The 121896-nt window shown below is 43.7% G+C and overlaps 1 protein-coding gene and 1 long non-coding RNA gene across 8 annotated transcripts; both read left to right on the top strand.

Annotated features, from left to right (window-relative positions):
• Nucleotides 1-310: 310 nt before the first annotated feature.
• On the top strand, nt 311-105047 carry PSD3 (pleckstrin and Sec7 domain containing 3). 7 transcript variants are annotated; one of them, XM_031607737.2, is made up of 16 exons: nt 311-354; nt 11070-11178; nt 23140-24208; nt 25427-25819; nt 38842-39048; nt 39153-39233; nt 42538-42650; nt 45080-45138; nt 48965-49054; nt 73204-73247; nt 84610-84803; nt 87427-87497; nt 93619-93776; nt 94663-94807; nt 98260-98403; nt 104730-105047. In XM_031607737.2, exons 1-16 carry the CDS (start codon nt 334-336, stop codon nt 104940-104942), a joined length of 3111 nt encoding a protein of 1036 aa, XP_031463597.2. In that variant the 5' UTR covers nt 311-333; the 3' UTR covers nt 104943-105047. The 7 variants fall into 7 exon arrangements, with proteins under 7 accessions (XP_031463597.2, XP_089988268.1, XP_031463596.2 ...); XM_090132142.1 differs by lacking the exon at nt 311-354 and adding an exon at nt 6172-6355; XM_031607736.2 differs by lacking the exon at nt 311-354 and adding an exon at nt 8258-8375.
• Nucleotides 105048-114378: 9331 nt separating this feature from the next.
• LOC149912747 (uncharacterized) lies at nt 114379-117824 on the top strand. Its single transcript, XR_016461723.1, has 3 exons — nt 114379-114970; nt 115591-115657; nt 116246-117824. It is a non-coding gene; the product is annotated as an uncharacterized LOC149912747 (long non-coding RNA).
• The last annotated feature ends 4072 nt before the right edge of the window (nt 117825-121896 follow it).

Below are 121896 nucleotides of genomic sequence, written 5' to 3'. Positions count from 1 at the left end.
CCCGAAATTCGTTTTCTTTTTTAATCTTTTTCACGAGCACGTGGTACCTTTCGTTCCTCTTCCCTTTCGCTACCTCCCCCTGCCGGCTTCCCCTTCCCCCCTTCCTCCCTCCCGTGCCGCCCGAGCCCCGGCCCGGCCCACCCCCGCCCCGCCCCGCCGGGCCCGGCCCGGCCCGGCCCCGCCGCCGGCCTGCTGCCGCCGCGCCCACCGCACAGGGGCCGCCCGCGGCCGCGCTGCCCGGCTTCGCCGCCGGCGCTGCGCCCGGCTGGGCGCCACGGCCCGGCGCGGCCTCGCGGGAGGGCGGCTGCGATCTGCCGTGGCCGGCGATGGGAGATGGACGGAGCCGGCAGAGCGGTAAGGGCGGCGTGCGGAGCGGGAGCGGGGCGGGGGCACCTCTTCCCTTTCGCCTACTTGTCGTTTTCCCCTCTTCTCACTTTTTCTTTCTTCTTCTTTTTTTTCCTTCCTATTACTTTCTTTTTATTTTCTTCGTCTTTTAATTCCCACTTTTCTTTAGCTTTTACTTCTCTCTCTCCTCCCTCTTTTTTTTTTTTCTTTTAGCTTTAACTTTTTTCTTTTTCTTTTCCTTTTTGCCTTTCTTTTTTTCTGCTTTTATTTTTTTTCCCCTTTCCCCTCTTCGTTTCACCATTTATTCTTTCTTTCCTCTTTTTCCTTTTTTCTTCCCTCTCTTCTCACATTCCCCTAAGGAGCAAAATCTCGGAGCCTGCCTGCTCTCGCTGCTGCCAGATCCCCAGCCGCACCAGCCGCCCCAGGGAGGCAGCGCTGGGACTCCGTCCCGTGGCTGGGACCCTTAGTCTGCATCCTGCATGGTTGATTTTGCTTCTGTCTCCGTGTAACTTGTCAGTGTAACAAATCAGCCCTCTTGCTGCGCTGATAGGCTCTTTTAATCATGCCAAATTCTTGAATTAAAGGAGATTTAGTGCAAAACTCAGCAAGTTAGTATCACTGTGTTTTTTGAGTAGGAGTAGGGTTCAGGCAAATTCACCAAAGTTTTACAACATGGAATTTGGACTGATACTCCTGCACAAACATCCTCACAAGGTGTTGTTATCTTAAGCCTTGCTGCAGTGTGCTGAAGCTGTGCTTCTCAGTGTGAGCATGTAGAGTGGTAATGATCTTGAACTTTACACAAACTCGCTGAAGATGCTAACTTCTCATGCAGGTGCATTATTTCCATGCCATAAACAACAATTATGTGGCTCCCACAGGGTGCTGGTTAGTACATTGTGAGGCAGAGCACATCTATGTGCTGTTGAAGCGATTTGGGTGTGTAATAGGTAACTGCTTTTGCAGCTTCAGTCACCATTAAAACCATTAAAGGGCCATTAAGACAGGGAGAGAAAGTCAAATACCATATTTCTAATGAAAATGCTTGCTGTGTACTCAGAATTGGAAGCAGTTGTAATGTACTGCTGATAGTCATCCAAGTCATTCTGGTTTAGCTGGTAGTAAGGAATCTCTTTTATTTTAAGTGCTTTTTCATCAGTCATATCCTCAGTTGATGTGCGTTAGCAGATGTTGCCATTTTAACACTCATTGTATGTCTGACCTAGCTCTCTTATTTGTACAGACTGGGAATTTGGTATGCAGTGGGTGGTTTATGAGTATGCCTTTGGTGTGAGAGGAGGTGAGGCAAAACCAGGTAGGAACCCCTATGGAAATACCCCTGTTCAATTATAGCCTTGGTTTGCTGTAGAAAAGAGTGTAAGAAACTCCTCTGTGGTAGTGGTGAAGTTAAAAACAATTCCAAGTATGCTATGCGTTACTCTCTTCTAAACTTGACATAAAAAAAAAAAAAAAAAAAAAATCAGAACTTCTTTATAGATAAAGAAAATTCTTGTTGTACCACTTACCAGAGTGAAGGAGGTCCTCTTGTGCTGCTGGTGCCCGAGCAGATTACCTGGCTTACTGTTGCCATTCCTAAACCATCAGGTTGGCAGGAAAGGCATTGAGGATCCTCATGAACACAGCTGATACCTTTTCTTCCTCTTCCTCCCTGGAAGGCTGCTGAAACTAGGGAAGCAACAGTTTCTTTGTTGTTGTCAAACTGGGTGGCTAGAAGACCTGGATGTAGTTCAGAGTGTTTCCCTTTCCTACTTCATCCCAGGAATGGTCCTTCTATTCTTGCCCACGTTTCCAGGAAAGTTTTGCCTTTGGTTTTGCAGTTTGGAATTAAGAGACAGTCTGGGCTTTGATTCCTGTGGGATGAAGAGGCAGCTGTCTGTGGGAGAGTTGTGGCTGGTGCCACAGAGCATCTATGCAGGCAAATGGTTATCTTGATGAACGTGCTCCTGGTCCAAGTGCCAGGAGCTCCAGCACTGGGGCTGGTGGCTGTGGCTACTGGAGTTGTGGCTGTCAGCATGCAAGAAGGATCCTTTGGCTATGGCTGTGAACAGTACTTGTGTGCAGCATGGGTGGTGGCCTGAAATGGTTTCTGCTCTGTGGAGATACAGGCTGGCAGGCCTGGGAGCTATAATGGGTGTTTTAAGTCACTCCTTATGTTGCTTTTTGGAGTTCCTCTGTTGTAAGGGTTCCGAGTGAGCAAGTGGCTTGGGTTCTTGTGAAAGCTGTCTTGGCTACACTGGGTAGAGTGAAGGAAGTAAAAGGAAGGGAGGGAGGAGTCAGCATCTGGTGCATAGTGGTAGATGTATCTCCCGGGTACCTGGTAGCAATCTGCCGTGCTGCTGCACTCTACCTGAGGTTGGGGAAGCCCATGGGCTGGCCAAAGGTTGAAGGTCAGGTCAGCCAGCCACACACTAAAGCATCCCACTACATGCTGGCCCTGTGGCAGTGAGAGCAGCAGCATGTCTAGCGGGACCTCCTCACTGTGGCTTGCAGACCATATTGGAATAGTTGAGAGAGGCATGTTCCAAGGATGTTCAGCCAGACTTCATTCCCTCTGGAGGTTCTGGTTAGGCGTATCGGTGATCAGACAGCTCCTCCAAGCCATCGGTGTATGAAGCAATGAGGATGCAGACCAAGGTAGATCTTGAGCAGTTTGTGTCTTAAGTATCTGAATCTCATTCTGAGGGAATTTCCGTGTTCTGGGACCCATGGTCCCACAAGAGATTATTTCCAATCCTTTTCTTGTATTTGCACTGGGATGAGGCTGAGTGGTGGGGGTAGATATAGCATGTTTCTGTGGGGTGAAAAAAAAAGCTATTTCAGAGCAATGATAAGTGCCTGTCTGATGCTTTTAGCCTGGCCATACATGTCACATTCTCAGGAATTATACTGTTTGAAGTATGCTCTTGCAGTGTGTTTCCAGATGCTTTTTGTGACCATATCCCCTCTAGGTCAGAAGTTCCTCTCACTGTGACACCAGCTCCTGCAAGAGAACACGTGTTCCTGAGATGCTTTTGCATCTGGGTCTTCATGCTCTGTGTCACAGTGGCAGGAGAGATGGGTCATGGATGGACTTAAGTGCGGGGTGGAGTGGAGTTTATTCCAGGTGAGGGTAGGTTGCTATGGGGCTGTATCAGAGGAATTGTCTAGCCCTCGAAGCTTGAATTACTCCCGAATTGACTGTACTTCCTGGATGCTGTAAACAAACAAACCTGCTGGGGCAAGCTGTCCATCAGCAGAGCTCTGTGTTACCACCTCCACCAAGCACCTTGGACAGACTGCTGGAAAAGTGCAGTACTTGCCATGGCTTACTTTGCAAAACTATACTGGAGGAAGAGGTTTTCAATGCCACGAAGGGTAGGATTTGCCTAAGAAGACCAGACTGGAACAGGCTCTTGGGCCTGGGCTGTCAAAGCAGAAGCAAGCTGGTAGCAGTCACACTTTACCTGAGGACTTCACATTAAAGCCATGGCAATTTTTTTGACACCTGTAAAAGAACTGAACAAGAAGGTGCTGTCTTAAGTGAGCAGCGCAGTAATTTGGAGCTCTAAGAAAACAGCCTAAATGGCAGAGATTAAACAATGAAAACCTCCCTTTTTGGAGGAACAGTGAATGTGGTGTGCTCTCCCTTCTTAGCTTGAAGTGGCATAGTGGAAGAAGTGGCTTATCTCCAAATTGTACCCATTATTTTTTTTACAGCTGTTTTCAAACAGGAAGTGTCACTAATAACCGCGTCTTCTAGGCTGGGCAAAGGCCAAATGCAATGGCAAGATGCACTTAAGCCTGGAATATGGCTGTGTTTCAGCCTTAGCAGAAGAACCATTAACCAGGAAGGAACTTCTGTCAGAAGATGACAAATTCTACTCTTAGTGAGTTCTGGTTTTCATCAGCTTTCTTGTGCGTGAAGTGCCTGTGGCCTAATGAAAAAGAAAGATGAGACGTGTATCAGCTTCTCCACCAGTGGGACAGTTGTGCCAGCTGGCCCACTTTGTGCTGCTTGCGGGGAATGTGTAACCTTTGGTGTCTTATATCTTTCTGCCATGGCTGGAATGGCCTGGTGGCTTCTGGCCATCTGTGGGGTCACAGCTACCCAAGGGTGCCCGTGCTGGCACTCCCTGACTCATACTTTCTTAACAAGCACTCTGCTCTTGCAAAAACATCTTTTCAGTCTCGCAGCTGGAGGCTCACGTGCATTTCATTGGTGCGACCTCCAGCTTCTGCCTCGTTTCTGCAAGGGGAAGATGGATCAGCTCAAACTTTGGTCAGATTTCTGATCTGAGTAACTTCTGTTAAGTCTAATTAAGACTCTGAAAGAGCAGTGGAGGTGAATGCTGTAAAATAAATACATATATGTGATATGAAATAATCATGTAGAGTCAAAGAGCTTTGGCTATGTTAGAGGCAGATACATGCACATTTTTACGTGATCTGATGCTGCGTTGCAGCTTTACAGCTTGTCTTTGCTGCAGAGGAAATGCAGGTTTTTACACCTTTGCAAATGTAAATTCTTCCAGTAGCTCTTCTGAAGAACGGTTGGCTTTTTGTTATTTTTTTTTTCCCCACTATTGAGTTTCCTGAGCTTGAGGTGCAAAGAATATTTTAGTCACTCTGAGCTGTCTTAGACCAACCATGTTTGTGACACTGATTTGAGAAAGGAAGATGAGCTCTCTTGATAAACCCTCTTTCTTTACCTCCATCAATAAAGCAGAATTTTTTAGTTCAATGTAAGAGAAAATAGGTGCAGCACTTGAGTTCTGCTAGTTCTCAGGTCTTAGAGATGTTGCCTGGGTTTTGGAACAATATTAGTTGCTTGAAGATACAGATGTAACTTCTGGTAGCCTCATGAGGAGCCGTATTTTAGCTTCTGTAGGGCTGATATTAATGTGGGGCAGACTCTATCTAAACATTGTTCTGCCTCCTGAGATACCTAAATATCATGGAAGTGCAATACCTGCTGAACAGAAGCAGTCTGTCAGTTTGCTAAATATACTCAGAACAGATTGAAGAAAAAAAGTAAACACAAGATGTCTAGTATATGCACTGATGAATTCTCTGAATAAAAATGCTGGCTTTGTGCAGTTTTCCTTAAATCAGGCCTCTATCCTAATGCTGTCTGATATAACGAAGGAGAAACACTTGCCCTTGACTTCTGACTTTAGATCTTTTTGCTCTGTTTTCTAAGGAGATGGTTCTTTGTACAATGAGCAGCAGCATACCTCTCAGTGAGCTTGCTTTGACTTGAGCTGCGCACATACTGTAGAAATAATACGTAGATGTCCAGAGGTCCTTACAGCACGCATCAAAAATCACTGACTTGGCAAATGGAAAATGCTGAGTGACCTTTAAAGGTAAAGTGTAATCATAAAGACTTTAAATTAAAATGCTGTACACATTCACACAGTTACAGCTCAGACAGTGTCAGCCTTTGCATATTAAAAGGCATTTAATTCAGAATAGCAGCTGACTGCTTCCTTATGTCTTGAACCAAACAAGAAAGCAAGCATTTCTTTAAGGGGAGAAAGACTGATGTACAGGTGTAGAACAAGATTAACAGACTGAAAACAAAATCTACCTGCAGCTGTTTCATTCTACTGGTACAGAATGCATTTTTAGTTACCGTTTCCATGGCTTTTCTAAGAGGAGACTCTTGTGCCTAGTTTCTGAATTGAGCCTCTCATCAGACACTGAACTTTTGTGAAGTCTGCCTTTGAGAAGGGAGAACAGCCTTGATAGTATCTGCCCTCTCTTAGTTTTGCTTTCTTCAGACTGAACGCTTCCCAGGAGGCAGTTCCTGGTAAACAAATTCTGCCATGTCCTGAGCGCAATGAGAAGCCTGCAAAGCCCTGATTCCTTTCGGCACATTCCTGGGGTGAGGGCACAGGGTGTGTGCCTGGGAGAGCCTTGCAGTGGGGATGAGGGAGAAGAGCCACCTGCCTCAGTGCTGAGCCTAAGGCCTGCCTTGTACCGGGACATGATGAAGCCTGATAAGCAGGTGAGAGCGCTGGTTGATGATGGGCCCATGGTCAGCCCGGGAGCCTGTAGATAGTTGTGGACGTCAGCAGGTGCCTGGGAAGGGTTTGTCTTGGAGTTTCGCGAGGAGAATGTGATGGTCTCTACCTGTGTGGAGGATGTGTATCCCTTAAGTTTGTTTGCCCTCTTATTCTGCTCCTGTAGGCTTCTGGTTTCCGTGACGCTGCTTTGAAGGGAGCACTGTGGTTTGAGTACAAACTGTTTGAGGAACCATCTCCTTCTGCTTGGTTCAGTGCTGACTCCTAATACCTTCTTTTGATGTCTTCTGGCTGATGTATTCAAAGAGGTGGTGAATCACTTTTCATAGGCTTTTCCAGACCCCTTGTGAGTGCATGCATCTCTGCCATGAATTTCTCAGCCAGCTCTTTCCTTTAGTTGAAAAGCTGTACCTGACTTAGTCATCCCTTTGTATAATCCAAAATGCTGGAGAATGATTATATGGAGTGCCTTCACATTAGTCCTATTCTTTCTCCCAGACCTCCTGGCTCTTCACAGACCTCCCTGTAACTCCCCTGAGTCTTTGCTAATGTTGATATTGGCTGCTTCAGGTGAGATTAAGCCTCGCAGAATTTCTGCTCTTTTCAGTCTTAATCTATTTACTATTGCTTTAATTTAAAAGTTGCGAACACACGTATTAGCATGTGGGAGTGTGTGTGAGGAAAACAGAACATGGTGTACGAGGTCATACAAAAATAAAAACTACAAACCATCTCAGTAGTCTTTTTATGAGCACCAGTGTTCTCTCAGTTCCCTCTCTGCTGTCAGTGCATTGGCTTTCAGAAGCTAGCATGTTTATTTTAGCTCAAGCTTTCCCCATTTCATCCTGTTACTTTGGAAAGTGACTTAAGAAAAGCTCAACAGAAATAGGCTTTTCAGAACAATTAGCACAACCTGTCAGAAGCACTAAGGCTTGCTGAGTTCACACCCACACAGGAATTTTAAATGTGCTTAAAAACCAAGGGGTGACCATTAGTGTTGCCGGGTGGTTGGATGGTTTGTCCATGCTTGACTGTGGAGATCTGATCAGGGAATGGCAGGTTGATGTGGATACTGTTGGGAACTTGCTGAAGAAGGCAGCAAATGCATCAAAACCTGTCCATCATTCTTGCCTCTCTCTTATATATTTCTTTTTATTTGCAGTTCCTTTTTGAGTTACTGTGTTTCAGTGAATCTCTGAGGGAGATTCTTGGCTGTGGAAGAGAACATTGACACAGATATTTAAACTGCTCCTGAAAGCATAAGCTCATCAGGTTAGGGTATGCAATAGGCTGCTGAGAGGCATTTTGTATCTTGCCAGGGATACAGGATCACAGATCACAGGATAGTGAAGAAGTGAGGATTCTGGGATGAGAAGTGGTCTGTGTGTGCGGCTGTGAAGTCATCCACAGCTGCTGCTGGATGTACTTAATTCCCTTCAGCCTCACAGCAAAGAGGAAGGTGGTAATCTTTGGCAGGTGGAGCTCTGCATTTAAGTGAGTGCAGAACTGGGGCTACACGCCCATATTGAGCTGTAGCTGTAAACCCCTCATCCTAACTGCTCTGTTCCCTCTTGGACCTCCAGAAGAACTAGAATCAAGTAAGCCAAGAACTGGAATCACGTTTCTTTCTCTGAATGGGGTTTTGTTTTATTAATGTTTTATTAACAGACCTTGTAGGGAATCCTCTGAGGGAACTTTCACTTCTCTATCCTGGTGCAGTCCTTAATGAGAGTCCCCTTCCTCCTGAGGTATTTTTAATGTGACTGGTCTCCTGCTGTCTGTCTTACTCATGCTCCCTGAAGGATCGAGCTCATGCACTCCTCCCATTCTGATTTTTCCTAAGTGCTATGTTGTCAGGTCTCTTCTGTGAAGTCACTGTGGTCTGTCTCACAGCATCTGGCCTGGAGACAAATGCAGCCTCTTGAGCTCCCAACTGAGAACCATGACCCAATGGATTAGGCTTGATCAAGCATGAGCAAATATGCAGAAAGTACTGCTAGAGAGGTGGGTGAATGGACAGGGACTTGCTGCTCTTCTGCCTAGAGCTCAGTCTGGGTTGAAAAACAGTGTGTTTGAGGCTTATGAGAAGTGTATGTACAGCTGGGCTGATTCAGTGGGGTTAATGCTTTGAGTGAGTGTCAACTTCTGTGGCAGTGACAATCACCAAATGCATCAAAGGTGGTGGTTAAAGCCCTTTGAGGGAAGCAATTAAGAAGTGAGCTGACCTGGATGCAGATTTCTTTGCGCTTGAGCTGAAGGAGAAGGCTTAAGCAGGAGTTTTATATCCCTTCCAATCTTGCTTGCTTTTAATCCTTGCTAATGCAGCCTGGAAAGCTCCATGAACGTTTGCCCAACCCTTCTCTGAGCTCCTGGTTTCAGGGGCATTATGACTTCAGCAAGATTTAGCTGAGTGACAGAGTGAAGAAAGGAAAGGAGAGCTTATTTTTTTCTCTCGATTTTCTGCTTTAACTCTTCATTCTGTTGTCTCTGAGGAAGGAGTGCAGTAAAGCAATAGTCTTAAAACCAGCTCGTACCTCACAGCATTCTCATTCTCTCCCCCTTCTTTCTCTAATATCTCTTATTTAAATGAAATAACATAACCTTGTCATTAAGCCTGGGTTTGGAAGCTGTGAACTGCTTTAGGTTATCCCTTTCGGGTGCCAAGATGAAGGTATTGCAGACCCTGCTCGGGCATCTAACTGTGAAAGGTTGCCCTGTACACTGAAAAATCATTCACTTCTACTAGTTATTGGATAATGAAAAGAGCACAGTGAACCAAACTGTTCACAGTGCTCTTCACCATAAGGTATAGGCAAACAAAGGCCCTTGAAAAATGTGTTTGCTGGCAGGGAAGCTCAGAGCAGAAGATGTTTGTGAAGTTCTGAAGAGCAGTGCTGAGAGATGGAGATGATGTATTGCATAGATGCGTAGATCAGAAATTCCTGACTACCCAGGAAATGGACCATTCTGCCATTTTATTTTACCATTTAATTCATCTGTGAGTGGAATTTGGCATCTGCTAGAAATCTAACCACTGCATCCCTTAGCATCAGTCTGGGTACAGTAGGTCTTTGTCTGGCTCCATAAGCTGCTCCTGACCACGATATTTCCAACTAAGAGCTTTTTCCTGCATGCAGCTGTCCCTTTTCCAGTCCTTCCTGCCACAAATCCTGCAAATGAATGCTGGCCTGTGGAGACTTCTTCCATGCTTGTGTTATCATGCTCATGATACTATTCTTTATGCTAGAAAGTCCTTGTTCTGTTTGTGTGTGTGTGTGTGTGTGTGTGTTTTTCTCAAATTATTTGGCAGGCTAATGTTAGCAGGTATATCAGAGTAGCTATAAGAGTTGTAGTGGTAAATAGTTAGAATAGTGAATGAGTGATGAATACATCCAAAAAGGTCACAGATGATCTACTGCTTAGTTATTAAGCATGTGTGCTGGACCAAATTCTTCAGCACTGGCTCGAGGCAGAGAGGTGGGAGAGGTAATTGGGGGAAAAAAAAACAGGGAAGCCGGGCACTGTTCTAGGGCATGGAGCAAGATGGTTATTTGCCAATATGGTCTTGGAAGAAAATGCAACTCTTGGAGAGTTGGCCTCAAGGGAAAGTATAGATTTGTGATTTCATCTATTTCATCTGTTAAAGATCATGTGTTACTGTGAATTATGTGTATCCTGTATTTTGAATTTCTCTTTGTAGCTGACGCTTACCCTAAGGTATTTGATGGAAGTGCATAGAAGTTATTAATGTCCTGCAGGGCAGAATGTTCCATCTGCCTTTTTTTTTAAAAGTATTTTTGTAAGCGAAGTCCTTTGCCAGTATGAACCATGAAATGACTTGATATGCTGTAAGAACTGGCTGCTTCAGATATAGGATATGAATACAAAGATTGATGAAGAATTTATAGAATTAACAATTTATTTCATCTGTCACCTCAGAAACAAGAATTACAGGCTCTGTCTTGCCCCGCTATGTAGAAACTTAGTACTGATTGCAAACAGTATTTGCAGTACAGTGTATTCCTGGAGTGTGCCTTGGAGATTTAATCTGTCCTCACCTGTTCAGAACATTAAAATTAATGTTAATCATGCAGCCTTTCTTTCCTCTGAGAAACTGAACTTTACCATGTCAAATTGCTTCTTATTAGTAGGAAGTGGTGGGTGGATGCAAGCCTGTGTGACACCTGGGTGCTTGATCTGTCCATTTGTCCATCCCCCCAGATGCCTCCTTGTGAGGCAGGAGGACCACACTGAGCCCCCTCCTGGCTAAAGAAGCTGGTTTAACTTGTGTGGTGGGATAAAAAAAAAAAAAAAAAAAAAAGGTTGGGTTGTTGTCCTGATGTAAACAGTGGAGGTCAGGCGTAGGCTGCCTGGCAGAGACCCTCAGACATCTCTAACCACCTTTTTTACATGTCTCACTATCCTTTTACCCATTTCTGACTCTCCCTGTTGTAGCTCTTGCTCCTCCCTTTCACTGCCCTACTCTTTTCCCTCTGAAACAGCCTGTCCTGTTTATGGTTTTTCATGGGGGTTCTAGTTTCATAACATTCTTAGTTGAATTTATAGTTTCTGATACTATTGTCCAGGCACTTTAAACTTTACCTTACAACCCACCTGAATGAATCTCATGTTCCTGCTGCCATTTTTTTTTTTTTTCCACTGGAAGATAAATAAGCTTTGTTTATTTTGACTCTGCAGGCAGAAGCACTTGTGTGGGATAATGATATATCAGCTCATGCCCAGTCTGTTGCCAAGGCCAAATATGAATTTTTGTTTGGCTTGGAGGAAGAGAAACCTTCAGAAGTGGGTAAGTGCTATTTTATCCCTAATGTGTGCAAAAATAGCCTGAAGACCCTTGGGAAGGAATTTGCAGAAGCTGCTCCTGATAGCTGTACAAGGACTCACTTGCTGTGCCATGCTGCCCTTCACCAGAACACAGTGTAAGTGCCAGATCAAAAGAGCCCAGTGTTTTGGCCACGGCAAATTACAGCAGTTCTCTGTCCTAAGCCCCTGCCTTTCTCTTTGCTCACCTGGGCAACCTCGACGTGATGGTGGGGACTCACGTGCCAATCACACACAAGCGGTGGGGTGGTGGATGGAGCCTGGCACTTCTATACAGTGGAGTCATCTCAGCTATGCATCTGCACTCCACATGCCAAAACACAGCTCTGCCTGGCAGTTCTTCCAGGAATTCCCTGTATGAGCTGCATGCTGCTGTTCTGACAGCCAGAGGTAGATAAGATTTTAATTTAGATACTCTATGTATACTTGAACTGCTCCCTCCACTGTGTTCAGTAATTATATTCCAGATGCAATATCTACTGTTACGCCTAAGGATCAGTCTTGTTTCTGTGCTGTTCTTTCAAACAGAGGGGTGTATCCTTCCTTTCCCCAACCCAAGCTGAGATTAAAAAAAAGAAGTTGTTACTGCATCTGTTTGGTTTTTTTTTTTTGCTTCATTTTAATTACCACCAATCCCTGCCGTCTTTGCAAAAGTATTTCCTTAGGCTGTTCTCTTTGCACCTTGATCCCTTCTAATTGTAAACTTCCTGGAATGTCACTTTTAATTAAAGATGATTCTCTTCCTACCGGGGAAGGGCAGCACAGAAACAAGCTGTGAGTTCCCCTACTTTAGTCAGGGGACAAAAAAAAAAAAAAGAAAAAGTGTCAATGAAGTTTGGAAAGTGACTAGTATGTTTCTCCTGGATTTTCTAAAGATAGGTCTTCCACATGGGAAATCCTAATTGCAGAGTAGTGGGAAACAGAAAACCAAGCAGATGTCTTCATTTAGGAATTTTAAAAACTTTTACAAATTGCTACAAAAAGGTATATCACATTATTACATGAATCACAGTGACCTCATTTCTTGTTTGGTAATAGACAATGTGAGAGTACTGTCAGCAGGCATTAGTACAATTCTGGAGACTGGCATTAGATGAAATATGCTGTGTCTAATAAATCCAAGTGAATCTATTATTGTTACTAGCCAAAACAATTAGCAAGCATGATAGGCATTCAGAGTCATTTGAGTACTTAGCAATAAAAGAAAGGGTGGCAAAGTATCGGCCAGAAGTATGGGCTTATGTATGTTCTTCACCATAATTTTGCTGTGTTGCTTCTTGCCTTGTATCTAAAGTGCCTTCTGTACCTTTATTAATTAGAAACTATTATTAGGGGTTAACAATTAATGAAAAGGGAATGGCTGCGATGGAGAATGTGCAAATAATTTAACAGTGGTTAACATCTAACATCTGTGAATCGTACTCAAAAACTGCTATACAAGTGCTTTTTCTATACCATTATGCCTAGAGAACGAATGACTGTATTTAAATACCACACAGTCTCAGAAAGGGTCCCTTACTTTGCAATAAGGTGTTTCTTCTGCCAGAAAGGCAGAAGCTGAACTCCATATGAGACCTTAAGGAGTCTCCTTGCCCTGTGTTCCAGCTGCCTAGACTTGGTGTTTGTCCAGGCAGGGATCTGCAATCCTCAGTTTGTCCCTTGGGTAGTGAAAGAGTTTACTAAGCCATACGCCTTCTGTTGTGAATTTTCCCCAGCTGGGTTGAGGATATGTGCTCTCCCTGAGGCTGCTATTCCTCCTGCCCAAAACTCAGATTCCCTACTATGTGGTAATATGCCTACCCAGACCTATTTCTTGCTGTCACAGGCAAATGTGGCCTCCTCCTTCTGGAAGATGCTTGACAAAAACAGATACACAAAGATGGCGCTGCCCCTTCTACTTGTTTTCTTTAAAGCAGTGAACTTTAGTTTGTTCTTCACTGCAGATTAATGAGTGTGGAGCTGACTGAGTGCAGTAGTACAAAGTCAGGGCCTTGTGCACCGAAGCCCAGCTGTCTTTGATTCAATACATATTACATATGCTGTGGTAGAACTGCAAGGGATGGAAACTGTTTCAGTGGAAGCAGCCATGTTTGGAAGTCTCTCTGTGGAGTTGGGGCAACAGGCTGAATATCCAAACCAACTTGCTACTTTCTATAGTTGCTTTTAAAAGAAAGATGTCATGCTTTTCACGTGTCAGAGCTTGTAGGATTTCAAGTGAGTGAGTGACAGGGATAGTGGCCAGGAGTAGCACTCCTGTTTAAACTTAATCAGGAGAACAGCTTGTCACTGTGAGCAGTAAAGCTGAACTTTCTTTTATCTAATTCAAAGAGGTTTCACCCATGCCTTGGCTGGCCTCAGAAAACAAGAACACAATACATAAGCTGCTGAACAGCTTAATTAGTTATGCCTCCCAATTTGTCCTTTCTCTCAAAAACAGCCTTATTTCTGAGACCCTGTTGGATGCTGTTGAGAATCTATTTTTTTTAATTGGGTAGTGAAATGCTTGTATGGATAAGACACTTTACAAAGAGGGGAGAATGACTGGGGGAAAGCGTAGCAAGCACTTCTGTTTGCATAGGTCTCACTCTGGAGACAGCAGACATGGTTAACAAGCTTGTGGTCATTTTCACAGAGGAGAGGAGAAAAGAATCCAGTTAGATGCATGTAGAAGAAATGCTTAATTGCTGTATTCAATTGAGCATGCTAATAAAGCTGCCACATTACAAACACTTCCTCATTTCTTTCTTTAGTACCCTCAGTCTGCTTTTATCTGGGAGCTTTCTAATCTCTGCTAATCTGTACGCAGGCTCTCTGTCTTCAGTGTGTGACTTCTGTTTGGCTGCTTTTCCTTCTTGTCCATTGCTGGTCCTCCTGGAGGGAAGTGGATAGATGTATCCACACAGAAGCAGGTTCAGGACCCCAGTACCCTTGTCTCATCCAGTCGGGATGAGGGAACATGAGGTTTTCCTGCAGAGCCCTGCTCATGGACTCTGTGGCCACGTGCCCCTGCGCTGCCTCACCATACTCGTCAGCAGTGCCTCAGCCTCCTGCCTCCAGCAAAAGAAAATATTTTCTAACGTCTGTACTTGGCGAGAGTGCACAAAACGTCTTCTCAGCTTCGCTAACATAAAGGGCGCTTGTTGTTTAGGTCTGAAAGCATATCGTCCTTGGATCTGGCCATGCAAACAGTGGTCTCTGTTGAACAGCTCTATCTCTTAGGCCTTGGTAGGCTGCAGAGTATTGATTTTTCTGACTTAGCACTTCATACATCTAAATGCCAAAAAAAAGTGTCTTGACAAAATGACAGTCCTAAAACGTGAGTCCCCTCTTTTGGAGGGAACCCTACGAAATGACAAAGAAATATGTAATCCAAGAAGTTCCTAATGCCTATGAGGAGAGAAATCCAAGAAAATATCGTCGTAAAATTCATGAAGTCTTTTCTCTGATACTTCGAGGAGGGGAAGCTGTTAGTCCTCCTCTGTAATAGAAAGCTTAATCCCCTTTTTCACACACACACAAAAAGCCCTGTACAAGTAGTCCTGTGGTTGCTATGCAAATCTGGTCTTTCCCAACAGCTGCTGGGAAAAGCTTGGTTTTGAATTCCTGGTGAAACGAATAGCTTTTTGGAAAGCCTGTCACTCACTGTTTTGTGTACAGTGAGGTGTCATGAGGCAACTGAGCTCATTGTAACAGCTTGCTTCTGCCAAAAGAGATGGTTCCAGCCACACGCAGCTGTGCATTGCCTCATACTAACTCTTCTGCTCTTTTGATTTCTTAGCAAGCTTAATCCAGCAAAAACTTAGTAAGAAAAGGTCTAACAAAAGGCATAGTTTCTCCTGGCAGTGTGTGCTGAATCACCTCTGCAAGCGGTCAAACAGTGCCAGAGCTGGCACGCAAAAGAGAATGAAATACATACCTTAACCCATGAGACAATATTTGTATTGAATGTGAATCATGGAGATGAGTGCATTTGCTGTAGATTTCTTTGACTTGTTTCAAGAGCTAAGGAAGAGCAAGGTGTTGTTTCTTTGCACATCCTTTTTGTGGTCCTAGATTGCTGATTTAAGCAGCCTTAAGAAAGTTATACCTGTAACTTGCAGTAAAATAAATATCACTAACTTTGTAAGTTGTTCTTTGCTCTTCTGCCTTGCTTTCTTTGTCTTCATCATTTCTAGTCATGTGTGTCCATCTCTGCTACATCCTCCCATCACTGCACAAATGTGGCACCTTCCTGACCCTAACTTTCAAAACTTCCCTTAGGTCAGACATGTTGAACCATTCTCATACTTGGTGGATGGCTAACTGTAGGCTTCCTCAGCATTTTAACCACATCACTTTCCATTTCAGTACCCCACCCTCTGTCATTTTTTTTCTTTCTCACTCTTTCCACCTCCAAGCAGCATTGACAGTCTGTACTCCACAATATGGTGTTTTCGTCTGCAGCTTTTCTTTCCTGAAAAGGTGCAAAAGGGCATTCTGTGAGGACTGAAGGGCTGCCAGATTTGTAAGTCCATTTTGCAGAGACAGAGCCCCTGAAGATACATTTGTATGTTTGAGATCCACTCCACAATATTTAGCAGGGATGCACTTTAAGATTGAAATCTGAAAAGCTAAAATGTGGTGCTCACACACTCAGTGGAAATTCAGTGTTATGTGCACTTGGATCTGTAAGCTAACTTACTGTTGTTTCTAGGGTCCCACCATTGTTTGTGACATGCTGAAGACTGGCAAGAGTTTTTAAATGGTAGTGTGCATTAGTACTTTTTCCTGTGGCTGTCCCTGATGTTTGCTGTCTCTCCTGGGCACTGAGACATGTGAAGCCCAGTGCTCTGCAGGAGGAAATTGCACGTCTTCTGACCTGCACTTTAAAGCTGGGTAGTTCAAGTTATCATAACCTACAGCTGCAGGGAGGAGATTGCCACATCCTTGACTCAGTAAACAACAAAGCTGTTTGAAGGGCAGGGGTTTAGTAGGAATTATAGTTAAAACTTGGGCTGTTTGTTTATTGATTTTAAAAGCACAGAATTAAACACTCAGTGGCTAGGAAATGCCAGATGGAGGCAGTAATTACCTCCTCTTTTGCTGGCTGTGCGTGATAGTTGGGGGCTGGTGTTGCCAGCTGCCCTTGGTGCTGGCTGGTCTCCTTCAGGCATTGTATGTGGTGCGGGCAGAGCACAGCAGCAGCTGAGTAGAAACGTTTTTCTGGCATGATGGAGCCCTGCTCATGAGCACAAAAGGAGGGTCTCCTCTGGCTGATGTGATGTCATACATGGGCACAGCGGGGCACAGCTGCACTGTTGCTTGTCCTTGCCCTGGGCACCTCTCAGCCCCATCACTATCTGAGGTGGATGAGGGAGGCAGCACACAGACACAAGCCCTCCAACAGGTTGTTGTCATGATTCATCTCTAAAGGCTTCTGGAGGAGTAGCAGCGTGTTGTCCTGCTCCTCGGGGAGTCTTGATAATGAACATGCAGATTATAATTACATGGATAGATGGAGTTCTGGTGTGGTATCATGCTGCAAAAGCATAACATGGTACAACAAATATTTTTCCTACTCACCATCTGACACAGAGCAGCTTCTGCTCTGGAACCCTGTGTTGTTTATTTAACACTGCTCAGCTTCCTGAGGAAGGGAATCTCATTCACCATGCCAGTTCCTGAAGAATTCCATGCAGTGTCCAACCACACCTTCAGCAGCAAGGGCTGGGAGACATATACATCCCTCCATGCCCTATTTTTATTTTAACTGTGTAACTTGACATCCAGCTCCTGGGATGCATTGATGACTGTGTAGGATGCCTTCTTTTAGCCTGGTTTATTGATCCTGAATCTCAAGATGCAACAAAAGGCATCCTTTCCTGTGGGTGTGTCTGGTTTCCTCAGTGGCTGCTGCGAGGATCAAGAGTTTCTCATATTTGTGACGAGCTGTATGAGTTACTTTTTTTTTTTTTTTTTTTTTTTTTTTAAGACATTGTTGCTACCTTGAAATCTAGAGAGGTTTTTCTGTATTTCTGTTTTGGGGATTTTTTGCTGCTTTTTTTAAAGATTTGTTAAAAACACAGTATTTTAAATACTTAAATACAAGTGCTTCTCCCTTGGTAAACTCTGTGAATGTCAAAGCAGGTATGGGTTGTCACTGCTCCAGAAGACTGATCTGTCGGCTGGAGGTTCTTAGGGAGTTTTTAAAATAATTCTTGATATCATTACATTTGTCTGAACCTAGGAAATCATCTGTTAGGAGCTTCCTTTCTGCAGTGGACAATTAGTAAAGTTTGGATTCTTTTTGGATTTGCCGTTTGAATTTGGGCGGCAGTGTTTATGTTTTCCAGCTTTTTAAACCCCAAAGTTGATGTTCTTACAGTCATTGTGGGGGATAGAGTATTAAAGAAGAAAAATACATTGTATTTAGTTAGACTTACCCATGTCACAATAGAAGCTCATTTTTTTCTTTTGTATTCCCTCCCATTCACTCTCATGCTAGCAACTGTTTCACTCTACACTTTTGCTTTCCAGGGTAATGACTCTGGGGACTGAGCTATCTCACTGACCATCTGCAGCCCATGCAGCAATTTGTAGCGTATAATCCCTCCCACTAAGCTCTCCCAGCACGTGCTGTGTGTTAGTTTTGGACTGGGTCCTGTTCTGAGCTCAGTGTGGGCCTGCAGTCTGCTGTGGCAAGGTGCCACATCCTTCCTGCAGCCTGGGGAACAACGAGGTGCCCAGTGGAGAACTTGTAGTTCAGTGCAGTTTGAGTTACACCAGAAACTTTCAAACCCCATTTACTGCTAGGGAAAAAAAAAAAAAAAAAAAAAAAAAAACAACAACAATAAAATCTGCGAAAGAAATTAATAACATGCTGTTCTGGTCATTGCTTTCTTAATTGACAGTGTTTCAGTGTGCAGCCTGGAAGCCCTTCTTGGTCTCCTTTTCGCAAGTGTGATGACTTGTGTCACATGGCAGGCTGCAGGAGCTGGAGCACTGCTTGCAGCTGGAGAGGCTCTTGGTATCAGTATCTGATGAGTGAGCAGATGTCCCATAGCAGACTGAACGTTCACCTCCTGCAGCCTCTTGTGGCCAAAACTAGAATTTAGGGAACAGAGAACTACACAGAGCAATACTTCTCTGGTAAGGTCTTCTAATGTTGTGTGGGCCAGGTGCTTCCTGAGCAGCATGGGGTAACTTGGTGGATGGAGTCCTGCCCTGTGTTGGTCAGTTCAACTGTGGAATCAGTTTGGGCTGTTGGCCACCACGGGGTCTGTGTTTCTGGGGCTTGTCAGTAACGCTCCCTGATTCTCTTTTCTTTGGGGTGAGGGATCCCAGGCAGCATGATTGCTTCTTTTGCTTAGGCCCTTCTGGTTCCCCTCCACATTCCTGGGTGTTTGCCAAAGTGAGAGTGGAGAAAGCAGCGGCGTTTAACCTGCACCTATTTTATAGGCCCTATTCCTCTCTCTGCTTCAGTCAGCTTCCATATTTCCACCATGCTGTGTTTTGCACTGTGCTGCTGGGCAGGTGGAGACCTGGCTTCAGCTTTACCTGGGTAAGCACAGGTAGGTCCAAAAGCCCAGAGCGGCTGCAGGCTGCCTGGTACGTGGATGCCTGCAGTCTGATCAGAAAAGCTCAGTGCTCTCATTATGTAAATCCCTTGGCTTTGGCTAGCAGAGGACTATCAGGGCATGGAGAATGACATCATTTGGAAAAAGAGCTGCTGACAGCGATGGAGAAGCATCCCTACTCTTCCATAGGCAGGGGCTGCTCCAGCTCAGTCTGCAGGTGCTGCCCTGTAGATCTGGATAGTTCTAGGTACTAATGAAGGGCAGGATGCAGTAGGCAATCTGCATGTCTCCTCCACCCGCTCTGTATGGGTGCAAACAGTGATAGTGCTGCAATGGCTGTGATCTGTTCATTCAACTTTGTCACCCAGAGATCATTTCCTTGTAACATACACATTGTTTATACTGCCCTGATTTGGCTTTTACAAAGAAAGGCAGCAAATTTCTGCAGCAGAAAGAGGTCACTGCTGTGATTCTGCATGCAGCTTCACCCACGCGTTGCTAGTGATCAGTGCTTAGAGCTGCAGAGAAATAGGATGCAAGATGACTGCACTGTTGTGTGAAACCTTCAGTTCAGTAATGCTGAAATGCTGTCAGGCACCTTCTGCTCTAAAGCAACACTCTCAGGATCACCATTCTGCCCCTTTATTCCTCCGTGAACACTACCAGAGCAAGTGACAGTTAAGCACAAACATCTCCCTGGCAGATAGTCAGGCAGCCTTCACTGGAGGAGATCTTTTTCCCTCTGCAAGCTGCCAAGGTGGACTCCTTAGCTCCGGCGATAGACTGAATGAGACTGCAGTTCCCCCATCAGTTTCATAATACTCAGAAAGCTTCCATTTACATCATTGTGTGCAGTGCAGGGCAGCAGCTGCCAGGAAATTTGAAACTATTTTGATTCCAGTTGACTAGAACAGCAGCAATTGAATAAGCTGGTATCGCTATAGATAAACTGATGATCTGTGCATTTTATTTCTCTGACCAATGGGTAACTGCTGGAGCTACAGTAATCTCTGTGAGTAAGGAGACTGTTCAAGCAAATATATCTGATTTCTCTTCCTAGCTAATATATATATATTTATACATATATAAATTCTGTATATAGAGAGACACTCACACCATTCTTTTGTAAAATGTACCTGTGAACAGAATGTCTGTCTATGCTTGTAACTTGTATTTTTCTTCCTAGAATTTCCTTCTATTATGCTGTAGACAAGTTCAATTGAATTGGAGTGGTTATTTATCTATGAAATATCATATCTATGCCTGATGTAAGTCATGAATTCTTTCAGTCTCTAGTCATCAGAAAGGCTGCCAGTTGCTGTTAGATTATATTCGCCCGGTCTCCGTTTTCTAGCCACTCATCCCCATGCTATTTTAGCCTTTTCTCTCATTGTAATTTTGCTTTGTTGAAAGAAGCTGCTTTCAATGCAAAGTAGAAATTGGTGTTACCTGAGAATGTGTGTCCTTTCATTGTTTGTTTGGTGGTGGGTGTTTTTTTTCCCTGCTCATCTTCAGTGCGGTCCTTAAATTTTGTTGTTGCTTTTCTAGCCTTGTTTGTAATGCAGTCATATTGGGGGATGGGGTTAGACAGGATATGCCAGTAGCTGCGGCAAGACATGATGCTGTGGTGGTGGATGGGAATAAGGGAGGAGTTTCCCTTAAAGTGCTCAGCCTGCTCCAGACACTGGCACCTGAAGAGATGTGCTGAGCAGTGGGAAGGGTTTTGCCTCTTGCAGGTGCAGGTGATGCTGGTGTCTACATGGAGCAGAGACTGCAGCAGTGCTGTGTGTGGCTCTACCTGATGCAGTGGGGACAGGCTGTTGCTTTATATGCCGCATATGAACTTTTTCCATTCATCTCTGAGTGAGATAATGTTTCTTCAGGATGCTGTGAAAGCAAGAATCCTGTTTGTTTGTGGTCACACTGCAATTGCAGAAGTCCTGCCAGAGCTTTGCTGCTGTAGACATCACTGTAGAAAATGCCTTAATTTTATACTGTGGAATTGCTTCCCTCTTGCCCACATGAAACACTTGCAAGCTTGTGTGTTCATCAGAGAGGTGTGCTGTGCTCCTTCCCCATGTGTCTCCATGTGCCTGCATACACACCTGCCTGTTCTACGTGCCTGGCTTTTCCTGAGTGTACTGAGCTTGCTTGAGGGTAATGTTTGATTGGGAGTAGCTTATGGAAAACATTTTGGAGGAGAAGCAAACCAGAAACTTTCTTGGGACTGTTTTCTGCTGTGTGCAGCGGCCACCAGCGATAGAAGAGGCATGCAGCAATGCGTTCAGCATTCAGCGCTAGAAATAAGGCCACTTCTGTTTCCCTCAGCTCGGTTCAGAAGCTAAGATAACAATTAGCAGACACGAGTCTGGCTGCTTGGCATGAACTGTATGTGAGGCCTTGTTGGAAATTGGCCTTCAACACGCATTGGCTGTGTCTCAGCTCCATGGAGGTCTGGGGGGGGTGATGTTCCGGGCTCATTTCAACTGTGGGGAGCCTTTTGCTGGCTTGAGGTTGAGCTAGTGCTGGTGCAGGTGTGAAAGCTCTGCAACCACACAGCATTGTTCTTGTTCATGAGTCCTGGCAGAAGTGTGTCCAAATGATGACCTGGTGCTGGTGCCATAAAACAGGCAGGGAATGCATCCCCTGTGTGATTGTGCAGCTGAAATTGTGTGCAATGGGTGTTGTTTATCTGGAGCTCCCAGAAAAGGCACTACATCTGGGCAGGAGACATCGCTATCTTGTAACTCCTCCAGTGCATGCCCAACTGTGAGCTGAAAACCCTATGATGAAGCCAGACTAGCAGTGTGGTGTGGACAAAGCTCTGCACTTCACAGCCATGTGGGATCTTACTGTTTGGTCTGAGGCTGCATGAATCTTGTAGCAGAGGAGATCCTTACTTGGCCCAGACACTGTCCTCAGTGGCAGCAGAGTCATCTTGATGAAATCTGACCACTGAAGTTTTATTCTGGAGTGAATAAATCAAGAGTGCAGAGATAGATACCAGAGAACCTACAGGGAAAGAAACTGTGTCTTGGCACAGTCTGAGTCTGTCAGTTTGATCCAGTGTATGCTCACCTCATGCGCAGTATTAACCCTGTGGTTAGAGCTACTGTCTTGTTAGCTGCCAGGTATGGGCTGCTGCTTCTTGTCTTATCGATGTATCTACCACTGGCAGATACATAGCCACAGTTGTGTGATGCTGAACTCACATTAAATTATCCTCCCTCTTACCTTGAACTCAGCCTATCATTAAACAGATACATGAGTTTCTACTCAGCAGTGGCTTGTGGCCAGGTTGGAGTGGCAGCAGCCATGTGTTTGTAGATCAGCACCCAGAGATACACCTCAGGCAGGGCAAAGCATCCAAATGCAAGTGGATATCTGGTTTCAGAGATCTCCCTCGTAATGTTTTTCAGAGTAGTTTTGGATCTAGTCTGCTCGTTGTTTGGTTTAAAGCAATTTACACTTCAGGCCAGGCCTTTCTTTAAGTTTACAGTGAAACACAGCTGCAGCTGCTTTTTCTGAAAGCTTGTCTCCTCCTTGGACCGTGGTATCAGGTGGCCAGATAGGCGTCAGTGTGCCATCCATGCTGATTCATCCACGCTCTAAGAACAACTGGGTCTGTGTTACCCAAGAACAATAGGGGCCACTGGGTGCTCGGCTCCTTTGAAAATGCCATTTGTTTTCTCTCCCTCTTTGTTTACTACATTGGTTTGAGAAGCAGCATGAGGAGGGAGTGCTAGCAGGCTTTTTGTGAAGCAGTGAATTTACTTTTTCAAAGAGAAAATGGGAGCTACTTGGTATGCATGCATTTCTGCAACATGACTTCAGTTGCCTGAGTTGTTCAAGCAGGAGGGTAGTACTGGCAGAAAGTTGAATTACCATGTCATTTACATAATTGGTTTTGTAGTATTTACTATGAGGTGTGGCTCGTTACCTTCCTTATTTTTCATCTTAATAAGTGAAAATTACCTAGAAGTAATTTTTAAGTAAAACTGATGTGTATGACACATGCTGTGGATGGATGTTGAAACTCTGAATGTCTGCTTTCTTCAATTTTGCATTTGGCACGTGGCCTTAGATATTCATGGGCCACTGGGACCCTTTCCGAAGTGTAGCAGACATTTTTGGCATTCCTTCCTCAGCAGTACACACTTCCAAAGTAGGGCTGCCCAAAAACTCCTATGTAAGAGGGACCAGTTGTGGATAACAGCAGTGTGAGCACGCAGAAGTGAGTTAAACAGAATGGTATTTTCCCTGCAGGAGTGAACACAGTTGCTCTGTTATGAAAATGCTGGGAGGGAAGGTTAGGTTTTTTGCTTATGTGTATGATAAGTAAATCCATACTCTGTTTTCTTTTTTTGCAGGTAGTGGCCATGGAAGTAATACTTTGCTGCCCCACACCATCATCAATGAATTTCCAGAGTATGGAACTATGGAGGCAAGTAGAGATGCACTGAGGACTTCATCAAAGAGCCAGCCGGAGCCTGTGACTTGCAGTCCAGAAGGACAGGACCGTTACCACATACCTGGCAGGCCTCCTCCCCAGTCTGTGGCTTCTGCAGATGAGCCTAGAGCTCAGGTTAAGGCAGCACAGCTGCACACTGCAGAAGAAGGTTTGCAACCTGTGGGTAACTTGCCAGAGATTATGAAAATTTCTCGACAGCTAGAAGCAACAAAGGTACAACAGACAGCAAACACTTCTCTTGATTCAGAGATGCACGTGGAAGAAAAGACTGTTCCTGGCTGCCAAAATGTGCAGACAGCCAGAGAACCAGTTGCAGCAGGCCAAGGAAAACCCTCAGACATGCCTCTTCCATCTGAGCAAACAGCTGAGGAAAAAATGCATTTGATCATAGGAAAAGATCTGGCTGCAATATGGACTGGTGAAAAGCAGTCCGAGTCCTTGCAAGCCACCAGTAATAAAGCTGAGGAGGTCCACACAGCAGAGAAGACAAGTTGTCATAGACCATCTGTGACAAACCTGGAAGCAGCCAGCAGAATGGAGGGGTGGGAGCAATCTGAGGAGTTTTCAGCTTATAGTCAAGGCAGAATGCAAATGGGTCCTGAGAGGAGACTCTCTAAAGAGGCAGCTGTGAGCAAACATGTTGAATTTCAAGGGGTGGAGATTTTATGGTTGCAAAAAGCAGAGGACCAGAGCAGAAAGAAGCATTCACTGCTGGAGACCACATCTGTGGAGAGAAAAGCGTTCCCCAAAACATCGAGCCACTCCGTGCCACTGATGATTGCCCCCAGCATGGTCACCTTGCCAGACAGTGCTAAGAGTGAGGTCTGGGAAGAGCCCAGGGTGGGAGCTGGCCGTGGAGCTGCTCCTCTGGCACTGCTTGATGAAAGTGGGGAGGATGAAGATTTTGTGAAGGACAAGAAGAACCGCAGCAAGGAGGAGACTACTGTGCTAGCGAGAGACCATGGCAGGTGAGATGGTGCCTGAGTGGTATGGGGGGGAGAAGGATGAGTGTCTCTCCCTGCAAGCATGGGACTTGTGTCTGCCCATTTGGGAGCTTCTGGTTTGCCATCAGCAGCACTTTTCATTTGTCTTCTGCCTCCAGCATGGTGGAAACAGTAACGTTTAGTGTACAGTTATGGGCAGTGCCAGAAGTTGAGCTGAGTCCAGTGCACATCACAATCCTAGAGTTGGAAATGAGGCTCAGATTTGGAAGAGTGGAAGTGTCTCTTGCAATCTGGTAATGATTGTGTGATGAAGAAACTGTGGCATGTATAAGCAGCATTCAGGGTTGGTATATCATTAAATTTAGGCACTGCATAGGTCTGCCCATATGCACCCTGCTAGATGTTTTGGTTTTGAGCCAAACACATGGAAGAGTGGTGTGGGCCATTCTTTGTAAGGGTGTCCTGATTTGCTTGCTCTTCCTTACTGACTGTGTTTGTGATGGAATGACAGGTGCCCCAGTGGCTGTGAACCAGCCAGTATGCATCCCTTTGGGTCCCTGAGCACTTTGCTCTGATTAGTGCTAGAGCCAGTCTGGTTTCAGCCCTGATGGCAGATGAGTACTGTGAACACTTGAAATCTGCCCCCCAGGTCTCAGGCCCATACTGCCATGTGAGGGCATGTAAGTCTCATCATGAGGCTTGTCAAAAACTGCTGGATTGTCTCAAATGGGGGAAAGCTTGAAAAAAAAAAAACAGAGTGCACTCTGCCTACCTGATGCTGTGTGAGCTGTGGTCTCGCAGGATTCAGCCCAGGATCTTGCTTGCTTCACAGTTTTGAGAGGCTTCCTCCAGGCCCACAGAATGCCCACCTGGGCTTGTGGCTCCAGCCTGTGCAGCCTCCAGCATAGCCAATGGGAGTGGTACTAGCAGAGAGCTTGTGAATTTGTGAGTGGAGAAACTGACATTACCTTACATTAGAGTGTACATAGTGCTTCCCCTCCTGTCTCTTGCCCAGCAGATTGTATCCTTTCATGTCCCCCAGACTATAACAAAGCGGAGAGGGAGATAGTACTGTCAGAAGAGGAGGCAGCACGAGGATAGAAGCTAGTGTGTTGTCCACTGAATGCTCTCCTGTACAAAGCACAGACCTTTCTTTTCTCAGAGGTGAGAAATGAGGAGGTCTTCTCAGTGGCCCAACCCTAGCTGCCAAACTGAAACAAGCTGTTTATGATTCATTTCTAGGATCATTGAGGAGGGAGAAGCAGCCATGGGAGGATATGAAGATGTCCTTGGACACAGGCAATCTGACGTCTCCACTGATCTGTACAGCTCACAGTTTGAAAACATCCTAGACAATGCCTCTTTGTACTATAGCGCAGAGTCTTTGGAGACATTATACTCGGAGCCTGATAGCTACTTCAGTTTTGAGATGCCACTTACTCCAATGATCCAGCAGCGTATGAAGGAGGGCAGTCAGTTTTTGGAGCGGACTTCAGCCTCAGGACAGATGGATGTCTTTCATCTTCCCCCTGATGGGGAAGTGAAGAGCTGCTGTGAAGGAATCGCCAATGGCTTAAGGAATGTAAGCGAAACACTCTTCAGAGGAGATGTTACAGAAGTTCCTCATTTGGGAAGGTAAAAATAGTGGAGGGCTTTCTGTGTTTCTGCTTAATTTTTCTTAATCCCTGTGTACTTTCAGCAGACCGTATCAGAGTGTAATTATGATTCTGCACACTGCATGCTTCGTACAGAAACTGATTTCCAGTGTAATAGAGTGAGCTGCAGAAGGGAAAAGAGCCATCCAAACAACTGTTTGTTAGGAAGTACAGATGTGCAAATTTTTGTAGGTTTCTCTGTGATACCTGCAACAAGAAAAAGGATGAGTTGTATTGTAGCATCTCTGGGATCTGTCACAGAGAAGTTAACGACCCAATACAGATGAATGTTCTTGTTTTCACTTACTCCTGAATTTGCCAGCAGCAATTTTAGGAAAAGTAAAATCCTGTGCACGTTGATGAGTTGTCCAAACAAACTCATGATCTGAATGTTAAAGGTGAGTCTCTCTTTTCCTCTCTTGAGGTCAGCAAGAGTTTTTCCAGGTTACTTCTGTTGAGGCTTGGCTCCCACTTTGTCCTAGTTAACTGCACTAGTTGGCTGATTTTCTTAACTAGTGCACTAGAAACTGACTGAGAAAGGATTCTTGCAAAAACTTTGAAGATTAAGGCAAAGGGAGAGACAATTAAGAAAAGAATTACGAGAGAAGCAAACACTGGGCTAAGTAATCAGAAAATTCTGTACATTTATAGAAACTCGCATCATGAGAAACTTTCCTCATAAGGTGTTGTCAAAGAGAGATGGGGAGATGGACAAGGATACAGCCAAAAGCAATGGAGGGGGGAGAGAGCTTGCAAGTGACAAAGGTGCCTTGAGTCTCTTTCTTCCAGAGACAGGACATTATGTTAGTAGCCCTTAGACTATTCCCTTAGATGGGACTGTAGTCTGAGCTTTCCCGGGCATTTGTAGCAGAAGGTCTTTTATGTGTTTAGACCTTTTGTGTAAGTGTAAATTATTCATTGAGCAGAGGTGGTTTTGTCAGCTTCATAAGGAGCTTAGAGTTAGAAACTGAGGTAAGTCCTGACACTTGCAGCTCCTTCCACTGAAACCTGTGATTGCTTTAAGACTGTGGAGTAGTGGAAGACAAGCAGTGTGTGCACTCTCTTACACCATCATTGCTGCCTTAGGTGACCCTCGTGCTTAAAAGTGTCCTCAGGTAAGGTTCACGGTAGCTTGTCAAGACAGCACTTGTCATGAGGATGAAGTGAGCTCAGGCAGAGCTTGGAAACATGCTGATTGCCCACCTAGTGTGGATCAATTAGGAATTAAGTTCATTTGAGTTTAAATTTGCAGTGATAGAGAAATACTATCAGAAGCTTTTTAAAGAGCTTCTCTCCTTACTAAAAAACCAAACATTTTCACAGAAGTGTGTTTTTGGTCAAGCTGCTGTTGCCATCTGCATGACTCTGTTAGGTACAAAGCCTGAGAGCTTGCTGTCTTTTGGTGGGTATGGATAAAAGAGTGTAGCTGCAGCAGAGCAGCCAGCCACAGATGTACCCAAAATGGGTAATTCTCCAGACAATAGCCTAATTAAACACCCCCACTATGATGGTCAAAAATTGTGTTGTATTATACCAGGGCACAGATGGCTATGTACAGCATATATGCTGTAGTATTGAAGCCACGGAAGAACTGTGGTGTTGCAGCATGCTGTTGAGGAGTGGAGTTTGAGTGCTGAGGGTTGCATAGGGTTCATTTAGGTGAGGATCAAGGTGGATCATCACTGTAATGCTCAGGTGAACCAGACACAGCTGACAAGCAAACAGATATTACTACTAAGGGGACTGCATGTGTGATTGAATTGCCTGAAGCAACCTCATGATATTCAGCAAATGCAAGTGCAAGGTCAGGGTTGTGGTAGCACCCGCTATGAGTACAAGCGGCAGGATGTAAGGATAGAGCACAGCCCTGCCAGAAAGGTGGGTGATAGCTGGATGTGAGCCAGCAGTGTCCCTTCACGGAAAGCCATCTGTAACCTGGGCTACATCTAAAGAAGCGTGGCCAGCAGGGTGAGGGAGCTGATCTTGTGTGGTGCGACCTCACCTGGAGTACTGCATCCAGATGTGCAGTCCGCAGTACAGGAGAGACGCGGACCTGTTGTAGCACATCCAGAGGAGGGCCACAAAAATGACCCAAGGGATGGAGCACCTCTCCTACACGAACAGGCTGATAGAGCGTGGTTGTGCAGGGCGCAGCACCCCAAATTGCACGGGTGGGCGGGTGGCTGCCCCATCCCGGCCGTGTCCGCCTGCAGTGCGGCGCGGAGCCGCCGGGAGTCCCCGCGCCCTGCGCCCGGCTGCGAGACGAGCGAGTGGTGGGCGGGGATTCCCAAGGGGGGGCGGGCTGACATCGCGCTGCTTTGCCCGCCTCTCCTTTTCGGCCGAAGCCGCGCTTCCAGCTGAGGGAAACAAAAACCGAAAGCGAAAACGCAGCAGCTCCCTGCGCGCGGATATTGCCATGACATATAGAGGGTGTAGGCGGAGTACGCGTCCCAGTACCTGCGTTAGTTAGTGAGGGAGCAGGTTGTAAGTCACTGACAGTTCTCGGTTCTGTATGGGAGGAAGGGGTGCGTACGGAAGCAGAGAGCTTTACACCTGGAAATGGCACGCGGCGTCCCTGCTGCAAAAGGGGAATCGGAGGCTCCTGGCGGCCGTGCTGCCTGGGAGCGGGGCCGGCCCGCGGTTCCCGAGCGGCTCCCGGGGAAGATCGCGGGCACTAATGGCACGCGGACCCTAGGTGGCGTGAGGCTGTAGCGCACAGCCCGCTGTGACTCCGTGTTCTGCTGAGCGAGCGGGAGGATAACATCCTTCCCAGCTCTTAGGAAATCAGTGGCTCTGGGAGGGGTCAGCCCTGGTATGTGAAGGCCAGTCACATGCCTTCAGAAATGAAAAAAGGAAAAAAAAAAAAAAAAAAAAAAGAGAGATTAAAGGCTTGCGGGCTGCTAGTTCCTATGGGCTCCTCTGCGTCCGGATACTTCATCCCTACCAGCTGAATGCAGTAAGTGTTTGCGCAAGCTGTGCAGGGCTGAGCGTGCTCCCCTGGCAGGGCCTGTGGTGCTGCCCTAGGCTGCAGCTGGCCAGGGGAACCCGTGCAGTCCCTTGCAGAAGCAGTCCTTTCTCAGCGGAGCTTCTTCGCCCTTTGCATCTGGCTCAGATGTGGGGAGAATGGGAACCTCAAGGAAGATGCGTGTGCAGTTTGTGTTCTTTTGGGAATGACTCCATCTCCTGTCATTATTGCGGGGTTTAATCTCTTTCTTAATTGTGTATGAGACATTTCAATGGGGAAAAGCAAATTTCTGCTCTTGAGATAGGCTTAAGTCTCCCCAGCTGGCTGAGGCTGAACTGGGAGGAGGGAGAGTGTGTGCGAGGTTCTGGACCTGGAAATAGCCTTCATCTTATTAGAACATTACAGCACAGTATGCAGTGTGGCAATAATGTTGTATTTGGGTGGCATTTGGTCTTCTTACCTATGAGCTATCCCTGCACCTGCACCTGCATGCCAGGTTAGGGCAGTGCTCCCGCATTGTGTCGGCGTTGTGCTGAGAAGGAAGAGGGGCCCAGGCTCAGTGCCTGGGATTTATTCTTTCTCAGAGGCAATAAAGAAGAGTATTTTCAAGATTCTACCCAGACACTGAGCCTGAGTTTGTGTGGCCCAAAATAGGTGTAATCATTCATACTGAATCAGAGTGGGAGAAAGGTTACATATTTCTAAAGCAATAATCTATAACTCACTTTTCCCTCAGGTGTCTTTGCTATGTATGCAGTAAGCAACTGAACTGCGCTATGTCTCAAAGCAAGCAGTTCTCTCTACGATGATCACTGTCTTTCTTTTCTGTTTTCTGACTTTACACTGAGAACTTGTTTTAATCTTTTTTTCTGCATTCTTTGTAGCAGACTTTGCATTCCCTCTTCTCTTGTATACTACTTTTAGAACAAAAAAGGAGAAGATCCAACTTCTGGCATTTATCTTCCTAAATTGTCTTGGAAGGTGTGGTCTCTTGGTAGGACATAGCCCAACATTTTTTCCAAAACCAAGAAGAGAGCAGAAAAAAATGTCTATAGCAGCTCCAAATACTGACTAAGTATTTGCCACCTGCCATCATCTTCAAAGAATTGCTGCTGCTCAGGAATTTTTGCATGTCCTTTGTTTTTTGTTGGTGTTTTTTTTTTTTTTTTTTTTTTGGTCTTTTTTTTTGTTGTTGTTTTGTTTTCTCTCTAGCAATGCAAACACGATTTTAGTCTCATATGCATTCTTTTGTAATTCAGGGGGTGGTGGTGGGAAACAAACTCCCTAAAGCAATCTGCTGGTTTTTGGAACAGAGGCAGAAGAATGCTGATTGTGGTTCCCAGTGACTGTCAGGTTATTCTTAACAGATTGGACCTCTCAAATTCTCCTAGTACTTCCCAGCTGTTTTCTTTCTTCTGCATATGGATCATTTCCAGTGCTTTCCTTACTGGTGATCTACTTCTCCTTAGTAAACTTTGTTGATAGATAAAGTCAGTTTTGAATCTGCTCTCCCATCTTATCAGTATTCTGCATGCTATTTACACTTCTGGCTTTCAATTTACACTTTGTTTTTATTTTTCCAGTGGTAGCTTATATTTGATTTTCAGTGTAAATGTGGGATGCGGGACTTGCATACTTAATGGGTAAACTTTCTTCATTCATTTTATTAGCCTCTCCAGCTGCAGCCTGGTGGGATTTTTCCCCTTTGAATACTCACCTTATGACTTGACTGTGTGTTTTCATTTAGCATGAAATCTGCCTAAGATCCCTATGTTCAAAGAGCATAGTGGCTCTATGTTTGCTTAAAACAGAGCGAAGTGGCTCTGTTTTGGCCTTCGTGTGACATCACAGTGACACTGAGGACCTAGGAGGGCTGGGGCTGTCAGCAAGTACCACTACTCTTTATTCACTGCTTTGGACCAGTGGAGAAGGATGCAGTGAATAAGAGCTGGTCCAGATGAACACTGGATGCTTAAATGCATATTGCAGTCTAATGCTTGGTTTGGTTTCTTCCTTGTCTGGATGTGTGTTTAAGTGGTGTAGCAGTTGCAACTTCCTCTCAAGCTGGTATCTTTTTGGTTGTGTGCTTGCTTATGAGCTGGCTCTGCTGTGATGAATGGGTAAGTCATGCTTCTTGCTGTGCCAGCTGCTGGCAGCACCTCACAGAAGTGGGGATCTTCATAGCTGCCTTTTTCCACCTGTTCTCTCTTGAAAATGCCCGTTTAGAAAATTGAAGCTACTTCTCAAATCACAGCAGTTGCAGTTTCAGGAATTAGGAAATGAGCTCATCTTTTTTGTAAAGATAGGATGATGCAACTCTGTGGTGGAAGGAGTTGTTCTTTGAAAAGGGTTCAGGGAACTGAAGGAAGCAAAACTCACTCTTGAGCCTGCCGGAGAGTACATCCAAGCTGTTGTCTTTCTCAGATGCCTTTTCAAAGGTGCAGAAAATGTGCTACGCTCATTGTTATTTTTTTTCTCAAAGTGCAAGAATGCCTGAAATAAGGAGAATTTTTCGGAGAAGCGTTGCTCACTGTTGTTACAGGATAGTGAATGTATCAAATGTGTCTGCAGCCAGACAGCAAGTACACACGTACTGGAGTGCATTTTTGTGCATGGCTGGCTGAACCCATTGGTTACTGAGATGTGAGGAAGTGCAATAGCCTGGCACGGGCACACTAAGTCCAGGTAAAGACAATGTGGCACAACCTGCAGGGATAGGTTTTTTTGGTATAATAGAATCATTAAGGTTGGAAAATACCTCTAAGATCACCAAATAATTCCAACTATTAGTGCATCTCCACTGTGCCCACCAATCACATCCCTCAGTGCCGCATCCACACAGTTCTTGAACACCTCCAGGGACGGTGACTCCACCAACCCCCATGGGCAGCCTATGCCCCTGCCTCACCACTCTTTTGAAGTAGTTTTTCCTCATATCCAACCTGAACCTCTCTGGGTGCAACTGCAGGTTCTATTGCTGTTACCTTACCCCCCACCTCACCACAATCTCCTTTCAGGGAGTTTGGAGAGTGATAGGGTTTCTTCTTAGCCTCCTCCAGACTAACAATCCCAGCTCCCTCAGCTGGTACCCGTATAAGACTTATGCTCCAAACTCCTCACAGCTTCATTGCCTTTCTGTGAACATGCTCCAGGGTCTCGATGTCCTTCTTGCAATGAGGGGCACAACAATGAACACAGTACTCAAGATTTGGCCTCACTAGAGCTGAGTACAAGGGGACGATCACCTCCCTGTTCCTGCTGGCTGCACTATTTCTGATACGAGCCAGGATGCCCTCAGCCTTCTTGGCCACTTGAGCACACTGCTGGTTCTTAGCCCCTCTCTGGGGCTCTTCTGAAGCTTGTGTCAGTGTTTTGGCAGCTAGGGATTTGTCCCTTTGTCACGTTAGAAATGTTAAGCCACTTGTCACCATAGTGTCCCCTGCTGGTCGGTACTTTGGTATCCCGTGGTGAGGCTCTCATCACACAATGTGGGTTTGCCCTGCACTGGTTAACACAATGCTTGTGGTACAAGTTCAGTGAGACTTTGTAAAAGTGCCTCCAGCTCCTAAATAAACTGTTGTTTTAGGCAAAAAGGGCTGCTGACTCCTCACCTCTTCAGTTCCCAGCCTCCTCCAAAAGCAAAACAAACAAAACAAATATCCAGGAGCTAACAGAGACCAAAACAAAAAAACAAAAACAAAACAAAACAAAACAAAAACGGGTGAGGGGGAACATGGAGCAGCTGATCAGTCCACTGCACAAAGCATTCTATATGAAGCTGTCAGCGACTCTGCATGTGCTGGCATACCTCCATTAAAGTCAAAGCCATGTGGGTGAGGCAGCCTCCCGTTCACCCAAGCCCAGGCACCTGCCAGCCTGAGCCAGTGCTGAGTGCAGGTTGTTGCCATGTCCATAGGCCACGTCTGGCTGTCCGTCAAGCCTCAAGGTATCTTGTGGGTTCCTTTCCTCTTGCTGTGGTGTGGCTGTTGGGATGGGGGACAGGCACAGTGGGCAGCAGCACTTGAAAAGAATGGGGACTGTAGTGCACTTTACCATTTCTAACCCTACCATAGCGTTGTAAGGAGCCTGAAGCTGAAAGGAAAACAAACCTGGATTATTTTTAGCAAAACACTTGTAGTTGGGTGGCAATGAGCCAGTGTAATAAAGGACATGCTGTCTTCTAAAACGATTGTAATCTTGTCTCTGTGTGGAGGGACTTTGTGTCCTAGCGCTGCAATCCGGTAAAGGCAGCATTTACAATGCAACCCTACCAGAACTGGCATGTTCTGAACATTTTAGCAGTTAGCTCTGCACTTATGATTAGCAGGAATTCTTTTAATCAAAGAAAAAGGCATCTGATCATAGGGAGCAAGAGCTTATTTTTAAGCAACGCCGTTCATTTCAGTGCTGGAAAGAGACTTTGCATATGTGTTCATTGATAGCCAGTAACAGACTGTAGGATTTATCTGTTTTGCTTCCACCTTTTGTGACATGAAGCAGCTTGAGTACCTCTCACAGCTCCTTGGTGTCTCAGGTCTGTGCAGTCCATGCTACTTCCATGTGTGCTCATGGATACTCCTGATCTGTGCAGCAGTGAGGTGCAGCTGCACTAGTCCTCAAAGAGTGATCTACTTCAAAGCATGCCTTTGAAGAAAACTCCTTCTTAAGACTTCAAAGCTGATTAAACAGTTCAGAGTGAAATTGCACAATGAATCACTACCAGGAAAAAGCATTAATCTCCCATGGTCTAATTTTGGAAGAGCCCTAGAACTGGAGGTGACTGGTAAATCATTGCTTGACATGGTTTTGTGCTCACTTCTGGCTCTGGAGAACCTGGTTCAGAGCAGCTCTCAGCCTGTTATTTGCAACAGGAACCAAGTCGTCATGCCCTCCTGCTGCCAGGGTTTCATTTCTGTCTGAGGCTAGTGTTCTCCCTTCAGGACCAACCTGTTCAAGCACTTCAGCTTCTTCAAAACACAGCTCAGCCAGTGTCACAAATTGTTCCTCATCTGCTCTGAAGCATGGAAGTGTGTTGCTGGCTGAGTATGAGCATTCCTCTGGAAGTTTGTGGGGCAGGGCTTCATTCTCTTAGGGAAGGATTTTTCACGCAGCCTAGCGGGGCTCAGCAATCCACGCTGTTGTCAATGACTCCTGTGTTTCTGATGTCTGTGCTGCTCTGCAAGGTGAGAGCTGCCATGGGGGCTGTTTGGGAACCAAAAGGCTTGGGGTGAAGGCATTTCAAACAATGAGCAGTGTAGTGTGCAGCATTAGCAGCCCTGGTTTTGCTCCCTGGCAGATGCTGCGTTCCTACTGCAGACAGCATTTGTTCTGGCCTTGGCTTTAGTGAGCCAGAATTCTTCTCCACCCTTCCTTATTTTTAATAATTGCTGTGTTTTTGCTCTGATAGACTTTGGCAAATGCCTGACTTAGCCTGCTTTGAAGCTGGGCTGATACTAAAGGCATGTATGTTTGTTTGAGAGAAAAAATGTGTTATGAACCCCTTGCTCCTTCGCTCCTCCTTTCTATCCAAAAAACTCCAGTTAGGTTGAGCCCTGAGCATCTTCTGGCTTGTGGCTGTGGTAGCTGCTCTGTTTGATATCTGAGCAGGAGCTCTTTCCCCATAGTGCAGAATGCTAACGTGCTTTTCTCTGGACAAAACTGAGAATTATTTCCCCACAGGTTTGCTGAAAATTAAGAGCATCCCAAGGTCTGATGTGCCTGACACTGTAGGTATTCATGTTGAGGTTTCCATCTCATTTCCCACAGTCCTGTAGACCAGGAGATAGAAATTGAGATGCAGTGTGTCTGGACCCTTACCTCTGGGTTAGTGGTCTTGCGCTCGTGCGTTTGGGAAGTTATAGCGTTCACCAGCCCTCTTCAGCGTCACTGTGAGAGTTTGAGTTTTGCAAACAACATCAAGAAGAAAAAAACAAAAGATAGTATAGAAGGTTCTTAAACAGATCCAATGTGCCAAGTAGTGAGCACAATGAGGTACCTTGATGCTAGCAGCTAAATCCCCATGCACCTGGTCAGTAATGAAGTAAAGAAAACATTATGAAATGTTTCAGACCCTTCCTGGCTGTTGAGGCGCGCTATGGGAAAGCAGCTTTGCAGATGTTGCTGTCTGCATGTACAGAAAAGTGGTTGCTGCTGTTACCACTGAATTTAGTGCAGTGACTGTTCACTGAATCGCTATAATTTCTGTTGGAAGTAGTGGCCCAGGGCATGTGCATGCTCAGCTGAGATTATAAGAACGCTTTGGCAGAAGCAGTAGGAAGGATGGTCATTGCTAGGGACAGAAAGGAGGTATAAGTACCTGATTTCACGCCAGAACCCATGCACTGTGAGGCTAAAGAGGTCTGCTTTTCTGTAGCTTGTTTCCTGATAGAAGAGATCAATACAAGAGTCTCTGGATGAAGATCAGCAGCTGTTGCTGTAAAGGCAATTCTCAGTGGTACTGTTGCAGTTTGGCCTTGAATACAGAATTAAGTGAAATATAATTTACTACATTTTCAGCCTACTTTTGTCAGTGAAAGTTTCTCATTTTTTATGAAGAGTAAAGCTGCATGAGAAATCCACGTCCAGTCATGCTCTCTGTTTAAAGCCCTTTCTTGTCTCTATTTAGCTAGTAATGCTGCTGTGGACTCCAGATGTTTAGAAGCTGCAGACCATAGAAGACAAGCCTGTCTGTAACATGGGTCACTCCTTGCCTTTTGTTTAAGTCCTTTATAGGCACTTTGCAGAAGGAAGCTGATGTCAGTATCTGCATTTGACAATGAGGGACAGATGGAAAGAGTATACCTGCAGAACCTGGAGGTGCTAGGAGATGTCAGCCCTTCCTCTGAGTAGCACTTCCAAGCCCTGTTAAATTGATCTGTCCGGAAAGAACACAGAAATGACAGCTTGCAGTAGCACTGCTGTGAACATAAGGTGTTTGTATGCCTAAGCCTTTGGTGGCATAAGCAGTGTCTACTCACTGTGTAGGAAACTTGAGAATTGAAGTCTCTTTCCAATTTCCCAGAACACAAGGCTTACAGACAACTTGTGTTATTGATTTGACCACCTTCTTGTATTTATTAATTAAGCAGTGTGTTACTTAATTACCAGAGTGATGGAAAGAAGCTGTGATTTGATTATGTGTACCAGGACTCTCAGCGAGGAGGAAGAATTTAAATTGGGCAAGCTGGGGGATGAGGTTTCTATGCAGCTCTGTCAGCTTCTTGCTGAGCTTTCACAGAATCACAGAATCATCAAGGTTGGAAAAGACCTTCAAGATCATCCAATCCAACCATCCACCTATCACCAATAGTTCTCACTAAACCATATCCCTCAACACAAAATCCAAACGTTCTTGGAACACCTCCAGGGTCGGTGACTCCACCACCTCCCTGGGCAGCCCATTCCAGTGCCTGACCACTATTTCAGAAAAGTAGTATTTCCTAACGTCCAGCCTAAATCTCCTCTGGAGCAGCTTGAAGCCATTCCCTCTAGTCCTATCTCCAGTTACATGAGAGAAGAGGCCGACCCCCAGCTCACTACAACCTTCCTCCAGGTAGTTACAGAGAGCAATAAGGTCTCCCCTGAGCCTCCTCTTCTGCAGACTGAACAATCCCAGGTCCTTCAGATGCTCCTCATTCCTCCTTCCTGTTCTGCATCAGAATGGCAGCCCGAGAGGCAGAAGAGAAGCCTGCAGCTCCTGCATGGTTCATTTCACCAAGTGGCAGACACTGGCACTTCCTCTCTTTCTAAACTTCTGGAGGTTTGTGGTAATGTTGACTCTTGCTGTGCACTGATTCCTAGCAGAGCGCAGATGTTCCTTGTCAGCTCTGGCCATCTTTCAAGGCTATAAATACTGCCTTTAGTAAAGAGTGGTGGTGAAACAAGGCTGTGATTTATGAATGAGGTTGCACGAGTTAGCCTGGCTTTTGAAGTAGCTTTTGTGTGTGGAAAGCACCGTGGGTGTGTTAGCTCACCTGTTTATCCTTTGCTCTTGTTAAGTGGTAAGAGATGGGTGCTTGAAACCTGTTGTAGCAGGTGTGAGTGGATAAGGTGTTGCTTTGGCCACATGTCAGAGGAGTTGGAAATTTGCTTTCTTCACAAGATTGGAGTAGACCAAATTTAGCGAACTGAGTTATTTTAAGGAAATTTCAGATATTGGTTAGCCTTTTGTTGAAGAGGGCTAAAAAGATATTTCCCAAAACAATAGTGTGAGGATGGTATTTTTTGTTTGCTTTCTAGGGTGGCTTGTGGGCAGTGTTCTGAAAGCTGTATTTTCATCATAAATCCCATGATAGACCACTGAGAATGAAGCCCTTTTATTTATGCTTTATTTATTTTATTTATGAAACACCTTATTATGTACACTTAAATAAATGCATATTTGTAAGAATGAGAGAGTGTCTATTTTCCCTAGATATTCAGTTAAAATTGAAGAAAAAAAAAAAGAAAAAAAGAGGGAGAAAAAATAGAAGTTATACTGAAGGTATGTTTGATTCTTCCATTTGATGTTACTCTGTAGGCAGCACTCCTTCCTCTAGTAGCACTGCACACCTCCCTCAGTTAAACCATACATGAAAAGAGAGGTAGGGCACAAGTGATGATATGTGTTGAAGGTGGTGTGCAGAATAGCAAATATTTTTGTTCTTAGTTCACACTGCATGAAAATCTCATTACTGGAGGGCTAATAAATGACTAGCAGACTTTCCAGTAAATTGGTAGGTAATTGCTGCTGGAGTGATCAGTTGTGCTGGCTGTGGCTTGTCAAGCCTGAAAATTGCAGTGGCATATGAAACTCTGGCATGTCAAAGTGTTGTGTTTAAAATCATCTTTAACTCATTCCACTCATATCTGCCCTGCACATGGCCTCTGCTGATCACACATTAGCTCCCTGTAAAGTAAGGCTTAGTGGAAAGAATTTCTGTATAGTACTTTTTTAAAAAAAATAGAAATGCTGTCACACACAGAGAACTGAGATTGTGCATAAATTTTCACACAAGTATCTGGGAAAAGCTTTTACAGACTTTAAAAAAAAGGCTTTTCCATGTGCAGGGAGATGTATGTGGAGGTACGCTTTCTTATGTGGAAGGTTTTTGCCTCCTTGAGGGGAGAAGCAATACACAGCTTAGCAGAACTTTCCTCCGGCAGTAGAAGTGGGAGGAATCTATAAATGTATGATTTATATAAGGTGCCCTGGGAGTGCTGAACATGCTGAACATCCTGACTCTGAGCAACTGATGAGGGAAATCACTGCTGCCATGAGTGAACAGGAGGAAAGTGAGCAGCTCTCCAGGCTGGCCCAGTGGTTTATGTCTCTCCCCAGTTCTCCACACCAAGCTCCTCGCTGCAAGTCCTGCTGCTATCACTGGTGGAGCCTCCTGGTGGGATGCTTTCTGTGTGTGGGCTGCATGGATGCTGCTAAGACTTCTGGGGAGGTTATTTGGGGAGTAGCATTGTTTCCAGGACAACTGGGGAAGAATGAGGAAGGGACTTCTGCCGAGTCAGCATGGAGCTGCTGAACACCCTAGCTGGTTGGCTGCATTTTTCTGTGAAAAGTCGCTAATGGCTCACTTATACAGAGGCCTCTTTACACTGTTCTCAAACATATTGGGTACCTGCTGCTTGCAGATGATTGATTAAAAAATACTAGTTCAAGAAGTAAGTGAGAAGCCATTATTGGGTTGTGGGTTGTGGGTTGTTGTAGCAAATAGTTGTGGGTTGACTGTAGCAAAGAGCCTGTCTGTTCAGTGAGCATGTTTTGGACATGGCATATTCAAAAGGTGAGTCTGGTGGAGCACAGTGTGTTTCTAGGGTGGAAAACCCGTATTCGGGTCTCCATGTTTAACTCTGTTATCCTCTGATGACGGTTAAATAAATGTCCCTGTTCTACACAACTCCTTCAATTAATTGGTATTTGCTCTATCACGTAATATCACTTCTGTACTATTAATTACCTTCTATCCTAAGAGGAATTAAATCCTTCTCAAAGCTGTGTGTTGTCGCCTTACTTCTTTTCTTCCCATGTTTTTTGTATCTGATAGTAATGCTGGACTACAGAATATGGTGTTAGACTCCAGTGCTGCCATGGGGAGCAATAAACTTCAAGAGAAAGATGCTGTTGGAGCCCTTGGCCACGATCTCAGCAATGGCAACAGCAGCAATTTGGAAGCAGCCAGGCACCTAGCTAAACGCCTCTACCATCTGGACAGATTCAAGCGCTCTGATGTGGCAAAGCATTTGGGTAAAAAGTATGTGCTGATGTGAGGATATATGCCCTGTTGTTCATGTTACTGATTTGGGGGAGTTCACTCTTGAATGACTAACTTTTCTTTTTTTCTTTCTTTCTTCAAAGCAATGAATTCAGCCAGCTTGTGGCCGAAGAGTACCTTAAGTTTTTTGATTTCACAGGCATGACGCTGGACTTCTCACTCAGGTATATGCCTCTTTGCAAACCCGGTGTTCTTGTTCTAATGACTGTGCTGTGTGCTATGCTGTCCTGATTGAATAGTGGGAGTTTTAGATGGTGAAGAGACATATTCTGGGAAGGAGCATTTCTCTCCTGTTGGGCTTGGCGTGCCACCATTGTAGCACTGTTGGAGCAGTGGTGTTTCCTGGAGAGGGCGATCCTTGGGTAGACCTGCTTAGATATAATCCTTGATCCTTTTGTCCTTGATCAGGAGAAAAATGACAAATCAGTAAACAGGAGGAATGCCAGGTGCAGCTGAGGAATGAAGGTGTTGCTCATGCTGAGCTGCATGGTGCTCACTGACTTTTTCACTGATGCTTTTTGGAGCTTGCTCTGCTCGGCTGCACAGTGCAAAGCGGGGGCCAGGATTTCATGTGATTCAGCAGCCCTCTTCTTGTGTCCCTCTGAGGCACCTAAAAATATGCAGAACGGCAAAAGCTTCTGCATTGAAAATGCCTGTGAGAGTTTGGTTGCTGCTAGGGTGGGCGTTTGAAAACCCTTCCTTCAAGTTTTGTTCCTTTTTACACTGGAATTAGGCCTCAACTGTTTGTTTTCAGTATTTTTTCTTAGGAGGCAGCATACCAAATTTTTGTGGCAGTGGTCTGTTGGCACAGCTGGTGGATAGTGAAATGCTGACAGAAAAAGAAGAGGGATTTAAAGTGAGTTTCAATCATCTGACGTGGGTTACTCTAGAGGGTTATTATTTTTCACTAACTGTACAAACCCCGGAAGGCTGTGGGTTTTGTCAGTACCCTTGCAGATAATTTCCAGGAGGTCATCTGCCAGCAACTGCATCTGAGCCATGCCTCTGTCTGCAGGGTGAAAAACAGCACTCAAGTCCTGCACACTAATGGCAGTGGGAGCACACCTGCAGAAGGGGTTAACAGAGTGCTACAGTGCTGCATGCTCCAAGGAGCTGAGCACCAGCCCGATGCAGGATGGAGGATGCTGGTTCCTTGTTCTGGGTATTAGGTGCCCTGAGGCGTGATTCTAAATATGCCTGTCTTTTAAATTGTGAAATCCAACACCTAATTATTTTGCAGCACATTTTTAGGCGGTCTCTTCTCCCTGTGGATCTCCGGTTAATATTAATAGTTGTGACCTTCTCTAAAATATGCTCTCTCTGGCATGATACTTAAACGCTCAAAGAACTTGAGCCAAACTGCAGAGGCTGTCAGGCACCGTAAGTGCACAGAACAGTCTTAAGTCAAAGGATCAGCTTGAACCCCAATGGTATGCTGCCCCACCTATGAGTGAGGGGGATGTAGAGGAGTGAGAAGTAGCTGTGCCATTACTGCTGGCTTGCTGGTGTGCCATGGTTTATTAAACCATGGTGATGTGTTGGCACACCACAGCCCATAGCTGCAGCCCTGACCCACATTACCCCCAGACTGTGTGAAGCTGTTGTATAGTGTGTAATACAGTTGATGGAGAGTCCAGGATATAATGACAGTCATTCATTGCCCAGCTCTGCTTCCACATTAACTGCATGTCACCTTGTTTCACTCATGCATCTTTCTTGTTTATTTAACAAGTGTTGTTCCACCATTTGCTAATGCAAGGGGTCTTTCGGATGGGTAAATGTCCTGAAAACAAGGAGAGGCTTGTAGGTCTCTGGTGACAAGCATGAGCAGGGGCTATTGCTGGAGAGAGCCCAAGCTGGAAGAGCTGGGACAACTAGTTGTCAAAAAGTCCCACTAGGGCATGAAATAGGGTTGGATGAGAAACCCTGTAGAGACTCAGTTGTATGTACTTGTGAATTTAGTAATTTGCAATGCACTGCATTTGAAATGAAGTTATTACCAGGCAGATCACACTCTGCATGGGTGTGAGATCACTGCAAGTATGGTCTGTCTCTGACCTTACATCAAAGAAAAACAATTAATAGTTATTCTTCCAGGTCAGACAGACTTTCAGTGCTTCAGCAGCATATTCTTCACTTCTCAGATCTGGTGTTTCAGTCCTATGAGACACTTAAAATTTGTCTGTTAGGTGTTCATTTTGTATGCCTTCTTGCTTCAGACCCAAAGAGTCTGTGCTTTCACGCTTTTCTTAGAAGCATCTTGACAAATAAGTATAGGCTGATAGCACTGAGGTCATCTCTTGGCTGCAGATGTGGGGATTTGGGCAAGTGCAGAAGTTAAAAGAGAAGGCTCCGGGGAGATCTCATTGTGGCCAGTAGTTGAAGGGAGCATGTAAACAGGAAGAGCAATGGCTGTTTATGAGGGTGGATAGTGATAAGACAAGGGGGAATGGTTTTAGAGTGAGACAGGGGAGGTTTAAATTAGATATTAGGAGGAAGTTTTTCATATTTGGGTGGTGACACACTGGAATGGTTGCCCAAAGAGGTTGTGGATGCCCCATCCCTGGAGGTATTCAAGGCCAGGATGGGTGTGGCTCTGGGCAGCCTGGTCTAGTGATTGGCAACCATACCTGTGGCAGGGAAGTTGAAACTTGATGATCATTATGGTCTTTTTCAACCCAGGCCATTCTGTGATTCTATGATTCTTCATGAGAGTTGGCTGCAAAAGGCTAGCTTTTCTAGCAGGAGCAATAGTGGAATGGGTAAGAGGCAGATGAAGATGTCCTCTCTCTTTGCACAGGTGTGCCCCTGTATGTATCAACCATCTGCCCAGGACTGTCAAGAGGAGTAGTAGGGCAGGTTTTGTTCTTTCTGCTATTGATGCACAACAGGAGAAATTTCTGTCCTCTTTCTCACGTTTTCTGCAGGGCACGTGGCCACACTGCCCTTCTGCAAGGTGATCATTGGGTCATGGCTGCTGTGTTACATGTCCCACCAGAAGGAGGATTTCACATTCAGTCCCAATTCCAAGTCCATAATGCATGTGCCTGGACTAGTTCCTCTGATTTTGATGGAAATAATGATGGCTGTAAAGTTAAAAAGTGCAGGCGAAAAGCGCAGAGAACATCCTGGATGTATGTTGTACATGACCTGTTTCAGTATCTTCTCTGAAGAAATGAAAAACACTAAAAATTAAGAAAAACTAGTTCAGTTATTAAATTTGCTTGTTAGCTGGTATATTCCATGGTTAAGACCATGTGTAGTGTAATTCCTGATTCATGTACTGTGATGTTGGAATTAACTGTGCATGGGTTGATAGTCTGTTTTCCTTGACAGGCTTCTTGGAGCGAGCTGTTGGGCGTGTGCTTATGTATTTCTTAAGCTTTATAGCTATATATGCTTTCCCCTGTCTGAGGGGGATAAAAGGATTTATGATTTTAATTTCTCTTTTCTATGCAATTCTTTTAGGAGTTTCTTTAAAGCCTTTTCACTTATTGGAGAAACTCAGGAACGAGAGAGAGTTTTAATCCACTTTTCCAGCAGATACTATCAGTGTAACCCAAACACCATTTCTTCTAAAGGTAACATTGCTTTTTATAAGAAGATGTTTAATTTCCTTCTGTCCTCACCTTGTTTGTATGGTTGCACGTAAGGTGATGTATAATTGTTGTGCTATGCTTTAGAAATTGCCTGTTGTGAGCATGGAAACCCTTCATATTGTCCACACATAATCATGTGTAAAGGGCATTAGGCATCCTCAGTGTAAATTCTTAGTTGTAGCATCTCCAGATTTAAGTGTCTGCAGTTCTATTTTTCGGTCTCACTGACTCTGAGTGTGTGTGGATGCCTGCACTCCAGCTACAGTAAATGAGAATGCTACCTTATCTGGAAGTGATGCAGTTCACTTTTCATACACCAATCCATGCTTGTTTCTTCTCACACACTGATGCTGCAAATGCCCATTCTTGCCAGTTAAGGGGGTGAATTTTGGGTGCTGCAGACCCTGACGAGTTTTCATCTTTACTAACATCAGTCAGAATGCTGCGCCTTGCCAGTGTTTTCAGTCATTTTGGAAACTGATGTGAGAAACAAACAAGTGCACAGATCAAACTCGAAAAAGTTGGCATTCAAAAGGAGGGCACACTGTCAGCTGGCGTGGCTCCTGCATTCAGCCAGCCACACCAGCAGTGGAATGTGACTGTAATTCCAGTGCTGGCTGATCACACACTGAGAAAGCTGAGGAAGGGGGGTGAGAAAGAAATATGCACAGGCTGAACTGTACCTTTGGTTCTCTAGTGTAACTAAGGAGGAGCTGCTGCATTTGGAAGTACTGTCTTGTTTACTTACCCCTTGTTTTGTGGTTAACCCTTGTTACAGTGAGATGGTATTTGCCCTCATTATGTCTTTTTAGCTTCACTGGCCTGTCAGACAAGAGAATAGGTAGCAATAAGACGTGATCAACTCCCATGCTATCTCTGTCCTCTTTCTTATGCCTTTCTTATTTTAAGTCAGGACAAGCAGTAAGTGAGAACAAGCATGTCATTTTCGGATTAAAACAATGATCTGTTTTTTGATGTGGCTGCCTTACTTTAGTCCAAGTTGCAGAAAGTACATTTCCAGTTCAGAGCCTGAATAAGTGTCTGGATTAAAGTGAGTCCTGTAGACTTTGCATAGGGTTTTAATTTTGATGCTGGATTTCCACTGTCAGTAGTCAAGTGCTGCACTGCAGAAATGTGGTGTTTGTTTCTTTTGGTGGAAATCCAGGATTGCATTTGCTTTTCTCTTTTCTCCTTTTCCTTCTTAATCCTCCGAATATATTTGCGATTTGGAATTGGGAAGGCAAGCTGCTGTGGAGAAATGCATAGGCCTGAACAGAGGCACCACAGCCTCAGATTCAAGCTGCTTCAGACTTACCATTGTTAGTGATGTTACCATTGTTAGTGATGTGTGTTAGTACTTCTTTCATTCCATGCTTTGCTAGAATTCTGCCACATTGCTTGGGTACTAGGCCGTGTACAAACATGATAAGAAAACATAGTACGTGTCTTGAGGGTTGTCTTTTTGTAAAGGCCTTAGGCCTGTAATCACACAGTCTTACTGACTTTTAAGATATGTATATCCCCATCCACCATTTCTCTTCTTTTACAACGTGGGAATCTATACATGATTTGGCTACAAGAGATTTTAATTGCAGCTCACTACAGGATGTCTTTACTTTATAAGTGATCATTTTTCTCACCTCTGTGAGAGAAGGGAAAATAACATCTGGTGTTTATAAACAAGAGAATGAATAAGTTATTTTTCCTAGTGTAATTGATGTTTGGAAACTGAATTTAAGCATTTGGAGATTGAATTTAAAAGAAATGCCTGGAAAATGAGGAACATGAGAGTGATGTCTACTTGTGCAAATGGTGATCCTTACTGACATTCCAAGGTCTATGGCAGTGACTCTGGGGGTGCAGTCAGGAATACAGTGTGTCTCTTCTGGTGCCTTGTGGAGGACCTGTGATACACGCAGGACCTCCTCAGACATTGCTGGAGTACTCACTACCCAACACGAAGTCTAGGCAGTGAAAATATCTGACTGAAGTTATTCAGAATTCTCCACTGAATGAGGAGAGGGCAAGAGGGGGAGAAAAACATACAGTTGTTATGTTCTGTCATACTGTACAGAAAAATAGCCGTTTTCTGTCTTCACTTTCTGTCCTAAACAGATAAAATAAAAAGGAATTGATTCAAGCTGTGGTTCTGATGTCAGCATGGTTTCCTGTCTAGTTTGCTTCATTTATGGGTGCTGCAAGATAGTTTTGTCATTTATTAAAAGGTGAAAGAAAGGTTGTTCTGTTTTGGCAACTGTGGAATGACCTCACTGTTCATTTACTTATTTATATTTCTTGATAAACAGATTACCATTAAAAAAACAGACTCCATTAGACTATGAGGCTTGGTTTCATCCATTCTTAAGGGTACAGTTTTGATCTTGCATGTGACTGGTTATATCTCTCTGCAGATGGAATTCACTGTCTCACGTGTGCCCTGATGCTGCTAAACACTGATCTGCATGGCCACGTGAGTATGCACAGCTTCATATGGATTGTTCCTGACAACTGTGCTGGAGGTAGCGATCTTCTGGCAACAGAATCCCCTTGCTGATGGCCTGATTCTAAAGTACTTTGAACATCTCTGTTGTAGACAGCAAGCAGACAGTGAGGTGGTTGCTCTCCCTGAAACTGCTGTAGTATAGGGCAGAGCTGTTCAGCATGCCCAGGAGCACACAGTCTAGGCCTGGTGTTGCACCTGATTTTGCAATTATGTGTGAAGACGCTCCTTGTCATTGAGCTCCTTCTTTTCTTGATGATCCCCATCCTTTCCTGAGGATGGCAGGTGGTTCTGACTGGGGAACTGATGTTGGGATTGATTTCTCCTTCCCAGTATGTAAAAATGTGGAAAGTGGAAGAAGGAAGTGAAGTGAAGAGAAACTGGGAAAGTCACAAGGGGAGGGTGTTGGTTGTAGGCCTTATACTGCAGGGAGAAGATCTGGTGGAACCAGAGTTCTGCTCAGCCAGGGTAATTATGAGTGTGCCTGGAGGCAAGAAAGCTGAGAAGGGGTGTGGGTATCCTGAGCTGAAGCCCCGAATTCCCCCAGCAAATGCCTCTCCCCAGTGGCTGCCTGGGGGAAGTAATTTTCTAGCTGAAATTTTCTTAGTCACACTGAAGCAGGGTGCCAGTAGCCCTAGGACATGTCTTCCAGCACTCATGGTGCAATAGGCTGCTATGCACAGTATTCCTGTGGTGGGAGGTGTTTTCTGTCCTCACACAGCAGGGATGTGGGTTGGGCAGCAGGTGACAGAGGCTTGTTCCTGGAGACAGGGGTAGCCTGGGCTGCGTTGTGGTGGGTCTGTCTGCAAGGACTGCTCAGCCCCAGTGAGACACAGCTCTGTAGTGGGTGCAGGTAACAAAGCCAAGGCTTTGTATGCTTCTCCAGGGATTTTGACGCCCACTTCACATTGATTGAAGATCACACTGGTCTGAAGATAGTAGGAGCAGGGGAGGAAGGGGAGTTGTAAAGAATTTTGTCCCCGGAAGCTGGGCTTACCTTAGCTTAGAAGTGCGTAGGACAGTGAGAGGAATTTGGGGAGCATGCCTTGGTGTAACTCTCAACCTTCTCTGCTTCCCTTGATTGTATCGCAGACTGCCTGCACAGGTATCCTGTTGCACAGGGCAGCAAACAGCCTGGCACACCAGGCAGGGAAGACTGAATATTGTGCCTGAGCTGGTAGTGTTGCATATTGCTCTCTACGATGCTTTAGTGGGCTTTTTTTAGATACTGGAGAAGGGGAGAGAGGTGCTCTGGCCCTTCATTGCTGCTGTTGATTTGCAGCTGAAACTAGAACGGCTGAGTGATGCACAGCATAACGTTGGAGACTTATCCTACTGGCAGCTACATGTATAGAGCTCTAATGTTTGCCATACTTCTGCATGTGTGTTGCTTCTCTCTGTCCCTCTGGGATTTCCTTTAATTTTGGTTTTCTTCTTACTGTTTTGCATTTTTCTGCATAGGTGGTAAGTTGGGCATTTCTGACTTGGAATGCAGCCCCTTGCACAAATATACTAATTGCCTGTTTCCTAACAAAGACATAAGGCTTCAACCTAACCTGAGCATGATTCTACAAGAGCAGAAAACAAATGAGTTTGAGCTTGTCTACGCTGAGCTTTTTTTGTTGTTCATAATAAAAGTAACTGCAGATATTCTTGTTTCATAGTGAGCTCAACTTCTTGTAAGGCTGTAGGCCTCCAGTCTGTATCTTCCCTTAACTCTTGTAGACAAACTCTTACTTTTTCCTTTATTTGCCCCTACTTTACCACACTTCTTTCTCTTTATAAATACAGCATTTTTGCTATCCATGTCTTGAAGATGCACGCTCACTTTTCCGCAGGCAGGCCATTATCCAGACTGTAAGAACATGTTAGAGAAGTAACTGTGTTCAGGGTAGCTCTAGACTTCCAGACACATCTTTTGGAACCTGCATGGCACTGTGCGGAGACATTAGCTGTGGTCCTGAAACAAAACAGCCATTCATTTGGAGTGCTAACTATCTCAATGAGTAAACTGGACCATACTGCAGTTGGGCTTAGTCAGTGTGGAGAATTACAAACTGCTGTGGAATTGAGGAAGCAAACAGAAACAGTCTAATATCTGTAACAGGGAAGAAAGAAGGTGTTTGCAAGTCTATGAGAACACTCCAGCCTGCACCCAAAGACTGCACAAACGAATATTCTGAAGTCCAGCACCCAAGGGTCCAGGGTTGTAACTCTACTATGTTGTTAAGATCTTTAATGATGTGGGAAGCACTGTGTGCCCCTCTGGAAGTATCTCCTTTCTTGTGCAAGAATATTCTTGCCTGTCTTTTTTTTTTGCAAAACTATGTGGCCAAAAACTGTGGAATCTTCCTTTGCATCTAGATAGGGTTGATAGTCAAAGTTTAGTGAATTTCCAGTTTTCCCTAGGCCTCTGTTATGGAATGGGAGTAGTTGAGCAGCCCAAGCAATCATGTAGCTGTAACACTGAATAATCTATGTTACTGACTCATCCCTTTCTTGGCTTTTAACTTCTGTCTGCATAAAGCTCTTCCAGTGTAGGTTGTCAATATTTCACATTTTGTTGGCAAAGCAGGGCAGAGGGCATAAAGTTGGAAGGCTGCTTCCTCAAGGGAGTAGTAAGCAGTCTGTTTTGCATGCAGAAACAAGGCAGGTATCTTGTAATGCACTTTCATTAGTCAGAGGGAGTAAGTGCAGCAGCACTGCTTATTGGGACACAGAACTGCAGGTGGAGGTTTGCAGCTTGGTAGTCTGACAGAGGCTAGCTCTCAGTTGACCTAGAAGTTTAAGGTCAGTTTTTATTCTAAAAATAAAATTTTATTTTATTATATGCAGCCAGGGCATACCCTGACAATGGAGTAGACTCACCACCTTGTTCTCTCTGGCATCTGTAAAAATACTGTGGTCATCAGAGAGTCCTGATTTCCCATTGTTCCTATCGTGATTTTTCTTGTGCTTCTTTTTTTATCAATTTGATACTACCATTTCTGCCTGCTCACAAGACTTCCCATATGCAAGTTTGGGGTTTCAAGGGCACTAGGGAGACCTAGCACAGGCACTTTGTCTGATGGCTGACTGCGACTGGGATTCGAGAGGAATTTAAGGCAGCCTCAAGCCTCCACATGAGGTGATTTTGGACCAGCAGCCATTTGCTGAAAGTCTGTGGCTCAGCTGGATAATTTCAGACAATGAATGAGGTAGAAAAAGAAAAAAGAATTACCTGGAAATGTCAGAGAATCATAGAACATTCTGAGTTGAAAGAGATCACAAGGATCATTGAGTCCTGATCCTCCACTGACAACAGCTCGACCTCAAGTTAATCTCAGTGCTGTGACTCAGAAAGTGGGTGCTTCTGTGTACCTAACTGTTGCAAGGCAGTTGCTACTGGATGATTGGAAGCATAAGAGAAAGGTCTGGAAAGGGCCTCAGTTCTTTGTTTCTTTGTGCCTCACAGCAGAATCAAGTAAATATTTTCTCTCAGAGGCTGATAGAACCTTTGGAGACATGGGGTGGAAGGCACGTTGCATATACCAGTGAGCTTCAGCACCGCCCTATTCATTACTCTCCAGTATTTAGCTTTTTTCTATTCAGGGGGCCCAAATGCACTTTGCCTTTTCCAACTAAGTTCACAAAGAGATGCTTGCCTGAGAGTAATGTTGGGAATGACTTCTTAGTAACACCTGCCTTGGGCTTGAATTAAAGCTGGGAGATGTAATTTATCTGAGATGTCGCATGTTTATGTCATTTTAGAAAGTAGCATGGCTGTAGTGCTTTGTTTCTCTGTCATCCTTTCCAGAACATTGGGAAAAAGATGACCTGCCAAGAATTCATTGCTAACCTCCAGGGGATGAACGATGGTAAAGACTTCCAAAAAGAACTGTTGAAGGTAAGAAATGAACTGCAGGACATGGATCTCAGTATCAGTGAGATAGCTCACACCATTTGTGTTTTCTGAATTGTAAAACAGGACGGACTGTGTTTCTTCTACTAAACTATATGCAGTATATACACTGTATATTCTATTGTTTTCCTTCTGCCTTTACCTGAAAGTGACTGAGACTACATGCAGCATGAACAGGCAAGACCTATCTTCAATGGGGCTAGCTTCAGAGAGCCATATGTCTAAAAAGCTCAGGTGGCTATGCAGTCCCAGATTGCTGTCTCTTGATTAAATCAGAGAGAAGCAGCCAGTTGATTCTGTATGTAAGGACTAATCCTGAGCTGTGTATCTGGAAGGCAAATGGTTTTTCATCAAAGGTGCTTTGGGGTTTTCACATCAGAGCAGATGTAATTTCAGATTACAATGTGCTGTCTGGTACAGACTGCTTTGCTTCAGATTTTATTCATTAAGTTTATGCCAGGAGTTAAATCTGAAGAACTGCGGAAGAGGCTGAAAAGGGTGGATCTTGTTTCATTGTCAGTAATAATGAGAATGTTTCATTTCTCTTTTTGTGTGATTGTTGGCATGAAACAGCAGTCTGTTTGAATGAGGAGAGGAGTGCATACACCAGAGTTCATAATTTTTTTTTGTAATGGAAATAATAATGAGAGGTTGCTGCATCTGAGGTCTGACCCAAAGCCTACTGAAGTAAATCAAAAGAACTGCTGCCTCTTCTGTGGGTTTTGTAAGGCCTATTGTGAATTGCAGATGAACCTGCGTAACTGTAAGTGGCAGTCTTTGTTTTCTGGTAATTGGTAGTTTCTCCAGTTTTTTGGGGAGGACAAGACCAAGAGCCAGGTCCTGCACTTTGGCCACAAGAACCCCAGGCAGCACTGCAGGCTTGGGATAGAGTGGAAGACTGTGTAGGAAAAATGGACCGGGGGGCATTGGTTGGTACTTGACTGAACATGAGCCAGTAGTGTGTCCAGGTGGTCACGAAGGCCAATGGCTTCCTGCCTTGTATCAAAAGTTGTGCAGCCAGCACAGGAGCATGGAGGTGATCATCCCCCTGTAATCAGCACTAGGGGGGCTGAACCTCGAGTGCTGTATTCAGTTTTGGGCAGCTCACTAAGAAGCACACATTGAGGCCTTGGTATGTATTCAGAGAAGGGCAACAATGCTGTGAGGGGTCTGGAACACAAGTCTTATGAGGAGTGGCTGAGGGAGCTGGGATTGTTCAGTCTAGAGGAGAGGGAGAGGAGGCTCGGGGGAGACTTTATTGCTCTCTCAACTGCCTGAAGGGAGGTTGTGGTGAGGTGGGGGTCGGCCTCTCCTCCTGCACAGCTGGCGATAGGATTAGAAGGGAATGGCTTCAAGTTGTGCCAGGGGAGGTTCAGGTTGGATATCAGGAAAAATTTCTTCACACAAAGAGTTGTCAGGTGCTGAAATGGACTGCCCAGGGAGATAGCTTAGTCACCATCCCTGGAGGTGTTGAAGAACTGTGTGGGTGTACACTGAGGGACAAGGGATAGTGGGGAAATATTAGTGGTAGGTGTATGGTTGGACTGGATATCTTGAAGGTCTTTTGTGTTTCTGTGATTCATTGTAAGGAACAGGGAATGTAAACTCAAACCCCTTGCTATTAGTTTTCATGTCTTTATTTTTTAAATCTGAATGCAATGCTCATCTGTCTGTAGCATCACTTTTTTTTTTTTTTTTTCATGGAAGTTCATTTCTTACCCTGTCATAGAGAGATGTGTTGAGATTAATTTGCAAGATAATTGCAGCCCTTATTGAATAAAAAGGTCTCCAGGCTGTGTTTAAATAACCTTCAGAGTGTACTGAGGAGAGATTTCCACTGGTTCTCACCTGCTGTTTATTTTCCTGCTGACAGAAGTACACAGTTGGGGCTGAATCTTGGTGTTTATTGTTGACCTTCAGACTAATGCTGAGACTGGCTGGCTCTTTGCCAGCCCACTGAGAGCAAGAGAATGGGACTCAAGATGTACTGGAGGCAGTAGAATGGAAGAAACCTGGTGCCAGCATCCTGCTTCATTTGAGATGTTCTGCCCTTCTCTGCGTGTCGCCCTGATGCTTTGGGGACAGGTGTAGCACCCAGTTTTGGTCTGGGTCATCTCACTTGTCTGAAGATATTCTAGATGTTCTGCCCCTTGTTCTATTAATGTATTGCTGAAGAGAAGTGCATGGTAGTGAACGTGCATTTCAATTGCTACATTACTGTGTCCACAGCAGCTACCCTGACACAAGTTGTGTGATTACAAAGAGTTAGCTGAAATTAAATTTGCATTAGCGTCAATAAATTAAATTCACAGAACCCTGCTTCAGCACACTGCTGAAGTGCTTTTGGCTTGCTGGTGCATTAGCAGGACGGCTAATGACAAGCAACTGATGCTGCTGGCTGATTCCCTGCAGCCCTTTTAGGTTTCTGTGAGAGAAGGACCATTTCCACAGGGTGGCAGTGTGCCCCTGCGGGAGCGAGATACTGACACCCACGATATGGTTGGGAAGTAATTGTGCTTTTCTGCCTCTGGTCTACCTGCGTTCCCCTCGTGGCTCTGAGATGAGCATTGCACCACTGTACAAAGTCTGCAGCTTTGCACAGCCATGCCCCAAAGCAGAGCTGAGCAATGTTGGAATTGCAAGAAAAGGGGAGAGGTCTTAACAAGTGACTTACAAGTGGCTTTCATCCAGAACTTGGAAGTGCACTGCAGCTTTTGTGGTTGGTCTAAAACACAGAGTCAGTCAGGGCTGCAAATCGTGCTTGAGATACCCAGAACACACAGGGCATACAGGCAGAAGTCAGGTCAGTTGCTACAATTGCCCTTTGTTTCACTGAGCACAAAGTGTAGTGTTTAGTGGGTGTTTATTTTGTTTGAATAGGCTTTCAGAGGGCATGTATGAACGTGTGAGGAGATTCAGTTCTCCGTTATGCATGATCAGCCTCAGAAAGCTTTGGATGTGAGATCTGATTGCACATTTCCCCCTGCTATTCCCATGAAAGGCCCTACCTTTGTTTTATTTTTTCCCAACAACAAGGCCACTGTGGTAAACATCATCAGGCCTTGTAGTTCAGACATTCTCAGTGTCATTGACAGTGCTTTGGGAATGGGGATTTTCTTCTGGCTAGCAGGCAAATGAAAAATGCTAATATGGTTTCACTCACTGTCTTTTTGTCTGTTCATTAACAGTGAAAATGGTTTCACTTTTGTACACCCATCTGCACAACGGCTCATCTATTTTTCTTTTTTCTCCCTCCTTCTGTTGGATCTGAGGTTGCCTTTAGAGCTAGAACCCACAATAGCAAATATGCCAAACCTCTGATTAACAGTGTGTTTCTCCCCATGAGATCTGCTTGCAGTATTCGTATATTCAGTGCTTTGCCAGGCAGACAGATAAATGCACCTTCCCTTTTATTCCATTTTAGTTCTGGTTTGACCGTCTGTCACACATCCCATTAATCTGCCATCAGCTGCTAGTAAAGACCAGAAGTAGAGACAGTAGTCTGATTTTCATTACGTGCTGTCAGTGCATGTAGACCTGAGTGTTGTAGTTTATACTTACTCCGGAGTTCCTGTATACCTTCATAGTGGAAGCAACTCCTTGTAAATAAGCAGCAGCATCCCAAGCTGTGATTCACTGAATCACAGGACTATCTTTGTGGGGCTGACGTGTTAAAGGTGAATCAAGCCTTTTAAATCCAGGCAGATTAAGGTTATTGAAATGAAATTTTTCAAAGTCAAGAAAACCTTTTGTAACTCCTGTCCTTTGGCTCTGAGCTCTCACACTCCAAGCATACAAATAATTTTATTTTATATCAAGCTGGGTAAGGTGATCCTGAATTACTAGCAGTGTTTTCTTTTCAGCTTTGATCTGTAGCAAAGGTCACTGTGCCATGGTGAGTCTAAGCCTTGGAAGAAGTGCAAAGGCTTGTGAGTACAAAGAGTTGTGACTACCCTTGTTCTGGCTGGTACAGCAGTACTCTGATATGGGTGGGCTTAGTGCTTACACCTAAGGTAGACTGTGAATGGCAAACTTATCAGCATTTACAGATGGAGACAAGAGACAGATTTTACCAAGACCAAGAAATGTAAAGGGACTCAGCCACAGCACTGTTCTCTTCAGAGCAGATGTCCCTGGAACCCCAGGTTAGCTACTGCTAATGCCGCTGCGGAAGGTGAAGAAAGCAGGAGAGATTCTGCACCTCCATTAGTGAGGGTGAGCTGAACGCATCAGAAATAGTTACAGCAACAACTGCATCTAATATGTGGGCTGTTAGCCAGAGGGAATCCATTACCAGATCATTGTTCATTTATTCCTGCAGAAAGGCAGGCCATGGTTAATATCCAGCCACTTTGAAGGGAAACGAAGTCACTCTAGGGGAATATCGGGAACCTCAGGAATCTCGTGCCTACACTGCAAGATTAGCTTACTGCAGCCTAATTCCTCCTTTTGCTCACACCAGCTTTAACCTGATATAGTCATACCATCTCCACTGATTGTACTGTTACGTAACTATTGTCTTCCTCCACTTCATGAGAGTAGCTAATAAAGACAAAATAGTGTAATTTTGGCCATGCTTCATTTCCCACAGGCAGTGTGGTCCTACCTAATGCTGTGCTGGTAAAATGGTGGCCACTGTGTCTTCCTCTTTCATCTTGTTCCAGAAGGGAAGCAGTAACAAGACCTTTCTTACATGAAGAAAAATGACAGTCTAATCCCACAGAGTGTGCCAAGAGTCATCTCTGAAGAAATGGATCCCAGCATTTGTTAGGCAGTACTTAGATTGTGTGATGCTTTCCATTGTAGGAAAAATACTTGGTTGTTAGGCCATGTGCTAAGATACCACCTGCCTGTGTTATCCCGCATATGTCTAAATGTCCTTGGCATCTGTAGTGTCTAAGATAACTTGTTTATGGAGAATCATGGGAGTTTCACAGAATCATAGAATCATAGAATCACAAGGTCGGACACGACCTATAAGATCATCTAGTCCAACTGTCTTCACATTACCACTGTTTGTTGTGACACAATTGCATGTGTTGTGCTGGAAGGAGCTACTAGGAGTCTACCTTCATTTCTGTACATCTGCAACACCTCTGCTGCTCCCGACTGTGGTGGCTGTGTTGTGCCCCAGGAGGAACACTGAACACAGGTGTGCCTGGCTACGTGTCTTCTGGTGGAGGTAGTGGCTCTTATCCAAGGTCTCAGGCAGTATCACCAAGCTGAAGGGGCTGGGATGCTTGACAGGGACTTGGCTAGGGCCCAGTAGGGACTGCTGATGGAGATAAGACTCCAGTCCTGCATAAAATACCTGCTTTTTCTCAAAGGCTGTTTTTTTGGCTGGGCTTTATCTCCCAGAGAAGCTCTGTAATCAAGTGACCAAATTAAGTGGGAGTCACTGGTGCTGAACTCTTCTGAAGAACCAGTCTCCCTTAATTTCCTAAATGATATTAATTCTTGATTAGGATTCTTGGGATATGTAATTTCCTATAGAAGCTGCAAGGTAGAGTTTATCTCATTTTACTGTCAGTTCCCTGCGCTTTAATTAAGGCATACCTTTTTTTTTTTTTTTTTGCCAGTCTTTTTCTCCTCTCTCTCTTCCTCTCTTTCCCTGCTTAAAAATCACCCAAGGCAAACACTCAATTAAAAGACAATTGTAGGCATCTTACTTGTTCCTTTCCCATCATTTCAGGTGTTTTGTGATGAAGAATAAGCTAACTTTTTGTCCCCCTTTTGTTTACTCAGAGGAAATCACACTAATCAAACTGCTGTGTACACTCCTAATTGTTCATCTGCAGTCTCTACAATTCCATTTTATGGCTAAAGCTCTTCAGCAAGGACTTTCCACCTTCCTGCTATTGCTGAATGGAAAAGGGAGCCTGATAAATTCACAGGAAGAGAGTATGTAACAGCATGCCAGAAGGGACAGTGTTTATTGCTGGAGCACTGTGCAGCTGTGGGCAAGGCATGGGGGTGGAGAGGACAAAATGTCTGTGCTCTGCTAGAAGAGCCAGAATTCTGCTTGGCAGGAATCAGGACTTACCTCCTTTGTTCCTCTCCAGAATGAAGTTTTTTCTTTTTAAAATGTTTCTGCTGGGATAATGTTTCTGGGGCAGCCATTTCTTATGTTTGAAATGAATGATCTGTTACTGAAGGCCTCTTTCAGCTGCTAGGAGATAACCGAGTCTAATCCAGCAGTATAAAAGTCAGAGAATGCAGGATAAAACCATTAATCCTTGTCTTTAACAGTTGTTTGTGAAAACATACTTTCCTTTCAATCACCAAAGAACCACAGTAACAGTGACTGAAGGGAACACCTGGATTGCTTTTGCTTTCCTCCATCCTCAGTCAGGACCTTTCTGCAGCAATTAGCTTTGATTGCTTTGGCATGTAATACTGGGTGTTGTAGCTTATCCTCTGTAGGATAGTAACCAGCTCAAGCATGCCTGTGCAGAACTGTCAATTAAGCCAGGTTGTGGTGATGTGTACATTGCTTTAGGTTCTGCTAGTAACATGGATTCTGACACTCCTTTGCCCAAGGCGACATGCACATCTATTTAATTTTGTGTTTCTGGAATTTGCTTCAATTCATATAAAATTAAAAACCCCAAAACTATATGTGTCTCCCAAACAAGCTCAGGTATTACGTCTAGGAAAGCAATGAAAGATAACAAGAAGTCTGATGCTCTTCACTGACTTTCTGCCTCTGAGCAGGGAAGGCGAAGCTTTCAGAAGGCCTTAAAATGTAAAATTTTGTAATGACGAGGCAGGAATGATGATTGCTCTGTGTGGTTTGGGGGTGGTGTGAGGCACTGCTTATCCTGCTAGGAAGTGGGCATTTTGAGATGGTCTGCTTCTGCCTGCATCTCTCTGAATTGTTTTTCCTCCCCAGCCTTTTATCTCTGTGCTTTTAAATTGTTATTCAGAAGATTTCACCTAACGCACCAGCCTTTTATGTCAGCAAGAAGTGAAATCCAAGCAGTTGGCTAGGAGTTTTCTGCTAGGACTAGCTGCAGTTACATGGCTCAGTACCAGGCTCCTAAGAACGTTGGGGAGGGAGAGGGAAGGATTTTCATCTGTGGAGGTAAAGTCTCAGTATCCTGTACAAGTTGACCAGGCGAGTGAATCATTTGATGTTTAGCTTTTCCATCTTGTTGGGTAGCCAAGGATGTCAGTTCTTCTCTGGTTTAACCAAAATGCTTTGCAGCTCCAAGCACAGATGTCTCTGTGTGGAGCTTCTCATTTCTTGTGCTGTCATTGTGAAGGATACAGAATGGTAGTCTTCAGCAGTGCTGTGCTCTGCCACTTTAAAGAAGGAATTTTAGGCTCCTTTTGAGCTGGGAAATCTCTAATACAATGTCACACATACATTTTGGTCCCTATGACATATTACTCCCACCTCCATGTAGGTAGAAAACAAATTCTGAAAAACATTCTTTGATCTTCCACCCACTGATCTGCTTGAAATTTTAGTTCTGTACAGCAACTCAAGGGAAGGAGGAGTAGGAATATAATTTATACCATATTTAAAAAAAAAAAAAAAAAAGGAGAAAACATTACTTCCACCAGTTTGGGAATTATTGCCATAAATCTTAGTTATTCCTACCTTCTGCTAGTCATCACACTTTTGCAATGACATGGGATTTCTTTGTGACCTAGATACACTGTTTCCTTTCAGGCAAATGTACTATATTGCCACTTGACCTTCTATATGTGTTTATATATATATGTATATAATATTTATTTCATTTGATATTAAATGGAACATCTAGTTTCCTACTGAGGTCTTACTTCTTTGACAACATATTTCTAAGAACCTGGTAAAAATACAAGGCAAATCCAAGGCACCTGTTTTCTGCCCTGCTGACCGATCGGCTTTGGCAGGCATTGTGAGGGCTGTGATTGTTTGCTCCTGCAGCTGAGGCAAGCCAGACATGCCTTCATAGGTGTATGCATTGGTGAAGGACAGGGATACTGGAGGCTATGCCTATTTATCCTCTGTGAGCTGTTCCTTCCACAGCAAAAGGCTTGCAGTGCAGGCAACACCCACGTGAGACTTTTGTGGCTCTCAAAGTGGCCTGGATTTTTTTTGTTTTGTTTTGTGTTCCCTGTCTGAATTCTGAATCACAGGGAGGCACTGGAGAAGGGCTGTTTTTTAATGCAGTCCCCGGGGGAGTGCTGAGGGGTTTATTTAAGTTGTTGACTATAGTGTGCTCTCTGCAGCTATAGAGGCAGCAGTTGTTTGTGGCTGACAGTCAGTTGGCTTTGCAGGGGTGTTTGGTTTGCCTTACTGGGGTTTTCTGTTACAGCCACTTAGGAATGTTGGGTTTTTTGGGGGGAGGAGAAGGGGATTTCTAGATTTCCTTGTTTTCTTCAGTAGCTACATTTGGCAGCTTTAACTTAAGGAATTTGGCGGTCTCTGTGAGTTGATGCTTATTATATGGCTCCATTTATTTCTGCCAGCTGTATTTGTAGATCCTAGTTTCCAAAAGAATGATGCAGGAAGATAAACTTTTTTCCTCTTAAGACTATGCTGCTTGGCCAAGGAACTCAGTGAGACCCCAGTCTGCAACACTGAGCTGTTTTGTGATACACTGTGAAGAATTTAAAGATGGGTAACTGCATCACTTTGCTTGTAATGCTAATCACTGTAAAAAGGGCATGGTTTCTTTGCATTTCTGTTACTATAAAAGAGCTTTTTCCATTAAACTTGTGCTTTCCATCATTCTCAGCAAGACAGGACATCTTAGGAACAATTTATTTTGGCTCAAGATATAGCATGGATTCTGGAGAGACAGAGGTACTAGAATTGATTGGTTATTCCACCAGCCAACATGGTTTAATCACTCAGCCTGCTTTTAGTGACTTAGTGATGTAAAAAGCCACTGGTAAACCTTAGCATCTGTGACTGCAAGTCAGCCTGTCACAGATGTGCTTTTAGCTTGCTTGTATAAAGTAAAACATACAACCTTAAGTTACCCTCATGGGCTCATACGAACAATGCTTGTATTTTTATGGTACTATGACTTTATGTGCTTTGTTTCATGGTTGAGGTGGTCTCAAAATACGTGCTCATGCAGTTACAATAGCTTAGCTGACAGGGGATAGCCTTTTAGGCTGTAGTAATTTGACCGGTTGCTATTGTAAGGATTACTTTCCATATTGTATGAGAAATCAGAGTCATCTCCAGGGATTCCTTCAGAGTATGTCACACAAGTACTACAATATGACCTGCAAAAGACTCTTTCTTGAGGACATCAGCAAGTGTTTTTTGCTAGTAAATCTGCTGACAGTGAGGTAAAACCAAGCATCTCTGTAAATGTTAGGTAATAATCTCCTGTGGATAGTGGAAAGTAGAACTATCTTATGGAGGAAACTAGGTGGATAATTTTGAAAATTTCAGTCGATGTCCATTGTTCTCTCACCATACATAAAACTTGTTACCGTTAGATTTCCGTGTTGACCTTGTTGCTTATGCATGTAGAAACAAAGTTGTTGCTCTAATATTTTTGCCATTAACAGGGATGGCAGTTGGAGACATTAAGATTTAATCTTGGTTGTCAGCTCCCCTTGGTTATCAGACCTCAGAGATCATTATTTTAATATACTGTAATGTCAGTTAAATAGTGTCATTGTTGATCAGTTGTTGAGCTTTAGTTCTGTAGCCATCACGTATGAGTAGTTTATCCAGTAAAATTAACTTTACCCTCCACATCTGTTTTTGGGGAGAAAAAAAAAACAGGCATGAAGAAAGAAGAAAAGCAATCTTATGAAAGATTTAATGTTTATTTAGCAAACAACAGTATATAAAAGCAGTATTAAATAGTGCTGCTTTCCTGTGCTGTACAAATATGTGATTACCAACTCTTGAGAGTATATTTTAGGTAATTGATGTGTGTATGTGTTTTGTTAGCTTTTGTTGATGGTATTGTCACTGGGCTTAAATAATAGTAATGAATTCTTGTGGGTTTGTCTAAGGACACTGAAGTTCGTCAGACAGAATAACTTGGTCCTTGGGTTTGGTCCTTCAGAGCTAGTATTAAATTTCACTTTGAATTCCATGGCTTTTTTTCTTCTTTTGTTTTGTTGAATAACATTAGGCGGACGAAGCAAGGACTGAGTAAATTTGGCCTGCCAGGGAAACCTGACTGGTGGGAGGAAAAGATGGGAAAGAGTTTATTGCACAGTATGTTGGCACGACTGCCCGTTGTGTATATGGTTGGTGTAATCTGCTACTGTGCCTGTGACAGGTAAAAAGCTTTCGTATAGCTTAAAAAAAAAAAAGTGAGATGGAAAGAATGGTAGAGATTCTGCCTCTAGCCCCTACCCCATTTTCAATTGCTTTAGCTCAAAGTTTCAAGTTCACCTTTAAGCTTATGGTTTGCAAGTTAGAGATGTTGGTAGAAGGTATCTATGAATAGGGTCACTGTCCTTAAGATCATCCAAGTGATGTTAACGTGCTGTTCTGGCTCAGTGCCAACTGAGCATCTCTGTTCTGCTCCTTGGCTACCAACTCTTTGCTGATCTCTGATCAAAGAGAAGACCATGGCTTCTTGCTTCAACTGGAAATTCCATTGGGTGCAAATTTTTTTTTTTTTTTTTCTGGTATTGCACAGACATGCCAGTCCCTTCTTAAAGAAATTACTTTTATCCACCTTTACATTAACAACCCACTTCCTTTCTCCCTCAGAAATCCCTGTTGTTCAGTTACACATGCAAATCAGTCCTGCTTGATATTTCTAAAATGCTGGGAACTCCAGTGTTCAAGAGTGATCTTTCCCTAGAGGAAAAGCAATCACTGTGTACACAGGTCTACTTGCTCAGTCAGGACTATATGACTGTATTAAAATCTACAGATGAAAACTAGGGACACTGATAAAATAGCTGAATTCCTAGGTTAAAGATACTTAAAGTTTCAAAAGCATTGTCTCAAGGAGCTCTCTGTGTTTCAGAATATTAGCTGACAAATGTTTCGCATGCTCTGTCTTGAGGTGAGAAAAAAAAAAATGAACACAAGGCAACCTGTCACCCTTGATGTTTTGGACTACTTCTTGTTTACTGCTGAACCAGACCTGGTTCCCTGTAAATTCAGGTTCCCATCCTGCCTGATGTTCTGCTGACCTTAGCTTGGAGAATGCTAGATAGTGAACTACAGCACTTAGGTGCAGTTGATATTGGCAAGGGAAGAGAAGTGTTTCAGTGATTCAATCTAGCTTGTGTTTAATAATAAAATTGCTCTGCAAATTGGCCTAGGTCTGCGTGTGGTATCTAAGGAATATAATTATTTCAGATGCATTGAAGTTGCTTGGGGAGGTGGCCTTATAAATCTGAGAGCAAGATTATTCTGCCTGGGCAGGGGACTGGTAGGTTAGGGAGTGATTTGTGGCCGTTTATGTAGCACCTGTCGAGACCTGCTGCTTAGCTCTTCTGGAGCTGTTTGATTGCAGTGTATTTCCACTAAGGAGATTTTCTTTGAAAAGCTTTTGCACTAGCAGTGGATAATTTCAGTTGGCTTAAGAAGCATAAAATGCTTTATGGGAAGTGGTGCAAGTAGCTTTGAGCATGCAGTTGATTGTTGCCTTCCTTGCAAGGTCAGTCTGTGTAGAATGGCTGGAGCTCATCTGCAGCATGATGCTTATGTGTGAGATAGGGATGGCTCTTCTAGACCAGGCTGTCATGGAAATATAAATGCATTTTGCTTCTTTGCTAGATGGGAAAAGTCAGTAGCCAAGCAGGACAAAGGCTGGACCTGTGGAGAATCAGAAATTTCTCAGGGAGTGTTTTTGTTCTAATGTTTTCATTCCTTGTTCCTTGCTTCAGTGAGCATTGCCTTTCAGCATAGCCCACAGCAATCATGGCCTGCAGTCAGCAACTGTGTTTATAGCATCTCTAGTGTAACATGAGCAAAGGGTGACTGCTGTGCATGCTGGGGAGAGAGTGGTGTCTTCTGCAAGCAAAAACACATCTACGAACGTAATGTGGCTGTCTAGTCATTTGTCCTCTCAGGCCTGATTGCAAGAGGGTGGGAGGGTGTAACTATGTAAAACACCCACTCAGTTCATCTGCTTCTCATTTAGTCCTGGTGCTGCAGCACAGATGGAGGCTAAGCAAGCTCTTGGCTTGGCTCTCCTGAGTCTGAGTGGGACTTGAGCATGAGGCAAGGCCAGAAGCCATCCACCTAGCTGGCAAATGTGGATCAGTGTGAGGTGTTTGTGCCAGGGCAGCAGCCTCTTGTCCTTTGCCACAGTCATCTCTGGTATGTGAGCGTGCCACATGGTGAATGTAAGGCCTGGCTTCTTGGGGCATGCTGCTGGTTCACTGGGGAGAGGACAGAATGATGGATGTCTTTGTGGACTTCTCAAAAGGGCCTGAGCATGTGGTGGTAGGTGTCTTACAGTGGGATAACAGGCTCTGGGATCCTCCAGACCTGTGACCCTGTTGCTGGCCTGGCCTTGCCTGTCATGGGCCAGGTTGCCAAAGCCAGTGTTAGCCAGGGTGAGGTCCTCGTGCTGTCCTGCACCCTGGTTTCTCGTGCTGCCTTTTCAACAATCTGCTTCCCCCTCTAGAGTTCGGGACAATGTCCCATTTGACTGCTCCTGCCTTGGCACTTGTAGGAGCTGCTCCACCTGTCCCAGCGTGTGTCCGTCAGCTGCTGCTACCGCATGCTGAGCATAGTAGAGTTAGTTCTCTCTTATTGTAGCATGTTGCCATGGCAATGCGCAGTCTGCTGCGCTCTGGGTCTCCAGGAGCCAGAAATGATGGTGCTTTTGCAACATCAAGGTAAACATCTCCCTTTTCCCTTATATAGTACATCCACCCCGGTGACAGCACTGGCTACAATTGATGCCGGGCTCCCTTTATCCCATGCCTGGGAGAGCACAGCTCTAGGTGCTAGCAGCATGTCTGACCCACTGAGGTGTTCGAGCAGTTCCAACTGCGCACATGGATGCTGGCAATTGCCCCACAGCCACAGAGCCTTGTGGGTTTCCTGCTGGGGAGGAGCAAGGTAAAGCTTGTGAGCAGGACTGGCTGCTGGAGGATACGCTTTTCTAGCAGAATGATGTGGTCACGGCTGCCAATAATGTCAGGGGGAGAGCTGGACCTGCAGGTGCCTGCTCTCAGTCCTGCTGCAGATCTCCATGGAGAAAGCATCTCTTTTCTCCAAGCCTCTGCCGGAGTTTGAGGCCCTGGCCAAGGATTAAGAATACCTTGGGTTGCTGAACAAATTCACTGAGGGTGGATGTAAGGGGGGCATCTCCATGGGGCTTTTGTGTGTCTCAGACTTTGCTGTGGGCTTTCACTTGTTCCTCCAGTGCTTTGAGAACCCATCAGTATTTTAACACCCAGAAGCCTGTAGCTGGCAGGTGATTAAATACTCTTTTTGCAGTGTCCTTTGTTATTTCAGACAGTAATGAGCATGGCAGGCTATTGCAGGCAGGGAAGTGTGGCTGTGTGAACTGAAAATGAATCTCTTGCTTGGTATGCTGGCATTTGTTCCAGCATCTTTCTCTCCTCCCCTCTCCCTCTCGCCGTTGGTGTGTGTATGAAGGGGGCGTCTGTGCTGGAGAGGGGAGTGGAGCAGGGGTGGAGTTTCTGTCATCCCTTTTCTTTTTTTTTTTTTTTTCCCTATCCAGTGACGTGAGCAATGCCTGGAACAATCAGGCTGGCTCCAAACAGTGTGCCTGAAGATGCTGGAGGAAACAGCCTAGTGCTTTTTAAGCAAACACTGATTGCTTGAGCCTGGGCTCTCCAGACGCAACCTTTTCCAATTCCTCTGCAGGGGATTGGGAAGTGCCATTAGCTTTCTTCTCCCCCATCCCATCCCATCACTTTTGGAAATGATTGGAGTTAACAGTGTTCAGAGCACCAGCAAAGTCCGGGTGAGAGCCACAGGTTCAGTGAAATACTCCCGAGAAGAATCTCTCTGGCGGCAATCCCATCGGTCAAAATCTATGAAAATCTCCAACTCTTCTGAGTTTTCTACTAAAGAAAGCAAGGTAAATAACTAAATATTTATAGTGTTTCTTTCTGCTAAGAATGGAGGTGATGATGTTGAGAAGGTTATGCTCTGCAGGAATTAAGGGCTTTGGATAATCTGCAGTGATCATAGAGTTGCTGTCAAGTCAGAAAGATCTCCGGGCTTGAGGAGAGACTGAAAGTGGAAAAGGTCTGATGTGTGTGGTGGTAGTGGTTAGGCTTTAGAGGAATGCCCTGTCACTGAGCTTGGTGCAGTAGTAAGCAGTGAAAACTTGCTACTGAATGCTAATTGGAGCTTCAGGAAAGGAGACTGAGTTAGCAAGCAACATCCTCGTGATTATCCATCTAATGGGAATTATGAAAAATAGTTTTTGCTCCTTCTTTGCAGCTCTATATTATAGTAGGTATGGATGCTAGATAAAAACATCGTCTTACTTGCATGCGTGATTAAACATTGCCATCAAGTATTTATTAGGAATGCATCACTTATGTGCTTATAGGAATACGACTGCCTGTCTGTCACTGGCACAGGCTATATGCCCAGCTGCTACAGTGGTTGTGTTCAGCATTTCCTTGCCCAGCGCAGTTGTTTGTTTCCTAAATGAACAACCCTCACTTCATGCAGTATTGCTTCTTTCCATATGCCATCACTACTGAGAGGTACCTGAGAACCTCTGGGCTGAGCTTTAAAACCTGTCTCCCTCCCAGATATGCTCAGTGATTCTAAGGATTGGGTGAACTTTATGCAGTGACCGGATATGCCTCTAATTTTATTCCTTCTGCAAATTGATCCTGTTTGGGATTAAAAGATAAAATCATTTGGTGAGGTATGCTGAATGAGGCTGAAGTATTCCAGGACGGATAAAGATGTTTAATGTCTTGAGTCTGCATACATGCAAAGAAGCAGGCATGAACACAGATCTCCCTGTACTGTCCCTTCTCTAAATCTTCTGTATGTCCTGAGAGAAATCTCCTCTGCTATCATGAAAACATCCTTACGCTGTGCAAGAGTTCCTGGCAGATCACACTCTGCCAAATTACAACTTATATGATATTTCAGAGGCTTGACTGCAGAGCTTTAATCAGAATGATGCGCACAGAAATATCTGATATTTTATTCAGTCTTGATTTAGAAATTTCTGTTCTGAGAGACATATTCACCATAACTAAGAAACAGTGTTAACAGTAACGGCTATAGCAGAGGAATAGCATGGCTATCGTTCTTGGTCTGTTGCTGATGCAGCATCTCCTACTTAAATACTGCTACCTTGGCATATGCCAAAATAAGAGCTGGATCTTGCAAGTGCTTTCACATTATTAGAATAATTCTAGTCTATTTGCTGGGACCATTTCTGTATGTGAAGTTTCTGCATGTAAGAAAAACTTGGGTCTTTGGCAGAAAGTGAGCCACCTAATCTCTGTACCTCTCTGCTTCCTGTCCCAGGCTTAGTGCCCACTGTGTGTAATGTCCTCAGAGCGGAGACTTTCTCCCAGGGGTGATGTCTGACTCTGATAGCTGCTGCTGCAGTGGCAATCACTGTGATCATCCCTCTGTAAGATACCCATTTCTCCCTCCTGAGTGCTGAGCACAGAAGGCTGTGGTGAGGGATACAGCCGCTTCAGCTTCTGGCTCAAGAGGTTTAAAGTATATTGCAGGTTTGGTTTTGTTTGTGGCTCTCTTGCCTTATTTCATATTAAGATATCTGTATCCGTGAAGTACCTAGAACCTGTAAAGGCTGTTTTATGGAGGGCTGAGAAGGTTCCATCCTTGACCATCACTGGTACCTGCCCAGCAGATAAGATCATGAGCATGCATGGGGTTTATTCCTCTTGTCTGTTTTCCTCCTTCTGTCTCTATTACAGGTTGTAACATATCTTGTAGACAGGATTGCAAGTGAGATTTGTATTTTTGGCTCTGTCACTGATTGGACAGCCCTGTTCTTTCCGTGGATCCTTTTCCCCCTGCTGTTCTTTGTCTGACCAACTATTTTATTCAGATGTCACTGATTTAGGGACTTGATTTATGGTTGAGTTTTAGCTCTTCTCTACTGCTGTATCACTGGAGGTTATTGCCTATGTGTACCATTGTGAAGGAGGTCTTTTAATTGATAAAGTCCATGTGTACATGCTTTTACGTCATTTCTCACAAAATGCCTTCAGTTCTGGGCTGGGTTATTATTATTATTTTTCGGATGATGGTACCATATTGATCCCCTCTGTCTCAGATTTTGGTTTGCAAGCTTGTCCTTTGTCATATCTCTCTGGACGTGTTTTCCCCTTTGTCTGTATTGCCTTGTACTTTATCCGCTCCCAATATAAAGGAACTACAGTACTCAAGACCTGTTTCTGTAACTGCTTTAGCTGCCAGGGTTAGGAGATGGATTTAATCTATTTGTGCCCAGAACCATATTCCACTGATGCCTTTGCTCTTAGATCACAGTCTATTTTGCTAATCTAGGGAGTATTACATACCCTTGTGCTCCAGCCAGTATGGGCAAGGCACGAGCATGGTGACTGTGTGTGAGATCTGCTTGCTGCCAGTATCAAAGAAGTCAGATAGCCTGAAGATCCGTAGTCTCCCTTAAAAATTAGGAAATGTTTCTGTGAACTTGCATGCACGTACAGTTGTATGTAAGAGTATAGGCTTCTCTAGGTAATACATGCTGGGTGTATATTATAGGCAGGTATTACACTCTCAGGCCAGCAATAGAACCTGTGAAAAGAATACTGTAAACTGATGTTTTCTTATTCTCTGGTGAGCAGTCTCAAACCTGACCTGCAGGCAAAATGAGTTGGAGGACCTCAGGGTCTTCTGTGTGATCCAGCATGCTCAGCAATCTCATCCTCTGACAGACACTGATTTCCTGCAGCCATGGATGGAATTGCAGAGTGCCTGTACCTGTCCTGCCTGCAAATGCACAAGTCTAGTAAAACAGTGTCTGAAATTGGCAGTGTGGGTGCTTCACTGTCAAGAAACATTGCCCTGGCATTTTTCTGTTCGTTTTTAATAATTCAGTATGCTGCCTTTACCAATATCATTAAAGAAGCACTCTAGCTAGTACAGGACAAATCTTTGTAGCAACCCCCTTGTGTCAAGATTACAGAGGAAGCGTTTCTTGTATGGCATTAATTTCTTGGCTCTTGGGAGCCCCGGCTAACCACCCTTCTCTGTTTTATGATGACGTATCTGACACAATCTTTCTTTTTTTTTTTTTTCCCTTCCTTCATTCCCCATTTTCTTCACATATACCAGATTTTTTAACAGAGGAGTTTCTCTTAGAAATGTTCTCCGGTTGGTGACGCACTTGAAATTCCCTGGGTGAAATGATCTCTTTTCCTTCTCTCTAAAACATTTCTATCAACCCAATCTCCACCCACACCAAAACAACATTCATTGGTTCCATATGCTGCTGAACAGCTCTGTGCTGTTTTATGAATAATGTATGCCGGCTTGCTAGAAGAATGTTTGTTGTACAAACCAGTTGAATTTAAAATTGAGAGTAATATCAGCAGATGTGCCTTGCTGTGCACTAACCTATGGGCTTCTTGGGGTAATGCTTTGGCATCTTCACTGTACTCCTGTGACAGGAAGGAGGAAATGCTGCATAAGGCATCGGACATGAGCAGACTTTGAGGCTAGCAAGATGCTACAGGCACTCAGTGTTCTGAGTCCTTATACTTATCTCACGAGGTGTTACAGATCCATGCATGGAGAGAGAAGAGAAAATGGTAAGAACAGAATGTTGGGGGAAGGTAGTGAATAGGAGATGGTGAAGTAATGTAGATCAAATGCAGCTAACGTTACTGGGAGAGGGTCATTCTTCAAGGTGTATATATCTGCATATAGCAATGTATCTTACTCTATTCAAACCTGTTAGAAGATAGTGACAGTGAGAGACCCTGTGCCAAAGGGCTGGCATGTTAAGTGCAACAACTGTCAAGACTGTATATAGACATCTGTGATGTTTGGTGTTCGTTGTTTCTGCAATCTACTTTGTTCCAGTAGTGTCTGCTTCTTAAGTTGCGCTTCTCCCTCCAGTAAATGGTGCATGGTGGGAGCTGGGCTAGTGCCTGGCTAACTGCTGTAGTCATCAGGGTAGAGCTGATGGATTGGTTCTGAATGAGTGAGAGAGAGCTGCATCGGCATGCAGGCTGGAAGGGAGTGGAGTGAGGTTCACTCTGTTCTCACCTATGGAACACAAAGAAGACAGATGGAGAAGATGCTTCTGAATTTGTCTTGCCTGAAGGTATGCACAGACTGCTTTTTCCAGTGCTAGCTGGCCCCTTCGCACGTCCTGCAAGCTTTCCTGCTTCCAGGCTGAGGAATAGGAGATCTTTGTCCAGAGTGTGTCTGGGGCTCACTTGTCTGCCCGAAATCAACCATTCTGCTACTAGCCTGAAATGAAGAAGTGTCCTCAGACAGGACTTGTGACAGTAGCTGCAGGGTGATGTGGACCGGCCTCTAAGAACACAGTTGCAGCTTCATCCTCCATCTCCTGGCTGGCTGGAGCATTTGATGGAAGCTGTAAAGATCACTTGGTACATCTCATAGAATTATAGAATGGTTTGGGTTGGAGGAGGCCTTTAAGATCATCTAGTTCCCATCCCTCCGTTTTAGGTAGGGACACCTCCCACTAGATCAGGTTGCTCAAAGCCATGTTCAGCCTGACCTTGAATGCTTCCAGGGATAGGGCATCCAAAATCTCTCTGGGCAGCCTGCTGCAGTGTTTCACAGCCCTCACAGTAAAGAATTTTTTCCTGATGTTTAGTCTAAAATTCACTCTCGGTTTAAAATCATTTTCCCTCATCCTGTCACTATGTTCCCTTATGAGAATTCCCTCCCCAGCTTTCCTGTAGGCCCCCTTCAGATACTGGAAGGCTGCTATAAGGTCCACCCAGAGCCTTCCATTCTGCAGGCTGAAGAGCCCCAGCTATTTCACCCTGTCCTTTCAAAGGAAGTGCTCCAGACTTCTGATCATCTTTGTGACCCTCTTCTGGACTTACACCAAGAGCTCCATGTCCTGCTTGTGTGGGGGCCCCAGAACTGGACTCCAGGTGAGGTATCAAGGGAGCAGAGTAAAGGGACAAAATCATCTCCCTTGACCTGCTTGTCACGCTTCTCTTGATGCAACCCAGAATGTTGCCCAGTTGGCCTTCTGGGCTGCAAACATACATTGCCTGCTCATGTTGAGTCTTTCATCAACTAACACTCACAAATTCTTCTCCTGCTGCTTTCAAGCCATTTACTGCCCAACCTGAATCTGTGCCCTGATTCAGGTGCAGGACCTTGCGCTTGGCCTTGTTGAACTTCGTGAGGTTGGCATGGGCCCACTTCCCAAGCCTGTCCAGGTCCCTCTGGATAGCATTCCTTCCCTCTAGCATGTCAACTGCACTACTCAGCTTGGTATTGTCTGCGAACTTAATGAGAGTGCATTCAATCCTTCTGTCTGTGTTGCCTACGAAGATATTCAATAACACCGGTCCCAGCACTGATCCCTGAAGAATGCCACTTGTCACTGGTCTCCACTTGGACACTGAGCCATTGATTGCAACTCTCTCAGTGCAAGCACCCAGCCAATTCCTTATCCACTGAATGGTCCATATCAAATTTATTTTTCTAGTTTGGTGACTAGGATGTCATGCAGGACAGTGTCAAATGCTTTGCACAAGTCCAGGTAGTTGGTTGCTCTTCCTTTATCCAGTGATTCTTCAACTCCATCATAAAAGGCCACCAAGTTTGTTGATGTGACCTACCCTTGGTGAAGCCATGTTGGTTACCACCAACCACCTCGCCTATATTTTCCATGTGCTGTGTTTCCATTTCCTGTAGTGGTCAGATAGTTCTTTCCCAGGAATGACTGTAGAAATCGGGGCAAAACTGGATGTGAGCAAAGAGCCTGACAAATGCAAAACAGGTCTGGGTGATTCTGACTCTCCAAAATTGGATTTGGTTTTGCCTGTTTACCTATTTGGCAGTCATTTCTGCTGCCTTCCCTTTTGTGCACAAAGCAGGTGTAAATAAGTATCAGTGGTGTATTTTCTTCTTAACAGGCTTTTCTGGATACATGCAAGCGTGACCATAAACTGGCAATTACAAAAAATATGCTTCAAGAGCCTATCTTATTTGGCCTTTTGAAGGAAGGGCTCATGCAATGCCCCAGGAGATCTTCATTTCCTTGTGCTCTATTGGGCAGGCTTTGTTACCTAAACAGTTTACCTTGATGAGTACCTTTGCATTTCTCAATGTCTTTGTCCCTGTGTACACACCTGGTTGTGTCTTCCTCTGCTTTGCATGCAGAGACTGACTCACAGCACAACAGGCAGCTGGCAGGTGCTGAGAGCAGCCTGCTTAAATGGGTTCAGGTTTTCGTGTCTGGCAGGGTTTTGAGGAAGGTAATGATGCAAAGTGACCTTTTATGTTTTGTTTCTTGTCAGCTTTGTAAATAAATGGGAGTTTTCAGGAGGGCTATCTGCTTAGTGTTGCATCTTTTTCCAATTGCAATAAAGTTACTGATTGCTGAAAGACTGTTGAAATCTAGATTTCTAGTTTACCTACTACCAAAGGGTAAATGAGGATGGAATTTAGTGACTTCTGATGGAGCTATAAGCTTTCTGATTTCTTTTAAAAAAAGAAAGTCCACATTTGTTGCCCAGTTTATGAACAAAGAAATTCCACTTTATTCTTTTCTCTTTTTTTTTTTTTTTTTTTTTTTTTAGACACTATGAGTTGTTAAGGGTCAAATTGTAACTAAAGGAAACAGCATTGGAGTTGATAATGATTTGTACTATTCTGTTTTATATACCAGATAATTTATTTTATTCTCCCTTGAAAACTGTTTCTTGAGGAAGCTCAGAGAAGTGCTGAGTATGATGGACCCAGAGATTAGCAGTTCTCAAAAAAGGAAAAACTTTAGGCCATAGATTTTTGGGTTCTGTAATATGGCTTAGAAGGTGAAACAGTGATATTGGATACTGCTGAGTTGCTGGTAGCTGGGGGTCTGGATCTTGTTTACAGTAGCCTTGGGTGCTGAGAAAGAATCTCTCCAAGTAGTATCAGACCAGCTTGGAAGGTGACACCAATGAAACATTAGTTCTGACATTCCCTGCTGTGGTTCAGCCTCCTGATTTTGGCTTAGGTGGTAAATCAGCTAAACACTTCCCAGGATAGCAGGTAAGAAGCTCCAACTGTTGTCAAGTTGTAACTGTGCTTTAAATCAAGGTGTTCTTTTCGTATTCCAGAAAAAGAGACATGAGTTTGTAAAACCTATCCTTGAACCTAGTCAAGTTCCTACCATAATCTCTGATCAGCTTTGTTGCAATTTAATGAAGCATTTAAGTGATTGTATTCAAGTTTGTTTGATTTAATAATACTCCAGAGAGATGTCTTCTGAAAGGAGCTGCTGTCTGAATAAGGGTCTTGGGAAACAGCCATGAAGTGACAGAGCAGGTGCCGGGCTGTTCACGTCTACTACTGGTTGCAAACTATGGGAGAAGGAAAGTAATCTCTGTATCTTGAGAGAGCCCAGCAGATATTGGGAATATGCTAATATATAAACACTGTTGGAGAGAGAATGCAAAGCAGCTCCAAAAGGCTCGTGCATCCAGTGGCCAATGCACAGCAATCTCTGCTAGAGAGGTGGGTTGAGGGGTCAAGTTTGAGTGCGGATGCATCGCCATTCCTTAAGAGTCTGCTACCAAGGTCTCAGTGAACATGCTCTGTACACAGCTGCCTGGGCTGTGGATACTTTCTAAGGTTTGCTCTTCCATCTTGCAAATAGCGGACACTTGCTGAGAGGTTGTATTTGATGCTCCATGGGGGACACTGTCCTTTTTCCAGTGTATGCCATATGACTGGATTGTTGTATGTTACTCTCTAAAGAAGAAAAATGGAGTCTGGCTTAAATGTAAAGATTGAGACAAACACATGTCACTTTCCACAAGGCAAAAGCCTGGGGCATTTGTTGTTCATTCACCAATCTGGAGATCTGCTTTTATGTGTCCTGCTCTTTGGCTGCAATGATCCTTAGAGACCTCCTTAGCAGCAAAATCCATAAAAAGCAATACTGCACAGTGCAAGTGTTCGTTTTCAGACACTGTGACCTAATCTGATATTTGGGCTAGAGAGCAACAAGAGGCATTTCTAATACCTGAGGGCAGGCTATGTTGTAAAAGCTTGTCCGGCCAACTGGGGGAAAATTCTGTCTCTTTACCTTGTACTGAGAAATAGCTTTCTGTCTTCAAACTATAAGAAAATGCTTTAATAGTAATAGAGGAAAAAGGCCAAGTAAAAAATAATAACAGTGCTTTGATTGAATCACTGGAAGTGTTGTGGCTTCTAATTTAAAGTACTGTGCAACCCCAGGCAGTCAGTGCTGCTTTTCTGCTTATGCAGAAAAATGAAAGTGCATGTAATTCTTTAAGACTGCTGGCTGCATGGTAGGAAAAATGTAAGCCCTTTGTGGTTTTTTTGTTTGTTTGTTTTTTCCTGCAGAGTATCCTTACAATCTCCTACTAACTCACATCTGAATGTTAACCAAGTTGCCTACAAAATGCCAGCAAATCCCTTTCCTTCACCTTGATATGGCTCTTTGCCTTTGGGTCAGAGATTCTCGTACATATTTGGATGAACAGACAGTGAGCACTCAAGAGTTGAAAATGTTTCATCACATTACTATGGGTAGTGCAGGAAAGTCTTCAGTGCTGGGAACCTCTCCAGTAGTGTGAGCAGCATGGGGAATGATTCTTCCTGACGGTCATATCTGTTCCATCACTCTGAGGAACCTACTTTTATGGCACACAGTGCCCGAAAGTTGTTAAATATGCAGCATCAGCATGAAACAAGTTTTACTAGTGTGTTTGACCTACTTCTGTATGATTCAAGCAGACCAGATTTTCACAAAGCTGAATATTAAGGATCTTCAAATAGATTGTGCAATATGTGGAAGGGAGTCAGAGGATCATAGGATGAGCAGTGGAATATTTTCATGGGATTCCCATTGTGAATTCCATTGTGATAAAAACACAAGACTAGCTTCAGTTCTGTAATCTTCCAAATTATTTTTGGTTTGGGTCAGACTTAAGACTATTTAAGTGCTAACATTTCTGTTGAGCATGTCATAGCTATTATAGTATGTGATTTTCAGACTTCTTCGTACTTGATGTGCTACTTTTTGGTAATCATGTGCATCAACAGTTCTTCTACACATTAACATATTTCAAGGTTGTGTAGGAGTTATGTGCCAGAGGGAGTAAATCTAGCTATGTATATAAGGTAAATCACAAATGTGGATTATAAGTGCGAGAATCAGGGACATTCCATACCAAAATACTTTACTTGAGTCAAGTGCCCTATTTGAACATATCCATTAGCTTATAGTTATTGCAGGCTTTTATCTATTGTATGTATCATCTAATGAAGAGCTGAAACCAGATATTCTTATCCAAGTGATGCATATCCTTCCTCTCAGAAGAAATCTGTCTCAACTATTTGATCGCTCCCCAGGCTTAAGTCACCCTCCCTTTTCATTGTAGGCTGGTTATCAACAACAGAATTAGGATCCCTGTTGTCAAACCTACTAGCTTCTGTCATTTAATGTAAAAGAATAACTTTGTTAGCAGAAAGCAGTCTAGGACATTGATCTTCAAATAGAAAAACTGCATATATATTTATTTTCTGTTTTACACTTAAATATATTTATATTTGAATGGGAGAAAGTATTCAGGTGTATCTGAGGTCCAGAGGCTTTGGATAGTTATCCTGGTGTATTTTTATGGGAAAGCCCATGTGGTGAAATCTTGTCTCCATTGATGTCAATGGCCAAAACGTCTAACTGGGTTCAGCAGGAATTAAATGTGACTTTAAATTTCACAGTGACATGTAGGACTCTAGTTGTGTGGATTTTGCAAACTTTTGGGATTTTTTAAGAATAAAAAATAAAATGATTCTGTTCTAGAAAATGAGTGTATTCTCAAACTCTTTATTTTGTTATCTTTTCCTCTAACAATTTCTGCTCAAGACTTTTGTCTTGCCATAAGCAGATGTGGTTCTTAATCACAGACTGCTCACTTGCTGGTAGAGTTAAGTAATTTTTATTAGCATATTAATGTATGAGTAGTAGAGGTAAAAATAATTACATCTCCTCTCTTTCCCTTTACAGGCCCTCTACAATTCAATCAAGAATGAGAAGCTTGAATGGGCAGTGTAAGTATACTGCATGGGATTTAGAAATTTAAAAAATAGTACCCGTGTAGCAATCTTTTTATAATTCCTATTTCAGTATCTGAGTAGGCTCCAAAACCTGTAGAAAATAGCCAGTGTATGCACTCAGTTTGCTTTTCTGTTAATGAATGACCTGGCAATACTGCCTCATCTGTTTCTCCAGTGTGGGAAGAGTTAGTGATAGGAGCCAACTGCGTTTGTAAGGAAAGAGGACATTTCATTTAGTAGAAAACTGCAGCCTGAAAAGAGAGAAATTAAATCCTCCATTGTCCTATGTCTTCATAAATAAAACAGATGTTGATTTCACCCTTTATCTTTCAGTACATTGTGTCAGAACCACTGAATAGAAACACACGTCTTGGATTGAGTTTCCTGCTGTTGGTTTATTGTCTTGGTTTGTCTTCTGATTAAATATGGATAACCTGACAACAATCTGATACGAAAGATGATAAATTGAACAGTCTGATATCTGCTGATATTAGCTGATTGTGACAGGCTAACACATGTTAATTGCTGAAATACTAAGAAAGGGCTTCTGTTTCTGACTGTGTCAAATTGACATTCCTCTGTGATTAGGTTTTGTATGGTCTGGGTATACCAGCAGTGAGTAGAAGAGTCTGCTTTAGATCTTGCCTCTTGAAGAGCAGTGGATTTTGGTGTAAAATAGAGGAATGACATCTTTATTTATTTTGGCTGTAAAAAATATTTGCCTGCATGAATTTATTTACCTGAAGCCTCACCTTCCTGAGAGTACTTGTATATGCATCTTTTGTGCTAGCAGTCCTAACACTGCTACAAGTCCTGCAAGCCCCCTGGTTTCTTATCTTCCAGAAGCTTTTAATTTTCAGATGGCTCTCTTGTCAGGGCATAAAACCACGCCTATAGGGGCTGCTAATCCCAACTGAGACTGCAGCCCCTGTTTAGAAGTCTGTTGGGTGATTTCGGAGTTGTGAGGAAGGTGTACTGGTAGTGAAAGTCACCAAGAAATGCGATGTCTAATGAGCCTTACAAGAAGCGGAGTGAGTGCATGAGTCTTAGCTCTCACAACATCAGAGCTCTTTGCAGGATACTGTCATAGGTATTTTAGACCCAGCAGAATCTGCTGTATGACTTTCACGATCTCAGAATTTTCAGCTCTTTGCAGGAGACAGTATTGTGTCCAATCCATTTGGGCAGCTTCCAGATAGGAACTGGCTCATACCTGGCACTGCTCCCATTAGCTCAGTCAAGGTGATTTATGAGATAGCCTGGTCTTGTTTAGGCAATAACTTCTTTGGCATTTACATAGCCCAGTACATATCCCTTGATAATGAATTATTTTGAGGAAAAAAATGCAAAGCAGGCTAGAGGAAGGGGAAAACAGAATCTTAAATAAAACTCTGGGGTATGGATATAAAGCAGCTCAGAAGGATGCTGGAACTTATGTGAAAATTACTTTCTGTGGTGAGAAATGAAGCTAATTCTTGACAGAGCTAAAGAGGTAGTACCTTTAGCCTTAGGCAGCAGAGTGCTGTCTGGAAGAGGATGTGTTAAGATGTCTCTCCTCACTATTAGACAGCTCTTTGCTGATGTAAAGTAACTCCAGTGAGCCTTAAGACTGCCTGAACTGAAGGGAGAAGACATTACTTTCTCTTGAAGAGAAAGATGGTGGGAAAGAGATGTCATCAGTTTTGCTGTGACAGAACCGGGGATGATCTTCGCTGTCCTTTCCAAAGAATATCCCTTTGCTTTCCCTGATGGAGTTGGCTGGCAGAGAAGTGAGACAATGTGGAAATAGGGCTGCAAAACCTCAGCAGAAGCTGCCTCATGACCCTGGTGTGATGAAGAAACACCTTTCCTCTAGCGAGAATAACCTTGAGACTCTAAGACTCTTATTTATGAGCTAGGCAGCAGTTTAAGAGTGTAACCATCAATGCATTGTTGGTGGATTAATGATGGTCAGTAAGTCCTTAGGCAAGGGAGCCTAATGGTGTTGAGTGTGATGGGTAGAACTGTCACCTGATCCTTATCTCAATAGTTACAAGCTAGACATATCATCATCCTAAATGGGTCACTGTCTCTTTCTAGTAGAATTACAGTCTGGTCCTAAGCCCACTGAGAGAAAAGGCTACCATTGATTCCAACTCTGTAGTCAACAGCAGTGGCATCTTAATCAGCAGATGTGCTCCTTATTTATTTCCTCAGGCATTCTGTAGGAGGAATATTTTTTCATACTTTATGAATAAAGAAACATGAATACAGCTCTGGAAAATTGCACTGCAGTTCTTTTTCTGCAGTAGTTCTAGTTTTGAGTTCTCCAAAATGTTAAAAGCGAGTCACTTGCCATGATGTGTAAAACAAACGGATCACACCCTGAATTCATCAAGTAAATGTAGATCTGGAGAGCACTCTCCTCCAGATCCCAGAGTTTTTGTTTTCTTTTCACAATAGAATTGCCAAGAAGTGTTCTGCCATTTACTTTGATTACTTGCTATTTCCTCTTGCCTATCTGCCTTTATAAAAGCAGCATAGGAAAATTAACACATCAGATATATGACTCTTCTGTTTCTTATCCTGTTCCATGTTTCTTCTGTACCGAATACCATTCTAGAACTCTCCTGTGTGTTGTACTTTGGTTCGTTTCCTTGATCACAAGTCAAGCGTAAGGTTGTGAGGAGAAATCACTGAAATCATTGGTAGAAATTCCTACTTACTGCAGTGAATCTAGTTAGTTACCATTAGTTATTGTTTCATCCACTTAGTCTAGTACAGCCTGTGCTGATGTCACAAGAACCCCCCAGTTTGATGCAACTTAGCCATGATTACTGTGTTGTAATTTCTCATGCTTAAACTTCCCCAAGGCTTGTGATTTTTTTCATAAGATTTTTCATGATTACCTCCTGTTCTGCTCTGCATCTCCTCTAAGGCTAAGTAAATTCAAGACTCTGTGAACATTTATGTTGAGAACAGATAACACTGAGAAGAGAGACCTGGGTGTATTCTACTCAGGCTGTAAGGGCTGTTGCAAAGGAGAAAGATGTGAATTATTCTTCATACCTGTTGTGGGTGGGCTTATATTTGAAACAAAGGAAGTTTGGGTTTAACATTACGAAAAACTTTCTATCAGTAAGCCTTGTAACCCAGGAAATAGCTTTGACAGTACAAGCTACGAATGTTTATTCACTGGAGGTTTTCATGAACCACTTGAGCAAATATCTTTCTATAATGGATTAGGAAGGGTGGGTCCAACCTTGGAGTTAAAGAGATGGATTAGTTGATATATTAACATCCCTTTAGTCCCATTGTCTAAGTTTTACAGCCCAGGTTTTGTAGGTGTTTCTCTTCCTTTGGCTTTTGCACCAGCTATTGCCAACTGTAAGGTAGATAAGAAAAAGGAGTTTGATTTCAAAGATGCCAGAGCTGAATATGTTTGATTTGTGTGATGTCTACATGGAAATGCAGCAGTGAACTTTGTTGTTTTCCTTTATTTGTAATATTATGTCTGCTTCCTGTTGCAGATGATAAGAGTAATAAAATAACCATCTTAAAATAGACAGAGTAGTGATCTAGAATTAATACATGAAATCCCAAGTTGCTGCCTACAAAATCTCAGTAACCAAATGCTGCATTTGAGCTAGTTGTACTGTGATGGCTTCTTCCAAGCAGGACAGTACAGTTTTCAAGAGAATTCCATGGTCTGTGACCAATTGATGACACACTTTTCTTTCCACAGAAGTTTAGGCATGAAAACACTAATCAGCTGCACTGAAAAATCAACTCCTTTGAGCTAGACAGAAATAGGTGTTTGAGACAGTAATGCTGGAGAAGAACAAGGCTGTGGAAAAAGGTTTCTGCCAAATTACTTCTGAGTTTCCTGTTACAAACTGGAATGCTGAGACTGGGCTGATTGTAATGACATCTGTGTTGAAGCTCAACTTTTTCAAGGTCAAATCCAGAAATCTCTCCCCATTATGACTACCTTTTTTTTTTTCTTTTTTTTTTTCTTGATGTCTAGGATGTTTTCTGTTGGCAAATTAATTGATTTTATAGACAAGTCAAGTGGTGCCCGCTTGTCTCTCTTTTCTTCTGTCCTCTATTTGGGACAGATGCCATGGGGAACTTCTTTCCACTGGTTTCTTAAGTCAACCTTCTGATTATAAAGTTATCCATCCAACAGTTTTGTGTAATTATATGCTACAAATATGAATATTCTTTTAAATTGACTTTTAAATTAATGTAGGCAGTTTTTTGTCTATCCATGTCATGTAAGTTTTCTACTTGAACAAATGAGAAGAAAAATGGAAGGCTTGACCATATCTTTCCTGTTGAAGGTCTTTTCTAAGGCAGAGCCTCAAATCAGGCTACAGAGCAGTACAGAAGTGCTTTTGTTACTGGGAAAAGTGTATGTTATTTTCCTTCAAGAACCCAAAAAACATGTTACATGGCAGCATCTTTATTTCTGGATATGTTTCAAAACTGTTTTTAAGAGGCCGGCATTTTCTGTTGTTGTACACTTGCATAGAGATGCTAGATGTTGTTATCTGTTATCTGCATCACAAAAGACCTCCAAACTAGGCACATTACATGACTTGAATCATTCTGAGAGCCTTCTGAGGTTAAGGAAGTAGTTTTACCCTTCACAATCTAGAATTTCAAGGAAAGATCAGTTTTCAGGTATATGTATCCACAGGACAGCTGAATTTTCTGGACCTGTTCCTTCTTACAACCATACCCTAAAGCTGATGCAGAGTAAACTCAGTTTAATATATCTTCATTAGTCTATCAATTTTTGGACTGTTCTTCCAAGGACTTATTTTTTGTACAGCCCAACAAGAACATGTCAGCCTTATGTGAATGTGGGAAATGATCTAGGCCAAACAACACAGTGACCAATGTTCCTTAGCTGCTTCCTATAACATAAGCCAGAAGGCCAACCACCTCAAGGGTATGTTATCAGGGATCCTCTTGAATCTCTCTAGAAAAATATGTGCCCTCTACTCCCTTTTCGTCTCTGAAGAGCCTGAATACCAATGAGTGCAGTGTGGGCAATAAACAGGTATACTTAGAATGTGTTTGCCAAGCCCTGATTTTACTGCAATCATGGAGACCTAGTAGAACAGCTTGCGTTGCTGGAACTGTCAGGGATGATTACATACTTTTTAGGGGAAAAAAAAAAAGACCAGCAAGGTGAGATGGTGGAGTCACTCTTTGTGTGAGACAGCATCTAGAACGTATCCAGCTCTGCCTAGGGATGAATGACAAACAAATGGAGAGCTTGTGGGTGAGAATTATGGGGCAGGCTCGTCTGGGTGATGCTGTTGTGGGTATTTGTTACAGGCCACTTGATCAGAAGGAGGAAGTTGATGAGGTAAGTTGATGAGCTGCTTTCTTCAAGCAGCTGAAAGTAGCTTCACAACTGCGTGCTCTGGTTCTCATGGGAAACTTCAACCACACTGACACCTGCTGGAAAAGCAACGTTGCCAGGCGTGCATAGTACAAGAGGTTCCAGTAGTATGAGGAAGATAGCTTCATAATATAGGAGGAAGAGCCAACGAGGAGAGGTGTGCTACTGGAACTTGTTCTTACAAACAAGGAAAGATTGGTTGGGAACATGAAGGTTGTGGGCAACCTTGCATTTAGTGACCATGAAATAGTTGAGTTCAGGATCTTAAGTGGAAGAAAGAAGGCAATTAAGTGGGATTGCAGCCCTGGACATCAGGAGTGCCATTTCTGACCACTTCAGTGACCTACTTGGAGGTATCCCATGGACTAGAGCACTGGAAGGTAAGGGGGCCTGGGAGAATTGGTTGACATTCAAGCAACACTTCTACCCTCAAGATCGATGCATCCCTAAGAGTAAGAAATCCTATAAAAGTTGCAGGAGAGCTATGTGGATGAGCAATAAACTCATGGAAAAACTCAAATGGAAGAAGAAAGTCTATGGAATGTGGAAAAAGGGTCTGGCCACTTGGAATGTAGGAATATTGTCAGGGCTTACAGGTATGCCACAAGGAGGGCTATGGCCCACTTGGAATTATATCTAACAGGCAAAGCCTGCTTTATGCCAGTAGCCTTTTTTATGTCAGTAGCAAAAGGAAGACTAAGAAAAATGTGGGCCCGCTGCTTATTGAGGTGGGTGCCCTGAGAACTGAGGATACCGAGAAAGCAGAGCTACTCAGTGCTTTCTTTACTTTACTGCTAAGACTACTCCTTGAGAATTCCAGACCCTTATCACTGTAAGAGTCTGGAGAAAGGAAGTCTTAGCCTTGGTTAAGGAGTATCTGATCAGAGATCATCTAGGCAAAATTGAAACACAGTTCAGTCGACCCTAATGGGATACAGTCATTAGTGCTGAGAGAGCTGGCAGAAGAGATTGCTGAGCCATTACATATAATCTTTGAAAAGTCATAGAGAATGGGAGAGGTGCCTCAGAAGTGGAGGACAGCCAGTGTCACTCCAGTTTTCCAAAAAGACAAGAAAGAGAACCAGGGAAACTACAGGCTAATTGGCTTGATTTCTTCACAGCTTACTGGTAATGATACAGCTTATTCTGGATGTCATCTCCAAGCAAGTGGAAGAAGAAATGATCAGGAGTAGTTAACATTCACCAAGCAGAAATCATGTTTGACCAACCTGGTAGCTTTCTACAATGTCATCACCAGATGATTATGTGAGGGTAGAACAGTGGATGTATTGTACCTCAATTTCAGCAAGGTTTTTGACGCTGTCTCTCACAACATCCTTGTAGATAAGTTTAGGAAGTGTGGTATAGATGAGTAGGCAGTGAGGTGGATTGAGAACTATCTGCCTGGCAGAGCTCAAAGGGTTGTGATCAGTGGTACAGGGTCTAGTTGGAAGCCTGTAGCTAGCATGTTCCTCAGGGATTGGTACTGAATCTAGTCTTGTTCAACATTTTCATTAGTGACTGGGGCAAAGAGATAGAGTCTGTTCTCAGTAAGTTTGTTGATGATACAAATCAGGGAGCAGTAGCTGATGGATCAGAAGGCTGTGCTATCATCCTGCAAGACTGAGCAGACTAGTGAGTTGAGTGGGGAGGAGCCTGATGAGGTTCGACAAGAGCAAGTGTAGAGGAATAACTGTATGCACCAGTACAGGCTAGAGACTGACCTGCTGGAATAGAGCTCTGCAGAGAAGGACCTGAGTGTCCTGGTGAACAGCAGTTTGGCTGTGAGCCAGCAGTGTGCCATTGTGGCCAAGAACGACTATGGTATTATTAAAAAGCGTGTGGTTGTCAGGTTGAGAGGGGAGACACTCCAGGTCTGCTTTGCCCTGGGGAGGCCACATGTGGAGTACTGTATCCATTTCTGGGCACTCCCCAGTAAAAAAAGAAGGGGAGCTACTGGAGAGAGTTCAGCAGAGGGCTACAAAGATGATTAGGGCCTGGAGCATCTCCTGTATAAGAAAAGGCTGAGAAATCTGGGACTCTTTAGCCTGGAGAAGGCTGAGAAAGGGATCTTATCAACACTTAAAATATCTGAAGGGCAGGAGTCAGAAGATGGGGACTATCTCTTTTCGGTGGTGCCCAGCAGTAGGACAAGGTGCAACAGGCACAGACTGGAATATAGGAAGTTCCATATGAATATGAGAAGACCTATTTATTGTGAGGGTGACAGAGTACTGTAACAGACTGCACATAGAGGTTGTGGAGTCTCTGTCTCTGGAGGTATTCGAAACTCACATGGATGGTTTCCTGAGTAACCTACTTTGGAGAACCTACTTGTGGGGGGGTTGTACTCACTCAGTGATCTCCAGAGGTCCTTTCCAACCCCTACCAGTCTGTGTGATTTTTGCAGCTATTTATCACCTTTTTTGCTGACTAGATTATGTAAGGGTACATGCTTGTATCAGTCCCCAGTTGACTCCATTCTTGACCAGTCCTATTCTAATTTTTGAAGGTATATGACCGAATACATTACCTGAACAGTACTACTGCTTTGAAACCCCTCCCAATTCTGCTTTCTTCTTATGCTTAACCACTGAAGTAACATGAAACATTTGAAGAAATGAGTCCCGGAGCCCACTGTTTTATTTCTACTGCTATTAGTATTCAAGATCAGGGAGAGAGAGAGGCTAATCAGCTATTCTTCCATTCTTTCATGTCCTCTGTAATGAGTCCCTCTAACTCTCTGGTTCCCTTCACTGCACCTTACAGACTTACTTATGTGTCTTGACCTCCAAGCAATCAGAACATCCAGCTCTCAGGTGTGTGATAGATAGGCTTCTGAGTCTCAAAGATGTCCCATTTTCAGTGACAGTTTGAAGGACCATTTTAAGGCCTATTCCCTGTCCAGTAGTCAGTAGATACTATTTTATCCTTGTCTCCATCTTCAATCGTCTTATAAAGAACTCCTGCTTATTAGCTGCCCTAGAGATGCTGACTTTGAGAGCGCTCCCAGCAATAGCACTGGCTAGGATCCCTACTGGTCACAACTCCTGTAGTTGCTTGCATAGGGGTGCAAGCACATTCCCACAGGATAGGATCTATATGACAGTGTGCTCCCATGGACCCAGAGAAGATAGTGCATTCCAAAAAATTGTAAGCTGACAAGGGGAAATCCACTTTATCCTTATCTGAGATCCCAGAATTCACAAGCCTGAGTGCTAGTGCCCTATGGAAGATTTTAGTCTAGATTAGGCACTATGAAGTACACAGAGACTTGTGTTGAGAGAATGTACTCCTGAAATGGACAGATATAAGAAGAATTTGTTACAGTGGTCTGGCCTTGCCACCAGCTAGTCAGAGCAATAGGAACAGGAAAAGAAAGGTAGGGATAGTCAAAATTGTCAGGAATTTGTAGATTTTTTTTAACTTGGGACAGGGTTTGCACAAAGAAGTTCTTATTGCTTTGACCAACAGAATTGCATCTTTCTCTGTTCTGGAGTAGGAACATGTGTATTGATAGGCTAGAAGACAGAAGAACTGGTATCCCTTGCAGGAATCTGGTTTTCCAATAAAAGTTTTATTCCCCTTACTAATCAGAAGATTTTGCCAGCCAACATATGATTATATATTGTGCACCACCACCTACATCTCTACAACTGAATCAAATATTTAGGACCTTTCTGTTGTTCTCTGGCTGAATGTGTAGCACTCATGTCCATGCTGCTGATAGATCTCACCTGTGCCTATGGATTTGTTTTCCTTGTTATTGTAAGAGCCCATTACCTAGGTATCGCTTCAGATTAAATTCCCTAGGAAACCACTTCAGCGAGGGTTGGGATGTTGCAGATGACCGCTGTAACCTGCAGCATCTTGGAGGATGTTTCTTTGTGTGGCTGTTCGCAGATGTGGTTGCAGCATGTCCCAGAAGGAGACTGATGCATGCCTTGCTAATCCTTGTCTGATGCACAACTGTGAACATATGTATGTTTGGAAGTTCTGCTTTGGGTTATGTAGTTTGCCATCTGTGCTAATCATTTGGGTCCAGTGAAATGCAACTTTTCACTTTCCCCCTCAAGTAGCTATCATTGCACTCAAGTGTTAATGACTTTTTTTGTCAGATGCTGGATTTAGGAAAAACATTGCTGCCATATCCCTCAGTGTGGTTGACACGGTTGAAGGACGGGATGCCATTCAGAGGGACCTTCAGAGGCTAGAAAGGTGGGCCCGGGTGAACCTGATGAGGTTCAACACGGCAAAGTGCAGAGTTTTGCACTTGGGCCGGAGGAATCCCAGGCATCCCTACAGACTGGAAGGAGCGGTCCTTGAGAGCAGCCCTGTGGAGAAGGACCTGGGGGTCTTGATAGACGAAAAACTTAACATGAGCCAGCAGTGTGCCCTTGTGGCTCGGAAGGCAAATGGTATCCTGGGCTCCATCAAAAGAGGGGTGGCCAGCAGGGACAGGGAGGTGATTGTCCCTCTCTACTCTGCTCTTGTGAGGCCCCATCTGGAGTACTGCGTCCAGGTCTGGAGCCCCCAGTACAAGAAAGACAGGGAGCTGTTGGAGGGACAGGGAGCTGTTGGAGGGTCCAGAGGAGGGCCACAAAGATGATCCGGGGACTGGAGCACCTCCCCTATGAGGACAGGCTGAAAGAGCTGGGCTTGTTCAGCCTGGAGAAAAGAAGGCTGCGGGGTGACCTCATTGCAGCCTTTCAGTACCTAAAGGGAGCCTACAAACAGGAGGGGAATCAACTCTTTGAAAGGGTGAGTGACAGCAGGACAAGGGGAAATGGTTTTAAGCTGAGGGAAGGGAGATTTAGGTTGGACGTCAGGGGGAAATTCTTTACGGAGAGAGTGGTGAGGTACTGGAACAGGCTGCCCAGGGAGGTTGTGGATGCCCCATCCCTGGAGGTGTTCAAGGCCAGATTGGATGGGGCCATGGGCAGTCTGGTCTAGCATTAGGTGGAATGGTTGGTGGCCCTGCGTGTGGCAGGGGGGTTGGAGATTCATGATCTTTGAGGTCCCTTCCAACCCTGGCCATTCTGTGATTCTGTGATTCTGTTACCAACCTTTCAGCCTACTTGATGCACCTTTGTCAGTCAACTGGAAAGAAGCGTGCAGGGACTTCAAAAGAGACTGAGCTGTACTGTAATCTGACACTAACTATGATTCTTCCAGATGCACTATCCACATAGATCCAGTGACCAATTCTTCTCTGAAAACATGGACATCCTTTGTTTTTTAAGTTAACTTATCCTTTTCGCTCTTGGCTGACAAGCAAGAAGGCGTTCATTATCTGGGCAGTGCTTGTGACTTGCTGAAATAGATCGCCTTGTTATTCCCAAGGGCTGTGTTGAGTACACTGTACTAATAAGTAATGTTTTGAGCAGCATTCTGTTTCTGAGATAGAGATAAGGCAATTCACCTACTGTAGTTTTTATTTTTAAGTTAATGCTTTTATGCTAGTCTATGGAGGAAATTGAAGAAAAGAGAGTAGAGCCTGTTTATGATATGTGAGGTTAAGGAATAAGTCCTGGTGGTCTCTAGTAATCTAATGCTTTTCATCTACATGTGAACACTTGAAGAAATCAAAGGTTTTTCAGGAGAACGTTGCAGGCTATTTTCTATTTCAGCACTCAGATAAGTGGAAATAAAAATAAGTGAAGCTGTAGGACATAGAGCACTTCTGAAAGCTTGTCTTTTGGAAATATAAAAGGTTAACCAGGCCTTTCTTTAAAATTCAGCTCCTGTAGGCTGTTCTGGTGAAGTTGATTAACTTTGCTTATAATGATGTTGATGCTTTGCTTATAATTTGTCTACGTTATAGTGTACATCTGGGTTCTCTTCAAATAAGGTCCCCTATGAAGAGAGGGGTAAGTTTTGACAAGGAGCATGCAAGAATTACTAAAATAAAACCTTGTTGGTCAGTTGCTCATTCATTCTCGTATTTCATTACTCATTAAGGGATGAAGAAGAGAAAAAAAAACCTCATTCAGATGGTACAGATGAAAAAGATAATGGGAACCAGACGAAGGCTGTAAGTCGTATTGGAAACTCTAATAACCCATTCCTGGACATCCCTCATGACCCTAATGCTGCTGTGTATAAAACTGGATTTCTGGCTCGGAAAATCCATGCAGATATGGATGGAAAGAAAAGTAAGTATCCTTCACATGTAGCATCATATCTCTCTTCCTTGTGTAACATCTTATCTCTCTTCCTTGTAATCTCTGCACTGTACCACTTAGGATGAGACTGTTTGCTTTTCAAGGTGAATAGTGCTGCTTCATTAAGGAAAATTGCAGCAATAACAAACAACCCAGCAATTGGATTATCACACTCTTACTATCAGGCCAGGATTTACAATGTTCAGTTCCATTTGCATCAGCTCTAATGCATGTGCCTAGTGAGTAATGTGGTACAGCAAAGCAGCGTGAATCTTTTGTGCTCAAAGAAAATGAATCTCATGGTTTATAGAAGAGAAAACAATTTCAAGTGAATTACAGCTATTCAATAGTGTTGTGGTAATTCTCCTTTTCCTTGTGTGGTACCAGGTTGTTTCAAATCTCCCCTCCCTTCTACTTCTGTCTTTAAAAAAAGGTTGTTCATCTCTGCTTGGAAGATCCTATAAGTGTTCCCTGCTTTCCTGCTCTTGGGTCACATATCTCTCAAGTCCAGCGGTGTTTGGTAACAACAAGAATTATGCCATGCAGTTTCATAAATAATCTTTGTAAATATTCTTTGTAATAATCCTGCTGTGTTTCTTATTTACTTTTAATTAACCTTTTTCCTTCTTGTCCTACTTCCATTCTTGGAGCACTAATTATCACAGGTCTTTGATTTGCCTGCATGCATTTTGCTGCTTGGGTATCTTCAAGTTGCTTGCTTTCCACTAAGAGTCTTAGAAACAGCAGAGGGTAGTCAGGACACCTATATTTTTCCCATTTATTGTTGAAGATCAGCTAATAATGGTTCATACTGCTGGGTGAATCCTGAAAAGCTGACTTTGTGATTAGTTTTCAGTAACTGCAAGCCTATCTAGTTAAGCTAAATGGTTTTGCATTTTCATGTTGTGCTAGTGTATTTTAGAAAGTACATTTGAAGGACTCTGTTTTCAACCTGGAAGCTAGTACAGCTGAATTCAAGTGGTGGTGATATAATCAGTCTGACCTCATTCTTTGTGATGAGTGGATGTTTTGAGTAGGTTCTTCTTTATTAAATTTCTGTTTATTTAACCTTAATAAATAATTGTAGATGGTTGCCATGATTAATTTGTTTAATTACAAATATTCAGAATCACTCTTTATTCAGCTCATTGAATGTTGGCATTTTTGAGATAATCCTTTAATGAGTAAAAGCCAGTTGTAGAGAGGAGGTCCTGGGAAATTACAGGCCTGTAAGCCTTATCCTTGGACCTGAAAATATCACAGAACAGATCTAGAAGCTGTGTTAAGGCACATGCAAGATGAACAGGTGGGCAGTGAGGCCCTGGCACAGCTACCCAGAGAAGCTGTGGTGCCCCATCCCTGGACACGATCAAGGCCAGGTTGGATGGGGACCTGGGCAGCTGAGCTGCTGGGGGGCAGTCCTGCCCACAGCATGGGGTTGGGGCTGGGTGGGCTTTAAGGTCCCTTCCAAACCAAGCTATTCTGTGATATAGTTTTATGAAAATGTGAGAAATCTCCCTAACCAGGATGCTTGCAGCAGCACCTTCTGTCTTTAAAATTATCCTAGCACACTTGGATATTCACTTGTAATTCAGTAGAGCTTAATTTACGTAGAGATTTTTAAAGTGAAATTCTGTTTGTTGCATAATACAAGTAGGAATAATGCCCACTATTTGAGATGCAAGTGATTAACTTCTGGAGCAAGTGACTAATAACTTTTTCACTGCCACTTGGTCAGATCAGAATGGGATGCTTCTTTGAGGGTGATGCTTTAGTCATGTACAAACTTAATTTGCAGTATATATTATGTATACAAGTGGATGTTGGTCACTGGTGTGTACTTGGTGGAGAGTGAACGTCGATGCATGGTTCTGGTCTCTGTCTCTGTGACACATGCCTTCTTTCCCTGTACCACAGCTGAATTTCAGACTGGACTTTCATATTTTATCTCCCTGCAACTCTCTCTTTTTTTTTTCCTCTCATTCTTGTTCCTAGGGATTTGTGGGTTGGATGTGTTGCTTTTGTGATGCTCTTCAGTGTTACTTTAGGATTCTAGAGAGGTGATTTTTGATTTGGCTCCTCTCTGCTTCCCCTTTGGCTTCCACAACAACTGTGGAAAGAAGGGATGGAATGAAGCAGGCATCTGACCACTCAGTGCCCACTTGGGTGAACAGCAGTTGCAAAAAGGAAGGATGCTCTTGGGAGGCAGTGCTTTTTGGGCAATGTCACACTGATTCTCAGCAGTGGCTGCGACCTGTTTTGACATGGAGAAAGGGTGTTTCCTACTAAAAACATCACTGTACAGAGCTCAGACCTAACAGTACAGGGGCAGTGTCAGTGCCAGAGCAGAAAGACCAGATCTCTCTGGCCTGCTTTCTGCATTGCTCCTGTTCCCTTCTGATCCAGTCCAGTGCTGTCTTCAGGGTTGTTTTATTACTCTACCTCACAGCAGGTATTTTCAGGCACTGTGCAGGCACTGTGCTGAGTTGCATTGTCCTTTGAAAAGAAGAGTACAAAGGAGGTGTAACACGGGACTAATCTAACTCTTCTGTTGCCTAGACAAAGTGTAAAAATGGATCTGAGTTAAATGGGTTTTCATTTGTTTTCTTTGCAGCTCCCTGGGGAAAGCGAGGCTGGAAAACCTTTTATGCTGTGCTGAAGGGAACAGTCTTGTACTTGCAGAAGGTAGGAGAAATCACTATCTTTTGGAAACTTATTAAAGGGAGATAAAGCAGCAGGCATCCTCTCCACTCTCATGACCCATCTCCAGGTTCCTTTCTCTCTGACCAGCAGTGTATCTGCTCTCTTTGTGCCTCACCCTGTTTACACACACACTGAGATGTGAATTCTTTCATTATCATGCTCCTCCATTCCTCAGTTTCAAATTCAGTCTAGTTGTCACTATCCAGATGTGCACCCTGTCAATTCCAGTTTATGCCATCACTGTCACTCATGGCTGACAAAATAGCTGGCTTCACAAGCAAAGACAGCATCATCTCTCTGTGTCTTGCACAGATTCCTCTGGTCTGCTTTTAACACTGCAGTTGATATGTATGACTTCACCTCCCATAAGGCTGTCCTCTTTCCAGTCTTTTCATAGTATACTTTTCTGCAGTGACTGCAAGAGCAGCTGCAAAACAGTCTAACAGCAGCTTGATCTTGGTAGGAATCTGCAGCTTATGCTCCATAGCAGAATTGGAGGATACCATTTTTTTTCCAAAGCAGGATAGAAACACTTATTTCTAAAAAAATTTTACTCTCTGCCAGCAAGAAGTCTAAAAAAAACGTCAGCTCAAATTCTTCAAGTCTTTTGGCGCAAGCTTGATTGTAATACAGCTTTAACTATAAGCTTTTTTAAACTAAAACTTCTCTTGGAAAGTGAGATGGAATATATGAGCAAGAACTGAGAGAATCAAATTTTGTCAGTTTGTAGATTTGAAGCCTTTGTGTCTCCTGCCATAAGTGTAATGTTCTTGGTATAGGTGATTTCTGTCCAGGTTGCTCTGCATTGTAGAAATATGCTCTACTGAAAGTGTTTCTGCATTTCCACTGTGTTTTGCAGCTGAGTGCAAGTGCATACTGTTATTTCCTCCTTCTTTGTTCTGGGTTTCTGGAGTTATCGTTTTCTTCAGAGGCAGCATGGTATATGGTCTTCAAGAAAAATGAGAATGGCTTGGATCCATTTCTTACAGCACAGGGCTTATGAGGTGGCTGGTCTGTGCTCAGTTCCTGTTTGACAGGGCTGAAGTGCCGAAGCAGACAAAAAATCTGGAGGCAGGAGAAAAGGTTTGAAAGTATGTTACATGCTCCAAAGCCAGTTTGAGAGACTAGAAGCAAGTGTCCTGAACTGCAGCTAAGCCTTCCCTCTGGTTCTTTTCCTGGTAGCAGCTTCAGATTTTATTAAAATGGTCTATATGGCAGGCTTGCATTTTCACTTTCTTGAGTGAATTGCAGTCAGCTGCTTTGATTTCTGAAATGAGTCATGTTTAGCATTTATCTGAAAAGTCTGGATGGTTCCCTAAGAAGTAAGAAGGTTCCTGTCCATAGCATATGAATTAATTTTTTATTTGATCCTTGAGGGAAATTTAATAAGCTTTCAAGGGGAAGAAGTGGAGGTGCTATCTGTTTTAGAGTCTTAATTGAAAACTTCTGTAAGTGTCACTGTAATATTAGTTAAAAACACTTAGACAAAATTTACAGATGCTGATGTATCATGCAGATTTTCTGCAGAAGGTTGCTCTCCCCACTGTCACCCTCCATCTCTTGGTAAGCGTGAGAGTGATTTCACATCTGGCTAACTTTTGCAGAACAAATACATTGGTGGAGTTCTTGTTCTTATTTGTTTTTCAGTTGTGTATCTTGCATTTGTCATGGCACTTGAATTCAGTGATTACAAGATGGTTATTCTGCAAAGTAGTGCTCTCCCACATAGCCCTGAATCCGCTTTCACTGAAGCTGAAGCAAGTGACAAGCTAGACTTTTAATTCAGCGCTAGAAAGGTTGACAGAGAGGTCTGATGGGAAGTGACTCACTCCCTGAGTGATAGGGCAGCTGCAAGCCTCCCGAGGGTGCCTGTGACCCCTGCTCAGCAGCAGTGCTTCATGCAGCAGCAGTGAAACATCCTCTGATTTCTCTTCAGCTCCAGAAGGTCCAGCAGGGCTTTGCTCCAGCCCTGAAATAAACCTTGCATTGTTAGGAACATGCTATTGAGGAAGTTGGTAATGGTAGGGTTTTAAAATGTATGGCTCGACCAAGTTTAGAGGTAGTAAGTGTTGATGAATTGTTGCTTCCTTCTGCAATATACTGGGAGACAGAAATTTCATCCCAATTTCATAAAGTTGAGGAGGATTTTAGAGCAGCTTGATTTCTGTGTAGAAATGAAGAACTGCGGTAGTAGTTATGGGCACGGGATTTCCTTCTCTCTGTTTCCCTTTTCTCCTAATTATGCAGTGCTGCAGGGCAGGATGCATACCCATATGCATTTACAAGATTTCCCTCTGTCTCTCATTATCTGTATATTTGTGGAGGAAAAAGCTGTGATGATAGTTTCATTGCACCGAGTGCTATTCAAGCAGAGGAGAGAGAAATCTCACTGTTCTAGGTACTGTATGCCCACAAATAAATGTACAGGCCTATGCACTGTTGCTTTCTGTGCTCATCTGTAACTCAGCTGTTCCCTCAAGACATTATTCTAATATAAACATTAATAGTTTGTAACAGCTGTGATTCTCCCAGTGGGTAGCGTGATCCCAATTCTCTTCCCATTCTGTTTGCATAGCGGACTAATTCTTCTTAGTTTGCTGTCAAAGTCTATAGAGTGGTTCCTAAACGGCGGTCATTTGAGATTTACAGGGAAGTTTATCTGGGCAATCTTGTCTCTGTGCCCATTTTTTATTTTTTATTTTTTGTTTCATTGGAACAGCTCCAGTGCTAATTACTGTGCTGCATATTGTTTTATTTTTTAATGAGTGATTTGAGAGAGAGAGAGTTTCTGAATTAGCAAGCACAGAGGCCACTGGAGGGGCTTGGTGGAAGCATTCACAATTAGCCAACTAAACATGCCTGCACAATATTATATGAAATTAGAGGTTTGACATGTTTCGGCTGTTGGCCCTGACTCTGGACATCCTCAGGCCAAGTCTAATTTCCTGCCCTCTGTTTATAGCAAGAGGAAATTGCAGAGTAGGATCTTGACAGAATGTCTCTTCGTTAGACAGACATGGGATGTGATGTGTGTACAGAAAAGAGGCTTATAAGGAGAGGAGAAAAGGCTGCCCTCACTTCCTTGATAGAAATTGCATATGAGCAGGCAGCGCAGGACATGGGCCTTGTGTTTTGATTCTGCTCTGAGGTTTGCAAAATCTTCACTCTTTGATGTGATACTTTATAATCTTGTGGGATTTCAGGTATTTTTATGTAGTTATTCTCAAGTATGTTTCCTTTGTCAAAATTTACAAAAAAAATAAAAAAATAAAAATAAAAGGGAAAGGCTATAAGAGTATGAAGTGATCGGACACAAAATTTTCTGAAAGGATTTTGCATCCATTATGTGAGTTGACCAGAGGTACCTTGGCTGATAAAAAGCTGATTGCTGTAGTTGGGTCTATCAGAAATGGATGCAGGAATGTGTGTCCATGTAGAAACTGGGTCACCAGAGTGTAGAAAAGTCATTTGTTAGGAGTCTGAGAAAGATGAATTCAGCATGTAATTACTTTGTATGCAGCATTCACAGCAGACTTCAGTTGGTATTGAGGTCACATTTCCTTTCTGGTTCCTTATGTATTTCTTGCCACTGACTTGGTCTAACTTTAGTGAGCTGCCTTTCATTGCTGTTCCACCTCCACACTGATGCTCGCACACGTGCTGTCCTTGGTGGCATATGAAATATGGATGTTCCTTTGCCCCTAGCATTGCTTGCCAGTTAAGAAGAGTTGAATGCCTTAAAGGAAGAATTCTGACAGCACATTCATGTCCCTTCAGTTTTCTCTTAGCCTGGTCAACTACTGGTAGACATTGGTGGTATGCTGATGACTGCTTTTGGAGAAGCTGGTAGGGACCCATCTGTCAAGGTAGAGTGCAACCAGCTGATCCAGTGGAATTAGCAAGGATTATAATGAAAACTCTCTGTCAGTAAGGAGGGGCTCTGAGTCAGTACCACTTCTGGGACTGCCCAAATATGGAGTTGTTCTGGAACAGATTTAGACACCAGAGTAAGTTGTGACCATTGGATACATCTTACAGAAAGCTGAGAGGAACCAAGCATGGTGGTAGCTGGCACTGTCTCAAGGCATAATTTGAGGAAAACCAGAATATCATTCTTCTGAGGTCTAAGTTCATTTCCTGGCCTTGATTTTTTTTCTCATTCCCTGGATAGTGGAGCCAGTCATTTCCTCCAGAGCAACCATCAAAGAAATCAACTTTTCTACCTTTGAAGGTGGAGGCTCGCTTCCTTCATCAAGATAGAACTGGGCAAGATGTTAGCCAGCCTTCTCTAGTTCTTGCCCTTTAGCTAGACACCTTCACAAATTTGCCTTGAAGAAGGGGTAGAGAGTGTCCTGAGTGGGAGTAGGCAGAGTACCTCATGACAGGAAAGTCTATCCAGTGCTTGCTGGGACTTGGCAGGACCTATAGCCAGGAGAGCAAAGAAGCATTTGCCTTAGCTCGCTGTCAGTCATTGCAGACTCCTTATGTCACAGGTGATTAGGCTGAAGGCTACCTTTGGACATCAGTGCAGCAGTTCTCTGCCTTTCTGATTGTTCTGCCACAGCTCTGTGGTGGGTTTTGTGCTCTTGCCTTGACACAGTTGGAGCTGTTGATTGTGATGATATTGCTGCTTAGCTGCTGCTTCTTCCCTGCCTTACTGGTGAAGTGTCTAACCAGCAGCAGGTTCTGGGCCTACTGCTGCTGGACTAGCCTGGAAGCTGGCAGAGTAGTGGGAATTTTTGCCCTCCCTTCTGAGAAATGGTGGTCACCATAGGTGGTAACCTGTCTTTCCCTGAAACTCATCCTGGGGAGCCCCAGACAAACCCAGCCTCACTGATGAGAGCACAGATGACCTCAGCCGTTGAAGCTCCTGTCTTATACCAGCAGATAAACCATGTGAATTAATTCACTAATTCAAAAGGTGCATCTTAAGCAGCTTTTCTCCAAGAGAAATACCTTGCTGGCTGTTTAAGCTAATGCTGTCCCTTCTGTATGATTTGCGTCCTGTACTCTGTTGTCCACTAAACACCATCTCATAACTCTTATGTTCAAGTGAAGGGATCAATAGTTATGATACCTGCAGGGAATTACTCTTCTGTTTTGCGGCCATCATACTAGCTCCCTTAATGGATGCTTCAGGTGACACTGATTTCTGGTGAAGTCATAGTCATTTCAAAGGAAAGATGTAGAATCAGTTGCTGAGTGCTTTCTTTGAGTAACTTTGTACAAGACTGCTGGTGATTAACTTTTCCTTAAGAAGTTTCTGGCTTTTCTTATATTCAGAAAGCCATTTGTAGTGGAGTGTGCTTTAAATTGAACTTCTGGCAACGCAATTATTGTGCACTTGCCCACTTCCTGTTGCTCAGGAGATCAAACGCTGCTCCCAGCAGACAACTGCAACGCAGAGAAGTTTGACTCACTGTTTTTATTATTTGCTGGTAGTGGTACCATGTTGCAAACCTGAACAATCCTGTGCTTGCCATTTGCAGACCATGCTCGGAGAAGGTATTCCCTCCTATGGGTCATACAGCTCTATGCTTCCAAAGAGATTGTGTAATGCGGTGTAACTAGAAGCTGCTCCGGTAACCCCAGGGATTCTTTTTTTTTTTTTTTTTTTTTTTTTTCCTTTAATAAAAACTAAAGATAGATATAGATTGAAGAAAATATGCAAAGGAACTGTGTGATGGCGCTGGATCCTTAAGGCTGTTAGTGTGTTGACAGACTAGCCATTGCTAGGTTTTCTCTCTAGCATCGTAGCAAAAGAGAGATTTAAAGAATGTTGCTGTATTTGCTTTGTGGAGATTGGTAGGGTGACTTCTACACTGTTAAGGACAAGTAGAGCTGTGGAAATTGAGAACTTCAGCAGGAGGAGTAAGTAGTTGAGTAGAGGAGGTGGAAAGCTGGCTGTGAAGGATTCTTGAAGTGAGGACAAATAGTCCACTGCTGATTTGGAATTACTTCTCTTCGTTTCAAAGAGACTACATACTTTAATAATGCTTTTCATCACTTTCATCACTATGCAACAAGGTTTTTCTTTAGATTAAGGAAAAAGGAGTAGCACATGGAGAAATAAGATGTCATTTTTCTTTGCTAATTTCTGTAGGATGAGTACAAGCCAGAAAAGGCTTTGTCGGAGGAAGATCTGAAGAATGCAGTTAGTGTGCATCATGCACTGGCATCCAAGGCAACAGACTATGAGAAGAAACCCAATGTCCTCAAGCTTAAAACAGCAGATTGGAGTGTCCTGCTTTTTCAAGCCCAGTAAGTGCTCTCTTCTGATTTGTGCCAATAGTTGAGGGAAGAAGGCAGTTCTAAAGGAGGGTTAAATTCATGCCTGGACAGGTTAAAGCAGAGGCTTAAAAGGTTCAATCTGTTTATATGATTAGAAATAAGATTAAGTAGTGATATGATTAGAGTGCACAAGTAGTTCATGAGAAAGAAATATCAGATTTTAAGAGGCTTTTTAATCTAGCTGAGAAAGGCATAACAAGATGCAGCAGCTGGAAGCTGAAGCTGCAGGAAATTCAATTTGGAAACAGGGCACAAACTTTGAAGAGTCAGAGTGATTAATCATTTTAACAGATGACCGAAGGCAGTCTTGCATTCTGTCTCCTGATGTCATCAGGACTTAGCCGGATATCTTTCTAGAAGATACACTTCGCTTAGAAACAAAGTTAGTACTTAATACAAGAATAATTTGATTAAGCTCTTCAGGCTGTGACATGCAGACAGAACAGATGACCTTCTTTTGGTTTCTGGCATTGAAAACTGATGCACAGGTTTTTTGCATTAGCCCTTATCTACCGAGATCCACATGGAACCTCCTAGAGATGGTAGGAGATCAGGCTGCAGAACAGATGAGATTTTTAGACAAATGTCTGAATCAGGGTGTTGGCTGGCTCTGTTTCTTGTTGCACTTGGTTTGGAATAGGAAAAGATGCTTGCTAGGGTGAGTTATGGACTTACTCATGAGCTAACCTGTGAATGAGGCATCTGAAACTAACTGCTCTCAAAAGCCAGAAGACTCAGCAGACTCTAAAACTTCTTCAACCCTTCTTACTCTCACTTTGAAAGTGCCAGTGGAAGGGTGGGAAAGAGGGAGAGGAGGCTGAGTCAACAAGTGCTTGATATGTGTTTTTTCCCCCAGGAGCCAAGAAGAAATGCAGACCTGGATCAACAAGATTAACTGTGTGGCAGCTGTCTTCTCTGCACCACCATTTCCAGCAGCAATTGGTTCCCAGAAGAAGTTCAGTCGCCCACCCCTGCCAGCCACCACAACAAAGCTATCTCAGGTGAGTTGTTGTCTAGAGGGTTGGTAATGGAGATTGTTCTTGACTGGTGGGGGTCTGGAAAGTGGTCCGTAACATTGTTTTGCTCCTGTCAACACTAGTATTTCTAGGAAAAATAGAACATCTGCTAGGAAGGTACATCTGTTTGTTTCCTGAGTCAAGATTCTAAGTAGAGAGAAAGAAGAATTAAGTTGGCCCAAAGAGGACATTGGAAAAGCTTTTTGCTCCCCAGTCCAAAGAGAAAATCAGAAAACACTACTGAGTGCTGCTCCTTATTCCCTTTGTCTAGGCATAGAGGGACAGTTTGAGATATGGTGCTATCTAGAGCCTTTCGACAAGCAGGGGAAGTCGTGGTTCAAACATGACCTGTGGTGTCTATGACTCGTCATAGTTGTTTGAATCCCTATGTCTGGAGACAGTCAAGGTCAGGCAGGACAGGGCTCTGAGCAACCTGATCAACCTGCAGATATCCTTGTTCTTTGCAGAAGAGTTGGACTAGGTGACCTCTAAAAGTCCTTCCCAACTCAAACAATTCTATGATTCTCTGAGGGAACATACTTGAATATAATTCCTTTATATTTCTCATGAAAAGAAAGAGTCACTAGTGTTACCAGTACGAGATATAGGATTTTCATCCCATGAATATAGAGGACATTTCAAATACCATCAAACTAGTGTTATTTTTATGAATGTGTTTATTACCACTGATTTCAAAGGAAATAAACATATTCCTGATTATTTGGATTATTGGGATGGTAAAGGGTAAAAGCTGATTCATCAAGCAAGTATCAATTTTATTTCTCCTCTAGTACTTTTCTGGAGGTCCTTATCAGCTGAGGAAATTCTTTTTACATGTTTGTTAACTGTTACATGAACATTCTTGGTCTTCCCATATGATTATATAAGCTTTTACCTTCTGCAACAGCCTGTGTCGGGGAGTTTCACAGCTCTGATACTTCTTGCGTGAACAAACATCTCCTTTCAACCTGGCTGTGCCTGATGCTTGCACCTGTAGCACCTGCACTTTGATATGATACATGCCTGCAATTTCTCTTGCATTGGCAGGAACCTGCTACTGATTGCACTGATCAGGAGGCAGAAGGGAGAGATCCCAATTGTTGGTATATAATTTTATGAGTAAGCTGCTATAACTTTTTAAGTCATCTCCTCATGCTGGATTGCTTCTTAAATGCATTTTTTGCCATCTTCATAGCCTAGCAACACTCCCTAGAAACCATTATCTCATAATCTGCATTTCTCTAAGGGTTTTTTTTTTTTTTTAATGTCGCCCCTGCTTTTTCCTGCTCTGTGGCAGTAGCCTTTCTTCTTACGATGTGGTGACCGACTTTCCATCTTCTATTCTGGGTTAAAGTTTAAATCATGTCTCATACAGGATAATAATAACTTGTCCTTTTGCTCATGCATACTTTTTTATATATACTATCTGGGGTTTCAATAATTTTCCCCCAGACACACAGAAAAAGCATTTTTACTCATTGTTCTGTGTGATTGTTCCATTTAGCACATTGTTTCCCAGTCTCACTGTTTCTATTTAATCTGGAAAGAGATAAAATAGAACACAGCCCTGTGGTTTGTGTCTTGAAGAAAAGGAGGCATAAAAAGTGGAATAAGATAAGCTGTTTTTGCTAACGGCAGAAGAATGTTAAGTGTTCAAAGCAGATAAATTCAAAGACAAGCAGAAGCATGTCTGCTTTTATCTGTCAGTGTGGAAAAGCTGCCAGCGGGCTGCTTCTTATTTGGCAGACACAAAAATATGAATTGTCAAATCCCTCTGGTTGCTGTTTAGGATTCTGTGGGCTGAATCATGATGCACAGTACTTCTTCAAGGGGCCTCTTCCTGGTCAGGCAGAAGATGCAGTGGGAATGTAACATGGCTGAGGGAGGGAGGATGGACATGATAATTTCCATGCAATCATTGTATTAAGTTTGCTTTTAATTCTGATCTCAGTTAGCCTGGAGGGATGTGACAAAACTGCGTATAAAGGAACACCAGTGTAGAAAGGATTTGGTAACTTTGTTTTCCTTTTTTTCTGGAGGTGTGAATATGTACACAAATACACCAAAGGGCTGCTACCCTGGAAATTACAATTGCCAAATTAAGAGCTTCTCGAAGACCTCCTGTTATCAGAGTAGAGAACCCGCTGCAATGGGATGTCCCTGAGACCAGCAATTTAGCAGAAAGTGTGTTTAGACACTTATGGAAAGAACAGTGGATTCATGATAGTTCCTAGTAGCAACAACAATTTCTGGAAGCCATTAGGGATCAGTTTGAGCCCACCCATGTATAAGTGAAGGCAAATTATCCCACTTATTTTCTTCTGCAGTCCTCTCGGAAAATAAAAAAGTGAAACACAAGATTAGCTGGGGCTCGGCTATCATTCTATGTAGAAGTTTTTCCCCTTTCTGCTCTTTTCTGCAGCTCAAATTATGTGAGCTGAAAGTCTTAGTCCTTGGTGTTACTCAGTGCATTGCATATATGTCTGAGATAGGCTTGAAGCTGCAGGCTGTGCATCCACACCACTAGGACACTATTGGCAGCAGTCCTCTCTTCTGAGGCTAGGTAAGTGTCTGGTAACTGAGCTAGGTGTTACCTGCTGTTATGACTGACTATATCATTAAGGTCTGCACAGTAGTATCTATATTTTGGATTTACCTAAATCAAACATAGTTTTAAATCCAAGCATATAGATGTCCAGAAGGCCATGCAGCAGGAGCTGGAAACCTTCTGAGCTGAGGGAAGGTTAGCTGACAGATGGACTGGAGGAAGTGAGTGGGCCTGGGATTATGATAAAGGAAATTAGAAAGGAGAGGGTAGCAGCTCCTCACTCTTTCCAACTGCACAGTGGGATAAGCGCTAGTAGCAGCTTAGCAAAATGAGATAACTTTTTAGGAGATGGGAGCCCCTCTTCTTCTGGATGCATTGCATTGTTCTGACAAATGGAAGCCACAGACTGGAGAGCATTTGGTAGTGTGAAAATGTAAGGAAGGCTCTGATTCCATGTCCTTTCTGTCCTGGAAAAAAACTGCCTAAATATTGCAAAGACCTGAGGCAGGGTCTTTGCTTTTCTCATTTTGCCCTTGGTCTGACTCCATGTAACAGCCTTAATTAATTTGCCAAAAAATGTATTAGAGCAGAAGTGTCATGTTGTCAGTAACGCTCTACAGCAAGCTGCTTCCGTTGCTCTCAGCAAGGCAAGGGATGACAAGTTTGCTATCCTTCCCAGTGGCATCTGCTCACTGCTGAGTTTTTCTGCAAAGTTGGCCACTTTACTTGGATGCCTTTGAGAATGCTGTTGGGGACAGAGCTTTGGGAAAACAGGTCTGATCAATCTAATTAAGATTAGTTAAGATAGAGCAAAAGTTCTCTTTTTACTTTCCTTTACTTATTGAATATTTTAGATTCTATAATTTATGTGACTAATGTGTTTCTGAAGGATGAACAGCTGAAATCCCATGAAGCTAAGCTGAAGCAGATCTCCACTGAACTTGCTGAACATCGCTCCTATCCTCCTGACAAGAAGCTCAAAGGCAAGGAAGTAGATGATTACAAACTGAAGGACCACTATCTGGAATTTGAGGTATGGATGGGAAACTTTATTGTTTCTACTTTTTGTGTATGGATGAGGTGGTTTTATACTTCTGATATAATCCTGTATTTCTTCAATTTTCACCTTATTCCAGTAAGGATGATGTTCTTTCTCAACAAAAAAGTCACAACAATCCCAGAAGTCTGGATGTAGGTCCTTCTTTTGATAAAGACTTCCTGTGACCTTGGCTGTGGGCTTAGCTCCTTATCTGTAAAATGGAAAAATGTGACCCTTTTTGCCTCTCTTATCTTTCTGAAAACATGACGAGCTTTTTAGGCAGGAGCTGTCTCATGTTGCAAAGCCATGTGTTGTCCAGAGTGATGAGACTTTACTGTAGCACTGCGTTGGTGTCATTGCATATGGTGAGTTTGAGATATTTTGTTCAAGGAGTGTGGCTGGCCAGTTTGCTTTTCTACATCCCACATATCTGAAATGATCTGACCAACAATCAAATGAGGAAGTGGCTGATAAGCAAAGGGTACACAGTGATGTGAACAAGAGAGACTTCATCATCAATAAAAGAGAACTAAAGCAGTCATCTCACACATAGCATATAATTAAGGAAGTGCTCATACAACAACATTATAAGGAAAGCTTTCATACCATTCTTGGGCAAGCAGAAGGAGTTAGAGGTCTGTGCTGTTGCAGGGCTACAATCTCATTGAGACTGCAGAGATTCAATAGGGTAGTTCAGACAATGGGAATGCTGCCATGAATGGATACAGGCTTTTTAGGAAGGACAAGTACAATGAAAATAATCTTTTATGTGATTTTGCTGCTCACTCACACTCAGCTTTGCTGAGAGTTTGTGGATCAGTATTAGCATATGGAGCAAGACAGGCATTGTGTTGTCTGTCTGATAAGCCACTTTCAAAGATCTGCAAGAAGAGTTGTGCTTGCAGGCCTTGGTCCTCCTGCAGAATTTTGACCACCTTATTACCACATAAGAGACAGCACAGCAGGGCGGGCACAAGCAATCCAGGAGGTTTCTGGAGTGCATCAGCAAAAACTTCCTAATGCGATGATCAAGCAGCGGACAAGGGAGACACTTCTCTGGACCTTTTGTCTGAACAAAAAAGAACTCAGGCACATGAAGGTTGCGGACAACCATGGCAGCAAGTTGCTATGAGATGTGGACTTCATGATCCTGTAAGAAGTCAAAGCAAAGAATAAGATCACAGCTGTGCACTTCAAGCCCATTCAATGAACTGCTTGAAAGAATCCTATGGGATACGGCCCTTAGGGGAAGAGTGCTCCAGGAAAACTGGTCAGTTTTTAAATATCACCTCTTCCAAGCTCAGAAGTGGTCCACACTTAAAAGCAAGAAACCAAAGGTAGCAGAGGCCTTTGTGAATGAAGAAGCTGCTCCTGCAAATGAAGTACGCGGAAGTGGAAACGGTAGTAATAGAAATATAGAGATACTGATCAAATATCAAGTTTGTGTTGTTGGTTTTAAGGAAGCCAAAACCTGTGTGGAGTTGAATTTGGAAAAATGTAGTAAGGTCAAGAAGAAAGGTTTCTATAGGCACCTTAGCAGCAGAACAGCCAGGGAACATATGGGTCCTAGCTGGAGCCTATAATGGAGCAGCAGACCTGGTCACAGAGGACAGAGAGAGGCCAAAGTAGTCAATATCTTCTTTGTCTAGATCTCTACTGGTAAGACCAACCTTCACTCATTGCAAGTCCCTGAGCCTAGTGAATAAGTCTGGAGCAAGGACCCGAGTGAGTAAATCTGGAGCAAGGCAGATTTACCTAGTTAGGAAGCGATATAAACTGGATAGCACACAAGTCCATGGAATCTGATGAGATTCACCCATGAGTGGAGTTCTCAGGAAGATGAATGATGTAATTGGGAGGCCATTCTCAATTACCTCTGAAAAATCATGGTGACTAGGAGAGGTTCCTGAGGACTGGAGAAAAGTCGATGTCATTCCTATTTCAAGAAGAGCAAGGAGGAAGGCCCAAGAGACTATGGGCTGGCCTGATTCTTCTCCATCCAGGAGAGGCTGGTAGAGTACATTCTCCAGGATAGCCCTTCCAAAAGGACTGAAGACAAGAAAGTAATCAGTTTTTGTTAATGAGGGAGAAATCATGCCTAATCACCACGATAGCCTTTTACAATTATATGTCTGGCTTGATAATTGGAGAGCAGTGGAAATGGTTCATCCCGACTTTAACACAGATGTTGATGTTACTTTCTCTAACATCCTTAGACAATCTGATAATGAGTAGACTGGGAAAGTGGGCAGTGAAGTGGCTTGGAAGCTGATGGTCAAACAGTTGTGATCAGTGTTGAACACATCACTCAGTTGTGCACACTCAAGCCACACACTTTCCCTATATGGGAGTGTTTTGCAACTTGGGAGGGCAAAAGGTAGCTTGGGTTGGGACTCTTGACTCAAGGTTTATTTTCTATTGATTCTAGCAGCATGATGAGTATTGATGATGATACACTACTAGGCTGTAGTGTATCATGATTTGTAATGACTGATGGATAAAAAGGTGGTTGTGTTGGTTTTTGTGTGTGTGTGTTTTCTGTCAATTATATTTTTGAGGAGTATATCTCAGTTACCTTTGTACAAAGGAAAACCAGTATACCACAGGAAACAAAAAATATCTTCTTCCCTAGTGAGAGCCTTGAACAGGTTCAGTCTGCACAGTTAAAAAGTGTGATCAGCACTGCAAGAATGTGTGTCTAAGCAGGCAAATGGAGGTACTGACTTCAGTTGTGTGTGCAAGATGGTGATTCAAGGTGTTTCTGTGTAATACTGTATTACCCGTGCATTTGACACAGATTTCACAGGGAGTATTGAACAATTAGTTCAACAGTTTGTAGGGAAAACAAAAATGGTGAGCTATCTGAACATGCAGAACAGGAGCTTTCCATCAGTTTTGGAATTTCCTCAGCTTTCCTTCAGAATAGAGTGTTGTCACTGTCATGCAGGAACTGGTAGCAGACCTTGCTACATGAGGTTCCTGCAAAATGGCAAGAGGCAGGTGAGAAGATATTTTATACTTGTCTCTTTCAGGCAGAGCCTGCTGGCTGACTACACCTTTCATCTCTGTACGAAGGGCTAGGCTGATACATCCCCAGAAGAATTACAGAAAGGACCTCTTAGTTCCCAAGGAAGCAATATAGTCCCATTAGGGAGGAAGAAGCCAAATTTATTTTCTTTAGGCCCTTGTAATTTTTCTTCATTCAACTGCCTCAGTTTCTGTCATTCTTATTCCTGATGTAGTTCCTGATATGGCATTTCCTTGTGAGAAGATGTGACCAAGGAGTTGATTGTTCCTTGTTCGGGGATGTGCCTTCAAGCATTTCTCCCTACCTGGTGTCTTTGCTTGTAGAAACCAAGCAAAGAGCATTTTCTCTTTTCTTGTTGTCTGAAGAAGTACTACTCCAGATTGTGATTGTTGAGTACGGCAAATATATGAGCAAGGCACCTTCTGAGTGCTGTTAGGTGAGAGGTGAAGCTAGGAATTTGATGGATGGCTGCCTTATCTCTTCTTTACATGCATTCAGGCTGCAGAGATAACCATTTTTAATTTTTGTACCTTATTTTCTTGACAGAATTTTCTAGATTTTTTTTTTTTTTAAGGAAATTTCCACCAAATTGAATACTTAGCTTCAAATGTCAGAACATTAATTGAGCAAGTTTGGAGCTGAAATCAAATGAGAAGCTTCCAGATGCATTGCTTAATTTATACAGAAACGGTAAGCACACAACATCCAGCACAAAATGGCCACTGATGAAAGTGTGAGGCAGAAACTAGTCCTTGTCCCCTAGTGGTGTTCAGCGCACCAACAATAAGCAGAATTCCATATGGCGGTAATGTCTCCCTCACCCTTGATGAATATTATGCTGATACTAGCCTTAGAGCACTTTCTTGGCTTCTTTTTTTGCAGCGATGTCCCATGCATCTTGCAATGAATCATCCATCAGCCCAGTGCATTGTCTGAATTCTGCTTGCTGTTTCTACATTTCCTTTTATATTGTATGACACATCTTATCTGCTTAATGTGTTTGTCTTTCACATTGTGGAGCTGGAGCTCCAAAAATGGAATTTATAAGAATGCCTTTTCTTAATTTACTTTTTAGGTATATTCTGCCTATTAGGTCTTGTTTATTCAGAGGACTCACTGGAAACACTATCACATTCTCTTAGTCTTTCTGCCCTCAAATAGGTATTATTACCTGAATTTTTATTACGAATTAGAAGAATTTTCACTAAATGCTTTTTCCTTAACCAGGAACATAACAGTTTGGCAACTGTTTTCAGTGAAAATGCTTACAGCCTCCTTCCCTGACCCGCAGCCCACTGAGGTCACCTTGATTATAATGCTTGCTTACAACCTTAGTAGTTTCATCAGGGTCAGGCTATTGAACAAATGCCAAAAAATGGGTTGATCAGTTCTTAACACCTCCTGCCACAGGTAATCTGCTAGAGGCCTTGCAGTGACCTTCCGTTAATCTACCTTCATTTTGTTGGTTGCCAAGGTGTTCTGTGCAGAAAGATGTCACAACAGAACAAAAGCTTGCCATTGAAAGGAGAAGCTTCACTTCAGATGAGAATCCAGAGCAAGCAGGAATGGTTAGTGGTAAAGCGAACTTCTTCCAACAAAAATGCAAATGTTTGGACAAAGAGCAGCTTTTACTGTTGTCATGAGTTGTCCTGTCAGGGGAATATGCCCTGCTGCTCTCTCATCTACTCCTTCTCAAAGTGTGACATCTTCTCAAGTGCTCAAAGGTGGCCAAGCTGGTAGAGTCTGAGCTTAAATGGGCTTTGGTTTCTGCCCCTTGGACTAAAGCCAGAAAAGCAGAACCCACTGATGGGAATGGAGGATTGCAGGAGACAGCGGTAGCCATACAGGTAGGGATTTTTGTTGTCCCTTAGTTCATTTTGCCACACACTGTATACACCTATTTCAAGCTGATGACATTACAAGTGGTGTCCCCCAAGGTCGATACTGGGGCCCATCTTGTTTAATATCTTTATTGATGCCCTAGATGAAGGGATTGAGTGTACCCTCAGTAAGTTTGCAGATGACACCAAGTTGGGAGGTGGTGTGGATCTGCCTGAGGGTAAGGAGGCCCTTCAGCGTCCCCTCCAGATAAGCTGGATCGCTGGGCTGAGGTGAATGAGATGAGATTCAACAAGGCCAAGTGCCGGGTCCTGCACTTTGGCCACAACAACCCCATGCAGCGCTACAGGCTTGGGGACGAGTGGCTGGATGATTGTGAAGAGGAAAGAGACCTGGGGGTGTTGGTTGATGCTTGGCTGAACATGAGCCAGCAGTGTGCCCAGGTGGCCAAGATGGACAATGGCATCCTGGCCTGCATTAGAAATGGTGTGGCCTGCAGGAGCAGGGAGGTGATCATCCCCCTGTACTCAGCTCTGTCCTGGTGAGGCCACACCTTGATACTGTATTTGGTTTTCAGCTCCTCACTACAAAAAAAACATTGAGGCCCTGGAGTGTGTCCAGAGAAGGGCAATGAAACTGGTGAAGGGTCTGGAGCACAAGTCTTATGAGGAGCGGCTGAGGGAGCTGGGGTTGTTCAGTCTGGAGAAGAGGAGGCTCAGGGGAGACCTCATTGCACTCTACAACTTCCTGCAGGGAGGTTGTGGTCAAGAGGGGTTTGGCCTCTTCTCCCAGGCAACAAACAGGGCGACAAACAGGACCCAAGGAAATGGCCACAAGTTGTACCAGAGGAGGTTTAGGTTAGACATAAGGAAGAACTTTTTCTCTCAGAGAGTGGTCAGGCACTGGAATGGCTGCCCAGGGAGGTGGTGGAGTCGCCGTCCCTGGCAGTGTTCAAGAGGCATTCAGATGAAGAGGTACGAGGTATGGTTTAGCAGCTTGTGGTAGCAATGATAATGGGAGAACGGTTGGACTAGATGATCTTGCAGGTTGTTTCCAATCTTGCGATTCTATAATTCTATGTTTTCTTTGAGCACACAGTGTCTCAGTATATATGAGGTGACTCAGTGTGCCTAAGGTCAAAAAGCTCCTTCTTGGTGATGTTACTCAGAAATAACCACGCATTCTAGCTCGCTGAAAGCCACCATTCAGATTGGGATTTGTATGCTGCAGAACGGAGTGTTTTCAATTGCACAGCATTTCCTTGAGTACAGCCTGATCAAAGTCCTTTTTGCGCAGTGTAATTTACATTAGCCACCATTGTTCATACCCATATTAGACTCCTTACTTTCAACATCACTTGAAACTTGAAGCCATTATGTCACCTAGATAATCTTTCAGATGTTTCTGCAGAATTTGCCGTAGACTGATTCAGCCCTTTCTTTTCATTTCCCAGAAAAATCGCTATGAGATTTACATTGGCCTCCTGAAAGAAGGGGTGAAGGAGCTGCTGAGTGGAGGAGAGAACGATGCGTCAGGACTGAAGAAATCCCACTCGAGTACGTCGCTCAATCAGGAGTCTCCAGTTAGTGCCAAGGTGAAACGCAATGTCTCAGAGAGGAAGGACTACAGGCCAGAAACACCCAGCATTAAGCAGAAGGTCACTTAGGGTGGAAATGACAACGAGGCGAACAGCCATGCAGCAAAGTACCGGTGGTCAAATTTTTTCCAGCTCAAAACCTGTCATACATAAAAATAAGTGCATCTGCCTGAATGGGGTGTTAGTGACATTTTCTATTGTATATTTTGCTGTTTCTGTGCAGATTGTGGGAGATGTCTTTGCTCCTGCTTTGCTTTGCTCTGTTATTTTATCATTTAGCAATTGAAGCATCGGGACTTTTCTGTGTTCTGTTACTAAAGGAGCTGGGAGAAGGGTAGAGCGCTGTGACGTATATTCTGTCTCTTCCCCATCTATCTCCTCCCATCGGCATGTGGCTTTCATCTCTCAAGTCACTTGTCACTTTATTTACATGGTGGGTGGGAAAAATAACTGGACAAATGCTGCAGCATTGTGAATATAAGCTGTAGCTGTGAGAAATTTGTACAAACAGGCAGCTGCAGAGGGCTGGATAGAGTCTAGGATACTGGGAACAGTGGTTTCCTGACAATGCAGAGCATGTTGGTACTGGTAATTAGGAATGGGTGCTGTAGTAAATAGCCACTGTTGCTTGTTGTTATTGAATTACCCTGGACCCACAAATGCAAAGGTCTGCAACCTGGAAATCTCTGGTAGTGCTGGGATGACAGCATTGGAATCATTTGTTTGCTTCTTTCCAAGCAAAAAGTCTTCTCCTGAGTTAGCAGGCTGGGAGGTGTCCAAACCTGTTCTATCTCTGTGGTCAGGGAGATGAGGAATTACCAAGTTGGAATGAGCTGCTGGGTTGCAGTGGTGGCTGCTGCAGATGTCAGCCATTACCAATGTGTTCTGAAAACAAAGGGCCTCTGTGTAGTTTTTAACTATACACTCTCACTCACTTAGCTGCTATATAGAGCCTTATGATACATTGTCTCCTGATGCTCCACTTTCCAGGAGTTTTCTTGTTGGTACGTGCAGATGTATGCAATTTCTGTGATAGTTACAGAGTACTTTGCCTTTTCTCTTCAGGAAAGGATTGTCCGCAGCTGTTCATTTTTCTGCTTTAGCTGATATATACAGGTGGAAGAGGCTGGGGCCAACTGGAGAATGGCACTGACCTGTTCTCATTCAGAGCCAGGGTTTGATGCAATCCTGGCTACTCTGTGCTGGAGGCTGGCACAAGGCAGCCTGACTGACACATCCTACCCTTCACCTGCCAGTTGCCAGCTCACCTTGCTGTTCCAGCACATCCTGCTTCAGGCTTTTGGAAGGAAGTAGAGGCTGGGGAGAGGCTGCCATGGGTAGAGCCTTCCATGCTTCCAAACCCTGTTTGCCCCACAGATCCTTGCAGTATTCGGCAGTCTTGAGTACAGAAACGTTGCAGAAATCATTTGTCTGCTTCCCAGCACCTCTTGCCTTATGGAAGCAAGAGCATTGGCTTGCCTGGTACTGTACACTCTGAGTTTTAATCTCTGATTTGATACTGTCTTGCTGGGTGAGCTCAAACAAGTCTCTCCCTCTTCACCTTACCCTTGCCATATACAGAATAGTATAACCATTCTGGCCCTTTTCACAGTGCATCTTGAGAGGTGAAGTTGAGGCCAGCTGAGAAATGTTGATTGCAAGTATTTTTGCTATGCCTGGCACAGGGCAGCAGTCCTGATGGATGTAATTCTTAATGTATAGAGAAATGTCAAGATCAATATAAGGACTATTTAGGAATGTGATGGTATTTTCAGCCCAAATAATGTAGGGTCACACATCAAGAAAAATTACAGTCTGATTGGATGCATACTTTGCCAGACTTCCCAAAGTGTCCAAATCAATTAGTCTAGCTTATTGAACTGCTGGTTCCATGGACTGAAAAGGGAGCAATCAAAAATAGAAGGACCTTAACAGGTGCCACTTGACTTGCCTCCCCCACTGAGGACCACCGTGCTTTCCCTGTGTGCTCACTGTTGGCTGTAACCAAGATGACATGCTCTCAGCTAATCCCTGCAGTTGCAGCCTGGCAGTGAAACCAGATGGGACTGATTCCATGTGTGACGTTTGCAAGACGCATGTGATGTGCACATTTGGAGTTTGCCACTGAGTGTGGTTGCTCTGTCCAAGGAATCACGAGTTCAGCACCTAGCCTTGGCAATGTCTGTAAATACTGCAGTCCTGAATAGAAACTGTCCGTGCTTGTTTAGTGCTATGGCTATAGAAGTTATGTGTGATTATCGTGGAGCATGTGTCCTTTTACTGAAGAAAGATGCTTTCTTTTACTGGAGCCAGAGGGACAGAGTGCAGTGTGCTGCACTGGGAGACTCACTGTGTGATAGTGCTTATTGGAGGGGATTGTTTGAATTAATCATATCTGGTAGGTAAAGAGCTCATGGGGGGAGAGGGGAGAGGAACAAAGCTGGACAGCCTGCAGCTGTTCGTCATACTCTGGTGGTTTAAAACAAACAGTGGAGAGGGAGGTCATGCTGAGAGGGGAAAAAAGACATATGGGAGATGCTGAATGCATATTTGAGAAAAAAACTTGCCCAGCTATAGATAGTGTCATTTCATAGAAAGTACGCAACAGAAATAGAAATAGGGCTCAGGTTTGTAAATGGGCCCTGCTTGACTTTCAGAGCGGGGTTGTCTGTATGAGCTTTTCAAATGCAGCCTGGAATATGCACAACAAACCTCTTGTGAATACAGAGTGCATAGCTTTAAAAGGTGAAGAGGCAACATTTGACTTTTTTTCTCAGCTTTTAAGATGTTCTGGATGCTGTAGGCTGCAGTTAAATTACTGAGCTCAAAAAGAAGTGATTCCTGTAAAATGTATTTTCCAGCTTTGACAGAGAAACTGCTTAATTCCTTTCAAAGTTGTTGCAGAGGAGATGATTTGAAGCAATAGGAGAGTCAAAAAGTGAACTGCAAAAATGTTTTTTTTTTTTTCAGTTTTTATTATTGATTCTCCATTTCCAGGTACTCTTGCAAATGGATTAGGGTGTAAGCTTTAAGTCTCATCTGTGCTTAGTAAATGCAGTTTTTCACTATATTTTTTAGTGATTAAAAATTTGTTGAGCTTGGAGCACTCTTGGTGAGATTGTTGAGGCGTGCAGATTAGTTTACTGAGAATTTGTCAGGTTCTGCTTGAGTTTTAATTAATGTCATTTTGCTCCATTGCTTTACAAATTCTAGGCATCCCAGGCACCCAAGTGAAAATGCACATTTCAGAGGCCAAGAGAAAAAGGAGATGCTGTTGTGAAAGCCTAAGCTTCCTGGACTCCCTTAGGAACAGGATCATCTACTAAGCAGTACTGTCAGTTGCTCGCTTTTTTTTTTTCCCCCCCCAATGCTATTGTAAAGGATGGACACATACCCTCAGGGGGCATCAGTGATGCATGTTGTTGGGTGGTACCATGGGGAGACTGACTGGATGGCTTTGCATGGTATCAATACCCTGCCTCTCTGTTGAATGTTTGACCTCAGTGACTCAGGAACTCCTGTTGTAATGTGTAAGAGTATACTGCTGAGTTCCAGCATTCTCCTGCATGCCTGGCTGTCCCTACCATGCATCTGATCTCAGTATGGCTTTCTGAAGATGTTCAGTATGAGCTGGAGTTACATGGGGCATGTTTTGGGCCCTGTTCAGCACAGGTGGAGCTGTGTCTAGATGCTCAGTGTTAAGACATTGCAGCACCAGCTCCTTCAACTGCAACTGACAGATCACCACCAGTGTGTGCAAGTGTACAGCCCCCAAGGCAGCCTTTGCATTGATGCCTCTGGGGAGGCATCGTTCTTCCTTGCCATCCTCCCTGCTGCAGCATGCCGCCTGGAAACTGTCACTCAGGCAAAGCCTCTGCCCACGTCTTGAGAGGGGGATGTGGAGAAGGGAGCAGGATTGGGCCAGCATCCTTCTCTGAAGCACTGCTGGATGCTCACGTATGTGGGCTTCTCTCCTGGCTGACGGAGGAGAGACAGGAAGGTTTGGACTGGGTCCGGACATGACAGAAGAAAGGGGAGGGAGGGAAGGCATCTTTGTGATTCTCCCTCCTCTCCTGCAACCAAAGGTGAGATAGTCTCCCAAAACCAAATTTTGCTCTCCTTTGTAAGGCAGCAGGATGCTGAAATTTTTGTCAGCAGTGCTGTGAAAGTAAATCTCTGGGCTGGCTTGTATGCGTCTTGCAGATAAATCACACACGGACCAGTGAGCATGACTGCAGCTTTTTAATCCAGTATTTATGTTGTGTCTTTAATTGATGTAGAGAGATAAGTCAGCCAGCAGGGTGATTAATGTAGCAGAGCTGTGGGGGAACACTGTTCAGCTGTGACGCCAACTCAGACACTTTTTCATCTACAGCCAGCCACTTGTAAATGGTTACCAGAAGCTTTCTAAGGGCTGTAACAGCTCATCCCTTAAGTGCTTTCTCCTTGATTCTGCCCACTCCCAGGGTGCTGCTTGTCCAAGTTTACAGGCTCTTCTGGAGCTCAGTGCACAGCAGAGTGTTGCTTTGAGCAGGAATTTGAGTTAGCTGGCCTCCAGAGGCCCCTCATGACCTGGATCGTACTGGTACATTCCTCTATTGAGGCTGGTTGTCCATCTGGCTTGAAACAACCAAACTTTTGGCTCACTCCAACGGGACTGGGCACCCAGTTGATGAGAGTAGTCACTTTGGTGAGTAGGTGTCTGTGGCAGTGGAGAAAGTCAGTTGCAGCAGGGTTATCATTGCATTTCTGCAGTGTGCTTCTCGAAAGTGGGTAAGGCTTTTTACTGCAGACGGCTTGTAGCTTACAGTGTCTGCATTTTCCATTGCTAAATCAATTTTGGCCTTATCACAGTTAGTCTGACAGCTCCTCCTCCTTTTCTGTCAAGCTGCTCCTGTCTGTCATCTTAGCACCTCAGCTGCTTCTGTGTAACAGGTCTCTTTCCTTCCATGCTTGCAGAAATGTGGAAAATTTGACTGTCCCATCTTGCCTGGAGAAAACCTGCTCTGAAGCAGTTCTGCATCGAATAGATAACCCTTTGAGCAGCTTTCCCATTCTGCTCATTTGTAGCCTATATTCCCAGCTACATTTATAGCTGGAAGGTGTGAGACAAGAGTTTCAGACTCCTGTATTCCTCTTGTGTTGTGCTGCATGGATGCAAGGTCCCCTCCCACACTTAGACCAGACACTTGTGATGTTCCTAGTCACCTCTCTACAAATCTCAGAGGCAGAGGCAGTCTTCTGACACGCTCTTTTGCAAGGATTTGGGTACTTTCCCAAATCCCAAGTCATAAATTTCAGGGAGTGTGGGGAAAAAAGAAAGAAAAAAAAGACATCATTTTCAATCCATGTCCCCAAGCACAGTGAGGCGATGTCCAGAAATACCATCTGCTTTTGCAGAGGCAAAGGCAGTATAAACACCTTATCTCCAGCAATCTTCTAGGTGGCTGCTTGTTGAAACTTTACTCATTGTGGATCTCCTAAAACTCTGGGGTGCCACATTTTCTCTGAAAGGGTTGTTCTGAAGTCCACATTTCACCAGTATTCCCAGGGCATTACTGAAGCTGCTCAGCATGTGCTTCTGGTGTCAACCGCCCCGGCTGCCAGAAAGGGCAGGAAGCTGTGTCAGAAATGTCTTTGAAAGAAGTGATCTCTGGCTTACGCTTTATAGAAAGTATTATTTATAGTGTATATTTGTGCAGTTTGCCTTCGCTTCTCCTCTCTGAGCTCTCCCAGCAGCATAGATATGGCTTAGTGAACTGCTCCACCTGGGGTTTCTGAGCATTTGCTCTAGAAAGAAGAGGCTTGTCAACCTCCAGAGAAACTGTATTTCCCAAGCTATGGACCAGTACATAGGACCATTTCCCATATGGCTGATGTTACTGAAGACATTTAAAAAGCCAGTGCCACCCTCCATGGCTCTACACTTCCTGGATCCTGGGGCACACTGTACTCCAGCATTGCCTTTAGTGCTGGGGAAAACTAGAGATGCTGGCTTCCTTTTCCACATACACTGTACTGCTTGGGAGACTGCCCTCAGTTTCTATCACCGGCTGGTTCTCTCCCTTGTGACTGTAGCAACCTCATCCTGGGGTATCACAGCTTCATTGGGAAGGGGCTACTTTAAATAAGAGTTAGGAGGAGAGGTTGCCCTGGAGAGATGTGTCTGGAAGCCTTCTGTGAATGTCAGCTCTCTGTTGGCAGTATCCAGTTCAACAGTGAAAGGAGGCCAGCTCGGCCCTGCCTGCAAGTATGTACCTTCCTCATTTGCTTTGTTAGCTGCATTGAAGCTCTGTGTTAATTATTTATTAGATCACTTTCCTTAACAAGTCCAAGCTACAGCTTTCCCAGAGGCTGCACTGTTGACCTGACTTCGCTGCTGTGGTCAAAAGGAGCAAATGTAAGCCAGCACAAAGTGTTTCTGTCATTCCCTTTGAGTAATTAAGTATTCTGTAAAAGTTATAAATTGTTAAACAATAAGGGACCTACCATGGCATCTGCTGTTAAAGCTGTGCCAGGAATCAGCTGGAGTACGTGCCTAAGGTGTATTTGGCCTGAGGAAAACATGCGTTACTTGGCAATGCATGGTTTAGAAATGCCACAAATTACAATGACACAGCTTTTCTCTGACATAAACCTTTGCAACTAGCAGCCACTCTGTAGCAGTGGTCCTGTTTGTAATTCACCTAAACTAGACCAGCACAGCAAGATGCATTTTGCTCAAGGAGACAAAGTTTCAGCTTTACCTTGGGCAATGCGAATATCCTTGTTTAACCACTTAGCAGCTAGCCAACTGCTATGGAGACTTGTTGGACACAGAGTCCTTTGTCTTCCCAGAGCCTCTTGCTGGGAACAGAGTGATCTGTGGTTCCCTGCTGCTTCTCAAGGCACATGCTATTGACAGTAAAAGTCTTAAGTCACTTACACACTTAGGAAAACTTGGTGCTCAGTGCTGTGAAGTTCTGAAAAATTGTGGGATGAGAACGGTGGTGGATTTTTATTTATTTTTTTTTTTTAATGTGTACATATTTGTGACAACTGTCCTCTTACTTGAGGCTAAAAGAACAGTTTTCTGGCAGTTTGAAAACTTTAAAATCAATACTTTCTGTGTGAGGTACAATCTGAGGCTTACAGTACTTGGTGAATGTGTTTAAGTGATGCCTATAGATGTGTGTATGTGTTCCATAGGTATAGTATGGCTTCTGTGACTCGACACTCCAGAGCCTGCTGTTCTTTTCTGAGGCTTATTTTGTCAAAGCGCTTAAGAAGCTGCAAACTTTGTTAGGATGCTTGTTCTAATTGTTCTCAAAATAAGTTAAAGAGTCATCAGAGCTTTTGCAGAGTTAGGCTATCCCTTGAGCTGTGCCTCAGTCTCTGTTGTGTTGCCCACCAGGGGCTGTGTGTAGCTGAAAGCAAAGGCATATATCTGAGAGTCTGAGCAAGGATCACAGGGTTCTATTTTCTGCTAGCTCAACACTGGGTTATCTCCCCATTTCTGTTAGCAGATGCCTGTACCATGAGCATCAATGCCTGCTTCTGAAATCACATTCTGAAGATCAAATATACAGCTTTACTTCTGAAATTGTTGACGTCTCTGTGAAAATTCAACAAAAGGATGTCATGTCCAAAATTGTGTCCAAGCAGGACAGGTGCCTGTGATGTCTCCTGCAGACAGAATCATGCAGCAGTAATGAGGGTTTCTTTCTGCAATTGTACAGATTTCAAGAAGAGTGTTTGTTTCTTCAGTGGGGAGGAGAAAAGCAGCAGGAGTGAACTATCACTATAAGGCTTCTTGTTTGACTCCCAAAGGTTTCCCTTGTGAGATTTAAACAAGTTGTTAAGAAGTTGCTGGACTAAGTAAAGGCATAAGGAAGGATTTTCTAGTGGATTTTCCCATTTGCTCTAGCTAGTGCAATGCTAGGACTATCTGCATTATCCTAGGAAAGAAGGAGCAAAGCTAGAGGGTGGGATTCTTACCTGGAGTCATAAAAATCTGATCAGATCTTATGCAGTTAGCTAGAAGTACTTGTGAAGTCATGGCTGTATGCTTCACTGGACCATGGCCAGGGTGTTAGTGTCTTGCAAGACTGAGATGCAAGTTGACTGCAGCGGAGGGTGAAATTAAGAGGGACATCCTCATCATCTTCCTTTGAATCAGTTGTAATCCTTTTCAGGCAACAAGCTCTCCCTTGGGTTACCTGCCTTCCTTGGTGATGCAGTGAGTAGTTCAGACTTAGGAATTGGCACTTGTTCTCAGCCTGAGAAGATGCAGTTCAGAAAAACTGCCTAATTAAGAGTTACTATGGTGTAATACCCCTATGGGAAAAGTAACCCTCAGCAGCAGTAGTGCAAAGACCATCTTGCACATGCATGTTTGCACACTGTTCATCTCCTTTGTGCAGACCTAACTTTACTGGGCCAAACAGCAGTCCTTGCAAGATCTTTCCTCTCAGTGGCCTCCTGTCCCTTTTGCCAAGTGTAGGAGCCTTCTTTCTAATACTGTTCAACTCACTTTACTCTCATCACTGACTCAATGGAGTGTTCTTCATACGACACACTAGAGACGCAATCCCAGTCTCACTGCTCTGTGGTACTTCTTGGCTCTGCTGTGAGGCGGCATTGAGGTAATCACTGTATCTTTTCCAGCAGCATGAAAGTTGCTGCTCTGACTCTTGGTGTGGTCAGGCTTGAGGCTATCATATCACCAGGGCACTCCTTCCTGTCCCTGGATGCGTTCATTGCCAGAAAAGCACATTATTCCTTGGTGGTCAGAGTCAGACTTCAATCAAATCCTGGTTCACGGGAGACATTTCCACGTGCTGCTGATGTCCACAAGGACTCAAACATGTACTTGCTTACACAGAGATGGTTTCCTGAAGCAGAGTTATCACTCTTTTATACAGGTACCACAGGATGCCCTCCTTTATTCTGCTTCATGTAACTGGTACTAGAATGATCATTTCCTGATAAATGAAGGCACTTAATCAGTCCTCTTCTCCATGGAAGAAGGACTTTTGGGGATATTGTTATATCATTTGAAATAATATTTTGGAATTTAAGTTTACATTGCTTTATTTTTCACTTGAGGTGACTGTATATAAATATTTTCCTCTATTTTATCATTGCTGATAAAGTAAGCCTACGGTATACAGACAAATAATTTGCCTTTGATGTATTGAAACTGTGAGATATAAAGTAGAATTCTCTCTTGTGTCCATGTTCCTGACTATTACTCTGTTCCTCTGTGTTTTTATAAGCTGGAATAAGTGTTGCTTACGGGCAACAGAGAGCCTGCAAGCTTCCCAATAATTTTTATGTAATTGAACTCAAGCAACCCTAGTGAAGGATCTCACATATGTATAATGATATATGTATATGTACAAACTTTAGAAAGAAATAAACCAAATGTATTTCATCTTCTGCAATCGAATGGTTTCTTTTGGAGCCTTTACATTTCTTTCGTATGCATAGGAACATGAAGGTGGTACTGGGGGCTCTTAGCAACCCCTAGCTGGGCAGACCTGCCCAGGGAAAATGTGCACGCATCAGCTGGTACAGCTGTTCCCCAGAACATCCTGCTCACCTCTGGCAGTCAGCAGACTCCAAGTCCCAGGAGTTGGAGAGTGGTACTGTATACCTTACAGAAACACAGTCTGGACCAGCATATCTCTGGCAGAATGCATTATGGGCCTACATAGATGTACAGCAAATACTCTCTATCACAGGAATCTTGAGGGGATGTGGCTGGGGCCAGCAGTAGTGCATGCGCACTTGTCCTAAGTGAGGACAGCTGGAGTATCTCTCTTTGTACTTCTGCAACGGGTGGCCTTACCTATGGGCTGAGTTACCTCCACTTAGCTGTGAAAAGACATCAGGAAGAGAAATAAGTGATTAAAAATGGGTTTGCAAGCAGATGGATTGGTGGAGGGAGGCTGCAGTGATCACCTGTTCAAAAATGACCTCAACCATTTTACAGAACACTTTGCTTGAGAGCTGGGTTGGAAATTGCTGATGGCCTAGTGAATGGAAGGAAACAAAGACCCATGACAGACAGAAAAGCAGGACACTAAAGAAAAAGAAGGAACGCAGAAGTACAGGTGAGAGTGGGTTCACCAGAGTGAAGGAAAGGAGACTGCACAATGCATAGAAAGCAAACAATTTTGTGTTTGCTGTACTTGCACTGGATGTGGCTCATTGTGGGAGCAGAGGAGACAGTTGAACAGGTAACAGGACACCTTAATAGTAGATTGGGCACAGAGAACCTTCACAACAGAGATGTGAGGTTTTGTTTGGAAACAGTGGTAAGGAAGGTATTTTTTCTTACCAAGATCTCTGTAAATGACCATCTTGAGATGAGTTGGTTTTTTTTTCCCCCTAGAAACTTGGGACATTAGATGAATGACAAGACTTGAGGTAGTTATGCTATCTTTTCACATTATGCTATGGAATATCAGACTTTTTCTTTGCTGTTCCTGTATTTCCTATCCTGGTTACTTTGGATACTTCAAAGCTCTGGGAGTTTCTGGTCCTAATACATGTTCATGGGTTAGTATGTCCTCTAAGAAAGGGCTATAAAAATTGATGGTGAAGAGGAGTGGGAGTTATACTAAGGAAGATGTATTAAATGCCTCCTTTAATGTCCAAATGAATGTTTAACTGCTTGTAAAAGATAATGCCAGTGCTAATCACTACATCTTTTTCTATTTTGTCTTCATAGCTGACAAAGTCAACTCTGAGCACATTCTCTTTATTCTTCATTGTCCGTTTTCAGTTTACATTTCCGAGTAAGTAATAAAACTATCAAGTGAACCCAGAAGGTTATGTATACATCTAAAATCTCCACAGTCCACAGAAGCTACAGATGTCTTTGGCTATTTATAAATAAACTAGCATGAGAGAGTGACTTTACCCCAAAGTAAAGCACAAATAGGTCTAAAGTTGTCATGGATATCTCTAGATCTGAAATTGGAAGAGTTCTTAAGATAGCAAAGTACTGATGTGCTGCGGTGGCCTCCTAAATGGCAAGGCAATGGCAAAAATACCTGGAGGCTTTTAAGAGCCTGGAGCATTATGCGAGAATGATATGATGATGACCCAGGTTTTCATCTGTTGTGTCATCGCGTTTTCCTGTCTTTCTATGTTTGCTGCTCAACAGATGTTTTTCAGAAGAAATTATACCACCCACCATACTAATTATTTCTCCCTAACAATGGGCCCTGCTAGAAAAAATGGACTACTACACAACAGATTGCCACCACTCTGGGACTCCTCTAATGATCATATTTGTTACAGGATGTCTCTTCTAGTCACCATTCCACAGCTAATTTTTGGGTGCATGGGGTACACAGATGATGTGGATCTTTCTTTTGTAGATCATCTAAAGCACACCGATTCTTCTTAGAGAAGATTATCAGCAGTACCATATGAAGCTGACATTGCCCCAGAAGGAACGTTGGAAAAAATGTGCTTGTATACAGATGTAGCAGAACTGGGCAAGTAATAGCAGTCTTACAGAGCACCTGAAGCAGAGGAAGGAAGGTATGAAAGAGTCAAAAAGGTTGCCAGAAATAGAAACAGTGATGAATAAGGTAGAAAATCAGGTGAATAACAAAGAATGGGGGAATATTCTGAGGGGAGGAGTGCCTGTGCCTACAAATGATAGTGCTGTGACTTACAGACGCAAGCCAGAGGCAGTTCCTGTGCGACAACTCATTGACTTTCCATCAGGACTCTGTATGAAAAATTGGTGTGGGAGTGGGGTGCAGAGGGATAGATTTGCACCCTGGTTATAGGTCATGTGGAAAGGGAAGGGTGGTGGATTTGTAACTGAGTGGTAACTCTGTATGACGCATAGTATGTAAAAGTACTGATTAAAAGCTGTGTAATTGTATAATAGTGTAGAAAACAGTATAATCGTAGACAAGTGAGGGTTTTGTGTTTATTGGATAATCGATATGTTCCTTATTTAATAGCTTGACCAGTTTCTAAGTAACGGTTTGAGTTGGTTTCTGAAATAAGTTGAAGGGGGAGACAGGCTCCAGGACAGTTCCCACCTAATCTAAACTTGGTCAAGCCACTACAAGTTTAATGACTCCGACAATTTAAAAGATGTTTGTAAGAATATTTGGAAATATTTGAATTATGCAGAAGCTCTGCCAGTGGCCACAAGGTAAAGAGGATGAATACTGAGAATGCAAAAATGACATTAAAAGGACATTTTGAGAAATCAAGGTCTGTGAGTTAAAATCTCAGTGACAGACTTCTGTAGTGCAGAAGCATCGTTTTTTCTCTAAGAACAAACACTATTTGTCTGCACATGTGAAGGCACTGGTGGATCTTTATCGGTGCAGTCTTGAAATGTAGGTGAAATGTATTGTACAGATGGCTGGAAAACTGCAGAAGACTGCAGAATATAGCATCAGGGATAGGAAGCTCTGTGGGAAAAAATGGCAGGGAGGGTTTGCAGTAGGGGAAAGTAACAAGGAATGGTTTGAAAGCTGAAAGCAAGGAGAAAACTGAAAAAGAGTGTAGAGAAATAACATGGGAGGCAAGTGAACTGCATACAGATCCATCTATCACTTGAAAAAGCAATCCATTAATAAGAAAGGAGCAGCCACCTATGAAGGTTGCCTAACACCTTCCTTTGTCTTTTGGCAAAAAGTTCATGTTTCCCCACTGTTTGCAGGGGAGATCTGAACACTGTCAGGGCTGCCATGAGGTCAGGAGAGGGTGCTGTGTGCTGGACTTCAGAGAAGATTGCTCAGAGGTAGCCAAGATAAATACTCCTTTCTGTGCTTTGTAGCTTGGAAGACAGCAGCATCCCTGGCTCTGTGCACTGTCTGCTGGATGTGGAATGTCTTTGTTGGGAAAAGCAGGGAAACAAAACTCACAGAAAGCAAACTTCCCCCTGTATCACTATGCAGCGATTGTTAAAAAAAAAAAAAAAAAAAAAAAAAAAAAAAAAAGTGGAGTTTGTGTGTTTTTCTTCCCTGAAGAAACAGTCTTTGTCAGACATAAATCATCCTTCTGTCCATTCCCCTCACCCTTTGACTCTGATCTCAGAAGTAGAGACGTTCCATCACTTCTTTGAGAAGGTGAATATTTTTAATTGGCTTGAGTGAGCTTCACCCTTCTGCCCACATGTCCAGTGTTAAAGAAGAACACTTTGTCTTTTCAGGTGAATTCCAGCCACGGCCTGTTAGCAAGGACACGTGTCTCTAGAAACTTGTGGTGGATACAACCTCCAGAACAGGTGTGTGCCCTGTCAGTTGGAAAGTAGATTGGATAAGGTGATGACTGGGGCACTGCTGTGAGGGCAGGTGTGGAAAGCATTTCTAATGAGACAAAAGCACATGTTATACCCATCTCTCAGTGCATGTTGCTCTCCATCCCATCCAGAGCTGTACTGTGCTGGAACATGAAGTACTGAGACTGGGGTGGATGGAGCCAGAATAATTCAGAGTAATACAGACACCAATTATTACACCCCTGTCTTCTCCTGGAGTGATGCTTGCTATGGTAGGCTCTTGAAGTGGGCTGTGCCTGGGGTGGCAGTTCTCTCCCTGTCTGGGCTGAAACATCCTGCTGGGATGGTTTGATGGGGGCCTCACAGCAAGCCAATGATGGCAACTATGGTGTAAAAACCTGAATCTGCTACCGCCGCCGTACCCACGCTGCGTTTCTCAGGCAACTGAGGTGTGGGCGGCAGTCAAAGGTTGTAATTGTTTCTGGAAAAAAAAAAAAACCAACACACACACACATACACACACATACACACATACACACACACACAAAAAAAAAAACATGAAGAAAGAAGTGCTCTTTCTGTTTAGCTGCAATTTCTGACTGCACTTCAGACAAATTGTCAGAATCCCCATCCTGTTTCGCAGGGAACCAGACTCCCTGGCATGCTGATTAAACGGTGTGTGGGCAAAATGTAGGCAGATGATGGGGACCTGGTACAGTGAAACCTCAGAGAGCCTTGTTTTCATTTGCTGCTTTTTTTTTTTTTTTTCTCCCTCCAAATTCCTTTTAGGATAGTTTTCTGACCATCCTTCATTGGCTCTGCTTTGAGCCTTGAACCTCTTGACTTTGGGCGCTGAGAAGATCAGTGAGCCTAGAGCAGCATCTGCTTGTAGTAAATAACCCTCGCTGACAGGGAGGCAGGTAAGCCTCTGAGTGCTGTGAAACTGCTGGAGAGACCCAAAGCATCGGACTACAGCAATAAAAAGGAAATTTTTACAGGTGGATTGGACTCTTTTCTTTCAGTGGCCCATCTGGACGTGAAAGAATGTGTTCCTGCTCCAGCTTCTGCCTCCCTGGTTATTCTGTCCATGAGGGTCCTGGGCTCTGACACCGCAGGCAGCCACCCACCCAGGAAGCAGTGGTGCTGGGGAATTTCAGACATTAGCTCATTTGCTGTTTGAATCTCACAACCATGGCATTTCCACAACACTGTGTGTGTAGAGTGGGGAGCTTTGCATCGTTCCCAGAATATCGTTCTATCTGACAAGGTGGGATCCCTTGGTTTACATTGGCTTGCATGTTCACTAACCTTTTGTTTGTTCTTTTATCATTTCTCTTAGGGGTTATTTGTGTGCTTCAGAAAGGTAAGATGAGTTGACGAATCTTCTGTGACCACAGCACACATCACGTGGATGCTCTCTCTTTTCAGGAACACAGTGATAGAGCTTCACTGTAACTCAAACTCCCTTCACTTCCACATGGCAGGTGATGCCACCACAAAGGGCTTGGCTGGATAGCTGCATCTGAAGGGAGGTAACTGCTTTAAAATGCATGGGATGTACTGCATCAAACACTTTGGCACTCACTCTGATTCAGATGGCCTCTGTGCAGTCTGGCTTCTGGAGTGTAGCACGCTGCATCCTGCAAAGAGTCGCTTTTAAAATCTGAACACGTTCTCCACAGCAATTTGATTCACATCTTTAGCTAATTCCTCTTGAACTTTCTAAGAGATCTGGCACAAACAAGTCCCTAGAGGTATTTTACAGCCCCCTGGGCTCTTGCTGAGCTCATGATTCATCAGATGTCTCTTGATGTGATGTTTAGCTCAGAGTGTAGTCTGACTGACAAGGCCTCCTTGCCAGGCATTAGGAGATGCAGGTGTCCTCCAGGGGACGTATGACAGTCATGCATTTTGGGGCTTGTTCACTCTTGATTTCAGAGGGTGCCCAGGCAAGAGCTATTTGGAAGCACAGGCTCCAGCCCAACCCAGCCTGATCTGCTGTGTGCTTGGGAGCCAGAAAGGTTTTACCCCTAGCTTCGCTGGGAGCAGACAAAGGCCAAGGCTGAGTGCATGTGCCAGTTCTTCCTGTACTATTTAAATGCAAACTCTCCAGGGCAGGGGCCTCAACCATGTACATTCAACAGTAATAAATATTAATCCCCATGATTTGCAAACTGCAAGGCTTTTGGGTACTGGCATGGCTTTAATAGAAAACACAAAGGACCTGGCACAATGTTTTATGAACCCTGGAGACGGTTTAACTTCTTCAAATGCATACTTGGCTTTGAGTCACAGATGTGATCAATCAAAGGAGCAGCCCTTTCCTTCTCACTCACCAAGGCTGTTTCTCTGAATTTGAGGGGTTTAAATACCCATTTGACTCAATTCAAATTTCAAGAAGATAGGCTTGAAAAAAATTTGCCTTCCAAAACCAAAGTTGTTGCTTCTGACTCTGGCTCTGGCAAGGTCAGGGAAAGATGGCTTGGATGCTGAAGACAGAGGGCATGTCCTTGTCTTTCACCAGCTGAGAGCTGACCTCTGTGGGCCATGAAGTGCAGATTTGCTGGGGTGCCAAACCTAGAAAACTTCCCCTTTAAATTTTGTCTGATTTGCCTTTCTTCTCAAAGGTTTAAAAAACAGAAAAAAGAAAAAAGAAGACTTTAAATTACAAAAAAAATGAAGAAATCATGCAAATTCTAATCCAGCTCTCTGCAGTAAGCTGTTCAAGTTTGCCATTCCATGCCTGGGAATCCTGATTTTGTCTAGGGACCAGCCTCCCTTATCCATTCAGTTCCTTCCGCTGCAGTACAGTTTTTATTCTACATTTCCTCAGCAGATTTACCAAGAGTCCCTATAGGTTTCTGCAGCCCTTGGTCTATTCCACTTTGAATGATGAAAGGCTGCCATAGTTAATGGTCATTGTTGCTTCTGTTCGGGTTGCAATGGATGTGAGAAAGCACTGCATTTGTTTGGCTGCTTGTATTAGCTGTAGTGTTGTTTAGCTGAAGTTTGTCACCTTTGTTCCTCCTTCCCATCTTTTCATGTGAAGGTTTCCCAGTAAATGCCTTTACCTGTGCCATGTCTCTCTCTTACTGACCCATTGGTTTTGTACTATTTGCTCTTGAAGAGATTCATGCTCACCATGCATGGAAGCCCCTATCTGTCTTCTCTGGGAGACAGTTTGGATCTTTCAGGTTTCTGTAATCATAGACGTGTAGAAAAATCAGTGATTGCCTTAAAAGAAAACAGCCATACCTACAGGGGTCAAAATCCTCCTTTGCAGCCTGTCTCAGCTGTGACACCTACTGGATAAGGCTTTCTAAATGACTAATGCAAAGCAGTCATGATAGATTCTGCTCAGCCTTTGTACTTCAGACATAAATCTATGAGTGTGCATCCAAAGGAGGGCTACAAAGATGGGGAAGGGTCTGAGGACAGTGTGTGGGGATGCTGTGGTTCCTCAAGGTGCTCAGTGCAGAGCAGAGGAGCTGAGGGCAGCCCTCATGGCAGCTGCAGCTCCTCACAGGGAGCAGAGGGCAGTGCTGAGCTCTGCTCTGTGTGACAGCCACAGGGCCCGAGGGAACGGCATGGAGCTGTGCCAGGGGAGGGAGCTGGGGGTCAGGGAAAGGGTCTGCGCCACAGGGCGGTGGGCATGGAATGGGATGCACAGTGGGCACAGCCCCAGTGCTGGAGTTCAAAGAATGTTTGGACAGTGCTTGCAGATGTAAGGTTTGGATTTGGGGTGATCCTGTGAGGTGCCAGGGGTTAGACTTGAGG

The sequence above is a fragment of the Phasianus colchicus genome, chromosome Z, assembly GCF_987193195.1.
Source record: "Phasianus colchicus chromosome Z, bPhaCol1.hap1.1, whole genome shotgun sequence".
In the NCBI taxonomy this organism is placed as follows: Eukaryota; Metazoa; Chordata; class Aves; order Galliformes; family Phasianidae; genus Phasianus; species Phasianus colchicus.
This window is presented reverse-complemented; position numbering and strand designations above follow the sequence as displayed.

What these genes read in the sequence shown, in the direction of transcription:
- PSD3 (XM_090132142.1), top strand. Translation starts at nt 6,188, where the DNA reads ATGAGAAGCCTGCAAAGCCCTGATTCCTTTCGGCACATTCCTGGGGTG. An exon ending in GCAAAGCATTTGGGTAAAAA is followed by an intron (nt 39,049 to 39,152) that starts GTATGTGCTGAT and finishes CTTTCTTCAAAG; the next exon opens with CAATGAATTCAGCCAGCTTG. An exon ending in GTCCTGCTTTTTCAAGCCCA is followed by an intron (nt 93,777 to 94,662) that starts GTAAGTGCTCTC and finishes TTTTTCCCCCAG; the next exon opens with GAGCCAAGAAGAAATGCAGA.